Source organism: Pongo pygmaeus, chromosome 2 (assembly GCF_028885625.2).
Source record: "Pongo pygmaeus isolate AG05252 chromosome 2, NHGRI_mPonPyg2-v2.0_pri, whole genome shotgun sequence".
Classification (NCBI taxonomy): Eukaryota; Metazoa; Chordata; class Mammalia; order Primates; family Hominidae; genus Pongo; species Pongo pygmaeus.
This window is the reverse complement of record NC_085930.1, coordinates 53,121,657-53,265,835: the sequence shown is the minus strand read 5'-3', so window position 1 is coordinate 53,265,835 and position 144,179 is coordinate 53,121,657. Positions and strand designations below refer to the sequence as shown.

The following is a 144,179-nucleotide window of genomic DNA, read 5'->3' as shown; positions in this document are numbered from 1 at the left end:
AAGGGTTTAGAAGGGTAAATGGAGACTGTCTAGCTCAGTAGATGATCTTACCTCCATGCATGGACACCTTAACTCCTTTATTTGCTTGGCAATTTTAAATTATTAAAGGTAGTAAACATTGGTAAACTTCCTAGTTGCCTGGTACATGAACATTGTTGCTGCATTTGGGTAAATCTCCATATTTAAAGCCCTGTTTTTCCCAGATAGAAAATTTGTTTCCCCAGCCCCTCAATTGCAGCTAGCTCATTAGCTTGTGAACCAGAGTCCTCCAATTAGTGCTATCCAAGCACAGCAGAGCCTTGCTTGAAGAAAGAAGCTTTGGGCAGAATTCATTGTGTTGCTGAGGATTGTGAGAGGGGTGACTGGCTTTCAGGGTCAGCAGAGGTAAGACTGAAACAGCACCTACATACTGTGGAGGGTGTCTTCACATCAGAAATGGCGGTGATGCTGGGGCAGTCGTAGCTTCAGTAAAGTCAAATTCCTGCAAGCATCTAGTTCATGTATCATCTAGTGGTCACTGCTTGGAGCAGTACTGATTTTTCTCAACAGGCCAGTTCTAAAGTTTTGAGCCATTTCCGAAAGTTTATCCTCAGGTCTGGTTCTGTGGCCTTCCCAACAAGTTTGTGAGCTACACAGAATCCTTGTAATAAATTACTTTTTTGACTAATCAGCCGGAGTCAGCTTTTGATGCTTGTGTCTATGGACCCTGAAATACATAATACTTCTATTATTGTATCTACCCTTATTTTTTTAAATCTCTTATATTTATCTAAATTAGACACTTAATAGGTTACTGCCATGTGACAGATGGACTAAGGAGCATACTGGCTAAATTCAGCTTTCTATCTGGAGCAAAAAAATGCTGGTATGCACATATTTTTATTTAAAACATACAGCAGATTGAAACTGAGACCTTAAGGAACCTGGGTGTAAAATGCCTTTGCTTAGTAAATAATTAAACATTAAGTAGAAATCATTTATCAAGCCTCCTAGTTATATCACTTTTGATATATGCTGTGGATGATTTTGTTGGAGAAATACAAATCTAGAAGAACCCAACCAGCTCTAGCTTTGCTACCAGTATACCATGTAGCTTGGAGCAAGACCTTTAATTTCTGTTTCTTCTTGCAGATCCAGAAATGAGGGGCCTATAGTATAAGACCTTTGATATTCCTTTGAGCTCTAAAATCCTATGATTACATATCTTTTTTAAAATCTTGAGGGAATATACTTGGCTTTTTCTGTATGTAAATCTTGAGGAACCACAGAATTTGCAACTCAATTCAGAGAGCTCTTGTTCAGTAAGAACAGTTTGACCCTTGACAGGGAAAACCATGACCTATTATTATTATTTTTATTGTTTAATATAGAGATGGGGTCTTACTATGTTGATCTGGCTCGTCTCAAAATCCTGGCCTCAAGCAATCCTCCTGCCTCAGCCTCCCAAAGTGCTGGGACTATAGGTGTGAACCATTGTGCCCGGCTCCTATTATTTTTATAATCAGCCAGTCATCCTAACATTGCTAAAGACAAAATTCCCATTCGGTTTTTAAGCATGACAGCCCATGGCCTATGTACTAATTAATGGTCACTTGTGTGTCACAGAAAAGGGAAAGCATGGCAAGGTAGATTTTTTTTTTTTTTTTTTTGAGATGGAGTCTCCCTTTGTTGCCCAGGCTGGAGTGCAGTGGCTCGATCTCGGCTCACTGCAAGCTCCGCCTCCCGGATTCACGCCATTCTCCGGCCTCAGCCTCCCAAGTAGCTGGGACTACAGGCGCCCGCCACCACGCCTGGCTAATTTTTTGTATTTTTTAGTACAGACGGGGTTTCACCATGTTAGCCAGGATGGTCTCGATCTCCTGACCTCGTGATCCGCCCTCCTCAGCCTCCAAAAGTGCTGGGATTACAGGCGTGAGCCACTGCACCCAGCCGGCAAGGTAGATTTTTTAAAAACAGCTGTGGGCTTCTAATCAGCTGGGACGGGTAGCTCACACTTTCGCATTGCCGTTCTTCCCCAAGCACATAGCAAAGATGGATAAACTAGGAAAAAAAAAACAAAAAAAGATGACATTGCAGAGTTCAAGACCAAAAAAAAAAAAAAAGATGATTATTTCCATGATGAGAATAAGCAACAGAATACAAAAGAGTGAGTTGGGCTGAAGCCACGGACCTGCTGGCTCCAGGTCCAGAATCAGGTGGTGGTGGCTGGGTGATGGGAAGTCTACTACTCCACCTGAGACAAGGGACCTGAATTTGAAGCATTGCTCTTAGACCGAGCTATGACTTAGGGAATCTGTGTGCCCAGGGAGGTGTGAGGATACAGATGCAGTCTTGAAACCAGAAAAAGACCCAAGCCACATGTTGGCTTGGTGACTGGACCTGAGATATCTGTGACATTGTCATGACCTAGAGCCTTGAGCTGCATTTATAGCACCTGGTTCTGACATGGAATTCCAGAAAGCCAGGTGAAAAGACACCCACAAAACCACTGGATTTAGAGAAACAGTCACAGGGAGAGAGGAGAGACAAAAAGACTGAAAACAACAAAAAACATTTTAAAATAAACCTGCAAATCAATATTGCAAAATTCACGAAATCTAATCCTGAAAAAAATATACTCAATAAAATATGAAATCAGAACATGAATTCAGAACACAAATTCGTTCAGAACATGAACTCACTCCAGGAGGAAATTAACTTTAATGAACAGTGTGACATATTGGTTAAAACAAGGAAGCTTAAAGAGACCCATAAGAGAATAACGGTTATAAAAAGAATTAGCCGTCATGGAACTAAAATAGGCAAAAATAAAGCGAGAAGAGATAAATATGCAAAAATAACCAAATAGAACTCTTTGAGTGGAAATATAGCCCTTGATATTTTAAAAAATACTTAATAGATGTAATGAACTCTAGACTCAGTAGGGGAAGTTCTGGTGAGTGGGAAGATCATAAGGAGGAGTTCACACCAAATTCAACACAGAAAGACAAAGAGTTCAAATATATGAATGAGTGGTTACATGCATGTGGATCCAGAAAAAGAGAATGAAAAGAATGACAGAGAAGGAACATAAGATGCTTAACATGAGAGCTTTTGTCCTAAGAATTATTCAGTTCAAAAGACATAAATCTCAGATCGAAAGTTCTCTCTTGATACCAGAAGAATAAATAAAAATAAATTCCCACCTAGGAGCATTGTAATGAGACTTAGAACATAAAGAATACAAGGAAATCTTACATGTGCTAGGAAGAAAACTCAGATTATCAAAAAGAATAACACTATGAGACTTCTCAGCAGCAACACTAAATGCTACAAAGCAATGGAGAAAGCAGTCTTTAAAGTCCTGAAGGAAAAAAAACTTCCAACTTAGACTGTTATATCCAGCTGATCTTGCTCACGTTATTAACCTTTTCTCTCCCATCCCTACTCTTCCTCACTTTACTCTTTCACTGACCTGGGGCTCCTTAACTCCATGATATGGGCACCAAGCACCTGCAATCTCTTGCATCTCATCACCCTAGAGCAGCCAGCCACACCTCTGTGGCCTAGAGTTTCTGCTGCCTCCTTCCCTATACCATGCAACCTGGGCAACCAGGACCAGAAGCAGAAAGAAATGCTGCCCTATTATCCTTCATGCAATCAAATTTGTGCAGTGGGTGGGGAGGAGGTAAGAAATATGAATGCCTGGGGAAAGGAGGAGCTCCAGGTGATGGGAAGAAAGATGTGACAGGACCTTTTTGAAGTTCAAATATATCCACATTCTGTTGAAACCTTGAAACTTTAAATATTTAGGCTCTTGTCATTATCTTAAGTTCTTCATGCCGCTCTTGACGTCCCAAAAAGCAGTCTCTAAGTCACATAGATGATCTCTTGGGCATTTTCTCTCAGCCATGGAGAGCTGTGAAAGGAAGAATCGCTGCTTTTCTCAAGCAAATCAGTTTCTTGATGTTTTTTGGTTCTCACTCCTTCCCTGCTCCTGATGCTTTGACCCCTTTTATAGATCAGAGGGCTCTAGGGTAATGGATGGTCTTGGGTGGTGAATAAAGGTGGATAAATAGGGACAGGGACAGTTAAATTGGGAGCCTTTCTTACAACCTTAATGGGTTTTTCCCCACCCCAAGTTTCCTTCTCCACTGAAATGCCACACCAACGCTTGTGGGATTTATGAGGTGGCCAGATCAATGTGTTGTTTTTTCTTTTTCTTTTTTTTTTAAGCTTCCCTTCAGAGAATAAATGGTAATGGAGAGAACTATTTAACAAGGTCCTGGTTTCTCTTGCAACACAGTAGCTAAACTTCCCCGCTTTTATGTGCATTTTTGTAGGGATCAGCTTGGTAGACAGTATTAGCAGAGAAATGACACCTTGATCTTGGTTTGCAAGCACTTCTCCCATCAGTCCTAGATTAGGCCCTGTTCAGCCATGCAGGGGTGTTGGTTTATGCGTGCTGCAGCGGTGGGCATAATGAGTATAATTTACCCGGTGGACAAAGGTGTGTACCAAGTGAATTTAAATAATTGGGGTGGATTGGCTAGTAGGTAAGAAGTGGGCCTTTAAAGAGATACTGAAGATTGAAAGGTTTTTTTTTAAAGAAAAAAAAACATCGATTGTAGGTAATGAAAAACTAGGGTTCACCCTCTTCATATCTACTCTCCTTTCAAATAGTTGTATCCAAAACTGTTTTTCCCTCTCCCCTACCTTGCCCTCCTGTTAAAACAGAAATGGGGATTGATTAATGACCCAGCTCCTGAATACCTGTAAAATTTGTACAAAAATATCTTCTATGAAAATGATTTGTAATCTGTAGACTTATTACCTGGGAGATGTCTTGAGATGTGAAATCCCATCCTTTGGGTTGTGGGTTTTTTGTTTTCTCCAAATACATCTGATCTTTAAAAAAAAAAAAAAAAAAGAAGAAAGAAAGAAAGATGTGACAGGAGAAAATACTGAGAATTCAGCTATTGCCATAATAATCTATGATCTTAAAATGTCTCTTTTTCCCGTCGTGTGTGTGCATACGTTCATGCATGTGTGTGTGTATGTGTGTGTGTGTGTGTAATAGAAAGAGGGATGAGATGAGATCACTGAGATTTTGTAGTCTTTAAAATGTGGTTTCCCTCAACATATGTGTCTGAAATCTGGGGCGGCTAGTATAATAACACTGTTTCCTGACATTCTTGCATAACAGAGTTTAATGGAATTTCCCATCTAACCAAGAGTCATTCTCATTTGTGCTGTGAAATTGCAGTGGACAGGGCTCCTCCTACACAAGAATGTATTGACCTAAGGCCTGCTCTTTCCCCAGCACACAGTCTTACTGGTGGAATCCTCTATTCTGCATCTTCAGTCAAGTAATTTGATCTGTGTTCTGCATGCAGGAGCTCCCTGGCTCAGCACTTATGTCTTCTTTTCAGTTTCTGGGGTTTTCATGTTGCTTTGAGGATGGAGTTTGTCCATGAAGATTTTTGTGTAATAAAGAGGTGTTTTATTGCAGGCCTTGTGACCTCTTGACCAATTAAACAGCTTATTGACACCATCTAACAACTTTTAAAGATACTTCACTGAAACAAAATTAAGGCCATTTTGACAACTTTGGCACAATCAAATTTAACTTCCCCAAAGTATTGCCTAAGTAGAAAGCAGAAGGCTTCCAAATATGATAGGAAGTGACAGATATTTTTTAATTGATGAGAAATGTAAGTAGATGTATTTCTGAAAAGCCAAGCAATTTAAGTTCTAGTCAAAAAATAAGGAATTAAAATATGTGCTATCTCTCAGCAGACTTGCAAATGAAGTGTCTTTTTATGACATTTATTGCTCCTTCTTTAATTACTAAGAAAAATATAGGAAGGGTAGAGGAGAAAAAAAAATCAGGTATTTTGGCTCTGACTTAGAGATAGCCACTATTAAATTTTGGAGTCATACTATTTTATAGCCTGCTTTTTTCTCTTTGTATATAATAATTAATATATTATAACATTTTCTTATGAACTTTAATATGACTGCAGCATAACATTATTTTATGATTGCATAGTATTCAATTATGTGAGTGTATCATAATTTGTTTAACCAGTCCTCTACTTTCTATTTGGCTGTTTCTGATTTCTCACTCTAATAAGTAATGCTGCACTGAACTCCTTTCTACAAAAATCTTTTTTGCATATCTTGGATCCTCTTTTAAAGTGACTTCTGAAACATTTTTTTTTTCATCCTGAAGGCAAGAGTAACTACCTTGAGGGATAACTTTTAAGTGACAATTTTCTTCTAGCACAGGCTCTCCCAGGAGTGCTGACTTTCTGGTTCACAGTGATGTCAGTTACTGGATGACTTGATGTTAGTTGCTAAGATGGCTGCATCCATTCTTAATGGACAGGCTCTCAGTTAATAAGCTCTTCATTTCCTTTTTGAAACTCTAGAATTTCAAAGATGAATGGAATGCTTTTGCCATTCCATTCAAACCCATTTAAAAAAAACTGAAATGGCTCTCATGTCACCTTCTTGAAACAGCTAAAATTAATTTTGATGTGTTTAATTTGAGACTGAGAACTGTTCTCCAAGAACTGTTATTTTTGGAATTTTAGTAGCTGTTCCTGTTCTTTCACAATGCCAATTCATTAAATTTATCAGATCCATAATGTACATTTTAATTACCCCATCGTTGGCCAAGTAGAGTTCTGCAATATTTAGTTGAAATTCTGGAGAAATTTGATGGGCATCTTAACACACGGTTCAGTCCTATTTAATATGAGTCAGAAAAAAAAGACATCTTTGGCTCACAAAACTGCAGCCCTTACATTAAGTCTCTCTTAAATCCCAGCAGCCAGAAAATGAAGTCACTTTGGACCACAGCCTAAGAACACAATGACTTCAGAACACAAAATCTTCAGTTAGGGAGGAGTTCATAATAGTCACCCTAACAAGAAGTAAAATTTAAACTCTCCTGGACAATAGTGAAACTGCTTATGCTCAAATAGCCAGAAAAGGGGGAAGGTGAGTGGCAGGGGAAGAAGAGAGTTTTCTCGGATTTGTCCATTTCATTTCATTGTTTTTTCTTAATTTGGTGTTTTTTGATAGTATAATATTTGAATGCATAATTATGGGACACAGTAGTTCTCATTTCGCCACCACTAAAAATGTTGGGAAAAAGCAGATTTGTTCCAGCTGACCTAATTACTGCTAAAGTAAATCTGATTGATTAAAAGAAAATCTTTTTCTCTCAATGTAAATAACAATGTTGTGAGTATCTTGGGTTTCCAGGGTGCAGCAACTGAAAATAAAGTTTATGGCCTATGGCAAATGCAACATATCTTAAGATATATCAAATTATCTGGCTGAAAACAAATAACTGGGGAAAACAGGCATAATGAAGGTACAGAATTTCCAGGTCAATTTTTAATATTTTTAGCAGCACTGACCCCAGAAGAATTATAATCAGTTTTTAATAAAGGCCAATTGAAAAGCAGCAGTGCAGAACTTAATATTCTTGGCACTTTTCATAATCATGGCTGTTTTCTCATAAACCACTATCATTCAATTTATAAAAATTGGATAACGCTGCCTGGCTCATTAAATAGCTTACATGAGTTCATACTAACAGGATGTCAGAGAAAGAAAGAGAAGCCTTTAGAAGGGCTGGAAGAGGAGGGCCGAGGAGAAACAGAGGCTGTCCTGAGAACTTGGGGGGACTTGAGGCACGATTCCAACCACATCTCCTCTCCCATACCTGAGCCAGAGCAATATTTGAGGAGCATAGAGTGACTGCAAGAATACATGCTCCCTCATTTTTCCTCTTTATAATAAAACAAAAATTATGTGACCTTCCATCATCCATTTGTAATTCAAGATGACTCAGAGCTGGAAAATTAGAGGAACTGCCTGGGGCAGTGTGTATGGCTGTTGATATGACTAAGGGGAGGAAGAACAGAATTAGGACCTAATGAGTCTAGAAGGCTGGGATTGGGCTTCTCTTGGGGAAATATAAGCATGTAAGTCACCAGGTGACAAAGCCCTATTCCCTGACTCAATGCATAGGAAAGAGAAGCACTAAGGGAGGATCTATGGCATTTTAGATACCAATAATGATAATAAACAACATTAGCATTTAGAGTTTACAAAGAACTTTAATTCTTCTCTCATTTCTATTCCATGGACTCCCTTACATTTCTAACCATGGGTAAACTCAACAGGAATGATGCCTGAAATAGTATAACATTCCTGTTGGAAACAAGTGCTCAGTGTAGCCAAAAGAAACCCACACTTAGAAAATTTCTCAGCAAGGCAACTTTACTTCTGCAGAAGGGTGCTGCTTGTGCCTGTTACAATCACAAGAGCACACCGAACAAAGGAGGGAAGGGGGTTTTTAACCCTAACGCAGTTCCTGTTTCTGTGTCCTTCCCCTATTGGCTGAGGTTGGACTGCACAATCTAAGCTGACCCGACTAAGACTTAAACCTTTCCAAATAGGGTTAACACGCAATTTGCAGGAAGGGAGTAGAGTTTATTCACAGGTGGCAGGAAGTTAAGTTTTTGAAGAGGAATGTAGTTGTCCTAACAATTTCCCCTCTTCTATTTTATAGTTCTTCCTCTTCAAAATTCTTCAACAGGATTCGGCCTTGTTCTTCTTGATTATCTAGGAGCAAGAGCTTATCTGAGTATGGAGGGGGAGAGGTGGGGAAGGTTTTGTGAGAGCTGCTTCTATGAGCCTTTGGGTTAACCCACGAATACAAGGTATGATACAGCAGCCCACAGGATGAGTACACCTGTAACAATTGGAAGAGAGGTAAAGATTGAGGTCATGAGTCCCTTCCATTTTCCAAACCACCTTTCCATCAGGCCCATAAGGGGTCATCTATTCCAGAGTTTTCGGCTAATTCATTTGCTAGGGTGGTAAGGCCTTGTAAGGCTTTTGTGATTGTCCTATCAGGGGCTGTATTATTAGGAATAAAGGTACAATGCTTGACCCCAATCATGACACAGACTCTGCCTTTTTCGGCCAACATCATGTCAAGGGCTATTCTATTTTCCCAGGCCATCTGGCTGGTAGGGCCTAACTGTTCAGTTATTCCTTTTATGGCATCTCTGATATAATTGACAAATTGCTGCTGATTGTAGTATATATAATTTATCCAGTCTACACTTTTGTTTATAGTGGACCACCAGAATAAGATAGACTCAAACCCAGCGGATATTTGGTTTTGAGCTTTGAATTCATTTTGTACCCCCCACGGGACCCCAATACTGTCTATGTAAACGTGGGGGTCAAAGTACCCATGAGGGGCTTCTCATTTTTTTCCGGGTTACCTGTTTTTTGTCTGGTTGATGAAATGCCAAGGTGAAAGGGATGGCCAATTGGATTAGGGTGCAAGTGCTGCTCCAACTGCTTGGCAGTGTACCCAATATTGGTCCCCCACAATACCACCACACATCCGCTTGGGGATGGACTAGGGCTGACTGATTGGTTAGCTCTTGAAAGCGTTAAGGCCCACTACATCCTGTCAGGTTTCCAAGGAATGTCAAATTTTCCCTTTGCCGTGACAGACATGAGGTAAAATTGGCATTGTGAGCTGGAAGTCAAATGGCCCTTGGGGACTGTCCCATAGGGCTCCTGACCTTTAGGAAAAGTAGTGAAAGAGCGGCACATAACTTGTTTCCCCAGGCTGTGGGGTGCTGGAAGAGAGCTACTATACAGTCCATACCTGGTTGGTTGGCCCATCTGAGTGGGAAGGAAACAGTTTCGGTCTCTGGCCTGCCCATTGCACAAGCGTAACAATTGCTTTTATTTAGGGTGTGGCTGGAATATTTAATCCATTCCAGCCAGGCGTTTACATCTTGATACCCGGTTTCTATGGCTAGGGTTTGCTTTAAGTCTTTGACTTCTACTACAGCTACTTTGGTTTTGTCACTGGGCATGAAGCAAGAAATGGTTTAATTTTGTGGGTTTGGGGAAGGGACAATGGTAGGAGACAGAGGAGAAGAAACAAAGCACATTTGAAAGAAGCCCATAGGGTCCTTTCCATTGATGTCCACTCCCAGGCCATAAAGCACTTTAAAGTGGGTGTAGGGTTGGTGGAGGTAGGGATACTAATAGAGATAAGTACTGGGTTGCAAAGATAAGACCGACAACTGGGGGAGAGGTTCCTTTGGTGAAGTGGAGGTAGGGTTTTAGTTCGGTGCAACCCACTGAGGAGGTCCAGCCCTGATGTTTAGTGGTCCAGAGAATATCACCCCACTGATAACATAATCCCCAACTTCAGGTGTGTCCCCACCAATTGCAAGAGGTGGGGGTGTCAGTTTCTCTGGAGGGGCAAAGGTATTTTTCTGAGGAAGCTAGGTGTCTTTGACTTTGGAGATCCCCACAAGGCATGACAAGACAAGCATCAAATGTAATTGTTTGGGGAAAGGGTGATCGGGTTACAGTCATGATAAGATGTCCTCAGGTAGCTAAAGGAAGAAGGAAAAGACAGATTAAACCCTTTTGAATGTTGGTTTGGAGAGCCTTGGTCCTGGAGTGATGGTCCATGACTTTGCAGGGGGTGGGGCCCTTTTTACTCAAGTGTGGTGGGTCCACCCTTTCTCGGCCGTTGGATTACTGTCTCAGTGGTTAGGAGTACTAGATAAGGTCCTTCCCAGGTTGGTTTGAGCTTTCCCTCTTTCCAACTTTTGATAAAGACATAATCTGTGGGCTGGTGTTGGTGAACTGGGAATTCAAGGGGTGGAGTTTGCACTAGGAGGCCTTGAGTCCTGATGGAGGAAAGGGTGGAAGACAGACCAAATACGTATTTTTTTTGAGAAAATGATTTTTTTGTTAGTTTTAAATGTAGGAAAGTCAGTAATGGAATTTAGATAAGGCAGCCTGTAGAGCATTTCATAAGGGAACAGGCCAAGATATTTTCTTTTTTTTTTTTTTTTTTTACTCATATTTATTTATTTATTTATTTATTTTGTTCGTTTGTTTTTTTTCTGGTTTCTTTTTTTATTTTATTATTATTATTATTATTATACTTTAGGTTTTATGGTACATGTGCACAATGTGCAGGTAAGTTACATATGTATACATGTGCCATGCTGGTGCGCTGCACCCACTAACTCGTCATCTGGCATTAGGTATATCTCCCAATGCTATCCCTCCCCGCTCCCCCAACCCCACAACAGTCCCCGAAGTGTGATGTTCCTCTTCCTGTGTCCATGTGTTCTCATTGTTCAATTCCCACCTATGAGTGAGAATATGCGGTGTTTGGTTTTTTGTTCTTGCGATAGTTTACTGAGAATGATGATTTCCAATTTCATCCATGTCCCTACAAAGGACATGAACTCATCATTTTTTATGGCTGCATAGTATTCCATGGTGTATATGTGCCACATTTTCTTAATCCAGTCTATCATTGTTGGACATTTGGGTTGGTTCCAAGTCTTTGCTATTGTGAATAATGCCACAATAAACATACGTGTGCATGTGTCTTTATAGCAGCATGATTTATAGTCCTTTGGGTATATACCCAGTAATGGGATGGCTGGGTTGAATGGAATTTCTAGTTCTAGATCCCTGAGGAATCGCCACACTGACTTCCACAAGGGTTGAACTAGTTTACAGTCCCACCAACAGTGTAAAAGTGTTCCTATTTCTCCACATCCTCTCCAGCACCTGTTGGTTCCTGACTTTTTAATGATTGCCATTCTAACTGGTGTGAGATGGTATCTCATTGTGGTTTTGATTTGCATTTCTCTAGTGGCCAATGATCGTGAGCATTTTTTCATGTGTTTTTTGGCTGCATAAATGTCTTCTTTTGAGAAGTGTCTGTTCATGTCCTTCGCCCACTTTTTGATGGGTTGTTTGTTTTTTTCTTGTAAATTTGTTGGAGTTCATTGTAGATTCTGGATATTAGCCCTTTGTCAGATGGGTAGGTTGCGAAAATTTTCTCCCATTTTGTAGGTTGCCTGTTCACTCTGATGGTAGTTTCCTTTGCTGTGCAGAAGCTCTTTACTTTAATTAGATCCCATTTGTCAATTTTGGCTTTTGTTGCCATTGCTTTTGGTGTTTTAGACATGAAGTCCTTGCCCATGCCTATGTCCTGAATGGTAATGCCTAGATTTTCTTCTAGGGTTTTTATGGTTTTAGGTCTAACATTTAAGTCTTTAATCCATCTTGAATTGATTTTTGTATAAGGTGTAAGGAAGGGATCCAGTTTCAGCTTTCTACATATGGCTAGCCAGTTTTCCCAGCACCATTTATTAAATAGGGAATCCTTTCCCCATTTCTTGTTTTTGTCAGGTTTGTCAAAGATCAGATAGTTGTAGATATGTGGCATTATTTCTGACGGCTCTGTTCTGTTCCATTGATCTATATCTCTGTTTTGGTACCAGTACCATGCTGTTTTGGTTACTGTAGCCTTGTAGTATAGTTTGAAGTCAGGTAGTGTGATGCCTCCGGCTTTGTTCTTTTGGCTTAGGATTGACTTGGCAATGCGGGCTCTTTTTTGGTTCCATATGAACTTTAAAGTAGTTTTTTCCAATTCTGTGAAGAAAGTCATTGGTAGCTTGATGGGGATGGCATTGAATCTGTAAATTACCTTGGGAAGGATGGCCATTTTCACGATATTGATTCTTCCTACCCATGAGCATGGAATGTTCTTCCATTTGCTTGTATCCTCTTTTATTTCCTTGAGCAGTGTTTTGTAGTTCTCCTTGAAGAGGTCCTTCACATCCCTTATAAGTTGGATTCCTAGGTATTTTATTCTCTTTGAAGAAATTGTGAATGGGAGTTCACTCATGATTTGGCTCTCTGTTTGTCTGTTATTGATGTATAAGAATGCTTGTGATTTTTGTACATTGATTTTGTATCCTGAGACTTTGCTGAAGTTGCTTATCAGCTTAAGGAGATTTTGGGCTGAGACGATGGGGTTTTCTAGATATACAATCATGTCATCTGCAAACAGGGACAATTTGACTTCCTCTTTTCCTAATTGAATACCCTTGATTTCCTTCTCTTGCCTAATTGCCCTGGCCAGAACTTCCAACACTATGTTGAATAGAAGTGGTGAGAGAGGGCATCCCTGTCTTGTGCCAGTTTTCAAAGGGAATGCTTCCAGTTTTTGCCCATTCAGTATGATATTGGCTGTGGGTTTGTCATAGATAGCTCTTATTATTTTGAGATACGTCCCATCAATACCTAATTTATTGAGAGTTTTTAGCATGAAGGGTTGTTGAATTTTGTCAAAGGCCTTTTCTGCACCTATTAAGATAATCATGTGGTTTTTGTCTTTGGTTCTGTTTATATGCTGGATTACATTTATTGATTTGCGTATATTGAACCAGCCTTGCATCCCAGGGATGAAGCCCACTTGATCATGGTGGATAAGCTTTTTGATGTGCTGCTGGATTTGGTTTGCCAGTATTTTATTGAGGATTTTTGCATCAATGTTCATCAAGGATATTGGTCTAAAATTCTCTTTTTTTGTTGTGTCTCTGCCAGGCTTTGGTATCAGGATGATGCTGGCCTCATAAAATGAGTTAGGGAGGATTCCCTCTTTTTCTGTTGATTGGAATAGTTTCAGAAGGAATGGTACCAGCTCCTCCTTGTACCTCTGGTAGAATTTGGCTGTGAACCCATCTGGTCCTAGGCCAAGATATTTTCAAGGGGCAGTTTGGATTCTTAGTAAGGCAATGAGAAGGCATTTAGTCCATGGTAACCGGGTATCAAAGATTAATTTGGTTAGGTGATTTTTTAGAGTTTGATTTATTCTTTCTACCTTCCCTGATGAGGGCAGATACCAGGGAGTATGATATTCCCATTTTATTCCTAGTGCTTGGGTTAGTCCCTTAATGATGTGTGCAGTGAAGTGGGTCCCATTGTCGGAATCAGTGTTCTCTATTAGTCCAAACCTGAGTATGATATGTTCCAACAGGGCTTTGACTATGTTACTGGCTGTTGCACTTGAGAAGGGGATGGCTTCTACCCAGTGGCTGAGATCGTCTACTATTACTAGTAAATACTTGAGGTGGCCTATTGGGGGCATTTCAGTGTAATCAACTTGGATGCTTTGGAATGGCCTAAACCCTGGGTTTCTTCCCCCAAGAAGTTGCTTCTTTAGGGTTTGCTTATTAGTTTTTCTGCACACTATGCAACCATCCGCCACTTGCCTAGTGAGGGTATATATCCCTACACACCCATAGACTCTGAGGGCTGCATTGCACATAGCTTGTGGACCCCAGTGAGTTCCTTGATGAAGCTGTGACAGTATTTCCCTTCCATCTGGTAGTATCCACTTTCCCTCTGTGCTCTCCTTAGCTCCTACTTTCTTTAGTTTCTCTTGATCTGCATGGGAGAATATGGGGATCACAGCTGGATAGGAGGGACAAGGGGTTAGATGGAAAATGGGTGCCTCTTGGGAAGAGGCAGCTTGCTTAGCTATTTCATCAGCGAGGTTTTTTCCGCGGCTTTCAAACGATGGGTTCTCTTGTGTCCTGGGACATGGACAATCGCAATTTCTTCCAGCAGCTGAAGATTTTCTAGTACTTGCATAATTAATCCCTCGTGGACCAAATCTTGGCCTTTACTATTGATGAGGCCTCATTTAGTCCAGATCTTTCCAAAGGTATGGACTACTCCGAAGGCATACTTGGAGTCTGTGTAAATAGTTCCTTCCTGATTCTGCAGGGATTTTAATGCTTGGTTTGATACGGTTTACATGTTTAGGCAGACCAGTTATTTGGCAGTCTCCCTGACTCTACCTTTGTAAGGGTTTCCCCGTCAACTACGGAGTACCCGTTGTGCCCTTTTCCTCCAATGACCCGGGAGGAACCGTCTATAAAGAGGTGATGCCCTGTTTGGAAGGGGGTTTTGCTTAGATCCAGTCTGACTCTAGTTTGATAACTGATCAGATCTAAGCATTTATGCTCAGGTTCTTCTGGGTTTGGATTTCCTCTTAGGAAAGCAGTGGGGTTGAGTGAATTGTCAGTGGTTACTGTCAGGTCATCTCTCTCTAGTAAGATAGCTTCATATTTTAAAATTCTTGAGTCAGTAAGCCATCTCTGATTTGGGTCCCACTGTAAAATTTATCAAGGGCTCTTGGTGAGACTCGAGATGGAAGATGTAGAGCCCCTGACCACCTATTCTTCTTCAAATGTCATGAATGGAAGGACTTTCTTCTCTCTCTCCCATTTGGGACAGTCCCTCTTAAAGTGTCCTGGCTTTCCACACCTGAAACATCTGTTTTCCCCTCTCCCCCTTCCTGTTCCCTGACTGTCGGGTTTCATCCCTTTGCTTCCTGTATAGGGTCTGGCAGCCGGGTACTTGGAAGGTTTACAAGTTCTATTTCCCTGGGCTCCCTGTTGAAGAGTTCCCTGTTGTAGGGTGGACAGCATAATTTCTGCCTTTTGCTTCCGCCTTTCCTCTTCCCTCTGTACATATACCTTTTCCCAATTTTCTATCTTTTATAATGTCTTGTAATGTCTGGCCAACTATTGGTGAAAAGTGGAGTTTTAACATCCCTTATCCCAGTGGGTCCTCTATGTCTAAACCTCCATATTTTCTGATCTGTTCCTTAAGTCGGTTTAAGAATTCCATGGGCCCTTCATCTTTCCCTTGTTGTACATTAAATGCTTGGGAAATATTTTGGGTTAGAGGAACTGATTCCTGAATCCCTTTAATTATCAAATCTCTGAGATCTCTCATGTTTTCTGAATGGGCCGCATTGTTGTTATCCCACTGAGGGTCCGTGTCTGGTCATTTATGCTCCGCTGCAAGGACATTTTGACCAGGAGAGTGTTCGCACTCCCAGACTATCATAGCAGCCCTGTGGTTTATGGTTCTTTCCACTCCTGAGAAGAGAATACCTAGAACAGACATTAATTCAGCCCAAGTGTACAGTTGTGGCCCCAGAAATTGGTTAATTTGATCTGCAACTCCAAAAGGGTCATCTAACAGTGGCTTGACTTCCTTTTTTAGATTTATAAGCTCTGAACTGCTTAAGGGGGGCATTTATGAAGCCAATATCCACTCCTCCTAGCAGTACTTCCCATAAGGGAAAAAGGGATTGGGCAGACTTCTTTGAGGAAGAGGGGAAAGGAAAGTTTTGAATACCCCTTCGGCATTGTTCTATTTCTCACTGGAGCTTTCCTGAGGAAGAGGCATGTTCGAGTGGCTGTCCAGCGGGGATGTGGGGTGGCAAGGCCCATGGGGCAGGGTTATATGGGGGAGGGACTGAGTATTCAACCTGGGGCAGAGGAGTAGTCAGGGGAAGATGGACTAGAGGATCCTATGCATCTTTAGATACAGAATTTGACTTAGCTAGGTCGTCCTTGTGGGGTATTGAGTTTGGTTTTGCTTTTCATCCTTTAGGGGATAAAGAAGGACAGGTCCTTGTCTCCAACATACAGCATAATCTATCTCCTCTTGAGAAACTGGAATTTTATCATTGACATACTGGATCAGGAGTTGGCATATCCAGTCCTTGTCTGACCCAAACTTCGGCCAAAAGACCGAAGGTCTGAGGATGGGTTCCCTAGTCCAAATAAAACAGCAATACTTTATCATTTGCTGCCTTTTCCTGTGTTGGTCCTTTCATTATCCTTCCAGCATTTTAGCATAAGGCTTAGGGGACTGTCAGGCAGAATTTTATTGCCTGCTTGGCCTTTTGTAGTCCCTGTCTTACTTGGGGTATTTCCCATCCTGGAGGTTGGTGAGGCTCAATCTCTCATATTAGAGATTTCTTGCACCTCCGTGTCCCAGAGGCTCAACCTCCCCTTTTCCCACTGGAGGTTTCTTGCACTCTTGTGAGCACTCACCTGTCCTTATTGGCCGCTTCCCTTGTGGGAATTTTAGATCCCTCTTAGCTTTGGTGGGTCGATATAATCCCCCAACTGGAAAACTGCCCTAAGCCGTATGAGGTGACCATGGAACCAAGTCCAGACTCCACACTCACTTCTCACCCAATGGCGAGTCTCACTCATACACTTTCAACCTCCAGAGATCCTGACCACCAAGGAATACTTTGTCGCCCCAATCGCGATGTTTCTTACCTTGGTCTGTGCACAGAGTTACCTAGTCGCTGTAGAGTTCTTAAGGATCCTTCTATGCCCGCATTGCTCAGAGTCCAGATTTAGTCATCACTTCGGGTAGGACTCAATCCTCCGCTGCTGGGGCCACCACAACAAGGCAGTGGGATGCATCTCCCCATGCAAGATAATCGCTAGCCCCTCCCAAAGGAGAGTGGGATCCCAGAAGGGCCCCCAGATTTGTTGGAAACAAGTGCTCGGTGTAGCCAAAAGAAACCTGCACTTAGAAAATTTCTCAGCCAGGCACCTTTGCTTCTGCAGAAGGGTGCTGTTTGCACCTGTTACAATCACAAGAGCCCACTGAACAAAGGAGGGAAGGGGTTTTTAACCCTAATACAGTTCCTGTTTCTGTGTCCTTCCTCTATTGGCTGGTGTTGGACAGCACAATCTAAGCTGACCTAATTGGCTGAGACTTAAACCTTTCCAAATAGGGTAAACATGCAATTTGCAAGAAGCGGGTAGGATTTATTCACAGGTGGCAGGAAGTTAAGTCTTTGAAGAGGAATTTAGTTGTCCTAACATTCCCAAGTTGCCAGGGAAAGATTCAGTAGGTTTTAATTAAAATCGCAAGAGAACAAGATTCCAGGTGAGTATTCAGCACACAGCAGTGTTACACTGTGGACTTTGCTGCACAAGAGGATTCACTCAATAGGCTCTCTAGGGTCATTCAGAGAGATCCAATATCCCACTACCTACTGAGAAGGAAACTTGAGAAATGCTGTGTTGCTTTCTAGAATCACTGATTTGCAGGCAAGTCTTACCCTGAGTATGGTAAAGAGGCACTAGAAGGGACTGGGAAGACCTAGCTGCCTATAAGCCTTCACTCCCCTCTTAGGTGCACGTATGCCATTTTCAGAAAAAGAGAACAGTGTTCACCTATTCTCCAATCTAGTAATGCTGGCAGTCCCAGATACTGAGTCAATGACCAAGACTGAACTCTCTCCCTCATTTCAGATTGCCAGTGCATAATTTGACCCTGGGAAAGAGAGTTCCATATTGATATTATACCCCTACTGAAGTTTACAAACAGCCTGCAATTTCCAATATGTGGTCTTGCCTTCAATATCATAACTTTTTGCATTGCTAACATAAATCTACTTCACCTAGGAAGAGCATTAACTCCCGGAGAACCATCGCAGTCAAAGCCTACAGCTCTTCTTTCAATGTTACCATCCATAGCAGGGCTCTAGCATTCCCTTGAGCCAGCTTTGGCCTTGTGGTGTTTATGAAACCCTGTGACCATGGTTTCAGCAGCACTAGCTATGGGACCAACAATCTGAGCTATCTTGACATTAACATTCATAGAAGCTCAGTAAAGTCTTTAGCTTTGGGAGATGAGGAAGGCATTCCATGGAAGTGTCTGATGTTTCTCTCTGCTCAAGCATAAGTAAGTCCACTTTCAGCCTCATAGCCCTGGGGATCATTGAGGAAGCTCCCAGGGCTGCTGGAAATGGATCAGGAATTCCCCAAGCCTTGGAGTTAGGCCTGCAAATTAGCCCGTTGAATGCTAATTTGAGGTCTGGTAGTAAGGGACCAACAGCTGTTGGGGACCCCAGAGAGGCAAGTGGGTAGCAAGCAGGGCTTCAGATGGTTTCCTCTCAGGGCCTCCTAAGCAGCTGGGCCACAGAACAGAAATTCTCTGGAGCTTTTCACTGTTCTAGCTGCCACCTTCATCATTCATAAGTTTTGGTAAAGGAAAGACACAAAGAAGATGATTCAGCAAGAGAGAAGTAGCAAGGCAGGAGAAATAATGGCAGAAAAACTTGGAGAATGAACAATTTAAGAGAATACAGGCAAGAGCAGGAAGTAGGATTGAAAAAGAGCAGTTACTGAAACTGTAGCCCATCTGTAGCTGTCAGTATCTGATACCCATGATTTGCACTTAGTTTTGACCAAACCTCTTAACAGTTTTTTGCGTTAACAGGAGATGTCCTTATTTGCGTTTTGTAGATAGAGATATGAAGGGTAGGGACTGAAGTATCTTTGCCCAAGAACACACAGTGAAGTAGTCAGATTTTCCCAGCCCCTCATTTATCCTCTGGCCTTTGAGACTAAAATGCCTTATTGTTTAAGGCTTAACCAGTGTATTTTCTTTGAAACCTCTTCCTCATTGGGTTCCAAGACACAATTTGCTGTTGCTATTCTGCACACTGCTTAAGGAGAGATGATTGTACCATCGTTTTTCCAGAATTGTAGTGAAGCACCAGAATGATGCAAATCAATTATACATGTAAGAAATGAAAGCAGCTTTGGAGATCACTGAGCTCATCTCCTCATTTTCTAGATTAGAAACCTGAATATAATCCAGAGAGGTGAAGAGGTTTATCCAAAATCACATGGCTGTGCAGGGAAAGCTGGAACTGCAACATAGATATCTTGATTCCTAGGCAGTTATCTACCCAACAGTCTTACCAGACAAATATTTGTTTCTTTTCTGAATATATCCAGTCCAAAGTAGTTAGCATTCCCAGAACATTCCAAGTGGGTGACCAATAGCAAACAACTCAGTGTGATCTAAAGCACTGATTTCTGGTGTTTTCTTCAAGGACGTTTTTGGTTTTCAATCTGTTAACCATAAGGAATATTGAATTTAGCAAAGTACATTGACATTTTCTATGCAACATGTTAAGAACAGCTGAAACCAATTAAATGCTAATCAATTTTATTCTGTCTGATGCAGAGTGGAAAAAAATGTTCCAAAGGTCTCTCCACCCTGAGATGTTCTTGGCAACAGGTCTCTGTGCTGTGGGCCCCCTCCCATCTCTCTTAGTCATGTACCCTCAAGAAGAGGAGACCTGGCCAACTCCCTTCAGATCTAAGATGAGAGCAGAACTGAGTCCAGCATTTTCCCTTGAAATAAAAGTTTATCCTTCCAAAAGCACAGGCAACCAAAGTGAAAATAGACAAATGGGATTGCACCAAACTAAAAAGCTTCTGCAGAGCAAAGCCAGCAATTAAGTGAAGAGACAACCCATGGACTGGGAGAAAATATTTGCAAACCATACATCTGATAAGGGGCTAATATCCAAAATATATAAGAAACTCAATTGCAAGAAAACAAATAACTTGATTTTAAAATGGGCAAAAGATCTGAACAGACAATTCTCAAAGAAAGATACAAGTGGCCAACAGATATATGAAAAAAATGTTCAGACATATCTAATTATCAGGGAGATGCAAATTAAAACCACAGTGGGATATAGCTTTATATCTGTTAAAATGACTATTATCAAAAAGCTGAATGATTACAAGGGTTGGTAAGGATGTGAAGAAAAGGAAACCCTTGTATACTGTTGTTAGGAATGGAAATTAGTACAGCCATTTTGGAAAATAGTGTGGAGGTGCCTCAAAAAAACTAAAAATAAGGCTGGGAGCAGTGGCTCATGCCTGTAATTCCGGCACTTTGGGAGGCTGAGGCGGGCAGATCACCTGAGGCCAGGAGTTTGAGACCAGGCTGGCCAACATGGTGAAACTCAGTCTCTACTAAAAATACAAAAATCAGCCAGGCATGGTGTCAGGCACCTGTAATCCCAGCTACTCAGGAGGCTGAGGCAGGAGAATCTCTTGAACCCAGGAGGCAGAGATTGCAGTGAGCTGGGATCGCACCATTGCATTCCAACCTGGGCGACAAAAGTGAAATTCCATCTCAAAACAAAACAAAAAACAAACAAACAACAACAAAAAAACACCTAAAAATAGAATGACCATACGATCCAGTCATCCTGTTTCCAAAGAAATTGAAATTTGAAATTAGTGTATCTAAGAGATACCTGCACTACCATATTCATTTCAGCATTATTCACATTAGCCAAGATATGAATTCAAACTAAGTGTCCATCAAAGGATGAATGGATACAGAAATGGTGGCATATATACACAATGGAATACTATACAACCTTCAAAAAGAAGGAACTTCTGTTCTTCACAGCAACATAGCTGGAACTGGAGGAATTTATGTTAAGTGAAATGAGCCAGGCATAGAAAGACAAAATACTGTGATTTCACTTATATGTAAAATCAAAAAAAGTCAATCTCATAGAAACAAAGAGTAGAAGGTGGTTATCAGAGGCTGGGGCAGGAGAAGGGATAAGGAAAGGGACAATGTTAATCACCAGAAAGTACCAAGTTTCAGTTAGACTGGAGGGATAAGTTTTAGTGACCTATTGCACTGTATGATAGGTGACCACAGTTAATAATATGTATCATATATTTCAAAATTGCTAAAAGAATAGATTTTTAACGATTCTTTTATTGTCTCTTCACTATTAATCTCCCAACAAAAAATTATAAGTTGGTGAGGTAGATATATTAATTAGCTTGATTAATCTTTCTCAAATGTGTATAAAACATAGATCAAAATATCACATGGTACCCTATAACTATTTGGTTATTAAAAGTATTTTTTGTTAATTAAATTTTTTTTAAAGTTCATCCTGGGAGGAAAGAAAGCTACAACTCTGAGGCAATGTATAGCACAACTATGAGAATAAGAGGGGTGGAGGAAGACAGTGAAATCCAGCCACATTCATCCTGTGTGGCCACCTCATGGACTTAACCAACCATCTCTATTACCTAATCTCCTAATGCCAGTTCCCCCAAGCTCCACCTTCTTCCGTGAGAGACAGACAGCAAAGCCAAAGATTTTCAAATCCAACAAATTAAAGTTTGAATTTGGGCTCTGCCAGTTATTAGATGTGACATTAGACAAACTATTTAATCTCCCTGAGCCTCAGTTTACTTATTTGTAAAAGGAGAGTAATAATACCAACTTGAAAAATTAAATGATTTGAGATCTATTTTACAACATGGTGACTAAATTTAAGACCAATGTATTGTATACTTGAAAAATGCTAATAGAGTAGATTTTAAGTGTTCTCACCACAAATAAAAGATAAGTACATGAGGTAACATGTAGGTTAATTAGCTTGACTTAGCCCTTTCACAATGTACATACTTCAAAATATGTTTTATACCATAAATATATACAATTTTTATTTGTCCATGAAAAAAGAAAATAATTAAATGAAATAATGGAATATCTGACACATAGTGGGTGATCAATAAATGCTAGCTTTGTCCCACACCATTCCTTCTAATAAATTATTTTTGTACTCTTTCCTATATTCAATTCATTTCATTTTTCTATTAGCCTTGTTCAAATATGTTGGAGTGTATGTGTGTGCGTGTGTACATCTGTGCGTCTGTCTGTCCTATTGTATCTTTCCTGGAGGACAGATGGATAAGAACGTGTATTAGGAAGCTACAAGCCAAAGTGTCCTGATATGCTGTGTGCACAACAGGGAACAGATCATTCTTGATCATATCTAGGGTTTTTAGCCTCTAACCCCAAAGCCCAAAATTCTCTGGGCTTCTGGAAGACAGCCACAGTTTTCAGCACCAGTCTGTGTGTGTATGTGTGTGTATGTGTGTGTGTGTGTGTGTGTGTGTGTGTGTGTATATATATATATATAAAAATCTGCTACTGGGAATGGAGATGAAAGAATGTCATACAAACTAAACTTGAACTTGAAAATGCCTACCACCTCCCTCAACTCAGCTGAGAGCTTGTCACCTTCTATGTCACCTTCTACCCATGTGGTATTATTCTCACAGTACCACCAGCTGCTGAGTGACTATGGGCCACCATCCCTAGGCTATACCCAGGGAACTGGAAACAGCTAAGTGACCCCAAAGCAAATGTGCTAAACTGCTGGCTATCATCCAAGAGCTGAGGGAGCTATCAGATCCACCTATACAGGGAGCAAGAGCACAATGAAGAGACCAAAACAAGTTATCATTCATGCTAAAAGACTAGTTTGGGAGAGCTTGGCTAAAACAGAATGGAATGCCAGATTCTAACCACCTTCATAGTTTTGCGAGGTATTCCATCTTTTTACAAGATAGGAAGTTACAGTTCATCTCCCCTGTCCAGATGAAACATGTTTTCAAAATGGTAATCATTTGGTTTTTCTTCCTGGTTTCTTTCCCATGGTTCAGTAGGCTCTCAAACTAGCAAAGATCTTACAGTTGATTAGGATTTCCATTTTAAGTAGTTAGAGCTACTCAGATTTTTTAAAGCATTAATTTAAAAGATGCAGGTAAAAGTTTTTTGTCTTACAGCAAACTGTTGCTTGCCTCCAAGATACCAGTGTTGCACATTAATCTTCTCTTTTGAATACATTCATGCACCTAAATTGTTTTTTGTTCCATTCCATAAAGTAATACACCTCTATGAATTTTATTTTTGATGAATACTGACAGCACTCTTTACTTAGTAGCCAGTCCCTGGTTTGCCATACAGTATACATTCTCTATAAGTTCTTTTTTGCTTAAGTATTGCATCACTATCAATGCTTTGAAATTAAAGATGCACAAGTTATAAATACAGAATAAAGAGTAATCAACTAAACTTAACTATTTTTTACTAAAATTGTATGTAGATTTTAGTTCTATGTTTGCTGTAAGTTCATCAAAACATATTTCAAAATGACTAAAACTACTTGCATATTTATATGTATTTATTATTTGATGTAATAAAGCTTATGTTCATTAACAATAAGTAGATAAAAATAAAGAATTAGACCCTAACAGATAAACAATTACATTAAATGCAAATGGTCTAAATTCATTAACTAAAAGAGATTGGTAGATTGGTTTTAAAAACATGATCCAACTAAATGTTCTGTGCAAAAAATTTGCTTTAAATGTAATGATATAGGCAGGTTGAATGTAAAAGGATGGAAAAAGATATACCATGCAAACATTAATCAAAGGAAAGCAGAAATGGTCATATCAATCACATAGACTTAATATTAACAATATTAATAAAGTAGACTTCAGAACAAAGAAAATTACCAGAGAAGGATACTATGTAATAAAAGAGTCAATCTACCAATAACATATAGCAATCCTACATGTGCTTGTACCAAACAACAGAGCTGCAAACTATGTAAAGCAAAAATTGATAAAACTGAAAGGAGACCAAGTGCAGTGGCTCACACCTATAATCCCAGCACTTTTGGAGGCCGAGGTGGGTGGATCACCTGAGGTCAGGAGTTTGAGATCAGCCTGGCCAACACAGTGAAACCCCGTCTCTAACAAAAATACAAAAATTAGCCAGGCATGGTGGTGGGCACCTGTGGTCCCAGCTACTCAGGAGGCTGAGGCATGAGAATCGCTTGAATCTGGGAGGTGGAGGCTGCAGTGAGCCGACATCATGCCACTTCACTCTGGCCTGGGCAACAGAGCAAGACTCCGTCTCCAAAAAAAAAAAAAAAAAAAAAAAACTGCAAGGAGATGTAGAGAAATCCTGAAGGAAGAGCAGATTTGAATCTGTTCAGAGGATTGGAACCCAGAGAACATGACAAGAATGGAAAACCATAGAGGCTTTACCCTCCAAAGAGGCAGTGGGCTGAGCTCAGTGAGAGACAGCATCTGCTAGGTAAAACAAGGCCTGAGGATTCTGGGAGAGTATAATATGCAGGATGATGTCAGACACATATTGCTGAACCTTTTTTTGACTCAATAATTATTTTAATGTATATTACAGAAAAAATACATTGGGCACAGTAGATAGAAACATGGTTACACAGACCATATAAATTAACAGACTCTGTCATGAATGTTTCAGACGTTCATATAGTGAACATTTCAGCATGACTTTTATTTTTGTTTATTTATTTTTTTGGAGACAGTCTCGCTGTGTAACCCAAGCTGGAGTGCAGTGGCGCGATCTTGGCTCACTGCAACCTCCGACTCCCGGGTTCAAGCAATTCTCCTGCCTCAGCCTCCCAAGTAACAGACTAGAGGCGCCCGCCACCACACCCGGCTAATATTTGTATTTTTAGTAGAGACAGGGTTTCACCATGTTGGCCAGGCTGGTCTTGAACTCCTGATCTCAAGTGATCCACCCATCTCGGCCTCCCAAAGTGCTGGGATTACAGGCGTGAGCCACCGCGCCCGGCCTCAGTATGACTTTTTGGAAATAGGGATGGTAAGAATGACTGCTCCCATCGTCTCACCCCTGGTAGTCTAGGTGGGCTATCATTCCCATGTTAAGATTGCATCCAAATGGTGGTGGACTGCCAAGGTGCCCCATCTGTATCACATCACCAAGCAGGAGCACCACTCATCCTGAACTAAGGAAGCATCTAGGTTTAATGCCAGCATTAGTCACCCAACTGGCCAATCTTAAGCCTAGATCAAGGAGTTCTTCACATGTTTAAATCATGCAGCTATTTTTTTGTATGCATCTTACAAATATTTATTACTTGATTGTCATGGTTTTAAAAATTTTACCTTTTAAAAGTATAACTTTTTTGTTTTCATGATGTTTATAGAAGCAGTACATTGAACAAGTGTGACTGTGACACAATCGAAATCCAACTTCGTTTTCTGTTTCCTGTGTCACCGCTAAACTTTATCCAGTGGGGAAAGCTTTCTTTCTACCACTGGAAAATAACCCAGCAAGCCTGGTGTATATATATATATATATTTATATATTATATATTTATATTTATATTTATTTATTTATTTATTTATTTTTTACTAATGCTTAGATAAAAGACAGTCTTACAGACTTTTATGTGCAAACTCAGTCTTAATTCGGTAGTTTGAATATCAAGTCCTAGATATTAGTCAGCTCTTCCATTTTCTTCCTGTTCCCTAGGCAAGGCTTCTACTTGACAGCTGCCTGTTTTCCAGAAAGGGAGTGTGGTTGGTTTCTGCTCTCTCCACTCACTTCCTCCTTCACTTGTTAGCTGAAGTTTGACTTCTTTCAGGGACAGAAAGGGGCAGGCTGGAGGGACGAGATGTATAGGTCAAAGGACAGTACTTGCTGGCTAGTGGCTGAGAGCTCTCTGGGTCAAGCAGAAAGTCAAACGTGGCTACCTGGCTGGGCACTTTCATGGAGATTTCCATCATTCCATGGTGCAGGGTACCTAATAATGTCTAGTTCAAGTGGTCATTGATAACTTCTTTCAAAGCCTCTAAAAAACAGCATTCCCCTCTGGCTTCTTCTTGCTAGAAGAAAGCAAGAATTCTTCCAGGTCACTCAATTAGGATGGCAGGTCAAGACTAACACAGTAACTTCTACATTTTCTTGGGTGGGAGTCAGGGGCCATTGCCCTATATATATCCCCTAAGTGCAGAGAGCACCTTCCTTAGCTCTCCTTGTAGTTCCAAGGAAGCTTCTCGCACTAGGTTTCTTTTTTTGTTTGTTTGTTTTTATTATTGCACTACGTTTAAGGAGAAGGCAGTACCCCCTCTCTTGGGTCTCTAACATAGCACCAGGTCCCTCCTAAAAGGTCTTCCACAAATCCTCCTCTCTCTTCACATTTTGACTTATTTTAAATATCTTTGATTGAGCTAAGATATCCAAAAATCATAGAACAAGCTCTGCACAAATTCCTTCGTAAATTCACATGTGAGGAGCCTGTCTCACGTGAACTTTGGTAATATACCTACTGTATTGAAGCCTCAGTCAAAAATGTGGTTGGAAACCTCATTCTAACATCCTGCTATATATATTTGTTTGATTACCTTCTATTTTTAAAAAGTGGACCAGGCATGGTGGTTCATGCCTGTAATCCCAGCAATTTGGGAGGCTAAGGCAGGTGGATCATTTGAGGTCAGGAGTTTGAGACTAGCTTGGCCAACATGGTGAAACCCTGTCTCTCCTAAAAATACAAAAATTAGCTGGGTGTGGTGGCACACACTCCAGCCTGGGCGACAGAGTGAGATCCCATCTCAAAAGAAAAAAAGAAAAATATTATCAGTTTTCCATTTATGATAGAGAACTTATTTTTTAAATTAATATACTTGATTATATAGTGAACCAATTTAAAGAAAAAATATTAAATAATGAAATACAGGAGATACATATATAGGACTGAAAACATAGAGATGGTAGGCTGGGTGTGGTGGCTCACGCCTGTAATCCCAGCACTTTGGGAGGCTGACGCGGGCGGATCATGAGGTCAGGACACGGAGACCATCCTGGCTAACATGGTGAAACCCTATCTCTACTAAAAATACAAAAACAAAATTAGCCAGGTGTGGTGGCTGGCACCTGTAGTCCCAGCTACTCAGGAGGCTGAGGCGGGAGAATGGCATGAACCCGGGAGGTGGAGCTTGCAGTGAGCCAAGATTGTGCCACTGCACTCCAGCCTGGGCGACAGAGCAAGACTCTGTCTCAAAAAAAAAAAAAAAAAAGAAAAGAAAACATAGAGATGGTATATAAGTCATAGTCACATTCATCATATATTATAAATCAAAGGTATTTTATAAAGATTAATTTAGTGCCAGGCGCAGTGGCTCACGCCTGTAATTCCCAGCACTTTGGGAGGCCAAGGCGGGCAGATCACGAGGTCAGGAGTTCAAGACCAGCCTGGCCAACATGGTGAAACCTTGTCTCTACTAAAAATACAAAAATTAGCTGGACGTGGTGGTGGTGGCACACGTCTGTAATCCCAGCTACTTGGGAGGCTGGGGCAGGAGAATTGCTTGAGCCCGGGAGGCCCCCCAAGGAGCTTGCAGTGAGCCGAGATCGTGTCATTGCACTCCAGCCTGGGCGGCAAGAGCAAGACTCACTCAGTCTCAAAAAAAAAGAAAAAAAAAAGATTAATTTAATAGAAGCAAGAAGAATATGTTGAAAGGAGGAGCAACTATAGTTTTAAGTGACCGTTTTATGAGTCCTGAAGACACACACTAATACAAGATTATGAAGAAGATTTAGTAGAGGTATGAGTGACACTTGGAAGTCGAATGCCTTCTGAAAGTTCAATTATAACACAGACTGCAGATTTGCTTGCCACATTCTCCAACTTGTAAGGAAACTGGCCCATCCCTCCCAAATAAATCTTAAATAAAAGCAGTACATTCAAAGGGGCCTCATTCCCTATCATTCCCTAGCCACAGTTGATTGTTCCAGGATGGGAAATTGGTTTGAGTTTGGCCCATTAGACATCTTCATTAGGAATTTGGAATCATGACCAAAAGAATAAAACTCAGTTTGACTTCCCCCTTCAACAGTGAATGGATTCACTATTAGCGTGCTGGAAAATTATATTTCTGAACTTGTAGGATGGACAGTCCTCATCTCAGATCCTAATATGTGTCACCCAAACTTGTAGAAATGAATGAACAGAAAACCAGAATTTTGATTTCTAAATTTGTAATAATAAAATGATTTAATAAACTAGATACTTTGATGTACAGATCAGCATATTCTGTCACTGTAAGTGAATCTATATAAGCAGCCAAATCATCAGAAATTTTCATGAAATCAGAACAAGAGATGCTAGCTGAGTGATCGTGGCTGGTGGACCATGATAACCTGATGAACCCACCTCTTCCAAGGGCATCTACTAACCTTGAGAGCCAAATCCTTGTGTTCTTTAGTTCTGGCTGCCTTTTATTTGACCCACTTACTGGTTCTAACTTTTTATTCTTCCACTAACAGCTAACCCACTTTTTAATTGAAACTTTGCTTTTTAAATATCTCAATAGCGGTAGCCTGAATAATGGCCCCCCAAAATATGTCTACGTTCTTATCCTAGAACCTGTGAATGTTACCTTGTTGGACCAAAAAAAGGTCTTTGCAGGTGTGATTACATTAAAGACCTTGAGATGAATGGGAAGATTATCCTGGATTATCCATGTGGTCCTAAATGCAACACAAGTGTGCCTCTAAGAGAGAAGGGGAGGCAGTTTTAAAAAGTGGTGGTATACCAGATGGTAGAAATCAGCTTTCTCACATTCTAGGGTGATTGGTAATGGCTTGGAGGAGAGATGTCCAGCAGGGACCTTTTGAAGGAAGACCATTTGTACCTTTCTAATAAGGGAGATGCCTGGAAGGCTGCAGGAGCTTCTCAGGACTGCTTTGCTTTTTGTTGTTGCCAGTGTTGCCTAGGAAAGTTCTTCACCTTGTTGATAAAAACTGGTTCTGGTTTCCATTTTTTCCATACTTGTGAGCCGACCTCATAGTGTTCCCTTGGAGACACCAGCACCAGCCAGCTGTCCCCCCTCCTCAGAGATCTGAGTTTCAGCTTCGTGGGTCCCTCCTCTGAGTTCAGAGGCACCAGCAGTGACAAAGAGCTCCCAGCCTGGCTTCAGCTCAGCAGGGCTTCTCTTCTAAGCTTCTAGATCCAGATCACGCTGCCTCTTCCCTTATTTCCCCTAGCCCTAGGAATTGCTTCTTGCAATTACGTTTTCACACTTTACCTGGACAGTCTTCCAATACCTGTTTAACCACTTTCTTATTTCTGAAAAAATAACTAGTATGGCTTTTGTTTTGTTTTATTTTGTTTTGAGACAGGGTCTTGCTCTTGTTGCCAAGGTTGGAGTGAATTGGCATGATCTCGGCTCACTGCAACCTTTGCCTTCTGGGCTCAAGCAGTCCTCCCACTTCTGCCTCCCATGTAGCTGGGACTACAAGTTGCACCACCATGCCCGGGTTTCACCACGTTGCCCAGGCTGATCTTGAATTCCTGGGCTCAAGCAATCCCCCTGTCTCAGCCTCCCAAAATGCTAGGATTACAAGTGTAAGCCACTATGCCTGGCGTGTTTTCTTGATTAAACCCTTTTTATTAGAGCCACAGACAGAAGATCAGAAGGTAGCATGACCACAGAGGCAGAGATTAGAGTGATACAGTCACAAGCAAAGGGATGGCAGCAGCCACCAGAGGCTGGAAGGGGCGAGGAACAAATTGCCCCCTCGAGCTGCTGCTTTTTTTTTTTTTTTTTTTTTTGAGACAGAGTTTCTCTCTTGTTGCCCAGGCTGGAGTGCAATGGCACAATCTCAGCTCACCACAACCTCTGCCTCCCAGGTTCAGGAAATTCTCCTGCCTCAGCCTCCTGAGTAGCTGGGATTACAGGCATGCACCACCATGCCCAGCTAATTTTGTGTTTTTAGTAGACACGAGGTTTCTCCATGTTGGTCAGGCTGGTCCCCCTCGAGCTTCTGAAAGGAGAATGACCTGAAGGGAGCACAACCCTGCTGACATCCTGATTCAGGCCTGGTGATACGGATTGCAGACTTCTGGCCTCCACAACTGTGAAAGAGTAAACTTCCATTGTTTTAACCACCCCATTTGTGGTCATTTTTTACAGCAGCCAACGGAAACTAATACACCAATGCTCACAATTTCAGCTTGAGAGCCACCCTTTCTCTTACAGGTGTCTTTACATGCCTGAATTCTAATTCATTGTATCTGTTAAGTAACTGGTATACAAGTAACAGCAACTGACTTTAGCTACCTCCTAAGCAAAAAAGGGAATTTGTAATTAGTGTACAGAGGAGTCTGATGGAGCCTGAGGTCAAGGATGCAGCTGGACCTCAAAAAAAAAAAATGGATCCCTTGTAATCCCAGCACTTTGGGAGGCTGAGGTGGGAGGATGACTTGAGCCCAGGAGTTGGAGACGAGCCTGGGCAACATAGTGAGACCCTGTCTCTACAAAAAATAAACAAAATTAGCTGGGTGTAATGGCATGCACACGTAGCCCCAGCTATTCAGAAGGCTGAGGCAGGAGGATGGCTGAAACCTGGGAGGTCAAGTCTGCATTGAGCTATAATTACACCACTGCACTCCAGCCTGGGTGACAGAGTGAGACCCTGTATCAAAAAACAAAAGCAAAAACAAAAACAAAAGCGAATGGATCCAGGCAACCTGGGGATCGTCTTTCACAATCGCTGTTCTCTGCTCCTTTCTGAGCATCTCTCTGCTGCATGGCCTCTCTTGCTGCTGCCTGGCTTCCTCCGTGACTCAGCCCGCATAGCAGATAATGGCTTCTACCAATGCTCTCAGCTGTAAATTGTGTTTCCTCAGCTGTTAAATGAAGAACTTGAATAATACACTCCGCAAGCTCCATCTGGCTCTTAAAATTGATGGAATTCTATTAGGAGTCCTGTGCAGTGGATGACAGGTGGGATCCTGAGGAATGGAGAGCAGGCCTGTGTGAGACCCAGCTGTGCAGGAGCAGGCACACCTCAGGAAGGTGGCCCAGTCTGACCTTAGAGTGCCGAGTGGGGTCTCTTCAGGGGTCTGGTGAGATCATGGGCTCAGCCACGCTGGAGAAGAGCTGGTGACACCTGGCATCAAGGTGGGGCATCCTGAGTCTGCACCTTTAGGCTGGCACTATCCACTTATATGCTGATGGTTGGCAGAAACCCCAGGTTTGTCACTGCCTATCTCTAATTAGCATCAATAATTTATTCATTCCTTCCCCTGTTTTGACAGGAAGAAGCCCCACCCCCCGGCCTTTTTTTTGTTTAATAAAATGAGTTTTCCTGCCAACCCCCACCTAACTATTCCCTCAGAGCACCTGCTTGAGGTAGGTTCAAATCAGCCCTCAAGCCACAGTGTGACTAAACACATCTATGCTCGCACAGAGAGTTCAGGAAATTCAACTCCACCACCTGCCAAGACACAAAACCTCACTGTAGGCCTCTTAGCTTCTTACTGATCCTGATTTGCATCTTCTTACTGATCCCGGGATTTGGAGCCAGCAGAAAGCCCAGGGGATTTCTTCCAGAGGCTAAGGTGGGCTTCAATGGTGGGGATATCTGTGTCCCCAGACTTGGCCTCAAGCTGGCTGCTGGTCTTCATGAAACGAAACAGCCACCTTCCTTACACGGATTCCACCGTGCACATCCCACTTGACCTTGTGTACTCCAGCCAGACTAAATTGCTTCCTGTTCATGGCTTCTCTCTTCCCTCTGGGCTTCTAAATTGTGCTTAGCCAGAAATTCCCATTCCTACCCATCCCATCATCCAGGTCCTTCACCTGGATAGCTTTCATCTGCTTATAAGATACTTCCTTTGGGACACGCTCCCTGACCCCATCTCACTGAGGTTACCCCTATGTGTTCCCACAGCACCCCTTACTTGTCATTAAGCTTCTCACTCTGGCTGGCAGTCAGCTATTTACTTTTTTGCCTCCTTCCACCAACCGGTAGTTCCAAACTTTGTCTTTTTTACCTACATCTCCTGTACTTAGCACAGAGTCTGGAACGTGGTGGAAGCCCCATAAATGTTCAATGATGACAGGATCAAGTGCACATTTACTCACTTTCATCACCTTCCTAGGGACCACCAGCCCCTTCCATGTTTCCTACTTTCAAATTGTGGCCCCTTTCATGTTATAATGAGTATTTCATCATGAGGCATAGTGAAAAATGAGATGCTGAGTACCGTAAACACAGAAGAGGCAATGTTTTCTTAGATTAGCTGCCTTTCTTGTTCACAATGAACTAAAGAAGGTTTTTCTAGGCATGGCAGATATTCTGGGAGATTCAGGAAGGGATACAGGGAGAGAAACCAACCTTTCCTGCATCCCAACTTGAACCCTGAAGGGAGGATTTCCAAACATTCTCCCAGCATTGTTATGGAATGACATACATTCACCCGCTCTGAATTCCTCTCATGGCTTTATTTATCATGCTCTCATAGATTGGAAAGCAGAGGGAATTCATTTTGAGACTTCCAATTATGTGCAGCATTCGATTAAATCTATCTTGAGAAACATCACTCATTGGCCTGTCTGGAGCTATTGTTGTGTGGTTAGCTCAGCACATATTTTCCAAGCACAAAATAAAAGGGTTAATGTGTGGAGATTCAGAAGAAGTCTCTTATTTGGCACTTGTACCAGCTATGAGATGGTTCCTCAGAACCATCCCACCACTAAGCAAACCAACCCTCTCTGAAGGGTCCCAGCTACTCCCCAGGTCCTCAAGATTTTACTGGAGCTGTGGAGCACCTCAGGGAGGGGCTCCCACTCAGGAAGGAGGCATTTTTCCTGCATGGAATAAGCCATGGAAAGAGTCCCAGTTCTACAGGACTGAGAGTATAACTTAAAAAAAAAAGAAAAAAGCAGCATAGACATAATCACTGCTTCTGTAGAAGCCACATTGTTACTTCCAACCCCCAAGCGAGTGTCTGAGTTGGAGAAAGAGAATGAAAGAAAAATAAGGTCCTGATGCAACAAGAAGGAACCCGCACTTGACTCTACAGAACTGACCGTGTCTGATGTGCACACGTTATATTACTCTAGACCAGTGGTTCTCAACTGGGAGTGATCTTGTCCCCAGGAAACACCTGACAAAGTCTGGAGATATCTTTGTCGCAAAGTGGGGAGTGCTACTGGCATCTAGTGAATAGAGTTCAGGCTATTTGAAAAGGCTTCAAAAGGGAGGATCTAACTCAGGCTTGCAGGTTAGAAAAGGCTTCCTGAAAGAGGCATATCTAAGATACACCCTGAACTACCAGTGAAAGTTAATCAGATAAAGGATATGGTGGTTCATGGCTTTCTGGAGACTTTCCCCCTTCTTGCTTGATGTTGACCTCAGTCCAGCACATGTATGAATTCCTCACATTTTTCTGGGTGACAAGATTTAGATAAGTAGCCTCATTCTCAGCCCTGGCCTCCAATATTCCCAGCTTCTCTTCCCCATTCCCCTGCCCTACTGCTGAGGGGTCCCCTGCCTTGTGGTTGGACCCCACTACATACAACCTGGTGCTCATCCTCACTCCAACACCTGCAGCTACATCAGGTGGTACCAGGTTTCCCACCTTCATCACTCCCTGCAAGAAAGTAGCCACCTCAAAAGTGCCAAAGAACCGTTATTCCAGAAACAAGTTAATTCGAGTTCAATGCATTTATGGGTCTGTCCCTCACTGTTTACGTTCTTAAGCACTGGTTCTCAAATGTGGCTTCACATTAGAATCACACAAAGTTTTAAAAATGACCATGTCCTCAGAGATTCTGACTTTGTTGGTACGGGTGCAGCCTGAGCAGCAGGAGTTTTACATTCCTCTCAGATTATTCTAAGAGGTAGCAAACACCAAGGACCACAAAGCCCTGTCCAAGCATGTTGGACCCCAACACGGAAGCAGTACACTGATGCTCTCTGGCCCCACACATGCAGCCAATGCTCTCCCGCCTAATCTTCCCACCTTGCGCATCTGCTCCCACTAGTCCTGCCTTGGTCCCCATAGAATTTTCCATTCATTACTCTTAACTTTGAACAGCATTATCAGTTCTCTCTTTCAACTCAGGGTCTGTTCAGTTGCCTTAATCACCTTCCCATTCCCTCTATTCTATTCTACCCAAGTACAACCTTACTTCTGCTTCCTCACAACATAAGATCGTTTATCTTCTTATCACATTCGCCTATGTGTAAGTTTATTGCTGCAGTGGCAATTTACCACATACTTATTGACTTAACACATAAATTTATTCTCTTACAGAAATGGGTTTCACTGGGCTATAACCAATGTGTTATCAGGGCTATATTTCTTCTGGAGGCTCTAGGGGAGGATCCATTCCCTGACCTTTTCAGCTTCTAGAAGCTGCCTGCATTCTTTGGCTTGTGGCCCCTCCCACCATCTTCAAAGCTAACAGCATAGCATCTTCTAATCACTAGTTCTCTGACCTCTGCTTTGTCACTTCTCCTCCTCTTATTCAGACACCCTGTCTCCCTCTTATGAGGACCCTTGGGCCAATCTGGATAATCCAGAATAATTTTCCCATCTCAAGGTCCTTTACTTAGTCATATCTGCAAAGCATCTTTTGCCATGTAAAGTAACACATTCACAGGTTTGGGAAATTAGAACATGGATATAGATATCTCTCTGGGGGTGGGGGGTGCGTTCTTCTATCTACCACACCCTGTTAAGGCAGCTGTCAGCTTTGTAATCTGTCAGCTTTCAAATACCTAGAGGTTCTGAGATCTTTAAAGATGGAGACATCGTAACACTGGACTTTTTGGACCTATTTCCAGTAAAATGAGAAGGATGAATCAAGCCAGCACAGCAGGTGATGTTGGTGGTGATAGTAGTGATTTTGCACCCCTCACCCTGGGGATATCTGACAATGTCTGGAGACATATTTGGTTATCTCATGTGGTGGTGGTAGTAGGAGGGTACTACTGGCATCTAGTGGGTTGAGGCCAGAGCATGCACAGAACAGCCCCCCTACAACAAAGAATTATCTGGCCCCAAATGTCAATAGTGTCAAGGTTGAGAAATGCTGAATTAGACCATTACTACTCAAAAATGTGGTCCATTAACCGGCAGCCTGAGTATGACCTAGAAGCATTTTAAAAATGCAGAATCTTGGGCTCTGGCCCAGAGCTATTGAATCAGGGTATGCATTTTAACAAGATCCCCAGGCCATTCTATACATATTAAAGTTAAAGAGCAATGGACTAGAGCAATGATTCTCCACCTGGGCTGCACATTAGAATCACTTTAAAAAAAGACACTAACCTGAGTGTAAGACTCAGATCACAGATTAATTAAATCAGAACCTCTGAATGTTGGAAACCAGGCATTGATATTTGTTAAAAGAACTCCCGATGATTCTAATGTGTAGTCAGGATTGAGAAGCTCTGTCCTATGATCTCTGAAGCTCTGCTATTCAAAGTGTGGTTAGTGGGCAGATATATCAGCATCACCTGGGAAAATTTTACACGCACAGACCAATCTTTTGCTCTACCCCAGAACTTTTGAATCAGAATCTGCATTTAACAAGTTGCACAGGTAATTCCTATTCACATTAAAATTTGAGAAAAAATCCAATTTCTTTTCAAAATATAAAATACAGATTTTGCTGAGGCCATTTATTGTATTCCTAAGGAGGGAACTATTCAAAATCTTGTTTAAACAATGCTCTTCTGCTTCCAAATACTGTATATTGCATGACTATATTTAGTTGTGCCGTTCACAGGTAAATCACTACATTTTAAGCAACTCACAGCTTGTCAGCTTCCAGGAACAAGGCTTTCTAAACAACATGGTGTGTGGAAAAGCACTCTCCATGGAGAGGCAGGAGTGCAGTTAGCAATGAGAAACTTGGCCAGGATTTGCTTGGCAAAGAGGTGTTTCTAACAGAGCCCACACCTGGGTTGTGCCAAAGGGAAGAGAGGAATGAGTTACAGAGCAAAGGCAGGCAGGGAGGAAGCCCTGATGATAGCACTTAAATTAGAATGAGAGGTTGCAGAGCTGGGAGTGGCGGTATGGATTCCCAGAGATCAGTACAGCACTTGTCAGGCAAGGCTCAAAGTAAGTTATGAGCAAACAAACTTTTTTTCTTTTTAATCTAAATAGAGTAAGAATAAGAGAGTGAGCAGGGGAAAAGGAGGAGCAACCTGTTCTACCTTCTCCTGGAAAACAAAAAAGGAGAAAGAGAAGAATTTAGAATTTAAAAAAATACTATCTAATCTTTGAAATAGGAATTACCATATCCGTTTTATACAGGATTAAAATGGAGGCTTTGAGAGATTAAGCTACTTGCCCAAGTATACCAACCTAGAAGTGGTTAATTTAAACACAGTTTTCTCTAATTTCTGTTCATTATGTGCTGAAGGTGGCTGTTATGGATTGAATTATGCCCGTTCACTCCCCAATATTTGCATGTTAAAGTCCTAAACCCCAGTACCTCAAACTGTAATCTTATTTGAACATAGGGTCTTTCCAGAGGTGATCTAGTTGAAGTGAGGTTTTTTGAGTGAGCACTAATCTAATATGACTGGTGTCCTTATGAAAAGGGGAAATTTGGAGACAGGTAGAAATGGAAGATGGAGACACAGGAAGAAGATCGCCATTTATAAGCCAAGGATGGAGGCCTGAAACAGATTCCTCCCTCACAGCCCTCAGAAGGAACCAACCCTGCCTATACTTTGATTTTTGTCACAGAGTGGACCTCACAATTGGAGTTCGGCCTGGGAGGCCGCATGGGTTCTTGGCTTTGTGCAGGAAGGAATTCAAGGATGAGCCAACAGAGTAAAGTGAAAGCAAGTTTATTAAAAAGTAAAGGAATAAAAGGATGGGCACTCCATAGGCAAAGCAGTGGCATGGGCTGCTTGACTGAGTACACTTATGGTTATCTCTTGATTATATGCTAAACAAGAGATGGATTATTCATGAGTTTTCCAGGAAGGGGTGGGGAGTTCCTGGAGCTGAGGGTTCCTCCCCTTTTTAGGCCATATAAGGTAATTTCCAGACATTACCATGGCATTTGTAAACTGTCATGGTGCTGGTGAGTGTCTTTTAGCATGATAATGCATTATAATTATAATATAATGAGCAGTGAGGACAACCAGAGGTCATTTTTGTCACCATCTTGGTTTTGGTGGGCTTTGGCTGGCTTCTTTACCACATTCTGTTTTATTACCGGGGTCTGTGTGACTTACCTTGTGAAACCAGTCCTGCTGACCTTCTATCTCATCCTGTAAGAATGTGTAACCTCTTGGGAATGCAGCCCAGCAGGTCTCATCCTCTTTTTACTCAACCCTTATTCAAGATGGAATCACTCTGGTTCCAATGTCTCTTGACAATTTCAAGCTTCTAGCTGCTACATAATAAATTTCTACGGTTTAAGCAACCCAGTACTTTGTCCAGCAGCCCTAGAAAACTAAGTGACACTAATAATAAGGATTTAATCAAGGAAACAGGCCAGGCACAGTGGTTTATGCTTGTAATCCCAGCACTTTAGGAGGCTGAGACGGGGGGATTGCTTGAGCCCAGGAGTTCGAGACCAGCCTGGGCAGCATGGCAAAACCGTGTTTCTACAAAACATACAAACATTAATTGGGCATGATGGTGCAACCTGTAGTCTCAGTTACATGGGAAGCAGAAGTGGAAGGACTGCTTGAGTCCAGAAGGCAGAGGTTGCAGAGAGCCGAGATCATGCCACTTCACTCCAACCTGGGCAACAAGAGCAAGACCCTGTCTCAAAATAAAAGCCACACCAGTTATTTATTTTTTTTTTTTCAGAAAGAATTTAACTTAAGAAACTGGTTAAACAGGTATTGGAAGACTATCCAGGTAAAGTGTGAATACATGTAATTGCAAGAAGCAGCCACCATTCCTAGGGCTAGGGGAACTAAGGGAAGAGGCAGCTTGATCTGGATGTAGAAGCTTAGAAGTGAGGCCCTGCTGAGCTGAAGCCAGGCTGGGGGTTCTTTGTCACTGCTGGTGCCTCTGAACTCAGAGGAGGGACCCATGAAGCTGAAACTCAGATATCTGAGGAGAGGGGGACAGCTGGCTGGTGCTGGTGTCTCCAAGGGAACACTATGAGGTCAGCCTACAAATATGGGAAAAATGGAAACCAGAACCAGTTGTTATCACCAAGGTGAACAACTTTCCTAGGCAACACCGGCAACAACAAAATGCAAAGGAGTCCCAAGAAGCTCCTGCTGCCTTCCAGGCATCTTCCTTATTATAAAGGTACGGATGGTCTTCCTTCAAAAGTTCCCTGCTGGACATCTCTCCTCCAAGCCATTACCAATCACCCTAGAATGTGAGAAAGCTGATTTCTACCATCTGGTATACCACCACTTTTTAAAATTGCCTAAAATCCCTTTGTCATGACACTACTCCCCACTTCAAAAACCTTTATTAACTCCCGGCTCTCTCTCTATCCCCATTTTCTCTCCACCTTGACCCTCATCCCTTACTGGCAATGATTTCACTCGTCCCTATTTAATACTCTTTTTTATTCTTCATGTTGACAGCTCCACACTCTCTCCATAAGCCCTTTCTTCAGTTGTCTGCCTCAATCTCAGCAGTTGAGATCATTTTTCCCAAAGAAAATATGCTGTCAGACAGCAACTCCTTAACTTCTCTCCCCTCTTCCTCTAAACTTAACTATCATGTCTCTAACTTCCCTCCTTCTTGCCTGTCCCAGAGGCAGAGCTTTCAGCCCTCCTGTACCGGGGTAACCTTGCCCTATGTGGGCCTCAAACCTGATCCCTCATACCTCTTCCCAGGCCTTGCTCTCTTGTCTTTATTTTGAATCTCACCCTCTCCAGGAGCTACTTCCTCCCCACCTATAAATACACCCACATCTTCTCCCATCCTAAAAAAGGCTTCAAAAGACCCAGCTCCCTTCTCAAATTCTCATCCACACATAACTTTTCTCCCCCACTTTCCAGTCACTCCTCCACTCATGCAGCCTACCATCTATCACTGTCACTCAAACACCTTCCATCAAGATCAGCAATGATTGAATAGCCAATTTCACCGACCTCTCAGTAGATTCTAGGATGGCTTTTCTTGGTGTAAGAGTAATACGCATTCATTATTAATCATGAACATTTGGGAAAATACAGAAAAAAATATATAGTAAAAAAGAAAGTCATTGAGAGGAGCTCCACTGCCATGGGGCATCTATGAGAGAACTGGAGTTCTTGGAATGAAAAACTAAAAAAGGAGAATAGAAATTGAAAACAGTTCAGAGGACACAAAATGTTGACACTGTAATCTCAACTACTGACAATCTTTGACGAATAGTTCTGGATAATCAAGCATTCTGAATACCTAATACTCATCCCTGTAATCACCAAGATATTTGACTGTTATCATATAAAGCTAAAAATCTATTTAAAAGATAACATACTCTGCTGACTTCTGTGACAGAGGATACCAAACACAATTTAAACTTTTACTGATGGCTTAAGGTTATGACACAGTGTAGCAGAAACAATAACAGAACTGTATTTGTTACCTCTCCAGTATGGGCCAGGCCTGAGCTAGGTATTTTACATAGGTAAACTGAATATCATCACATGTCATTTCCATAGCTCATCTGCATTTTGTAAATGAGCAAACTGAGGCTTACAGAAGTTAAGTTATTTACAGACTGCAGCCCATCTGCGCAGCAAGGCTTAGATTTCAAGCTAAAACGTTATGTTCTTTCTGCTGCACCAAGCTGCCTGCCCAGGGTGAGGAGCACTGGGTTCAATTCTGTGTCTTCCTAGAGACCTTGGAAAAGCCACAGGTCTGCTCTGGTACTAAATTACAAAGCCTCAAGTAGGTTTCTACTGCAGAATGCACATAACAAAGAAGCCGTTTCTTAGCATTTGGACTTCAATGTAGTCTTTGTATTTGCGTGCTAGGACACCTTAACAAAGTATCACAGACTGTGTGGCTTAAACAACAGAAATTTACTTTCTCAGAGTTCTGGAGGCTGGAAGTCCCAAGACGATGGTGTTGGCAGATTTGGTTTCTTCTGAGGCCTCTGTCCTCGGCTTGCAGGTGGCCGCCTTCTCACTGTGTCCTCACATAGCCTGTTCTCTTTGGACACACATTCCTGGTGTCTTTCTATGTGTCCAAATTTCTTCTTACAAATAAGACACAAGTTAAATTGGATTAGGACACTCTAATGGCCTTGTTTTAACTTAATCATCTCTTTAAAGGGCCCATCTCCAAATACAGTCATACTCTGAGGTAGTGTGTGGGGTGAGGAAAGTATGATGTGGGAGGTACACAAATCAGGCCATTACAGTCTATGCAAAAAAAATGGGAGAGTTGAGATCCAAAGTGTGGCTTTTAGTTATCAAAAGCTAATGTCCCAAAACACTCAGGACATAAAATCATGTCATACAATTATTATTATGTCATATTGTCAAATTATGAATCCCATATTTTATAATTGGATTAGATTCCTTTAAATTCCCACTGAGACTTAAAACACTATGATTAATTATAGTACTAGGTACAAGAACAAGTGAGAAATTTAAATCATATTTACACTAATGTCCTTTGACAGCATTAATTTTTAAAATGTTTTTACCTGATTTTTATTGTACTTCTGACTCCCCCACTGCTATCATGCTATCAGGAGCTTTTCCTGCTCTTTGCAATATACAACCAGATCCTTCTGTCATTTACCAACCCCATTGTAGCCCAGAAACTTGATAACCGAGGTGCTCACATGTGTAAATCAATAGGCTTTGTTTGAAGGTTTAAGGGGCTTACCCATGAGTCAACTCTGTTGCACAGCTTCCATGAAACCTCTTTTAGTGACTTGGAGACTTTGCTTGCCATCTTCTACCCCCAGCTGCATTTGAATTGTTTAGGGTGACCCAGCAGACTCAAGTTTCAGGTACACGAGATGTCATCTTGTAGAACTTTGGCAAGGGAAAATCTGTTACCTCTCCATAGAAGAAAACTTTGACATTGGCAAGCAAAACTCTAGGACATATTTAAATCCCCAGGTTCATGAACACCACATTGTTATACAGAGTGGGATAATATAACCCAACATGTTCTCCCCCTGGACACTACTATCTCCCACAATTCATTGTATCCCTTGACCAGTCTCCATTTGACCTAGACCTAAGTTGTCATTACCTCAGAATAGGTTTGTTACAACAAAATATGGGTATCAAAGAAGTCAGCCCTTTGAGTTTGGGTTCTAAAATAGACTTTGCAAGAGAAAAGCATTTTGAAATCCCAAAACTGTACTTTTAGATATCAAAAGCTAATTCCCCAAAAGACTCATGGCATAAAATTATACCATACATCAGTAAATTATGAATCCCATGTTTCTAAAGGGGCAATATAGAAAGTCTCTCTGGTTAGTTCTAGTCATTAATATTTTGAAAGTAAACAATAAAATATGCTATTTCTGTGCAGGTATTCTAATAAAAATAAAAAACTAAGTTTTGGCCAGGTGCAATGGCTCACACCTGTAATCTCAGCACTTTGGGAGGCCGAGGGAAGCTGAACACTTGAGGCCAGGAGTTGGAGACCAGCCTGGCCAACATCGCAAAACCCTGACTCTACTAAAAATACAAGCATTAGCCTGGTGTGATGGCACAGCCTATAGTCTCAGCTACTCAGGAGGCTGAGGAGAAGAGTCGCTTGAACCTGGGAGGTGAAGATTGCAGTGAGCCAAGATCATGCCACTGTACTCCAGAATGGGCAACAGAGCGAGGCTGTCAAAAAACAAACAAACAAACAAGTTTTAAATGAAATTATACCAGAAACAATAACTGAGAAGAATTCCAGGGGGTCTACAATCCAGTCCCCCCTTCTGGGGCTGCATGAGAAGGGAGAGAAAGTCACATTGGTGACTTGCAGAAGGGCCTGTAACCTTCCCCCTATAAACTCAGCCCTGGGAGGAGGGTGGACAGAAGAACTCTCAAAATCATATTTGGGAAATCTGAGCGCAGGAAGAGGTAAGACTCCACCCCTATGGACACTGGAATGATCTAGGTATGGGCAGAGAGGCCAGAGGCTGCCTCCGAAAGTCCCTGTGGATCCAGACAGCAGGTCAGGAGCCAGGGAGCAGGTGGGCCAGAAGAAGCTGCACAGTGAGGATGAGGAGGACCAGAGAGTGAAGGGGACATCTTTGTAGATGCAGGCGTGCACCCATGATGATGCCCATCCGCCCCACATTCTCCCAGAGGAAAAGAAGGAAAACACTGAACTCAGTGAGCAAACCCAGATTCTGCTACCAGGGAGAAGGGAGGCTGCAGATGGGACTTAAGTTTAGTCCTAGAAAAGAAAAAAAGGTTATTTTTTTTCCTGCACATCTGAGTGTATGGCCTGAGGAATCTGTGTTCCTACTATACAGAATATTTATTCCTTTAAAGCCTATAAAGTCCAGTTGAGAGTGATTCTTTCAGTTAACATCTATACTCTATGGCACACATGCGCCATTGAGATGTAGACGCTGGCAGTCTTTGAGACACACTCTCAGCTAAGCCAGTCATCCACAGCTTACGCACGTTGAGTCCCACATGTGCCTCAGGGCACCCATTACCACAGGCCGGCCAGAGGTCTAATCAGAGCCTACTTGTTCATAAGGACCAGAACCACTCAAGCTGTTGTCAGCAAATTTTTTAAAAAAGAACTTATTGGAAGGATATCAGGGTATCTCATGGAACTTGGAGGCAGAAAGAAGAACTAGGCCTCACACCAGCACCAGGCCTCTGAAGAGAGAACCAGGAACTCAAGAATTAAGTCTCCACTCGCCTTTTCCCAAGACCCTCAGGCTCTCCCCCTGCTTGTTTCTGCCCCTCTGCTCTGTGTCTCTCTGAAATCCAGTTTCCTCTTCTGTGTGTGCCTGGCCCCTGCCACTCAAGACTAACATGTGGTTTCTCGGCTCAAAGCTCAGGAGAGATGGTTATAGGCTCTGGAGTACATTTCTAATTCAAGGATTTTTTTAAGAAAATCTTTTTAAAGGGACACTTCATTTTCCGTTAAAAGCTGTTTGCAACTTTTAACATTTTAAACCAAAGAAAAATGGAAAGAATAGTACAATAAACACTTGTGTAACCTTTAGTTAGATTTACCAATTGTTAGCCCTCTATGATGTCTACTTTCTCTCTCTCTCTCTCTCTGTCTCTTTCTCTGTATAATATATACAGACAGATACACTTTTTCCCCTGAACCATTTGAAAATAAATTGCAGAATCATGAGATGTTATTGCCAATTTCTTCTTCCGGTATCTCCTAAAAACAAGAACAATCCAGGAGAGAAAGTTGGATTGACTCAATCACAACCTTAGCTCTCTCTCAGTTGTGTGTCCAGGCCTGGTCCAATCAGCTGTGGTGCAGGGGTTATAAGGAACAATCCCACCTCTGGGTTCACCTCTCTGAGTGGGGCCAGTTCTCAGAGAAAGACATGGCTGGGTAGATATTCAAAATGATTCTACTGCATCCTGATTACTTTTTATCTCTTTTAGATTAAAGTTTCAGATAAAATATGCTGTCATGAATCCTTGAGGTTGTCTATAAATAGCTGAAACTGCAAAATCTAAATCTACAAATGCCGAACGTCTACAACATTTTCAAACAGCTCAAATCTATTCCTGCTAAATGACTATACAACTTTCTGCTGCTGATCACTTCCAGTAACGAAACTGTGATCTTGGAAAGTTTAGGAATAAAATAATCATAGAGAAGATTCTCAGTACCTATGAATAAGTAAAATAGTTAAATAGCTAATAGTAATTGAGCATTTACTCCGGGCTAGGCACTGCACTAAGTATTTTACATACATTATTCCATTCTATCCTCACAAAAACTGTGTGCAATATTATTCTTGACATTTTATAGAAGAAGTAACTAAGGAGCAAAGAGCTTAGGCGACCAACCAACTAGTAAGTGGCAGGTCTCTAATACTCCTTAAGCTATATTATTAACCACCACCCTGTATCCAAAAGCATAACCATGCCCTGAGTGCTTAAGCGAGCTATTCATCTTCCCCTGCCCCTCTAGAGGAAGAAACGAGCCCATTTTTAGGAACAAAGAATGGACATGGCTCCAATGTTATAACCGGATAGCCTGGAACAACCCTTATCACTTTTACTGCAGGAAGCTCCCTAGGGAACAATCAACACAGAATGAGTATTCCTGTGCCAGTTAGCACTGTCTCTGAACAATCCCCAAATATCCAAGTTCAACTAAAAGGCCACATGCCAGATAAAGAAGGGCTACCCTTTCCTGAAGAAGGTGATGGTGCTGGAATGAAACCATCCTTTCTAATTACATTCTTGCCTCAGCCAACATGTCAGTGGGAGTTTCCGTAAGTGCTTGGTCAGAAGGCAGGCAGCGTGCTCCCACACACCAACAGTACGCTGTGAGGTCCTCTCACCACAATATCCTGGGCTAAGCAGTGTCCATCAAATGCACTTTTAATTACCCTCATCCTCACAGGGTCACAAAGTGTTGACTCTTAAGATACATTTAATCCACAAATTGATAAATACACCATACTCCTGCATCAGCACCTAAGTTAGAGGTCAGGGTCGAATATTGGCACTTTACGAGCCCATCAGGAGGCGTTAGCCCAGTTTGAGTTCAGTTTGGAGTTGGGGGCTCAAGTCTTCCGGGGATATTCTCAACTTTATAGCCTCTGCTGGCAGCCTCATCAAAAGGTTGCATATGACAAGGATAGCAGAGCTATATGTGGGGAGGGGAACATCACTCGCTTTCCTAACCTACACCTCATAGAAGAGGAAGCAGTCCGAACATATTCAGCTTTTATCAATAACTCCTTAGGATTCAACAACATAGATAATTTTAAAGCTTTTTTTAAGCCTACTTATGTTTTCTACTTTTGAGAGTGGTCCAAAACTTCCTTTTTGCAGTGTAAGTTACCACTTCCTGTAACTGACCTAAACTACACTCTCACACTTCCTTGGATGCCATCTAGTATAACTATTCTCAGTTTAGTCATGGCATCCTTTTGAAAAGGGAATATTTACCTCTATGTTACTAGGCTCTTTCAGGCTGCTTGGAAAAGACACACCCATATTAAGGAAGAAAATGTGTTCAGTGCAAGGACACATGAGGATGTCAGCCACTTGAATCTGCATGAGAATCACTTGAACCCAGGAGGCGGAGGTTGCAGTGAGCCAAGATCACAGGGAGGCGATCACCTCTGTCCTAAACATAGACTTCCAAGATTGGGGAGCACAACACATTTCACAGAGACCTAGAACAATAGCTTCACATTGTCCTCACTCAATCTGAGTTCTAGTCACCCACTTTCATTTTCTCCATCTGGTATTTATTCTTTCAAAGACAGTGGATTGAATCAGCTTGCCACCATTCCACTATGGAGCGCCCCTTATTGGTCAGTCTCTGTGACTCTTGGTCTCAATCACGTCCAACTTATACCTATTAGATTTTGACTCAAGGGAAAAATCCCTGTTCCATCATTTATGGCCAGGATAGCAAGATAACCACATAGTATATGAGGACCATTCAGAAGAGAGCTGGGGGCATGAGAGAAATTTCAGCCTGCAGAGCCTGTCTTTTAATTTATATTTAGTAAGTTTTGTTTTATAACTTCAGAGTTGCCTTAAATGCAGGAAATGCAATGGCCGCTGGTAAATTGCAGAGATTAAAGAATTGAAAAGTTTCACTGTCACCATGTGCAGAAAACAGTTAACATGGCAGGGCTGAGACTACTGGGCTTAGAAAGTGCTGATTGCAAGGCTTGTCCACGGCTGGCATCAGAAAACTTGGATTTAAGGAGAGTCCCCACCACTCTCAGAACAGTATGGTTTATGCTGAACAGTTGCTTTCCTTCAAGGAGTCTGAAATTCTGGCACATGATAAAAAGAAGGTGCCTACGTGACCAGCCTCACAAAAAGCCTTGGGCACTGACTCGCTTATGAGCTTCCCTGGAGGACAACACTTGACGCGTGGTGTCCCAATTTGTTGCTGGAGAAATTCAGTGCGTCTTGTGCGACTTCACTAGGAGAGGACTCTTGGAAGTGTGTGCCTGATTTCTGCTGGTCTTTGCCCTTGATGCCTTTTCCCCTTGATGATTTTACTAGCTATCTTTTCACTACAATAAATCATAGCCATGAGCACAACTATATGCTGAGTCCTGTGAGTCTCCCTAGCGAACCGTTGAACCTGGGAGTGGTCTTGGGGACCCCAACACACAGCCAATCAGATCCACAGATTCTCATTTGTATTAGGGTAGCCTATCTCCTCACATTTAAAAAAGGAACTACAGGTCTCTTCCCTGCAGAGACATTACATTACCCCTCTCTGCCTTCAATTACAGCTATACATTCATTACCACTATATAAGTTGGGAACTTGAAAGAGTCAGCTTTCTTTGGAAGTAGCCATAAGAGACTAAAACTTTAATGAGGGCAAAGAGAAGACATCAAGGGGCACAGCCGGCTGGAGGAGGCTGCCATCTGATAGGCTCACTCTGAGTGGTTTATTCAGCCGGTTAGTAGCAGCACTGCTATTTACCATAAAAAGCTGGTTAAAATGAGCATTTTCTGTCACACTCACACATTCTTAATGAGCCAGATTCTTCCACGGCATGACCTTTTTGTGCAGGTCAGCTCCTTTGAACAGCTGCATTTATTCTCTTCCATTTTTAGGTTTTGCTGACACATTAAAAATAATACCTAAGGGTCTGGAAGAAGCCCTGTCATTGCTCAAAAGTGCCTGATTTACTCCTGGGGAGTAGCCCAGACCCTGAGAGAATCTCAATCCATGAGGTTTTATGATAAATGTCAGTGATTATGCTGATAATAGAATGGTCCACCAAAACTAGTCGAGGGAAGGCATTTTCTTTTCAGGGGGAGGAGGAAGCATGAACTGCTTCCTGTAAAGCCTACGGCTGGTGCTTTAGCATCCTGCTTCTTCTCCCAAGGGTGGGAGTGGGAGAGAAGAGAGAAAGAAGGTATAGGAAGGAAACAGACGACAATGAGGGAAACAGAAGGAAAAGAAGTGGTCAGAGAATGAGGCAAAAGCTAGCTTCAGCTTTGAGCCTCTGGCCGTGAAAAATTCCCATCCCCAGGGGTCCTCTGAAAAGTGCTCAACCCCACCCATAACCTAATGCCACGGGTTATACTTTATGCTGCCCCTGAGGCCATCCCCTCATCCAGCCCACAGGCTTACTCTAACTGGAGCTTACAGGAGGGTGGGCCCATCATTTTGATCAAACAAGCAGCCTTTCCAGTCTCCTCATAAATTCTAAAGGCAGTTGTTTAGCCCTGTCTGGAATATCCAATGCCCTGTGCTCAGGAACAAGTCTGTGGTTCTTCTGCCCACAATCCTACATGTCTTCATGATGTTCCAGGCCCCTGGACAGTGGTTGTTTTAGTCTGCTCAGGGTCCCTTCTTTGGAGAAACCTCTTCCTCCATGCCATGTGGTTTGTGAAGCTATCAGTAAGAGTGTGCAGCCTGCTATAGGGATGGTATCATGACCCAAACACAGCCAACCACAGGAATGCCCCCTTGACAATGTGCTTTGTCCAAGGGGTGGGCACATGACACAAGCAGGGCCAACCAGAACCCTCCCCTGAGTTGGATCTATGGACCAGAAAAACAGACTCTGCTGGCTAGGCTGCCAAGGCTGAAAGGATGGCATTTTAGGGTTTGCACAAGCTATCTTCTCAGCCACATGGAAAAACTAAAACAGCTGAATAAGCTGAAAGTCTGGGTGTGTGTGTGTGTGTGTGTGTGTGTGTGTGTGAAAGAGACAGAGAGAGAGAGAGCAACTTACATCATTGAGTTCTGCATTAGTTTGTTAGTGCTACCACAACTCTGGTAACTTAAACAACAGAAATTTATTTTCTCACAGCTCTGGGGGCCAGAAGCCTGAAATCAAGGGTCAGCAGGGCAGCACTCCCTCAGTAGAGTCTGGGGAGAATCTGTTCCTGAATCTTCCAGCTTCTAGTGGCTGCCAGCAGTTCCTGGCATCCCTTAGCTTGTGGCCGCATCACTCCATCCTCGCATCCCCTTCTTTTCTGTGTGTCTTTTCTCTCCTATCTGTGTCTAATCTTGCTCTGCCTCTCTTTTATAAGAATGCATATCATTGCATTTACAGCCCACCCAGATAATCCAGAATAAATCCCTCCTCACAAGATCCTTAAGTTAATCACATATTTGCCATATAAGATAATGTTTGCTCTTTTGCCACATTAGGTAACATTTACAAGTTCCAGGAAGTGACTCTATTTTGGTAGGGGTATGCTTTTTAGCCTATCACAAGTCCCATTTGAGTCCCCAAGACCTTAGATTCTGCATTTCTTCCTTCAGCTCCATGAGCCACCTCAGTAGACTCCTCATCGGCCAGTAAGTTCCTTCCTGGCCCAGGCTAGCATGAATTGGTTCAGTCACTTGTTTTAAGGGTGTCTTAAATAACACACATCCCCATGTCTGCAGCAGGGTGGGCAGTGGAGGAAGTAGCAAGGTGCAGTAGACAGAACATTTGCTCTTTCATGAGTGTTTGGGAAAATCACTTCCCTTTCCCAGCTCTGCTGTTTCATAATCTTTGCAAATATTAAGCTTAAAGGACTATTGCATTTGTTTATGCTATCTTATTGTTTTAAACACCCTGTAATTATATTTATGGCTTGATGATCATTTAAGGATTTTTTCAAATGTGATTTAAAAGACCCAACCTAAGAGGCTTGAGCAAAAAGAAGCAGGTAACAAACATAAAAAGTCTACGGCTATATCAGGTACAGCTTGATTTGAGGCCCTGATGATGTCACTGGACTCCATCTCCTGGTGCTGCCTCTTCAGGATTGGCAGTATCTCAGGCCCAGGTGGTGGCCCCTTGCAGCTTCAGAGTCACACTATCCAGTACCCAGGGCAGCAGAAAAGAGAGTCAGCCTCCCTAATGAGTAAACAAGTCTTGGAATTGGATTTCATTCACTCTACTGCTCTGACTTCTGTTGAATTCCTATTCAAAGTAATCACTATGGTCAAGAGGATGAAATGTAGTGATTGGCTTATCCTAGGCCATTTGCATGGTTGAAAAGTGGAAGAAGAATGATACTCTAGAGGGAAGGTGGCTGTTGTTACCTGAAGTGTGGGGAAAGCATGCTGGGTGTGAAAGGAATCAATGTGTCCTGAATATCATGACATTAAAAATTTTTATAAAATCCATTTATTCTTTGGGAGGCCAAGGTGGATGGATCACAAGGTCAGGAGATTGAGACCATCCTGGCTAACACGGTGAAACCCTGTCTCTACTAAAAATACAAAAAAATTAGCCAGGCGTGGTGGCACGCGCCTGTAGTCCCAGTTACTTGGTAGGCTGAGGCAGGAGAATGGCATGAACCCAGGAGGCGGAGCTTGCAGTGAGCAGAGATGGCACCACTGCACTCTAGCCTGGGTGACAGAGTGAGACTCTGCCTCAAAAAAAAAAATCCATTTATTTATCCAAATGAATAGGTCTGCCAAGCTTGTAATGAATACATGGATTATCATAAATCATACTTTTATAAATATAATTCAAAAACGTATACTACCAACTTGCAGAATTTTCCAAATTAATTTGAAGGAGATTGTGTGAGTTTAGTACCTTTAGACAGGGCAAAATAGGCATACATTCAAATTATGCATTACTTTGGATATGTCAATAAACACAAATATTTAATAAGTACTTTATTTCCCCAAGTTGCTGATGAAACCATCTTGTCACAGATGCTCTCAATGATTACATAAATGTGACCCTGAACATGATTAATTAACCATAATAGACACTGTACTCAACTCTTGAAGTGTTCTTTTGGCCTTAGTGTGAGATTTGATTTTCTGTAGCCGTAGTTTTCAAACTTTGTAGTTACACACTACCACCAATAACAATGAGGCTAATATATACATTATAAAACATGTAAAATATGAAATTTAAAGATAAAATAATCAACATGCTTTTTTTTTTTTTTTTTTAGATGGAGTCTCTGTTGCCCCTGCTGGAGTGCAGTGGCACAATCTCAGCTCACTGCAACCTCTGCCCCTTGCCTCGTGCCTCAGCCTCCCAAGTAGCTGGAATTACAGGGGCATGCCACCACACCCAGCTAATTTTTTGTATTTTCAGTAGAGGTGAGGTTTCACTATGTTGGCCAGGCTGGTCTCGAACTCCTGGCCTCAAGTGATCTGCCTGCCTCAGCCTCTGAAAATGCTGGGATTACAAGCGTGAGCCACCGCACCCGACCTAAAATAATCAACATTCTTTATTTTACTTATCAATGGTGAAAACACCTTTATGATCTCATTGAAAAAAAAAATAGTAGTACATTTAGTGAGGGTGTTGTCATTACTTCATTTAGAATATATTTGCTAGACTGGGCATGGTGGCTCACATCTGTAATCCCAGCACTTTGGGAGGCCAAGGCAGGCAGATTGCCTGAGCTCAGTAGTTCGAGACCAGCCTGGGCAACATGGGGACACCCTATCACTACAAAAAATACACAAAATTAGCCAGCATGGTGGCATGCACTTGTAGTTCCAGCTACCCAGGAGGCTAAGGCAGGAACATTGCTTGAGCCTAGGATGTCGAGGTTGCAGTGAGCCATGATGACACCATTACACTCCATCCTGGGCAACAGAGTGAGACCCTGTCTCAATAAAGAAAAGAAAAAGAAAATATTTGCTTAACATTTTGTGACAGAGAGCTGAAGGTCCAATTCTAAGTCCAGTTTATTTTGATATTTGGTATTCAGCTGTCAGAGCTGAAAAAGCTAACTCAGTGTTATGAGCTGAACTGAGCTCCTTCTAAATTCATGTTGAAGCCTGAACCCCCAATATGACTGTTCGGAGATATGGCCTTTAAAGAAGTCATTAAGGTTAAATGAGGTCATAAAGGCAGAGTGCACATGAGATAGGACTCATGTCTTTGCAAGAAGAGGGAGAGACACCAGGTAAGAGCCATATGAGGACACAGGGAGGAGGCAGTCATCTGCCTGCCAAGGAGAGAGATCTCAAAAGAAGTCATTGCTCCTGGCACCTCGGTGTTGTTATTCTGGCCTCCAGAACTGTGAGAAAATAAGTTCCTGTTGTTTAAGCCACCCAGTCTGTGATATACTTTTATGGCAGCCCTGGAAGATGAAAGCACCCACAAATATGGCTCTGTTGGCCTGACTTTGGTCAAATTCCTACTCTTGAAGTAATCACTATGGTCAAGGGGTTGAAATGTAGTGACTGGCTTATCCTCGGCCATTTGCATGTTTGAGGAGTGGAAGAAGAATGGTGCTCTAGAGCGAAGGTGGGTATTGTTACCTGAAGCATGGCGAAAGCATGCTGGATGCGAAAGGAATCAATGTGTGCTGAATATCGTGACATTAAGACATTCTACAGATCTGGATGGAAGATGTGTACCATTGGCTCACCCACCAAATTACTCATTTTCCAGTCCTATAAACCATTCATGCAAAGGTTTTTTTGTTGAAACCTGGCTCATAAATTCCCATCTGCTCTGGAAATCAAAATTAATTAAAAGGTTTTTTGTTTGTTTGGCTGGTTGGTTAGTTTTTGTTTGTTTGTTTGTCTGTTTATTTTGAGGCAGGGTCTCTCTCTGTCGCGGAGGTTGGAGTAAAGTGGTGCAATCATGGGTCACTGCAGGCTCCACCTCCCAGAATCAAGTGATCTTCCCACCTTGGCCCTCTACTGCCCCAGTAACTGGGACTACAGGGGTATGCCACAATACCCAGCTAATTTTTGTATTTTTTGTAGAGACGGGGTTTTGCCACATTTGCCCAGGCTAGTCTCGAACCCCTGGGCTCAAGTGATCATCCCACCTCAGCCTCCAAAAGTGCTGCGATTACAGGTGTGAGCCACCACGCTGGGCCCAAGTTATTATATTTTTATATTTTCAACAAATGAGTAAATAAACCACTGGAATTCTGTCTGAAGATTTTTAAACAGGTTAGAAAATTTTGTGTAAGTTCTTAAAATGTGCATACACGAGAGTTTTTATGTTGCCACACTTTTATTGTTTTGGATAACAAAATAGCCTAATGATAAGACATTTCCAAATACCTCATTTCAAAATATTTTCTCCACTGCATAGTTTATTTTCGTCTTTTGCTTTATTTATTGTAGAGTTAACCATACACCACAGCACAGTTTTATCATCAGTACCTGTAAGATCTCTCTAGTGAATTATTTCCATAGTAATGCATCTTAATTATATGCTTACTGTGTACCAGGCACTATTCTAAGTACTTTACATATTGATACATTTAATCTGCACAATAACTGTATGAAATCAGTACAATTAGTCTCATGATTTTACAGATGAGGCAACTGAGATGCAGAGGGGTTAAGTAACTTGCCCAAAGTTACATAATAAGTAGTAACGCTAAGATTTACTACCAAGGCAATTTTGTACCAAGGCAGTCTGTCTCATAAACTCATGCTTTTAATTGCTACAGTACACCACAAAGGTTGCACTAGTCACATGCTAACACTGATATTGTCCAACTGTCTGATTTTTGCCACTGTGATGAGTGTAAAGTGACATAACTTTGGACAAACTACTTAAACTCTGTGTCTGTTTCTTCATCTGTAAATTGGAGATAGTAAAATAATACTGATTTCAAATGGTTGTTGTACAATTTAAATAATAGTAGTGATGTTGAGTATCTTTTCTATATTTATTGTCCATTTGGGGTTCCCTTTTTGGGAATTGCCTATTCATACCTATTGCCCTTTTTTATTGGGTTTCCCGTATTTTTCTGATTGATTTTCAGGGTGTGTGTATGTGTGTGTGTTATGAGTTACATGTCAGTTTTAGATATTTATATCTCCTTCTATCATTTTGTCTATGGTGCCCTCAGTTGAACAGGAATCTTTCATTTCATTTTGATGTACTCAAATCCATTAATTGTGTTCCAAATGTAGAGAGGATAAAGATATGAAAAACATTGTTTTTGCTCTAAGCAACTTAAAACTAGCTGGAGAATCAAGAACAACTATGAGAACAAGTGTTAAACACTGTATAGCAGTCTGCAATATACTGCCCCAAGTTGTAAGGCTGTGTAGCCAACAGTATAAACTTGGGAAAGCATCTAAATCTTCCTGAGCTTCAGTTTTATTTGGAAAACGGAAGCAATAAAAAAGACCTTTCCATTTACTGTATTTTTTTTCATTTTTATTTATTATTATTATTTTTTTTTTTGAGATGGAGTCTCTCTCTGTTGCCCAGGCTGGAGTGCAGTGGCACAATCTCAGATCACTGCAACTTCTGCCTCCCAAGTTCAAGCAATTCTGGTGCCTTAGCCTCCCAAGTAGCTGGCACTACAGGTGTCCACCACCATACCCATCTAATTTTTGTATTTTTAGTGGAGACAGGGTTTAATCATGTTGGCTAGGCTGGTCTCGAACTCCCGGCCTCAAGTGATCCGCCTGCCTTGGCCTCCCAAAGTGCTGGGATTACAAGGCGTGGGCCATCGTGCTCAGCCTCCTTTCTATCTATTGTGATAATTAAATAAGAGATGTTGAATGGCTTTCCTAGTACCTGGTGTATAGTACCAACTACAACTTAGATGCAAAGCAGATCATGAAATAATAATGGCTATCACGTACAGAGGTCTACTACCTGCCAGGCACTTTTTATATGTATCTGCTTAAATTTCACAACTCCCTGCAAGGCATTATCACTGCCATTTGTCAGAGGCAGAAACCTAGGTTCAGAGGGCTTATTATTTGATGAAAGTCAGGCCACGCAGCTAGTAAATGGCAGTGATAGGATGGAAAGCCAGATTGGTTTGACCTCAAACCTCCTGTGCCTTCTACCATGCCAAGCTGTTGTCAGAAAAGATATTAAGGAAGCAAACTTGACGTGGTTCCTGAAAACAAAACAAACAAACAAACCCAAGCATTTTAGTAGATAAGAGGAAGGGAGGAAAGATCATGCCAGATTCTGAGAGGGTGCAGTGGATCTGCAAGGGATGCAATGTATTGTGAGTTATTCGAGGGCAGAAGCAAAACATTATCCACCACAGTTCCCTTCAATCCTCGCACAGTGACCAAGACAGAGTATCTGGTGCGGAACATCTATTCCCTAATCTTATTACCATAACAAGGGAGCAGGAGTAAGTTGTCTGACTGGCAAGTTTGAAAGAACTGGGGATGTGTCACTCTACCCCCTCAAGTTTGGGGAGCAGGCATGTCCCAGGAGGCACGTTTTCTGCTTTTCCATGCAGTTTAGTTTTTACACAGGCAAGTTTTCCAGCTCTGCTTGTGACTGAGCGGACATGTTCAATTCTGGGCCTTCTGTCCCTGCAGATCTAAAGCCATGGCTGCCATTCCAGCCTTTAGCAGAGACAAAGCTGACATTTTGCTTTCCATAAGTCTGACTCCTGCTGCTATCTCAGTGGATTCTGAACTTACATGGGGACCATGGGTAGGTATTATCTTGAAGCCCCCTAAAGCCACAACAGTGGGCACTCAACAAACCTTGGCAGCAGAGTGAATATGACAAGTTCAGAAGACAATGAGGAGACGGGCCTGCTCTGAGCGGAGGAAGTATGCTGATGTAGTTGAAGAGAAGTTGGATGGACAGGCTGGGCCCAGTAATGGAGGGCTTATAAGAAAGGCAGAGTTTGGATTTGATGTGGGAAGAAGAACGCTGAAAGTTTCTGAGTAGAGGAAGAACATGAATACGAGGAAGGCAATGTTTAAAATAAGGGAACGAATATGACAATGGATTGCAGTGGAGACTACAGGGGAGAGCCTGGAGCCAGGGGACAACAAAAGGAGGTTTCCAGAATTTCTGAGTGAGGGAGGATGAAGGTCTGGCCTAGGGAAGTGGACATGTGAACGGAGTCGAGGGGATGCATATGAGATCTCAGCGGCTAAACTGCCAGGCTATGGGTACAAGCCGGCTCTGAGAAAAGGAGATAGGTTTGAAGGCAACCACCCTGAAAGAGGTAGATAAACAGGCCCTGAAGCTGGGGGAAGTGAGGCTTAGCCTTGGGCATGTGAAATCTGAGTTGCTAAGTGGATCTGTTCTCCTCACTAGTTATGGCAGGAAAGGCGCCTTAATTAGGAGCATTTTAGGGAGTTAATCCTGTCAAAGAGGTAGCACACTTTCGAAGGCCAAGGGCTGCGAAGGTGGTGGTGAAGATGGCAATCCTGAACACAGAGGCTACTTGGGATGACAGGGGTGGAAGGAGGGATACAGGTGATGAGTGAGTGGGTGGAAGAGAGGAGGGGGACACCGCTCCCGGCCCGAGGGAAGGAGGGGATGAAGCTGCCGGCAAACGCTGGACTCAGGATCTTCCCAGCAGAGCAGGGCGGCCGCCACCTCACCCAGGACAATGCACTGTAGAACCCATAGCAGCCTTCCCCACGCCGGCCGGTCTTCCCGGCCCTGCGCCCACTTCCCGGTGTCCCGCTGCCCTGCTGCTGTGACACCCTCGACCCCGGGATGCGGGGTCTCCTCTGCCTCCCTGGGCCTCCCCCTTCAGCCAAGGGGGCGGCTCCGCTTTCTAGGCCGCGGGACGTCTTTTCCTCCAGGTTCCAGTCCCGGCCCTTCCCGGGCCCCCCGCGGCACCGCCCACCTGGCCACCGCCGCAGCCCGCCCGGGCCGCCGCCAGCCAGCAGTCCCTCCCGGGGTGGGGTTTCCCTTCCCCCTACCCCTCCGCCTTTGTGGCAGGGACCCACGGGACGCCCCCTCTGCCTCCGCTCCACGTCCAGGGGGCCGAAGGGGCGCCGGACGAGGGGCCGTGCGGAGAGAGGGGTTCGGCGGCGCCAGGACTCCCGCGGGCTCCCCGGAGCAGGGGGCGGGAGGAGGGAGAGCGGGAGCCGCGGGGGCCGCTGCAGCAGAAGGGGGAGGAGAATGGGGAGGAGCTGGGGGGCAGGCAGGCGGGGAAGGTCTTAAGGGGCGGCGAGGGGAGGTCGGATTTCCTCCGAGGCTGGCGATCCGCGGAGCTCCCACCTCCGTTTAGAGCTCGCTGCGGCCGTCCTGCCCCGCGCCCCCCGGAGACCTGGACCGGACCATGGTGAGCGCAGGGCGCACGGCGCCGAGGCCGGACTCTTCGTTCGGCCGGGGGTGCTTGGGCGGCGGGAGCGAGCCTGAGGGACCCGAGCAAGTTTCCCAGGTCGGCGCGGGGCCCAGCGCCTTCAGACTCGCTCTGTTCTCTCTTCCGCAGATGTGGAAACGCTGGCTCGCGCTCGCGCTGGTGGCGGTCGCCTGGGTCCGCGCCGAGGTAGGCGAGGGGCCGAGGAGTCCGAACTCGGTCCCCAGGGCCGCTTGGGTCTGCGCGCTGGGCGGGTGGGCGCGCGTCCTGGGGATGCTCTCCCGGGGCGGCGCTGGGAGTTTCGGTCCTTGGGGTGGGCTGGGGTGGAGCTGGGGCAGTGCTGCGGGCAGGAATGCTGCTCACGAAACTTAAATCTCTAAAGCAGGAAAAGTAGTTCGGGCCGTAAGCGGGAGCCCTGCCGCGGCTAACATGGAGGGAGAGCGGGGAGGAGGAGAGGGGACGGGCTGGGCCGACGGGGACGAGGCGGCGACTGGAGCAGCAGCGAGTTCAAAAAGGCGCCTCAGTTCCGTCCTTCACTTCAGAGGAGACTGAGAGTAGTTGGGGACTTTTCCCTCCCAAGTCTGTCTCCTGGGGGCGGGGGCAGAGGAATCGGGATTCTTCTTTTGGGGCAAAATTAATTTTCCTTTCTCTCTTTTAAAGTGAGATCATGATTCCCTGAAATGTATTTTCTTCTTTGTGAAGTGTCCTCGGGTTTTGTGTTATCATCTGGGCAATGTAACGGCCTTTTCGAAGTGTTCCCTGTAACGTTGCGCAAGTGTAAGAGAAGATCCATTGCTCTGCTCTTTGGGGGCTCGAGTTTCCAGTTAAAGCATTTCAGCGCTTGTTTTTTTGTACCAATTTTTTCAACTCTAACGACCTTCCTGAGACACTGCAAACAAACCAACAAACTCTGCTCAGAAGCCCCTCCATTAACTCAAGGGTTTATGGACAGAAAATAAACAATTCTAAATTCCCCGGGCTCCAGTCTCCAGGAAAGTGAGGTCAGAAACTAAACATTTGATAATTATGGCAGGAAATATGGAAGGAATTAAAAAGCATGAGGGAGAAGAAATGGAATGCACATTACAAAAGAAATAGCTCCCTGGTGGGTGGTTTATGCTCCCTGTTTGAATTTTTTCCTTCATATTACAGTTTAACCACACCCTTAGCATCGCAGCTTGACTCTACCCAAAAAAGTCATAAATGCATACAAGGTGTTCACAATTTTTTAAAAATACGCATTGTACTGAATTCTCATTTAATTCACTACTACGTTGTTGATTAAGGTGGAAACTCAGTCAACTGTTTTTACTCCCAATGAAATAAAAGTAGCTAATATTTATTAAATATCTGCTATGTTGTAATAAAATTCCATTTTAATGACAGATAAATTGAGTCAGAGAAGGTTACCCAATGCTCTCAGCTATTAAATGCTAAGGGTGGGATTTGAACACAAACAGTCTGGCTCCGGACCCAAGGCTCTTGACCATTAGCCTACACCACTTCCAAGCACAATGGTTTAACATTTACCAAGTACATTTTTGTATACCACACACTGGGCTGTGTACGTTACCTGCAGTTATTTCTTTTAAAGCTCCCAAACCCTGTAATGTAGGCTTTATTATCCGGATTTTACAGAGGAGGAAACAGGTTTAAGGAGATTAGGTAATTTGCCCAGGGTCATACAACTAGTTAGCTCTGAAGCAGGATCTGAACCCACCTCTCTACCTTTGGAGCCCATCTTGAACTCCAGGTCTGCTTCTTATCCATTTAGTTTTCCAAGATTTGCATTTGAGAGCGTATCCCCCTTCACTGGCTGATGTAGCCCTGATTAAGAAACATTCCTCCATCCCCTGCTGTGGCCCTCAAAAGGCAGTTGCAGACCAGTGATGGATGAGGTGAATCCCTGGTTGGTTTTCCAGGAGGCTTAAGAATTGCCAGCCAGTGTGTGAAATCACTCAGTGAACTGGAATGCAAATATGAGGTGTGAGGAGGCTGTTGGTTCACTCACCAGGCTGTGTGGCCCAAGGTCTGGGATCTATTCTAGGCGGCCTGCAAGACACACACCCCTCCCAACCCCCTTCCTCACAGGGAAAACTTATCCCTGGTAGGAAGTTCCCCCAGCAGCAATTTCCTGCTGGAGGTAGAAGAGCATCCAGTGCTCTCACAGAATTCCCAGGCAAACTCTACAGGGAAGAAGGCAAAATAGAGAAGTACTGAGATGTGGAAACAGAGTGCGTTGGTGGAGAAAGAAGGCTGTGAATTCACAGTGTGTGGAAATGGTTACAATGAAAAGAGTGAGGGGTAGGTATGAGCTAGATTACATTTCATGGCTCCAGGTTATTAAGGATTATTATCTTTTAATTATTCCAACCTCCTGGTGCCTGGCCAAGTAACATTTGGCAAGTTTTTAATCCATTTAATAATAATATACCTTTAACTATTGATGAAGAGGTACGTTAACCCTCTCCCTATGGGAATTGTAATATGGATTTTTTAAAAGCATTTTATCTTGTAGTTAATGGTGCTTGCTGTTTAAATTTCTTCCTTGTTAACTCTAAGGACAGTCTGCAGAAATGGTCACATCATGATATTTACAGTCTTTAGTGACATGAATCTATTTTAGTAAACTTCAGATCGCTAAAATTGTACAAATATTGTTGAACTTTTTAGAAATGAAATTTAGAAAATAAATTGAGGCTTCTTTGTGCTTTCTGCTTTTCTGCAACCATAAATATTTAATTCAGCATATTTTTAAACAATTTAATCGCTTTACAAATCATGTTGATATTTGAAGAAGCCAGAGCCTCTGTAGTAAACCAGAATCAGAGGTGCTCTCCACTTGGGAAAAGGTGATTGTCATCAGTATTAATGCCAGTCTATGTCAATCCCATTTGGTTGGATTCACAAAACTATTAACAAAAGTCATTAAGGAGCCTGGGCTCAGTGGCTCATGCCTGTAATCCCAGCACTTTGGGAGACCAAGACGGGAGGACTGCTTGAGCCCAGGAATTTGAGACCAGCCTGGGCAACGTGGTGAGACCATATCTCTACAAAAAATAAGAAAATTAGCTGGGCATGGTAGCACACGCCTCTGGTCCCAGCTACTCAGGAGGCTGAAGCAGGAAAATCACTTGAACCCAGGAGGCTGAGGCTGCAGTGAGCCCTGATGGTGCCACTGCACTCCAGCCTGAACAACAGAGCGAAACCTTGTATTTAAAAAAATAGAAACAAACTCATTAAGCAAAGTGTCATATTGTTTTGAATGTGTTCCATGGTCTCCTACTTCCTTGGCACCTCAGGGTTGCTTTCTGATTGCTTCTTCTCTTTCTTACCTGCTCACTCTCTTACTACTCTGTCTGCAGCATATACCTTCAGCCAGCCTCCCTCCAGATTCTGCCACATCACCTGAGCACACACACCCATGCACTCTGTAGTCTGCTTAAAAGAAGGTACTGGGTGTAGCATATGTCTCTAGATGTGTGTAGATTAACATGTGAATGGACTAGGCAGAGAGGGCAGCAGCAGAGGGAGTGCCTCCACTAACAATTACACAGATACCCCTTTTCTAGATTCTCTGGGGAGAGGGCTGTGTGAGCCTGCTCATCTACCCTTTCCCATCTCCCTCCCATTGGGAGTTACTACAGTTCATTGAGAAGTGTTGATGGTGGATGCATAGTATGGAGCCTGGGAAAATGTTAAGAACACAGGCGGTAGTGTGTGTGCCCTTGAAGCTCAGTCAGTGGGTATCTGTCACTCTAACATGGCAGGCTGGAGAGAACCCTGTGGCCCAACTGCCTGCTTTAGGAAGACAGCCTTGGCAAGTACCAAAGCATACCCCAACTCTCCCCTGGCGGATGTCTCTGCCGTCACTATGATTCTCAGCATTCCAGGTCTAGAAATTCATTATGATAAGTCGCATGTACAGTTAACTGATTTGTAGTTCAGAATCCTCATTCCAGTAAGGGATCCATGCTTGACCCATGAACTTTGAGTGCATTACCTAAGAGAGAACAATAGCAATTCTACAAACAGATGTACTTCACTTAGCTCTAGACGTGCAATACTAGAAGATTATGAGGGCTTTGTCCTGAGGCCACGTTTCTTAACCTCATTGTACCCTATTATCGGCATATAATTAACCACTAGGGGTTATATTTGGGAGCTCCTCTATGTTCTTTAGAATTGTTCTGATGGTAGACTCAAGTAAGCCTTGCATCTAACCCGTATCTCTGACTGCATCTTCTTGGTGCCACAACTTGTATTATTAACAAAGCTAAAAAGATCTCTAAAATGATCTCTTGCTTGTTTATCCTTTGGCAAATAAGCTACTTGTTGCAATTCTAAAGACCATTGCTGGAAATTGGGGTGTAAAACATAGCAGGGACTCTGCAGACTAGCCAGAACAGAAGGGCAAGCACCCAGCATACGAGGCCCTGGCCATTGCAAGTGGCTTTAGAAGGTGGACACGTTACAGTTCCCTTAGAAGTCTCTGGATTGGGTGACAGAAACTAGGACTCCATCCCCAGGCTCATAGAAGCAAGTTGGAGAGGAACCATGAGGTGAAGATCTGGTCATGGGCTGAAGTGGAGGTAATGATCCCAGAGGAAATGCCCCAAAGACGAAAAGAAAGTCTTCGAAGTCAGTGAGGCAGAGCAACACATGCTGCCACATGAACAGGAAGTAAAGGATGAGCTGTAAATACCAGTGATCACATATGAGAACTGAAAATGTCATGGATTCTTTGTCTTAGTCCTCTTCAAATAACTGGACATCTGGCAGAATGTTTCTAACAGACATAAATTTTATTAGCTTAATGATACCAGTTAATAGAGAAAAAAAGTAGAGTTAGATAGGTTCACTTTGTAAGCCAGATGATTAATGTCCTCAGAGGGCAAATGCATACTTTTTGTCTAGGATGCTCTATTCTGATTCCTGCGATTTTGGCAAGGGGCGCTTTCTCTGAGAGTACGCCATGAGTGGCATGGCCTTCCCTTCACTGTCCTCATCGAGTCTATCCCCTGCTGCAGCTGAGCACACCTGGTACTCAGGTCAGAGTCACAGTAAGCACAAGGCGTGGTCTCTGCCCTCACATTATTTACAATCCAGCGGTGGGTCCAGGTGCTTTAAATTGTGGCAGCTACAGTTTATATTATTATAACTACATAGTAACTGGTAGCTTTATGCTTGTTATTGCTGTTTTTTTTAAAATTTACATTAATATAGGGCCTTCCTTTGTAAGATCCTTTTATGGTAGCAAAATGCACAAATCTTCCATATATAGCTTCATGAACTTTTACATCTGGCCCATGTAGGCACCATGCAACAAGACTGAGGGAGTTGGTACAGAAAGGTATGAACCTGTATGTTACCATGAAGTTACATACAGGAAAAGTTACCATGAAGAAAATGAGGGATAGGGATGATCTAGGGTACATTTCGTGACTCTGCGCCAAAGATGGCTATCTTTTAATCTGTCTCTTCTCTTGGTGTCTAGCCCAGGTAACATTTGGCAAGTTTTTAATCCATGTTTTAACAACAGCAAACCTTCAATAATTAATGAAAGATAAATTAACCCTCTATATATGAGACTTCCTATTTGGATGTTATTTTTAACATTTTAACTTGTTAACAATGAATGGCTTTCCTTGTTAGCTACAAGGATGTGCAGCAAACACAGTGAAATACAGCCTTAATTGACATGAATCCATTTTAGTAAACTTTAGATCAGCTTTGGGGAGCTTTCTTGACTGTTTTGTGGATGGATAGATATTCCAGGGCTCACTGTAATCTATATTAAATTCAGCAAAGAACTCAAATCATTCTGTTAGACCATTTTGCCCTGGTTATTATTACTTTTGAAAGGACTCTACATAAGATGTCAGTCATGTTATTTATGACAGCAAAAAACTTAACACTGACTACATAGTCAACCATAGAAGGGTTAAATAAATCATGGAACAGCTATATGTGCCACCAAAAGCATTTACAAAAACATTTTGAAGCTCTGGCAAATGATTATAATTTAATTTAAAAAGCACACACCCCCCAGCTTTATTCTCACGACTGTAAAAATTTATAGAAAAGTACAACAAACAAATCTGTTAGAAATTATCTGTAGGTAGTAGATTTATGGGTCATTTTATTCTTTGCTCTAGTCTTTTCTATATTCTCTAAGCTTTTAATTAGCATATTTTATTTTCATATTTTATCAGAAAATAACACATTAACTTTTTTATTTAAATAAAATACATATTAGGAGAAGGGAAAATTCCTCTCAAAAAAAGGAGGGGATCACAAGAATCGTCATGGTGTCAAGGCACTGGGTGAAATATCCAAGGGGCAGGACTTCAGGGATTGCTTAAGGAGAAAAAGGTGGGGTGGTAAATGGCCTTTCAGAGATGGCACAGACATGGCATACGTATTACCACTACTCTCTCTGTTACCCATGGCAGACATTTCTAATCAATCGTAGAATTCTTTCCTACTGAACTTGGAGAAGGTTTGAAAATCCTACTCAGCAATGTTCTAGGTGGTCACTAGCAATCAGAGTCTATATGAGATGAAAGCTATTTACCATCCCTGCTGGATGGTAGATCAGTCCAATTTGACAAACATTGACACATCTTTAGCCAAAATCAAGATAATTAGAAGGCAGAGTTTGGGACTGTATGAAACTGACAAAAACAACATGGGGTAATAGGTGATAGAACGGGGTTAGCAAATGGATGAAATGTCAGGAAAACAGCACTTACACCAGATTTTGGCCCAAGCTTCTAAGCTCTTTGGATGAATCTGAACACCTTAAAATAAGCCAGACCTTCTAACATTGGCCCCATCAACAAAAATATAACGAGAATTTTCTTGGCTATTCTGATGAAGTGAATAGTTGCTCTTGCTAAAGTTCTAAGAGCTGCTGCTGTCGTAGATAACAGCTTTTGCATTAACAGCAGCCTGGCAATAATTTGCTAATAGAATGCTCTTTGGGTAGCTGGAGTACAAAATAATTCCCATAAATCTTCATTTCCTGCTTTGGTTGGAGGATTTCCATTTCATCTTTTCACAGACTTCAGATGCTCATTTGGAAGCCATCACCAATAAACTATTTCCCAGGATTAAGTCTGAACGTATGACCCCCATATGTCCCTTGAATAATCCCAGACACTGTTTGTGACCAACCAAGCTGTTGACAAATAAGTCATGTGATACATGACAAAAGCTATCACATGTTGCAGGCCCAGATTTATATGTGCATGCATGTGTGCATGTGTGTGTGTATGTCATGGGATATTGGCTTGAATTGGTGAGAGGAAAACATCTCTCTGTCTTTCTATACTTTTTGTTTCAAGATTTAAAATCCTATGTCTGAGGCAAAATTTGTCTTTTCCCCGTCTTTCCTCTTATCCTTCAATGACAGTTAATAAGTGTAATTTATTGATCTACAGAAGTGTCAGGCATTATGCTAGTCAGTTTACACATAAGCTACTACTAGGAACAGTGTGGGACTAAAAAGCCTTACCATACAGATCCCTGTTCTGAAGGAGCTGCTACCACCATCGCTGCTTGGCCATTAGGGGTCAGATGTAAGGCTTTAGCAGAAATTCCCCTTCCTCACCTCTTGCCACTACTTCAGAAAATCCTGAAACATGGCAGTGGGATAGATAGCCCCTGCCTTCTCAGAATTTGAAAGACTCCACTTGGGCAGCTGGGGCCCTTTTCAGCCTGTCCACCTAATCAGTGTGTCCAGTAGATGGCAGCTTTTTGTGTGGAACTTTATCTTACCTTGTGACCGTTCCGGGGGTCTACTGTTTTTCTCTTCCCATTTTCCTTGTCTTTTCTTGTTCTCATTTCTGGGTGTCTCCAAGTCTGCTTTTTTTTTTTTTTTTTTTTTTGAGATGGAGTCCCGCTGGGATTACAAGCGCCTGCTACCACACCCGGCTGATTTTTGTGTTTTTAGTAGAGATGGGGTTTCACCTTGTTGGCCAGGCTGGTCTCAAACTCCCAACCTCAAGTGATCCACCCACCTCAGCCTCCCAAAGTGCTGGGATTAGAGGCATGAGCCACGATGCCAGGCCTAAATCTCTCTTTTTCATAGACTCTGTAACAAACCCATTTTGTTATTAAGAGCAACACTGTAGAACAATGAAAGAGTCTGACTTAGAAGTCCTGCTGTGCCCTTTTCTGGGCACCTTTTTAAAGTCACATAATGTCTCTAACTTGTAGCTTCAGTTAAGAGCAAGGGCTTTGGGGCAGTGGACTGAGTTTGAATTCTGGCCTTGTCCAGCTGTGAGGCCTTGTGCAAGTTACTTAACCTCCCCGAAGTCACTTTCCTTACCAGTAGAATGGGAATCATTCCTGTGTCTCTACCTGTCTACTCGATTAGATCATGGAAAAGGTCTCCTCTACTCATGGTGTATAGTCAACACCAAAAACAAATACCTGCAAGAGATGAAGGGTTGCTTATGTTTTTGACTCTGTAATGATTTCACCAGGAGAATCCTCAATATACAAGTAAACATCCACTAGGCATGGTCTTTATTTGCACAGCCTTTGTGCTGGCTCAGGTTATTATTCTGATTACTGATTTTTCCTTGAGAGGAAGTATAACATAATGGCTTAGCGCTCAGACCTGGAAGCTAGATTAAATCCTAGCACTGCCCTTACTAGCCATGTGATCTTGGGAAGACTACTTAAAACCTCTCTGAGCCTGTTTCCCCATCTCTAAAATGGGCTTCATCCAGAGTATCTACCCCATAGGTTAGTTGTGAGAATTAAATAAGCTCTTACATGTAAAGCAAAGTGTTTTGGCACACAGTGTGCAGTGTTAGTTGGTATTATCATCCTCGGGGCATCTCTATGGGATGAACTCCAAAAGTCATGGTGTATGTGTGTGTGTGTGTACACGTGTGTACACACATGTGTTTGTGCACACATTCATGCACGTGTATATGTGTGCTCATGGCATGCAGAAGTCTCCTTGCTTATTTTTCTCTCTCCAGAGATTTAAGTATCACCTTCTTTTTTAAAGAGAAAACAAGGATATTTACTTCAGTGGATGCTTTAAGGTCCAGAATTTATACCACAACCCTTGCTTCTACTGAGCTAATCTTGCCCTTAAACTTCTATGTAGTGTTTCTTCTGTGAAGCCACAGTTCTATCATTCCTCCAGGAAGAGATTGAAGTACTCATGGAGCATCTCCTGTGCAGAGACAGTAGGATTGGAAGCCAGCATAGGTTCTCCCTAAAGGTAGAGTGAGTGAATGGAAATAACTGGGAAGAAAACAGAAAGAAAAGGCAAAAAAAGAGGTATGTATGGAGGTGGCAAACAGATATCTTGGGTAGTCATTTCCACTTTGCTGTGGTCTTCATAGCATGGCATGTTACCAGGCAATAAATTCCAAATTGTTGGTGTGGAAAATGTGATAATGCAAAGGAGTAGGATCCTTTGCTTTCATTATTTCAAAAATAAGCGCCAATTACTCTCAAAGACAGGGTAAGAAGTATTCCTGGAGCAAGCTGGAATTTGTCCCTTTGGGAGCCAAGTCCACAGCTTCTGGTACTTTGCACACAGACCTGGAGTCCCACTAGGGAGGGGCTGCTGTGTCTGCAGCCAGTCCGATGCCAGCCTCACATGCCCACCCCTCCTGGCCTTTGAGCCAGCTCTCTGTACAACTCCTTATGTTGCTCTTTGCTCTTCGCTTCATCTTTCTCCTCTATTTTCCTTCTCTCACCGTTACAGAGAGGTCATCCTGAAGTGTCTGGGCCGCAGTAGGAGCTGCCAAACATTCACGAACCACCATGTTCACATTAGATGCAGAGATAAAACTTCACAAAGTCTCAATACACTATTTTGCATCACTCATCTGGGACAAAGTAAAATTTTTCAAAGTCAGCTCAAAAGAGGAAAGCAAAAGGTATTGCAAATCTGTTCTCTGTCAGGCACCGAGTTAGTGCTGGTGGATAAGAGACCTTGTGCCCAAAGAGCTTGTTCCCAAAGAGTCCGGAGGGGAGGCAGACAGGAACACAGGCTCAAAGTGATGCAATGTGAGAAGTATTAGGACAGGGCTGAAAACCTAACCCAGCATGAAGGGCTCAGGAGCACTTCCAGGAGGAAGTGAGCCACCAGCTGAGCTCTGAAAAATGACTGATAGTCACTGTGTCTTATGGAAGTTTGAAAACCAAAGACACTTCTGCTAAGTAACATCCATTCAGCATTGTAGAGGCCCCAGTCATTTAACTTTCCAGGTAACATCAGTTGTTATATGGCTATGTGCCTGGAATGACACTTCAGGCTTGGCCATTCTGGCCACATAGACATGGCAGACATGACCTCCATTTGGAATTAGGTCCAGTTACTTCTGAGTCACATTGGAATGCAGTTTTTACAATGGAGCATTTGCAGCCTAATGGTCAGTGACTTAGGAGTTTTGGGGGGTTTTTTTTGTAGCGGTTGTTTTGTTTTGTTTTTTGACACAGGATCTTGCTCTGTTGCCCAGGCTGGAGAGCAGTGACACAATCTTAGCTCACTGCAGCCTCTACATCCTGGCTTAAGCAATCCTTCCACCTCGGCCTCCAGAGTAGCTGGGACTACAGGCATGTGCCATCAGGCCCAGCTAATTTTTGTGTTTTTAGTGGAGACAGGGTTTCACCTTGTTGCCCATGCTGGTCTCTAACTCCTGGGCTTAGGCGATCCTCCTTCCTCAGCCTCCCAAAGTGCTGGCATTACAGTCGTGAGCCACAGTGCCCAGCCTTCGGGGATGTTTTAAGGCAATTTCTTTGTTCTTCAGATGTATTCACAACTGTTCCACATTAAATAAGGCCAAATGGCAAGACAGCTCTAAAACGCCAGCAGAGTTGCTAGGTGGGGTTGTACAGACTGTTCACTGCACAAGTGTGTCATGTACCTGTGTGTGGCACAGGGCTTGTCTGCCCACCCACAGGAAGGAGCACCTTTTTTTCTAACTTATGTGCAAAGGTCCCCAAACCCAACATTATCTCTGAGTCATGTGTTGTTTATTAGACTATGGCAGTCATTTCTACATTTGTGCATCTTATAAATTGATTTCATTTAGACTCTTGCAAAGTTTTTGTACTAGGCCTCCATCAAAAGCCAGTTCTGTGTTTTTGTAGATTTTCTTCATAGATAAGCAGAGATGATAGACATGGAAATCTTAAATATCTGGTTTCTTGTACCCACAGTGTGCTACTTCGGGCTGTTGCACAAGTCAGTCTAGTTTGGGAACTGTGATTCCCCAGGAATTAAAACAAGTATTCCCAGCTTCCTTCTGATTGCTGGATTAGCAGAATTTCCTCAGCCTCCAGCTGAATTCCAGCCCCTGGGAAGAAATGACTTCGAGTGAACCCCCAGCCTGGAGCCTGTCAGAGGTTCTGTCATGTGTTTGCATTAGCTGAACAAAACCCGAGCAGGCTTTCCGGCCTTGCTCTCCCCTCCTCCCTGCACGCCTCTTCTCTGGGAGAGGCCAGTTAAAGTCTAGACACTGTCTGCTTGGCTCTGTGCCTTTTTAGCACAATCTGCATGGTTCTGCAGCTCTTACTTTGGTTGCCTGTCCTCACTCGTTTCCCCAGTTTTCTTAGTTAGTCTTAAACTGTCCCGGGGGACTGGCAATGAGCCGCACACATAGGAAACAGGTGAGTGAATCTATGAGACTGTCAGGATTCAGCTGCCTTGAAAGGTTCAGAGTGAAGATAGCAGCGTGCTGGCTGAAACTGTGGCTGAGTTTACAGACATCCCTGGTGTGAGCTGGCTTCAAACAAACCTCCATTTACTGGCCAGAGATGGGCTGGGACGAATAACTCAGGACAGACAGTGGCACCCCAGGTAATGAGCAGCCACCTGACTCCTCATCTGCCAAATATGGGGGTTAGAGTAGGTGGGCTCTAAAATGCAGCTTTGAAATCCTATTCATGTAAAAGGAGGCGGATATTCTAGGCTAGATTATAAAAATATTCTACTTAATGGAATTGGGATATTTGATTCACTCTTAGGGTGATTTACAGCCTAGCGAAGAACAGTTTGAAAGATAGGCTGGCTCAAGTATGAGAAAACAGAGTGAATAAAAACAGGAGGCATCTTGTGTCCTTTACCTTCTCTCGCCATGTAGTGAGTGGAATATAAACAGTACAGCATGTGGCACCTGAACAGTCTTCATGCCCAGGAATCCCAAATGCTGTTTACTCTACAGAAATGAATCACTTGATTTTCCACTTCAGAAGCCAACTGCTCAACAACACTGGGGAAGAAATGAAGAGTCCTGGGTCTCCTTGTAGTCGATCGAGAAATTTTGGGGGGAAAAAGGGAAGACAACCCCTAATTCAGAGTGTGCAATTTGGGATTTATTGAACTTACTTGAAAAACAAAAGCAAACAAAACTTTTTCTCACTTCTGTAAATGTTCACATTTTCTTTGAAAAATAATGATGCAGTATTGCAAATGGCTTACAAAAATAGTTGTCTGAAACTATTGCATGGACCCTAATTTTGTTTTCTGGAATGTTTCTTATTACCTTCTCATCATGTTGCCTGGCCCGTGATCAGGATCCAGGGGCTCCTGAACAAGTATTAATGAATTGCCTGCCCTGCTCCCCTGGCCCTGATCTCTGGTCAGATCAGGCTCTTATTACAGCCCATGGGCACTGGTCTTTGGCTTTGACCCAATGGTTAATCAAGTGACTTGTTAAGGTGAACACAGTAAGCAAAGGCCAATGGAGATGTTTTAGTCCTGCTGAAATGCTTGGTACCCTGCCTGTACTCCAGTTCCCGAATCTCAGTAGAAAATCCTCATGTGCTAAATTGTGCTATTGATCTGACTGGGGAACCAGCCAGCTCAATATTGGAGGTGGGTTTTCTAGTAAGGGTACAGTACAGGTTAGAATTGAATTAAAATTGGCTGTGCCCCAGGGTAGACTGTGTGTGTGTGTGTGTGTGTGTGTGTGTGTGTGCGCGCGCGCATGGATATGTGTCTGTGTACATACAGAATACACAAGGAGACATGCACACACACAAATAGACACTGACTTAAATTTCACCACTAGGAGAACATGGCCATCTCCCTATAGCTCTAATGGTGAGACTTTTCTCACAAAAATTCCTGTGGCATTTGTTTTGTTTTAATTTAGTTTAGTGTTTGACTTCTGTTATACTGCCTAATTTCTTTCTAAGCCTAGGCACATAGACCAGTGCTTATTTTTATGGTGTGAAGTTTGCCTGTTAATGAATTTAATAAGTGCGTGTCATTCATTCACTCATTCCCTACCATATTCCAAAAATAAGAGATAGGTTTTCCCTCCCTAATCCCACAGCCAACATATCCTATTAGCTTCTGTAAGGGTTGGGCTAATTACATGTATTTTTAGCTATTGAGAGGGCCCAAGTTTGTAGTTTGTGGCATAACATTTGTGACAGAGAAAATGAAAATGGATGGGACCTCAAAGATGGTCCAAGAAATTTCTGATCCCCTTCACACATATATACCTGGCTCATCTAAACTGTAGTGTGAAATTGATACAGTGGAATTTCTATCAGAGAGGCTAAACACTATTGAAACAGAAATACAGATGCTCACCCTGAGCAAAGACTCAGACATACTGAGTTCCCTTTACTGTCGTGGTCCCTACCAGGAGGGCCCAGCATGGCTTCTTGGTGGCTCAGCTGAGCTCACAAAACTTGCTTTGGGATGGAGGCAGATGTATGCTTGCCAGTCATTCACAAATACTCAAGGAGCACGCAGCTTCGCTTCTCCCAGGGCACCACCATCCCTGGTTTTGCACTATGTGCTATAATTATGGTGCTACAGGGACAAGCTGAGGCCTACATCAGAAGCAGGAAATTCACCTGGCTTCTCCCTAGAGTCCCAACAGTTTTTCAGGAATGTGTCTGTTTATGCTTTGTTCCCCTTCCTCTAGTTTTCCCTCCTTGACATTTTCTATTTTCTTTCCTTTCTTATCCTGTGTGGCCTTGGTCTTGCTGACAGCCACATGCAGAGATGCAGATTTTCTGGTTTAGCTATTTATTTTAAGGAGAAAGACGTTCACTTTATGCATTAATTGGTGTCTGCATCCTGTTCCACAGAAGGGTAATTTTCTGTGTGGCACCAAGGGCTTGATAATGATCAAAGAAAACCCCAGTTCCCAGTAGGAACACACTTCAGGTGTGAGTCCATTTTGGGTTTCTCAATCTCCTTTCTTGGGAGATGGAACTAGAAGGGAGAATGGGACTGGGAAATGTTTTGAGTAGAGGCCAGACATTCAAGTCTTGGCTAAATGCTGGGTATAATAATTTCAGCACTCACTGCAGCCTTATTTCTTAATAAAACCCCCCAAGCTACTTGTGGACCATGTTGTTTTAAAGGATAGTTACAAAGTTAACCGCTTCCTCTTACAGATACAATTGGAGAAGAGTCTTTGTGTTTCTTCATTTTCTACAAAAGAACATATAAAAGCTAGATAATAAGAAACCATGTTGGGGTTTTTGTTTATTACATGTCCTATTTTAGGTACTTTTTTTTTTTTGACAAAAATAAACTGTGATAGGGATATGAAATCCTGTAAAAACAACCAGCGCTTGAGGATGACTACCCCACTATATTGGTCATTTTACAGTTTAGGTAATTGCGTTTTTCCTCCAAATTCCCCATACACGTTTGATCAAATAGAAGTCTCTTCATTTCCTGTTTAAGTTGCTCCATGGAATTGCTGTGTGGATTAGAGAGCAAGCTGGGTTCCTCCCCAGTGGCTGTGTTTCCGTTGGTTGATTGGGTTATTTTCCAGGTAATGCTATCATTATTTTGCCCAGTGTAAATGGCATTGTCGTGTAGTGACCGTAATTACTCATGTTACAGTGGCCTGGAATGTAAAGACTTCCTCATTCTCCAGTGATTCGTTGTTTGACTCTGACTCCAGTAAAAAGTCTTTTCTCTGCCTAGGCTGAAGTGTGTGCATGTATTTGGGGCTCAGATAGCTGAGGTTCTAGACTGCCAGTCTGTGGGCTCAGATGTGACAGTAGCCATATTCGGAAAGTCATGACAGTCTCTGAGACAGAGACAAAAGTTAGGAATTCTAAGCCTAAGAGCGTTCAAAGCATGTGATGAACTGTCCCCAAATGGTTCTTGTCCTAGAAGTGGGTGGAACAAATAGGAAGGAGGAAACTAGTGATGAGGAAGACTGGAAGAAAGGAGGTGGTGATGCATGTGGGAAACTCTGTTAATTGTAGTGGGTTAAGCAAATGCAGATGAGGCGATTGAGTGAAGAATTTCTGTTAAGTGCTTCATGAGAAAATACTGTGAGTGAGCACTGCAGATCTATATGATCAGAAAAGATATATCACTGTTTTTTGTTTGTTTGTTTTTGTTTTGAGACAGAGTCTCGCTCTGTCGCCCAGACTGGAGTGCAGTGGCAGGATCTCGGCTCACTGCAACCTCTGCCTCCAGGATTAAAGCAATTCTCGTGCCTCAGCCTCCCAAGTAGCTGGGATTACAGGTGCCTGTGACCACGCCTGGCTAATTTTTGTATTTTTGGTAGAGATGGGGTTTCACCATGTTAACCAGGCTGGTCTTGAACTCCTGACCTCATGTGAGCCCCCTGCCTCGACCTCCCAATGTGCTGGGATTTTAGGCATGAGCCACCGTGCCTAGCTGTTTTTTTCTAAGTAAATGTATGCTCTGTGAGCACAACTCACAAATGACAATTAAAGCTGTAAATTAAAATAGCACCTGTACATAGTGTGTAGCAAGGGAGATGATGTCTACAAACGTGCCTCCCACAAGGTAAGTAGTCAATAAATAGTAGTTGCTATTGTTCTTCTTGTTGTTATGGCTTGAATTCCAAGGAACGGTAACACCATAGGGAGAGACATGAAGAGTCTAGACCCAAAGTGTGTAGTGAGTGAAGACCATATATGTGCTGGGTTAAATGGTTTTTTAGTTAGAGGACGTTCCAGAGTTTTACAAAGTTCATGTGCGTTTATGACTCTAGGAAGGAAGTATAATAAGTAATGTTTCCCAAACATTCTACCACAGAACACCATTTCAAAAAAGGCCATAAATATTTCAAGGCTAGTGTTCCATGGACAGACTTCCCATGAACAGGATCTATTTATATGTGACCCCAGGTCTTAGTGGCCTTGCTGAACTCACCTCATAAACTAAGTTTCCTCAGGAAGGCAAGGGACTTGTCTGGACCCAGAGCCTGTCTCAGAGAAGATCCTATTGGCGGTGACTCTAGAATGGGCCATCAGCATGGCCATGTGCACACCTACCTAGAACTGGCTGGGCTTTTGGATATCAACTTATGTACCCAGGAATTTTCTCTTTTATTTTTCACTTTCTCTGTTCATACCCAGTCTATCAGCAAGTACTGTCTTCTGTACTGTCAGAGTGTATCACCTCTCCATTGACTATTCTCTGTGCCCACTGCCACCACCTTAGCCAAGCTGCCATCATTGTGCCTGGACTATTGTAATAGCACCTAGCTGCTCTCCCCTTTCTCTCTGCTGCGACCTTGCTCTTTCTGTACAGGACAGCCTGAGTAATCTTGGTAAAACACATATCTGATCATGTCACTCCCTGAGCAAAACCCCCCCAGTGGCATCCATTGCATTAAGAATAAAATACAGACTTATTATCAGTAACTTTACTGCTCTACCCCTTGCCAGCTTTTCCCAGCTTACCTCTTGCTGCTCTGGCTTTTGGACCCAGTGCTGTGGCTACACTGGCCTTTTCTCTGTTCTAGGAATGTAACAAATTCCACCCTGCTTCAGAACATTTGCACTTTTCTTCTCTGGTCTGAATTGCTCTCATCCTTCAGGTCCCAGCTCAAGAAAGCATTCCCTGACCACTCAATCTAAGTGGTGCCCTCTCTCCCAGAGTTCTGTCATACATACTCTATTTTCCTCTAAACTTACTGATCACAGGCTGAAATGAACTGGTATTTTTGTTTGTTTATTAGCCTTCCTCCCTCTAGAGCATGTACTCGTTTAGAACAGAGGCTTTGTCTCTCTCATTCTGCAGTGGATCTCTAATACCTAGAACCAGTTGTGCTTAGTGTAAGTAGATGCTTAGTAAATATTTGTTGAATTAATCCACTAGCTAAATGGATTAATAAGGCCAAATGTCTCATATGCAATATGAAGAGGTGCCTACAATCTTTGTATCTTAATGATAGTCATCTCTGTGCCCTATTCTGCAAGAATATTGTGCATCTGGGAAGATGGTTGACAGCACTTGCCCGTCAACAGTTTGCTTAATCTTGGACATAATGGTAGTGCTGGGCTTGCTTAATCAGACACCTGGATTCTAATTCTCTCAGGCCCAGGTGACGTTGGAAGTTAAGCAGAGGCTAGCTGAATAGTAAATATTTTTATTCTTTCCTTCCATGATCAGCAATTTTAATATAACTTGGCACCATTCCCAGAGGAAGCTAATGTCCCAAGGAATATGAAATAAAGCATTAAATTCTGTTGTTGGTAATTCTTTGCCCATAGTCACTAGTCACCTTTGTCTTTTGACCTCACCTTTTGCTGAAACCTTTACTTTTTTGGATCCTTCCTGCTGTTACTCTCTCTCTGGTTTCATTTGAATGGCAACTGTGATGTTTCCAGTATGGATAAAACAAAGAAAAAGGCATTCAGTGTCACTGGATTTGCACATTAAGATCTCAGAGGCGAAGTCTCATTCTGGGAAACGTTCCACCACTAACACAGTGGTCAGCATTGGGTGAAGTCCCCGGGAGCCAACCACCTCCACTTACCTGTCGCCTTAACTCCTTAAGTCAGAGTTCCCGGACTTACCAGAGCATACTACTTCATTTTTCAGTGGAGTTGGGAGTTTCTCAGGGTGACCCCAAACAGTTAAATATGTGGCATTTCTCCAGTGTTTACACAGTTAAAATGAAGGATACCAGAGCTGTGAGAACAATATTGTTACATGATACTTGGAAGTGTTTTTACCACAAATGATAATCTATCTATAGCAACTAAGCTAGTACATTTTTGTGTAGAGTTTCTAATGCAGTCCTTGGGGGAAAACAGAATGAACAAAAAAGGAGGTCTTTGTGCATTGTGTACAGCTTGAGGGTCTCGGAGGGTTTTAATTTCTGAAAAAATGGGGAATTTGTTGCAGTGGAACGTAATACCTGGCAGTCCCTCATTGGTGGGCCTCCTGTCAGCCAAGGCCTGATTGGCCAGGATAAGTAGGTTTTACAGCTCCTTCCCCCCAGCTGTGACATCCCAACTGCTTCAAGGAAGGAATGCAAGGCAGGAATGTCTCAAGAAGAATAGAATGTGCATGTTTTCATTGACTTTAATCTCAAGGCACTGAAACTGTGTTTGTGTGTGTGTAATATTGAAAGCTGGCAGCAAGAGAGTGTAGCAGTCAAGCCAAGAAAATTTTTTAAAAAGGTTTTGAAAAGATATATCTATCTCATTGCCAAATTTGTCCATGGATTTGTATGCCCCCAAAAAAGCATATTTAGCTAAGAGAAGGCTCCAAATATGTACAGCTTAAGTAGCTATTTTGTCGTTGTTTCTGAGCTAAGCCATAAAAAGTCTTATAGAGAGGAAGTACCAAACATTTTACCTTTCTTATAGAGGAGACCAGAAGGGTGAAATGACTTGTCCACAGGCATTGAAAACAGCCAGAATTCAGCCTAAGTGCCCATGACGCCTGCCCATTTTCGAAGGACTAGGTCCTCATTACTCAGTATGCTGGTCCCAGATGCAGCCTGACATGCTGCCTTGCCTGTATGTTCAGATAATCTCTATTGACTTTAGTTATACACCACTTCAAAAGTATTCCAAGTTAAGGAAGGTCTTACTCTTTCTCCTCAAACCCTCCTCCTCTGATGCAGTGAGGTCAGAACTATTTTTATTTCCTTTTTTCTCTTTTTTTTTTTTTTAAGAGACAGAGTCTTGCTATATTGCCCAGGCTGGTCTCAAACTCCTGGCCTCAAGGAATCGTCTCGCCTTGGCCTCCCAAAGTGCTGGAATAACAGGCGTGAGCCACCGCATCCACCCATAACTGTTTAGAACTGTGCTGTTCAATGCCGATAGCTGCTAGCTGCAGTGGCTATGGAGCACTTGCAACGTGGCTAGTCCAATTTAGATGTACTGTAAGTGTAAAAGACATACCAGATTCCAAAGACTTAGTATGAAAAAAAAGTATAAAATATCTCCATATTATTGATTACATGTTGAGATGGTAATATTTTGGATATCTTTTCTTAAAATAAGTGATTACACTTAATTTCACCTTATTTCTTTTGAGTTTTTAAAAGGTACCTTCCAGAGGTCGGGTGCGGTGGCTCACAACTATAATCCCAGCACTTTGGGAGACCGAGGTGGTGGATCACTTGAGGTCCGGAGTTCAAGAACAGCCTGGCCGACATGGTGAAACCCTGTCTCTACTAAAAACACAAAAATTATCCGGGCATGGTGGCAGGCACCTGTAATCCCAGGTACTCAGCAGATTGAGGAAGGAGAATTGCTTGAACCCAGGAGGCAGAATTTGCAGTGAGCTGAGATCATGCCACTGCACTCCAGCGTGGGCAATAGATTGAGACTTCGTCTCAAAAAAAAATGTACCTACTAGAAAATTTTAAATTCTGTATGAGATGGATATTCTGTTTCTGTTGGACAGCACTACTCTAGACAGTTGTCACTTAACCATAGCCAAACATTGTCTTGAGTTATCTCTTATTAGATTGTGTTGTTCTGTTATTTAAAATTGCATATATTCATTCCCCTAGCTTCTCACCTAAGCTACAAGCTCCTTAGAGACACAAACTGCTTTACTCTTCCTTGAGCCCCTGGCACTTGGCATGAAGTTTGGTATTTTTTTGTTTGATTGTCCTGTATATTACTTATAGATTTCATCTATTTCCATGTTAGATAATGATAAGGAAATGCAGATTAATTTGTGTTTGGATTGTTGCTTTTCTTTTCAAAGGAACTGATTTTATGTAGTTCTTAGTTTGTTCCACAAAGATTAACATTCCTCTAAACTAGACTATTAAAATCCAGGGGACCTGTAGAGGGTGCCAGAACTTCCTGACACCCATGACTAGCAGAGAACAATGGTGTTAAAATTGATGCTTACAGGTTTTAAGGAGCCCCTCCTGACCACCCCAGAAATCTTGAGAAGTTCCAAACTCAGCTCAGAAACTTGTGCTCTACTTTTCAGGACCTGTCTGAGTAATAGGTGCAATAAATTAGGCATGTTGGCCCAGGGACTCCCAGCCTTAAACCAGGGTTGAGAAGAGGGCCACCACCAGCCTGAGTCAATGAGTAACTGTCAGAAACTCCTACCAGATGGCTGTGATTCCCAAAGTCTTTGAGAAAATTCTAGGAGACACACTCTGGGTGGGCCTTACCCTTTAAACATCCTACAGTTTTGTAACTGAGCCTGTGGCTGAACCACATGCTCATAATATCTAGGCTGGCTATCTTATGCCTAAAACATAGTCATTTCTGCTGGTGCCCTGGGAGAGCCTGATCTTTCCCCGATTTCATGACTACAGGATCCCTGTGCCACTGTTTTCAGTTCAGATGTTAAAGAATGTGTAAGAATGCACTCCTGGAAACCACTCCCCTTCAGGGGCAGATTTATTAGGTCTCACTGCTGTGGAATGATCCCACTCCACTGACCACTTTATTGCTGTAAACAATGAATAGGGAACTATCTCCCTTAGGTGACAACGTGTGAAATGAATGATTGTCTCTTTAGAGGAGTAGTTGGAAGGATTTGTAATGATCAAGACTTAGAAGCAAAGATGGTCCCATCTGCTGAGGCTCCCCAGCTTCCCAGCAGCAGAACCCCCGAAAATCCTCCTGTGGCTGTTGAATCAAGGGAGATGAAGGCTACAAAAGGCAGTTCATGCCAGAGCAGTAAATTAGGGTTTGTCTTTCCTAGGTTATTGGGTTTGAGTGTGGGTCTTTTGAGTATTGAAAAATTCATGCCCCCTTGAAAATCCAGTCCCAAAATTTATGGGTGGGTTTCTGGGGGCCCATAGATACCAGGTTAGCATCCTCACTCTCTAAAATAAAAACCACAAATTTTCCCATCCCATAGGCAGCCTAGTAATTAAGGTGACCATGTGTCACAGTTTAGGCCTGTTGTCCAAGTATGCCTGTTTAAAAGGTTTCCTTTAACTCTCAAATGTCCCCATTTGGATGATAAAATATATGGCCAAAGGCCACACTCACAGGTGCCCCAGAGTGATGCATAAATTAAACTTGCAGCCTCCCTCACTGATCCTCACTCAGCTCCAGAAAGTCCCAGGGACCAGAGATTACTCTTCTGCACAAACTCTCCTCTGAGAGTTCCTCATTCCTTCCTTTGGATGCCCTCTGAAGGGAGCCCTTGATTTGCATTTGAAGTTGCTCCAGGGGTGGGAATGGGGATTAGGAGGAATTTGAGGGAGAGGGCCTTCTAGAGCCTGGGCATGGGCAAGCTGGAGGAGCCAGCCATGAAGCCCAAGCATGATGAACACCACTGGCATTTCCTTGGAAGACTGTATTCCTCGGACTCCAGGTTTTCCCCACTTTCTTCCTGGCCAGCAGTTGCTGTGGCAACACAATGTCTGAGAACTTCTAATTACATCTGTCTGCTTCTCCTAGAACCCTACTGAGCCACACATATGGCGACTTCATTTAGCTTGGAGTTTCTTGCTGGGTTTTAACCCTGTCTGCATCCTTAGGCTAGAGAATAATTGCCAGGATGCTGGAACCTTAACTGCTTTGCAGCCACACTACCCCCAGAGATTCCCAGGACTTTGTCCCTGTTTTTTGTTGTTGTTGTTGTTTGTTTTTTGTCTGAGACAGAGTCTCACTCCGTTACCCAGGCTGGAGTACAGTGGTGCGATCTAGGCTCATTGCAACCTCCGCCTTCCAGGTTCAAGCGATTCTCGTGCCTCATCCTCCAGGGAAGCTGGAATTACAGGTGCAAGTCACCACACCCAGCTAATTTTTGTATTTTTAATGGAGAGGGGGGTTTCACCATGTTGGCCAGGCTGGTCTCAAACTTCTGTCCTCAAGTGATCCACCTGCCTAGGCCTCCCAAAGGGCGGGGATTACAGGTGTGAGCCACTGTGCCCGGCCTGTCCTTGTTTTTAAAGTGGAGACTGGTGCTACTTTGCTATGCTGGGTCTCCCAGATCCATTTTGTTTCAGTCAACCCTGACATCCCTACTAGCCCCCCAGCCTCCACCATTGTATCAGATGGTCTCACCTTTTGGTTGGGCATCACAGTTCCTATTAATGTGCCCAATCCAAGGGGAGATAAACCACGTGGGCACACCTAAGGCCTTGCTGTCCCCTGGCAACTCGTGTTTCAGTGTATTCCAGCCCACTGCGAGGTCAGCCTAGTGGATGAGCCAGAGGGGAGGAGTTAGAGATCCCCAGAATATTTTGGGAGTGGAGGAGGGGTAGAGCAAGGCAAGAAGCTTTTTTCCTGGTCTAGGAATGTTGGCCAGCCTTCCTCCCTCTACCTCAGAAGACAGTGTAAGGGCGGGGTTCCTCAGAAGAGTTCACGCAAAGCACTGGCCTCAGATAATAAGCCCATTTCCGCAGTTTCTCCTGCCTTCTTCTCACTTGCTTCTCTTCATCTCTACTTCCCCTAGTATAGGCCCCCAAGGTATCAGGCAGCTCTTTGGCTGCCCCTACCCTATACTCAGAAATCTCACCCAATTTTGCTTTGCTCTAAGGTACCCCACATTCCCACATTACCTTATCTTCCTCTTCACCAAATTCTCATTCTCTCAGCATGTCTCAGTTAGGTTATATATTTAAACTGTGGACAAAGGAAATGACTGAAAGCCATTTTAGTCCTCCGTTGCTGTTCTACCTCATTAACACACATATGCATGCACACACACGTGCACAAACACACTCTTTAATGTCTTTCTGTGGGCCTAAGACAATCTCTAATTAGTGAAATTCCAAGCTTAATATATATGGCCTGGTGGTGGAGGGCAGGGTCTTCAGGGTATTTCCTCAAAGAAGACCAGTTCTGGGAGGGAGCAGCCCCAGGAAAGGAGTTGGCACAGGTGTTGTTCCTCTCTGTCCCTATCCCAAGTCCCCAGGGCAGTGTGGTTCAATCCACCTTTTTTTGCTTTCAACAAAGGTTAATGGAGTGGCACAAGGTACTATGCTAGGTCCTACAAAAGGATGGACAAACAGAATCTTTGTCCTCTAGGAGCTTATAGGTCAGCCAGAAAGACAAAATCCACACAATTAGTTCTGTTTTTAAAAAAAATAAGTGATCAAAATGAGTTCATACAAAGAGGAATCAAAGTTCAGAGAAGGAAGGGGGAATTCATACCAGTAGAAAGTAAAAGGTCACTGAGGATGAAGTGGTGTAACTTGACCCAAGCCTTGAAGGACAGGGAGAATTTGAGCAAGCCAGACAACAAATCAGACTTCCCAGATGGTGACATTATTTTTTAGGTGGTCTTGTGGGACATTCTCTGCCCATCTGAAGTTTAAAGAAGCATCTGACAATTCCTCATCATGCTGACATTTTCAAAGGCTAATGAGTTTTCATTTCAAAACATGGAGCCTTGGGAGCCCTAGACCCTTTTTTTAAATTTTAGTCCACTTACAGCTTAAATCTGCTGTGGCTACCTGCTCTGCTCACAGACACTTCCCAAAGCTCTCAGTAGCCAGGGTCCCTAAGAAGTGGAGGGTTGCTCAAAGTGAGGAGTCCACGGATCTCGAGGCTACATGAACAATGAAGTCACCCAGGAGAGAGGACAAACGCCCTGTGCCATGTGCCAAAGACTTTGTTAACAGTGCCCAGGTAGAAGGCAGTAGGTGACAGTGTTGGGCATCCAACTCAGTGCCAGGGCATGGGGACCACCATGGAGAATAGTGGCTTAGCTTGCAGGTTTAGGGGGAATCATGCGCAAATTGGGGTAATGGAAAGCAGCCACAGAAGTGATGGGGGTACTGTTCCAGCTCAGGGAAGCAAGCAAGCTCTCTGCCACAGTGGATTCCATTCCCAGCAGGTGTGTGGTATCAGGAACCACCCAGGGACTACTTAAATTCAGTGACACCAAGGCAAAAATGGGTGGAGTGGAGAACTAGATACCTCTTAGGCAATATCCGTCTCATCTGCCTTCCACCGTATCAGGGGAATAAATCCTACATTCCACTTGGAACTCCAAAGAATGCAAATCCTAATGGGTTCAGGGCTTGGGAAGCTGGGAGTGGGTGGAGGGTGGGCTTGTACGGGATGGAGGGATGGGAATGTGTAGGGATGTTGGCCCAGATGTGGCAGGCACTGCAGGGGATGCTTCTAAAACTGCCTGTCTTGAGAATTTTCCCACAGCTGCCCTAGAGCTTTCTCCCTTCTTTCATTTGAAGGTACTGGGATTTAGGTGTGTGGGATTTTTTTTTTTTTAAACTTTTGATCAACCATTTTCCTTGAACTACATGTGGAAATAATTAGAGCATGAATGCTGAGTAAATGTGAGCCCTGGCAGCCCCAGACATACTTCAGTGACAGGTTCTTGGCAGGAATGAAGAATTGTGTATCGCATGTGAATTTCCTTTAGCCTTTCTCTCCTTTCTTTTCTTCCCTTTTCTCCTTGCAAGGCAAATGCAAGTAGAATAAAAACTTTATTAATAGCATTCTAGGGGAGTAGAGGGTTCCAGCCAGTTCACTAGAAACAAAATCAGGACACTCAATTGGGGTTCCATTACTGCTTCCCTGATTCCCTCTGCCATGATCTGGGAGGGAATGAAAAGGCATTGCTTATGAGAATCCTTTGACTATGAGAGCCAACTTTAATCCCCCCTTCAGAACCCAGCAAAAACCCTGAAACACCCTCATGTGACTGTATACATAACCACTTTCTTTAGTTTGGCCATTTAGGTTAGCTTCCTTGGGAGAGTGAAGTTTGATATTCAGGAACATCTGAAGTGGTAAATTCCTGAGCTTTCTAATTAATAGAATTCTTACAGCTTAAGGGACTTAGGCATCATCTATAACCTCTGCATTTTATAGCTGAGGAAACTGAGGCCCAGAGAGGTCAAGCACCTTGCCCCATGTCACACCATATGTTAGAGGTAGAGATATATCCAGGGCCCATTTCAGTCCTCCTGCATTAATTATTCTTACACAGGACATCACTGCCTCTGCCTGGCTTACACTCCAGGTTACTAGTTCAGGTTTCAGCAGAAGTTTAAAAGCTTTTTTTTTTTTTTTTTGGCTGTTTTATCCCAACATTTGCCAAATGATTTCTCGTACATGGCATTCATGATCCATTTCTGGGAGCTCTCTAGGCTTCCTGGTTTTCCTCTCAGTTCTCTGAATGCTCCTACTCTATCTACTCTCTTGGCTGCTTTGCTGTCAGAGTTCTCATACCATTGTGCAGGCTGCTGACTGCATGAGGAGGTGACAGGGGCTGAAATCCAAGCTACGCTCTGCTAGCCAAGCCCCATACCCTGGCCATGTGCTGCATCTCCTGGAGAGGAAGGTGCCTTTTCTGATTTGCACAGAGACCCCTTGTGGAATGTTCTTCCTGCTGTCTGTGCTCCCCCTTTTCCTTCCATGCCCTAGCCGCCCTCAGCCTTCCATCCCACCCTCTCCTCCTGAGCTCATTTGTTCCTCTGCCTCCATTTCTCACCCTTACACAGATGACGCCCAGATATGCATCTTTAGCCAATATTGGCAGCTGTCGGTGGGATGTTTCACTGTCCCTTGAGACACATGTCCATAACTGACTCATCATTGCCCACCCCACTCTCACGGGACACCTTTCCCAGGCTTCATCTCTGACAGAGACACACAACCAACCTTCCAGGCCCTCAAAGCCAAAGATCTGGCAGCCCCCCAGACTGTCTCCTTCCTCTCCCTATTCAGGATGTTGCCAGACCTCGTTATTCTGTAGAGATTTCTCTTGGATCCCTTCCTTCTGTAACCATGCCACCACTAGTGTAGATGCAACTCTCATCACCCCAGGCCTGTTCCAACTGATTTCCTTCTGCCCCCAATTCCGCCTTACCCATTTCTTGCCATGTGCCACTGTTCAAGTGTTTTTCTTAACACTCTCCTGCTCAAAAACCTATAGATGTTCCATCCAGATCCTACCTTTCTTAAGAGCTCGGCTCAAGTCCCATCTCTTCTGTGAAGTCCCATCTCCTGGAGTTGGCCCCATTACTTAGGACTGCATTGGCCTGTATTCTTGTTTCATCAGCCCAACTAGGTTAGACACTCCTGTGGTGGGGGCAGCTACATCCTCTGCTCCTTTTTGGGTTTTTTGTTGTTATTTTTAGATACAGGGTCTTACCCTGTCACCCAGGCTGGAGTGCAGTGGCATGATCCTAGCTCACTGCAGCCTCAGACTCCTGGGCTCAAGCAGTCTTCTCACCTCAGCCTCCTGAGTAGCTGGGACTATATGCCCATGTCACCACGCCCAACTAATCTTATTTTTTGTAGAGACGGGGTTTTGCCATGTTGCCCAGGCTGGTCTGGAACTCCTGGGCTCAAGTAATCCTCCCACCTCAACCTCCCAAAGTGCTGGAATGACAGGCGTGAGCCACCGCACCCAGGCCTTCCTTTTGGATTTATGCCACGGAGCTTGCACCATGCTTATTACAGACCGTTCTCTTTTTTTGTTTTGCTGTTACAGGCATTCATCAAATAGCATTTTGATGGGTTTAAATCATTTTCCTTGGCCATTACTGAAGAAGACTGGAGGATTTATACTCTCTACATTGGCCTTCAAAGTGGGCAAGTCTTAGGTAGACAATTGGAGAGGAGAAAACAAGAACCATATTCAAACCTAACAAGCTAATTCAGGGCAGATAAATGGTCTGTATTAGAAACTTCCACTTGGGCTTTCCTAAGAAACCGAAGGGTGAAATTATGAAACTAGTGGCAGCCTTACAAAAACACATTTTAGGAAGAGTGACAAGATATCTTGGGAACTCCCAGGAATCACTCTGAGGAGTGTTGCTTTCGTAATGGGGAGCCCGAAAGACCCTGTCAGTAGCAGTGGAGTCACTGGGTATTCCTGTGTTGAGAAGGCAGTGTGGTATGTCACAGGGGAGACTCTCCAACTCGTCACTGTGGACCATGAGAACGGAAGTACCTCTCTCAAGTACCAGAGTTGGAGCCACCTGGGTCTGACTCTTACCTCAGTCATGGCCCAGCTCTTGAAGTCACAGTCTCCTCAGTGCAAACAGGGATGAATCCCTAATCCTCACAGATCTTTGTGAGATGATTTTCAGTCCTATATGAACAGGCCTAACATGTTTCTAACTCTGTAAGTGCTTACTATACAGCTATACTTCTGCTATGACTAGACAAGACCATTGCAGAACACAGGAACTGATCATTCTATAGAAACCAAGCATCTAGTGTGCTATGCTGTGTCTGGGCCACCTCAAGAAAGCCCTAAGCATAGGCAGCATGAGGCATTCCGGAGATGACATGTGAGCAGCAGTGAAGGGGAGAGGCTTCCGTGTGAAGGTGGCCTGAGCCAACCTAGATTCTTCAGTCTGAAAAGACACATAGAGAATGTGATAGAATCTGTAAAATAATAAAGAAAATGGTTGAGGTAAACAGCACTGTCCCCATTTGAAATTTGAATATAGTAATTTCCAGGCACACAATATGCAATGAGTAGTAAAAGGAACATGTTATATCCCATAAGCTGTGATAGAGGCTAAACATAGAAATTAATCAAAGGGTAATCAAATAATTCTTGATTGACCAGGTGCAGTGGCTTAGGCTTGTAATCCCAGCACTTCGGAAGGCCGAGGCGGGTGGATCACTTGCAATCAGGAATTCGAAACCAGCCTGGCCAACATGGTGAAACCCCATCTCTACTAAAAATACAAAAATTGGCCAGGCATGGGGGCGTGTGCCTGTAATCTCAGCTACTCAGGAGGCTGAGGCAGGAGAATCGCTTGAACCCGGGAGGCGGAGGTTACAGTGAGCTGAGATTGCGCCACTGCACTCCAGCCTTGGCACCAGAGCGAGACTCCATCTCAAAAAAAAAAAAAAAAAAATTATTGATTGACAGCTTCATAATAGATTTTTTTAAATCTTAAAGCTAATCTTCATCAGGCGATATATCTCTTATTTGGATGTCATGGAGCCCAGCCATACTGACCCAAAAACATCCCAAGTGCCACTGTTGGCTGCTGCACTAACCTGAAGAGACTGCAAATGACATTTAAAAATAATTTTTGTTTATTTTTAAGCAGCTTTATTGAGATATCACTGACATATAAAAATTGCATATATTTAAGGTGTACAGATGTTTTACTGTTTTAATATTCATATATGTGGTGAAATGTTCACCATAATCAAGCTAATTAACATATTCACTACCTCTACATAGTTACCGTTTTGTGTGTGTGCATGTTGAGAAAATTTGATTTATGATCTATCCTCTTAGCAAATTAAAAGTATACAAACAGTATTATCAACTGTCATTGCCATGCTGTACATTAGATCTCCAAAAATTACTCATCTTGCATAACCGAAACTTTGTACCCCCAAATGACATTTAATAAACAAACCATTTGTTGAGCATTTTCTCAGGCAGTACACTGTGATGGGTCTGTGGGAAGCTGAAGTGTGCAAGGCTCTTAGAGTCTACTTGAGATAAGCCATATGTGCATCAAATATTGAATAGGATTCTCTCTAATAGACTAAGGACCCAAAAGCCATTATTGGAAAGATTTTGTTTATGAAGAAAATAATAGGGCAAATGGAGAGTTGGATTACCATGAAGCTAATTAAGCTTTGATTTCAGACCTTTTATTTGCAAGGGTCTTGCAAGGCCATTTACCCAATTTGCATTTATAATTGTATATTCTTTTTTCTTATAGAGCCCTCCCTAAACCATTTAAGCTTCAGGCCCCACAAAACCAGGGTTTGGCCCTAGTGCATTAACCTTGAGATGAGGGACTGATTGTGAGCACATATAAGGAAGGGACACTTATAGCAGGGACTGCACACATGCAGTGCCCCCTGCCACACACATCAGAACCACTGCTAGAAATCACTAGTCCCTCCTCCTCTGTCCATAGCATATGCAGGATGTACCAACACATTTCTTTCCAGAAAACAAGAGAGACTTGAACAAGGTCATGAGATATTCCAGCAAGGTTTCAAGGTCCTGAAGCGGTTTTGCTCTTTCTCTCTGCTTTTCTCAGGCCTGTGCTACTGGGTTCCAGAAGAGCTGCCTGGGAGCAACCAGCATCTCACCCCATACGCCCCACTGCAGACCTCCCCCTGCTCTCCCCAGTTCTGTGAATTCCTTTGTCCCCAGCTCCATGGTATTCTGTGTGTATCTGAGGGGCCCTGGTGTTCCTGTGAAGTTTCCATGACTAATTCTGGCAAAGCAAAGAGAGCCTTTCTCACATCAACAAAGCCACTCTGCCACAGAATAGTGGCAAGTGGAGCCAAAATTCTACCTTGGCATAAGTAGAGCTGTTCTTTTTTAAAAGAGTTGGAAGGAGGAAAAGAATGGAGGGGACAGAGCCGGCCCACTTCATGTTAGTGAAATGATGGTATATTAAACAGACAGTTTTATGGCTTTACTTATAAGCTTCCTCCCCTGCCAAAGCACACTGTTCTTCCAGAAATTGTTTTAGTTCAGAAGACTTTTTTTTAAACATTCAACGTGTATTTTATGTTCAGACTTAATTCTGGTTGGCCCAGAGACTCAGATACACGATCACCTCTACTGGTGGTTTTGCAAATAACTTGCTTCTCCATTTGCTTCCAAAGGATCTTTTTTGATTGCAAAAATCATTTCCGTTTTTTAAGACCTTGGATTCAAGACAACATTTCCTGGCTTTGATTTGTAAAGAGGTAGAGTGGTTTAGTGGAAAGAGGCTGGGATTAAAGTCTGGAGACCTAGGGCCAGGCCTCAGTTCTACAACTATGAGATCTTGGACCAGTCACATGTAGCTGTGAGCCTCACTTTTATTTTCACCATAGGATCTTAAATCTAGAAGGGCCTCAGAGGTTTCCCCTGCCTGCCTATCTAAAAAGAATCAAAAATGACAGTAAAAGTTACAGATCAACCAAAATTGCTGTGCAAGTATGAATATTGCCTGCCATTCAATGGGTGACCGTTGCTCAGATACTTTCTACATAGTAAAAAGTCAGGAATGTTCCCAGTCTGTCTTCTACCAAAGGGAGTTTGCAATGTGAAAATTAATGAGACCAAATCTCCAGAGCTTGGCTTGCAACACACGAAATGAAAACAACACGGAGACTGGTCAGGAAGATGATGCAGAAGGATAAAGCTAGAAATCTGACGTTTCTCCATTGCAGGCAGATATTTTGTTGATTTTTATCAATATATCTGAGTGCCCACACTTCTAAAACACACCCTTTACCCCGACTCAAATCAATTACATTCTCACAGGTACATTTAGACTTATAGGTTCATACTTTTGTAATATTGGACCTGCCCATGACCTCATACTCCTAGAGAACATCCATGTGCCAATGTAGCTATCTACGCATACACAAAGTCCTCATACTGCTTTGGGACCTCATTCCTAAAATCGTTACCGTGGTAGAACGAACAGTTCTATTTGCAAGAACTGCGTTGTACCTTGTGACCTCACCCTGTGCCAGCCCTTGGAACTGTCCCCACTCCCCAAAGCTCACTGCCTTGATTGTACCCCAAGAGGGAACCTTGAGGCTCTGGAGTCAGACTGGCCTTTGTTCTGTTCCTGACTCAGCTCTCACTAGTTATGTGGCCTGCATGTGGCACAGAGCTTTCCTGACTCTCCAATGCCTCTGCATCTGTTACATGGGACTAAAAATACAGAGACCTGCACAGAGGTTGTGAGGGCAGAGATATCTGCAGAGCCTCACTCAGCTGAAGGTGCTAAAATTAACATTGGCCTTGGGTCCTAGGCCCTTGTCATCCCCGACTAGATTACAGTCTTAAACCTGGCCAGTTTTCCTGCTTGCAGCCTCTCTCCATCCAGGCTGCCTTGCACTTTGAATCAGAATTTCAGAAAGGACCCAACACAAATTAACATTCCAAAGCACCATATCCATTATGTTACCTACCCAATCCCAAACCTTCCAAGGTTCTCACGTCTCATAGTCGCTGTGGAGAGCCCCTCGGGTCAGCCATCGAGCGCCACCCCTCTCCCCATCATCACCTGCCACCCTGCTTCATCTCCGTCTTCCTCACCACAACCCTCCCTACCAGGCAGCCATCACTCCAACCCATGAGCATGTTCAACCCCTCAAGGTGTTCTTTTCCTCCACTCAGAATCAGTCTCTCAGTAGATGGGTAAGACTACCCACCACCCTAAGCAACTTTCTAGGCACCTCAGGGATGCACCTGACACTCCCACTCCCAGAGAAGATGAGGCTTGGAGAAGGGCTTTCAATGGCACAAAGGCTATCTCTCTGGAAAAAATTTTCTTCGTTGTTGATTTCTGCATCAAAGCATGCCTGTGAATGGGGATCACTGGGGAGGGCTATGAGGCTGCAGGTGAGACCTCCCCCGCATTGGTAGATCCCCCTACCCATATTTTTGAGGCAGCCACCCTATTCTTCCACCTCCTGCACCAATTCTTGTTCTGAGGACAGAGCTGGGTGGAGCTGCAGGAGCCAACACTGCGCTTCTGCATTGCGGCGCTGGGCTGTGCAAGACAAAGAGAGAGATTGCCACCTATTGACAGACGTGTCACCTGCAAAGAGGAATGATTGTGTAACTAGTGGCTCCCCCCTTCTCTGTGTGCTCTTCAAACGGGCCTTTTGTTTTTTCCATTCAGTGAGTCCTGTTCTCTATTATCACTGCAATGCAAGGGAGGACAGGGAAAAACGGGGACATGACAGCCCAAGGTGGTAGTGACAGCATCTCAATGGGAAAGTTGTCTGAAAATAAATTGCCCACTGTAGTAATAGCCACTTTCAGTTGTGTGGCAGGCACTGTGCTGCCTGCAGTACATCCCATTTAATCCTCACAACAACCCTCTAAGAATCAGTACTCTCAGTTTTCACATGAGGAAGCTGAGGTTTAAAGAGAGCACCTGGCCCACGACCAGCAAGTAAGGAATAGAGGTGGGATGTGGGTAATTTAAATCTAAATCTCTGACGCACTCAACGCACATTCTCCCGACACTTGCTAATTATGCAACTCACACCCCCATCATAATTTCCTTATGTCATCTGGATATGAAAATAAATCAAATATAAACTGCTTTCCCTTTGATTGGGCAGAATTCTAGCTCTGCCACTTTCTAGTTATTTAAGGCTCCGCTCTCTCACCTGTGAAATGGGGCTAGTAATGATGTCTAACTTAGGGAGTTATTGAAGAGCTTAAATCACATATAATAAAAATAACTTAGTAGGATGCCGAATATTTATAAATGGGAGTTTAGTTATCAGTGGTTGAAGATATGAGTTGGAATCCTAGCTCCTCTCATTTCTAGCTTTGGAATCTTGGGCAAGTTATCTGACCTTTCTGGTCTTCAGTTTCCTCATCTATGGAATAGGGTTAATAATAATATACCTATTCTTGCAGGGTTTCCCTGTAAGACGAAATGATGTGTATGAAAACATTTTGTAAATTGTACTATTCAAATATTAGTTGTTATAACTCAGAAGTTATCTGTTTCTTCAAATGGATTTTTGAGAACTATTCCTGAAAAATGACTTGGTTTAATTCAATCCATTTTTAATACTTACTAAAAACAACAATGTAAGTTAAAAGGAGGTTCCATACATGCCACGGGCTTTTCTGCAAGCAGCTCTATAAGGCATTCCTATGAATAACAGGTTTCATAGGCAGCTTGTTTTACAGTTGGTACTTCCACATGTATCTCACTGAATCTCCGCAGGGCAGGGCTGGCATTTACCCCTACTTTATAGATGAGGACATGTGAGCCTTAAAGAATGAAAATTACTAGTTAAGGACAGAGACTAGTGAGTGGAGGTTTGTGGGTGTTTGGCTGTGGAGCTGTGTGCGGGTGTCTGAGTGCAGGCATGTGTCTGAGCATGCCTTTTTATGCATTTGTGTGTCCATAACTCATGGGACACACCCACAAGGGGGTGCATATTTGTCTGAATCCCTTGGCTAGGGTGTCGTTTTTTGGGAGAGGAGAAGGTAAACATATCTGAGGTTTTTTACAACTCGTCAGCAAAAACCTTTTCCTCTTCCTTTTTCGTGTTGCCTTACATTGTCAGGCACAGTTTCCACAAGAGGGCCCTGCCTGGAGAATATCCTTGATTTTTATCTCGACTCTCTGTTTAGGAAAACAACAGCTCTCCAATCCCCGCAGACTTCTGGGAATTACTTCCTCTTTCTTCCCCGCCTGCTAGCTTTCTTGAATTCGCCTTAGCAACATTCAAAAAAGAATTGGTTTATCAACTGCATGTGAACCAATGAAATGTGAGCTGAGAACGGCTTCTAGACCAATGGGAGCCCTGCATGACCAGCAAGATGGCTTGGGACAGAAAATAATAACCTGGAGTTTGCAGAGCAGCCTCTGGGTGGCAGCAGACTAGCTGTATTAGATACAGCGCCTCAGCTCGAAAGCCTCTTCTTTTGCTTTTTTTGCCCTAATTCTGAGTATAAAACATTCACCAACTATAAGAATTGTACTGTTACAAGACTTGTGGGTGTGAGTTCTCTGCATAATGTGGTAGACATGGCCTGGAGGGTGGACTGTCTGGTTCCATCCCTGCCTTACCACAGCCAGCCCCATGACCCCATCGTGCCTCCTGCAGTCTTTGTTGGTTTTGTCACAGCATCCAGCCCAGTAGCCTTGAGTCTGGAGGTCTTTCGTGATTTTGCCTGCCCAGCCAGTCAGGATGAGAAGCTGGGAAAATCACATTCTCCTTCATGTAACCACCACTACCCCTGGGTTGAGTGGTGAATGAGGTGGGGCTGGCTTTCTGCCACCAGTGAATGGGAGGGAAGGGATGAGCCACCAACAGATCAGTGCCTGTCAATACCCCCACATTCTCAGGTGGCATACACTGAGACCATTCCCTGCCTTGTCAGTTCTGCTGCACACATCTGAACAGGGGAATGCCTGACTAGCAAATGATTTGAGAATAGTTCTACTATCAGGCAGCTTCGCCCTCTTAATCTTGAAGCCAGTGGCAGACATGGGTAGGGCCTAAATGGGACCATAGCAAAAATAGCAAATCCACGTTTCCAATGGTTTAGCCATCCTTCTTTTGCCCTTTGAGATGATAATGCCTTGAACACCATTCAGTCAGGTTTGGGTCCTTCAGATAGTCATAGTTCTCTACGATGTTTCCATTTCGGCCTGACTTCCTCCTCTCATCCTTTAAGAATCAGTTAAGACCTAGTATCTTCAGAAAGTATCCTTTGAAAAATTCTCACCCTCTTCCTCCCCTCCAGCTCCCTGGTGATCCTGTTCTTGCACTTCCTGTGTTGTTTTCCAAATGTCTTTTTCTTTGTGAGTTTCCTCTGAGAGTCACGGAGCTTCCTGAGGACAGGGTCTGTCCTTTGTATCTCCATCCCTTAGCATAGTGTTGGCATAAAATTGGTGCTCAATAAGCATTTTTGGAAGAAAGGAAGCATGCAAGAAAGGAACTCTTGCTCTTTGAGAAACATTAGGGACTCAGAAGTACCTGAACCTGGGCTGAAGCAGTATCTGGGAGTAGGGCACTAGCTGTTGGAGGCAACGTCTCTAACAGTTGTTTAAGACCCAATGTCTGTTTAAGACCCAACATCTACCTGTTTAAGACCATGAGCCATGACTCCAGAGCAAAGCCCAAGCCTGAAAGATAATCTCATTATGGGCTCATTCCATAATGGGTTCATCTCAGTCACATGGTTTCCTTTATGATTGTGTGTTTTAGGAAGAGCTAAGGAGCAAATCCAAGATCTGTGCCAATGTGTTTTGTGGAGCCGGCCGGGAATGTGCGGTCACAGAGAAAGGGGAACCCACCTGTCTCTGCATTGAGGTAAGTCCTGATGTCGGGAGCCAGAGGACAGTGGCCAAGGCCAATGTGGCCACCTTGCAGAGCCACCCATCAGCAGGCAGTGCCAATGATTTCATTCTCTTTATAAAAGCATTCCTCATCCCTCTGAAAAACGTGGAATTTTTATTCCAGATTCCTGATTTTTAAAGCATGGATATTTTTTCTTTTAAAAAAAATTTAGCTTTATAAGATTTTTTAATTAAAAAATAAGAATTGTTTTATATAAGTCAAATAGTACAGACATTTACACAGACATAAAATTATAATCTTCCCCCATAACCCTTCAATCCCTTAGTCTGAAGTAACCAGCGTTAACAGTTTGGTACAAGTTGTTCCACATGTTTTTCTTTTCTATGTTACTATAAGCATAAGGGCTTATATGCTACTGTAGACATAATGGTTCCCCCTATTTCATGCAAAAATGGGGTCATTATATGGATATAGATATATACAGTTTGTATTCTTTACTCATTAATTTATCAGGGACAACCCTCTAGATCAGCACATATACTTTTAACTCATTTAACTCATTGTAGTGGCATAATATTTAGTAATATAAAAGAACTAGATTTATTCAATCATTTTCCCATAGATGGACATTCAGTTGGTTCTTTGGGTTGTTTACCACTATAACCAATAACATCCTTGTGCAAATACCCTTATATGCCACTGCCTTTATTTCTGTAGCATTGATTGACACCAGGGCTTGCTAGGTCAGAGGATATGCAAATTTTTAAAAACAGTAGATGAGATGCAGGTGTTTTTTTTTAAATGTTTAAAAAACAAAGAGAGCCTTTGATAAATACTTCTTTTGTAGGCTGGATTCTGACAAGTTCTGCCACTAAAGTGAACATGAATACCTTGGACATTCTCTTTTCTGTCAAAACAACCCATAGCCTGGAAACACGTCTTTCTGCAAATTAAATACAACCAATTTAGTCCCCAGGTTAAGGATCCTGATTTGTTGCCCCAGAAAGGAAGTTTTCTAACTCAGAAACCTAAAAGCCAGATCCTACTGGGGATCCATTAGCTCTGGGAGGTCCTCACTGGCAGTGTACCTGGCCACAGTGTGGTGGCATAAGCCTGGACTTAGGATCTAGAAACCTGATCCTAAAAATTGTACAACTAGATGTGGGTGAGCTGAGACCAAACCTGAGGTCTCAGGAGATGCTGTGAAGACAGAGCCCACATTTGGTTTTGCCCATTGCCCAGCACATAGTGAGCACTCCATAATAAATACTGGTTCACTGAAATTTGTGTTTTTGGTATCCTCAACTAAAATTGGAGAGGTTGGGCTGCCATCCACTTCCAGTGCTCTGTGCTTCTTTTTACCTTCTGCTCTTTCTTGTTTCAGTTCCTTTCTTTATTGGATCTGAGCTAAACTTCCCGCTTCTCCCCTTTAAAAACCATAGAAGTCCAAAGAAACTGAGCTTGCCTGTGATCTTGGCACCTTCAGCAGCCAAAGCATAACCTAGTTGCCATATGAACTTTGTTCCATTTCCCTGTCCATAATGATTCTCTGTAGTACTTCACAAAGACCCAGGCAACCCTACTCCTAGCTTCACAACAAAGATTTGAGATTAGGAGGAAAACAAAGTGGCCCCCCAATAGTATATAAAGCAAGAGATCCTTACAGTTAGGCTGCAGAAGAATTGGAGTGTGTGTATGTGTTTGCCTGCCTACCTATCAGCCTCTCCACATTCCCAGCTCTCAGCTCTGGCTGTTTTGTGTCATTGAATGTTGGAATATTAAGGGATCTTAGATCTTCTGAGACATTAAATTAGTTTTTCCAAAGCGACAGAGAATTCAAATTTCTGACTTTTAATAAAACGCCCTTTCTGCTAATTTGATGTGGTGAGGGGGGTGTCTTTGTTTGTTTGGGCTGCTATAACAAAATATCTGAGATTGGGTAATTAATAAATAATAAGAATTTAATTCTCACAGTTCTGGAGACTGGGAAGTCCAAGATTGAGGTGCAAGCAGATTTGATGTCTGGTGAAGGCCTGGTCTCTAACTTCCAAGATGGCACCTTGAATGTGGCATCCTCACATGGCAGAAGGCAGAAGGGCCAAAGGGCCAAATGCTGTAGGAAGACTGTTTTATTCACTTCTTAACCTCATCCACAAGGGAGGAGTCCTCGTGACCTAATCACCTCCTAAAGGCCTCACCTCTTAATACTTTTGCATTGTGGATTAAGTATCAACATGAATTTTGGAGGGATCACAAACATTGAAACTATAGAGGGTGTCTCTTTCTTCACTGAATAGAAGAGATGACCTGGACCAGGATAGGCATGAAGGGCCACGGGCAACTGAGACAGGGTCAGTTGACCAGAACTGTGATTGCCTGTGCCCTGGTGGGGTAGAAGCACCATCTCTGGTGGTGGAGAGTCCCCTTACAAAATGGCTCTGTTTGTGTGTGTGCATGTGTGTGTGTGTGTCTGTGTGTCGATATCCATAACTGCACATTCTCTTTTGGGTCTGTTTTCAGCAATGCAAACCTCACAAGAGGCCTGTGTGTGGCAGTAATGGCAAGACCTACCTCAACCACTGTGAACTGCATCGAGATGCCTGCCTCACTGGATCCAAAATCCAGGTTGATTACGATGGACACTGCAAAGGTAAGGTGTGCTCTCACCACTGCAAAGCAGCTTTAGCCACGGGGAGCCAAGGAACAGAGCAGTGTGGCCTGGCTGACCACATGGTCTTTCCACCATGACCACAGCCTCTCAAAGCTGTGGAAAGCGCCCAGTTGGTTGGAGTTGCACCCTCTTGTCACTTATGAGCCTTCTGGGTTTGCCCTGGATGGCCCAGGCCTCTGCCCAGGGTTTGCTATATCGGATCCCCAGGGGGGTTTTCATAACTGTCTGCAGCTGGGTAGTAGATAAAGTGGACCCCATCAGTAAATCAGTAACAATAAGAAAGTTCCTTAAATGAATTATGTACCTTTTTAGAAAGTAGGTAAGTTTCACTTTTCCCATGCTTTTTAATTTGGGCACCTCTCAGTATTGTTTCCTCTATTTTGCACTGAAACCACTGCCATTAGAATAAGAAGGAAGAAGTCCCACACTTGTTGCTAATTAGATACCAGCTCCCTGCCAAGCCATAGCCCTTGCCCAGCCCCTCTCAGCCTTGCCCTTCCTTGAAGAAACAAGAAGCTGTTTCCCAGGTGATTGTCTCCACTCCATTCCCTGTCCAGAATGATTCTCCATTTGAATTCTCAAAATCCCAGTGACCCCTCAATGCAACAGGAGGAGGTGTGAGGCCAGAAGGGTAACTCAGTGGCCCTAAATTGTCAGACAAAGCAGGAAACAGAAGATCCTCATACCTGGGCCCTAGAAGAAGGAAAGGAAAGGACAGGATTCAAGACAAAATGATGAAAAGGTTACAAATATTCCTCTATGTGTGGAGCAGTTGTAATCCTAGAAATACAGAAAAATTTTCTTTTTTCCTTCACTTTGCATTACACATTTTCTCTTTTTGTCTTGCAGAGAAGAAATCCGTAAGTCCATCTGCCAGCCCAGGTGAGTGCCTATTTTTTCTACTGTGTGCACTCAGGGAGGACATTCTTTTCATGATAGAAATTTTGTGTTCCACAATCCCTGCCAAGCTTATAAGATCTTCTATGCATCAGAATTGTGTCCCAGAACTGGCCACTCCTCAACACAGCTCAGAAAAGCTGCAAAACTACATTTGTGTATGTGTTTGCCAATTGAAGCAGCTGGTTGGGTCAGAATGTTGGCTGTGTTTTCCCATTTTTCCTGAGTAGTGATTGAACTGCATGAACAGGAAAGCCACTGAGTTCATTTTTCAACATCCTATTAAGACATGCTCATGTCATGGGACCAGCAAGTAGAAGGCACAACTCTTTTTGAAAGGGGATAACTGGAAATGCCAGGAAGACTTCTGTGGTTTTCTATTAGTGATCACTAAAATTTTGTCATGATTTATAGTTACAGAGCTTTTTTGCACATACTTTCCTTAGATTCTCACAATAACCTTTGTGAAGTAGATCTTATTGTAATTACCATATAGATGAGGAAATTGAGGCTCAAAGAGGCTAAGTGAGTTTTCTGTATCACACAACTAGTAATTGGCAGACTGGGGAAGAACTCTCAGATTTTCATTTCCCTGGCCCAGTGCCCTTTTCATCCACAGCATGTGTTGTCTTCCAGGAATTCTCTTTTGCCAAAGCTTTCTCTCCTCCGCTTCCCCATCCACTCAACTCTTAGCACCCCCTGTTATTTCCAGTGGACAACAGCTGTCCAGAGCAGGGCTTCGACATAGCCCTTGCTGGGCTTCACATTCTGTTGTTCATAATAAAGGATGATGCAGGTGGTATACAGTTGTAAGTGGGGGGAAGTTTGGATGGACCTAGTTGGTGAGAAAGTGAGAAACTGGAGAAAATCAGAAATCTAGTGGCATAAAAACTGTAATATTCTCATTTATTCATGTATTATTTCAGCTCATCTTTGAGTCAAGAGAGCTGCTTTATTGATTTTTTCCCCTTCAGCTTCCTAAAGTTAATGAAAGTATCCTTTATTATTTTTCTGCTCTAGTTATTTCTCACATAAGCAGCCAAATCTCTCTGTTTCAATATTTTCAATCTTTACAAATATTTTAGAGATGGGCGCTTGAATCCTGGGCTAGACTTTTTCCAGTTGTGTACCCTGGATGCGCTAATCCTGTCTCCCCGGGGTGCCGGGATGACATATGCAAAACCATGGGCACTGACCCTCCCACACAGTGGGTGCCAGATATCATTGGGGTCCTCCCCTGACTGCTCCAGCTGACATCCTCCACTTTCCTGCAGTTGTTTGCTATCAGTCCAACCGTGATGAGCTCCGACGTCGCATCATCCAGTGGCTGGAAGCTGAGATCATTCCAGATGGCTGGTTCTCTAGAGGCAGCAACTACAGTGAAATCCTAGACAAGTATTTTAAGGTAATCCAGAGGTAGGAGGAAGACTATTCAGGCCCATAGAAAGGGAAGCTTCCTCCTCCCATTGCCCGATCACATCTTCCCAGACCACAGGAAATGTAAACCTGCATAGACATCCTGAGTTTCCTCATCACAGATCATTCATGAAGCTGTGAAAGTTGCCTTCTGACCAGCTTGATCAGTGGGAGTAAGCAGTGGAGTCTTTGGGATCTAACACACATGTGCTGCTGCCTTCAGGCAGTTAAAACCACAAAGGTCTTGGAGAACCTGTCAGTTAGGGCCAAGCTCTGTCCCCTACTCCCCATGACACCTTATGGGGCTGGCTGTTAATACAAAATTCCCTCTGATTGCACCCAGACCCGGACCACTTCAGTCTCCTTCCTGCCTAGTTTGACATTTCTCTAAGTCATTAACTTGACTGCCCATGGCCTGGAGAGAGTCTTCATACGAGAAGAATCAATGGACTGGCATTTCATGGGTCCAGAGATTGTTCCTGAACTTAGATATTGCTGTTCCCAATCATAATTAGTTGAAGAGACAGAGTGTTCCACTTGGGAGCAGGAGAGATGCTATTTTCACAAAGAGAAATGAAGGAAGTTATAATATTTAGCGATGGCTCTGGTTATCATGGCATGCAGATCTTTCACAGAACTTGAGAGTTAGAAGAAGCAATTAAGGGCATTCTTACAGCTGATTGACAAGAACAGACACACACACAGGTACATCACACTCAGAATATCATACTCAGAAGCACAGAGAAAGACACACTCAAACATGCCAGACACGCACACACACACCACATACAGAGACTCACATGCCACACAAAGACACATCCTACATGCAGACACATTCAGATACCCACATTTCCATGCAAGCACCAAAGCCCTCTTCACTAGGTAGATGCCCCAGCCATCTACTCCCTCACATGCTTCCAGGGCCCAACCCAGCCAGGACTCAGGAGCAACTTCAGACACATGAAGGACTTTTCTTGGCAGCTCTGAGGCCACCTAATGTGGCCAATGCCAGTCTAGTTTGTGGCTTTCTCTTTCTGACACTATAGAACCCACAGATGAAGAAATACTGGGTTGGCTTCAAATGGATATTTGGTCATTTAAGACTTCACTTGTGTTATTTTTACATAGAGATTTCTCTCCTCTCTGGCAGATATTAAATCTCTGGATTCCAAGTTTTTGAGATCATACCCACATGAAAAAGCACAGCCTTTCTTCCTCTGTCCTCTCTCTCAATCACTCCCACATTACAGAGCCCTTAGAGCAAGAATGGTTCCTCTTCTACAGAAAAACACATCATAGTGCTGAGCCAGGAGACTTGGACAGGAACAGAAAGTAATGTAAAGAAAGTGACTGTTCAAAAGCTGAGCGAATGGTAAAGGTACCTGCAGGGCCTGCTGTGAGCAGTGACTTTACCCTGCAATTACAGCATAGGAGGTGTGGAGCCCAGGACACTCCTTCCCAGGGGCCACTTAGGACCTTGTAACCATTTTTTAGTGGCCCTTCGATGGCACTCTGCCTCAGGCATCACTGACACCTGCTATTAGATTTGATTCCCAAGAACCTAGGCCACATTCCCCTCAACACATCTCCATCTCCTCCAGCAGTAACTCACTTTTACAGGCTCCCTTCTGAAAGCTATAAGGCCCTTTGAGAAAGTAGGTCTTCTCTAGGGCATTCTCACAACCAAGCATCTAAGAAAGCTTGATCATGACTGACAGACACAAAATCCCCTCTTCCCAGACACTCTGGCAGTGTCTAACAGGAGAAAACAGGTTTCATTTTCTATTTTTTGATGATTATCAGAGTCTTACGTGCTGCTGTCTTCAAAGGGAGTCTGCCGCCTCCTAGGTCAGCAGCTGCCTGTTGGTGAAAGGTCTGATATCTCAAAGAGACTGTTCTGAACCAATGAATTGCTCCCCAGCCCAGCTGGCATTTCTTACTTCAAAATTGGTCAAAAACCAAATTGAATTAGAATTTGAATAAGGCCAAAATCTGACTTTCACCATAACCAGTGATATAGTCACTGTTTCTTAGGTGAAAGCGTAACAGAATGAAGAAAGGAAGACCCAGGTAGAAAGAGCCTTCCGTGCTCTTGGAATTTGGAATCTAATCCATTCCTAATTTCATCTGGGTATGATCTCAATCCCTGTGGCTCCTGATGGCCGGGGCTGACACTTGAGCCAGCCTTTTTATCTCCTTTACCCTGGCACCACAGCCCACACAGCCCCAGCTGCCGTGCACAAGCAGGTGCCTGTCTCAGCCCATCTCTTCTGAAGAGTCTCCAAACTTACATTGATGAGCCCCAAGCACAGATCTCATGACATACATCTTTTCTGCCTTTCCACAACCCTACAGTTAGATAGAAGAAAAGTTTTGTTATCTCAAATGCTGAAATCTGAAACTTTTTGAGCACCAACATGATGCCATAAGTGGAAAATTTCACACCTGAATTCATGTGATGGGTAACATTCAAAACACAGTCAAAACTTTGTTTCATGCACAAAATGATGTAAACTATTGTATAAAATTACCTTCAGGCTATGTGTGTAAGGTATATAGGAAACAGGAATGAATTTCATGTTTACATTTGGATCCCATCCCCGAGATATCTCATTATACATATTTAAACTTTCCAAAATCTGAAATCTGAAACACTTCTGGTCCCAGGCATTTCAGATAAGGGATACTCAACCTGTATAGAGCTGGGGAAAGAGGCACAGAGAGATACTATGTCTTTGTAACTGACTGGCTGAAGAGAGGCTGAATGAATTAGGTTGGTTCATGGTCCATGATTAGGACCTCACAGGCAGACCCCCCAGGGCATTCCAGGCTATTTCTGGGGCAGGCACCAGAATTCTGTGTTCCTGTGGATTCTATATACAGCTCTGGCCTGGGGAGGCCCAACTGGGCCCTCATGAGTTGAGAAAGCACATGGGCTGGACCTTCCCCCAGCTGCAGGCCTTATTCTAGTGTGTGAAGTGTGTGTACACAGCACTGCCTTTTGAGAGCTGCCTGGACTGTGGTTGCCAGGTTCATGGTGCCCACTTGGGCCATGTGGCACTGGGTCTGTAGCTAGTGCTGGACATTTCCCCTCCCTACACTCATTCCATCATCAGGCCCTGATGACACTGGGGTCTTTGAGGGTTGCTCTCATTTACCCAGCACATGCAACATTTGAACTCAAGAAAGCCCTGTGCTACTAACAATGGCCCCCAGCCAAACTTATTTAATTATTTTCCATTAATTAATCAAGACCTCACAAGGTAAACACTTAGGGAAGTTTCGTCAGGGAAAATTGTATAGTGAATAAAGGACATCAGAGACCTGTTCCTAGGAATTAGGACAAGAATGATAAGTACGTACTAAGCAAAGGCCTAATAGTTGTTTCATGCACACCTTCATTATACAACATTAGAGTGGAACACCTGTGACACATGGCCGGCAGGAAAGGAGAGTTGTTAGCTGCATCTTCCCCTTCTATCTAGAAATTTGGATAGATGTTTCTTCCAGAATCCCTTGCACCATCTGGGGAGCCATCTTGAAAGTAACATGGGGAAGCTGATCCTTTTCCAGGGCAGCAGCATGAGGGAGCCTAGGGAAAGGATTTGGGAGGAAGGGGGGAGATGCTATTGGCATTTGTTAGTAGGAGAGCAGCAGTGTGCAACTTGGAATTTGATCAGTCTTGATTTCGACACCCTCCTCCTGCAGCTAGTGCCTGGGTGTCTTGAATGGTCCCAGATGGCTGAGGTCTCAGTTTAGCATCTTGTCATAGAGAACAGTGTGTGAGCTTACTGCACTCCTCACTTTGTGCTTGTGGGATGCCAGCTGGGTCATGAGGACAGCCTGAGCTGGGTGATCTGAGGACCTGTGCACACATCTGCAGTGTGGCCCACAGGGCAGAGGAGCTGGAACTTTGCATGATGACCCCTGTCTGTAGCTTATTGCTTTGAGGCCTTTGCCTGAGTTCTCACTGATGTGATCAGTTATGGGCACCAAAGTGAAAGTTAAGCACTGAGAACAGGACAAGGAGGCTGGAATCAGGCAACAAGATTTGGAATCCTATAATTCCAAAGTGAGCTTAGAGGGTTATCTGCATTGCTGCTGTTCCTGAGCAGCTCATTAGAAACATATTCTGGGACCTGCTACAGAGATTCTGATTCACAGCGTGCAACTTTAAACTCTTGTTACATGTTCATCAGGGTTTGAGAACGTGATGTGGAGGTTGGTCTGAACCCAAAGGTATAGTCAAAAGTGTCTACAGGGCAGTGTCAGAGATGGGGCCACACAGCATGCTTAGGGACCCCAGAGGCCTCGGTTCAGGTTGCCTCCTCCACCCAGGCACTTTTCCTCTCTCATCGTGGGCACAGGTACCTTCTCTGCATGTCCCAGGGATTAGAGCATTTGTTGCCATGGCCCTCTGAGGTCAGGGCAGGTTGGAATGTATCAAGAACAAGATGAATCAGAGGCAGGTCAGCTGAGTGGAGTAATGATTGAACAGGAGTTCTGCAAAACATTCCTGAACGATCTTGTCGTGCCCTGTCTAGAACTTTGATAATGGTGACTCTCGCCTGGACTCCAGTGAATTCCTGAAGTTTGTGGAACAGAATGAAACTGCCATCAATATTACCACGTATCCAGACCAGGAGAACAACAAGTTGCTTAGGTGAGAGGAACCAAAGGGTCAGAGAATGATCCACAAGGGAAGACTGCCTGGGAGAGGGACTTAAACCCTTTCCCACCTACAAAAGAGCCACCAGTGAGAGAATGTCATGTAAAAAGCAAAATGGGAATTCTGTCCTGTTCTATTCTATGAAAGTATGAATTAATATATTGAGTACCACTGATATCTAATCAAATAGTTATTGTTTTTGGTCTGAACTTGCAAGGAATAGAAGAATATAATTTTAAAATAAATTGCCAAGGGCACGTCAGAGCAAGTTGTTTCTGAATGCTGTGGGTGATGTTTTACTGATTAATTTTCTGAAGGAATTACATTAATGTATTATTTAACTGTAGGTCTAAAATAGCTTTGTTCTGATTTTTAGATAATTAGTGCTATTTCATGTCGATTGCCCTAACTGTTACAGATATATGCCCGTCTACTTTTATGGCATTATTCCAGAATCAATATTAATAAAAACTAATCGCTAAGAAACTTGATGTGGTTTCAGCACATCGGTAAAAATTAAAAATAGGAAAAGCATCTCTTTTTTTCAAAAGAAGTGCCTGGCACAGTTTCTAGAAGGATCCTTCTTTAATAATAGTCTGTGATCTTAAAGTATAGGTTCTGTAAATCCTTCATATTTAGATAATCTGAAATTATATAATGTTTTATAATTTCAACATTTGAGCCTCATGATATCCCAGTGAAGGAGGGCTTCTTGACCTCCTTTTACGGATGGGAAGACAGGCTCAGAAAAGTTGAATAACTAGCTCAAGTCCATTTGAGTAGTAAGTGATTGAGCCAGGGCTCAAATACAGCCCAAGAAAGAAGTGATAGAGCTGAGTTCTAAAAGCTTTTCTGAAAATCTCTTTCTAGAAGGATGATACTGGTGATTCTTGCTTGAACTTTGTATTCTTTCAAATCCTATATTCCTTTCATGTCATCTGTTATATCTCTTCTCTTTTGATTTTCCTAGTTTGGTTGACTTGACGTGTATATACCATGGGGAAGGGCAATTGCTAGTGGAAGGTGTGCAGGCAGTGAAAACATTAGACAAAACCATTCACGAAACTTTAGTCATCTTAACCGGGGGAACATTTGGACAGCCTGAGTGATCTGACATTCAGTATAACAAACTAAAGGTTAGATGCCTGCATTGGTCAGGATGGATAATAGTTGTGTTGGGTCAGTGTAGAGAGAGGCTGTTTCAGTTAGCAGTCATCTTCTTGGCCTCCTGTAGAGGCCCTAGGTGTATGTGGTCCTGATGCTTACTTCCTTTCTTCTGAGCGAAGCTGAGGTCTTGCTAACACATTTCTCCTGTGTTTTGTTTCAGGGGACTCTGTGTTGATGCTCTCATTGAACTGTCTGATGAAAATGCTGATTGGAAACTCAGCTTCCAAGAGTTTCTCAAGTGCCTCAACCCATCTTTCAACCCTCCTGAGAAGAGTATGCCTAACCTAAGAAATAGAGAGCTGTAGTGAATGGAGGCATTTTGTAGGAGCCAAGATAGAGAGGATTGGTGGAACTCTCCAGAGCTAGCTGAGAAAATCCCCTTCCATGATTCTAAACTGGGCCCCAGCCCATTATCTCCATGGTGAAGTTAGGGCCCCACATTCTTTAGGTTGATGGTGGTGTTTGCTCAGATATAGTGCTTCTGAGGGACAGGCAGGTCTTGTCTGGGAAAAAAGGGTAAGGTGCACAGACTATAGCAAAGATGCCCTGTTCCACCCTCACAACTAAACTGTTGCCCCGTATTTCTGGCCCAACAGAGTGTGCCCTGGAGGATGAAACGTATGCAGATGGAGCTGAGACTGAGGTGGACTGTAACCGCTGTGTCTGTGCTTGTGGAAACTGGGTCTGTACAGCCATGACCTGTGACGGTGAGCTGTGCTTCAAGCAGAAAGAAAAAAACAGCAAGGAGAGAGCTTCATGAAATCAGCATGAGAGAAGTTGGGGTGGGGATGATGGAGAAGAGGGCGGTGGCTGGGAGCAAGGAACCCAGGGAGCAACTGGCAGACCCACACCTGTAAGGTTGGAGCCCCAAGTGGGAAGCTTTGAGGTCAGAGCATTTATTCCATAGGCATTCAGTTTGAAAATCACTCCAGAGGCTTGGAATAAGAGAAGACCAAGACCCCAGGCAAAAGTAAATGATAATGGAATAGTAATATTATGGAAATAGTAATAGTGGAAGAGGGAGGAGCCAAGATGGCCGAATAGGAACAGCTCCGGTCTACAGCTCCCAGCGCGAGCAACGCAGAAGACGGGTGATTTCTGCATTTCCATCTGAGGTACCGTGTTCATCTCACTAGGGAGTGCCAGACAGTGGGCGCAGGTCAGTGGGTGAGTGCACCGTGCGCCAGCCGAAGCAGGGGCGAGGCATTGCCTCACTCGGGAAGCGCAAGGGGTCAGGGAGTTCCCTTTCCAGGGGTGACAGACGGCACCTGGAAAGTCGGGCCACTCCCACCCGAATACTATGTTTTTCCGACGGGCTTAGGAAACGGTGCCCCAGGAGAGTATAGCCCGCACCTGGCTCAGAGGGTCCTACGCCCACGGAGTCTCGCTGATTGCTAGCACAGCAGTCAGAGACCAAACAGCAAGTCGGCAGCGAGGCTGGGGGAGGGGCGCCCGCCATTGCCCAGGCTTGCTTAGGTAAACAAAGCAGCCTGGAAGCTTGAACTGGGTGGAGCCCACCACAGCTCAAGGAGGCCTGCCTGCCTCTGTAGGCTCCACCTCTGGGGGCAGGGCACAGACAAACAAAAAGACAGCAGTAACCTCTGCAGACTTAAATGTCCCTGTCTGACAGCTTTGAGGAGAGCAGTGGTTCTCCCAGCATGCAGCTGGAGATCTGAGAACGGGCTGACTGCCTCCTCAAGTGGGTCCCTGACCCCTGACCCCCGAGCAGCCTAACTGGGAGGCACCCCCCAGCAGGGGCAGACTGACACCTCACACGGCTGGCCAGGTACTCCAACAGACCTGCAGCTGAGGGTCCTGTCTGTTAGAAGGAAAACTAGCAGAAAGGACATCCACACCAAAAACCCATCTGTACATCACCATCATCAAAGACCAAAAGTAGATAAAACCACAAAGATGGGGAAAAAACAGAGCAGAAAAACTGGAAACTCTAAAATGCAGAGCACCTCTCCTCCTCCAAAGGAACGCAGTTCCTCACCAGCAACGGAACAAAGCTGGACGGAGAATGACTTTGACGAGCTGAGAGAAGAAGGCTTCAGACGATCAAATTACTCCGAGCTACGGGAGGATATTCAAACCAAAGGCAAAGAAGTTGAAAACTTTGAAAAAAATTTAGAAGAATGTATAACTAGAATAACCAATACAGAGAAGTGCTTAAAGGAGCTGATGGAGCTGAAAACCAAGGCTCGAGAACTACGTGAAGAATGCAGAAGCCTCAGGAGCCGATGCGATCAAATGGAAGAAAGGGTATCAGCCCTGGAAGATGAAATGAATGAAATGAAGCGAGAAGGGAAGTTTAAAGAAAAAAGAATAAAAAGAAATGAGCAAAGCCTCCAAGAAATGTGGGACTATGTGAAAAGACCAAATCTACGTCTGATTGGTGTACCTGAAAGTGACGGGGAGAATGGAAACAAGTTGGAAAACATTCTGCAGGATATTATCCAGGAGAACTTCCCCAATCTAGCAAGGCAGGCCAACATTCAGATTCAGGAAATACAGAGAACGCCACAGAGATACTCCTCGAGAAGAGCAACTCCAAGACACATAATTGTCAGATTCACCAAAGTTGAAATGAAGGAAAAAATGTTAAGGGCAGCCAGAGAGAAAGGTCGGGTTACCATCAAAGGGAAGCCCATCAGACTAACAGCGGATCTCTCGGCAGAAACCCTACAAGCCAGAAGAGAGTGGGGGCCAATATTCAACATTCTTAAAGAAAAGAATTTTCAACCCAGAATTTCATATCCTGCCAAACTAAGCTTCATAAGTGAAGGAGAAATAAAATACTTTACAGAGAAGCAAATGCTAAGAGATTTTGTCACCCCCAGGCCTGCCCTAAAAGAGCTCCTGAAGGAAGCGCTAAACATGGAAAGGCACAACCGGTACCAGCCACTGCAAAATCATACCGAATTGTAAAGACCATCGAGACTAGGAAGGGACTGCATCAACTAACGAGCAAAATAACCAGCTAACGTCATAATGACAGGATCAGATTCACACATAACAATATTAACTTTAAATGTAAATGGACTAAATGCTCCAATGAAAAGACACAGACTGGCAAATTGGATAAAGACTCAAGACCCATCAGTGTGCTGTATTCAGGAAACCCATCTCACGTGCAGAGACACACATAGGCTCAAAATAAAAGGATGGAGGAAGATCTACCAAGCAAATGGAAAACAAAAAAAGGCAGGGGTTGCAATCCTAGTCTCTGATAAAACAGACTTTAAACCAACAAAGATCAAAAGAGACAAAGAAGGCCATTACATAATGGTAAAGGGATTAATTCAACAAGAAGAGCTAACTATCCTAAATATATATGCACCCAATACAGGAGCACCCAGATTCATAAAGCAAGTCCTGAGTGACCTACAAAGAGACTTAGACTCCCAAACATTAATAATGGGAGACTTTAACACCCCACTGTCAACATTAGACAGATCAACGAGACAGAAAATCAACAAGGATACCCAGGAATTGAACTCAGCTCTGCACCAAGCAGACCTAATAGACATCTACAGAACTCTCCACCCCAAATCAACAGAATATACATTTTTTTCAGCACCACACCACACCTATTCCAAAATTGACCATATACTTGGAAGTAAAGCTCTCCTCAATAAATGTAAAAGAACAGAAATTATAACAAACTATCTCTCAGATCACAGTGCAATCAAGCTAGAACTCAGGATTAAGAATCTCACTCAAAACCGCTCAACTACGTGGAAACTGAACAACCTGCTCCTGAATGACTACTGGGTACATAACGAAATGAAGGCAGAAATAAAGATGTTCTTTGAAACCAACGAGAACCAAGACACAACATACCAGAATCTCTGGGATGCATTCAAAGCAGTGTGTAGAGGGAAATTTATAGCACTAAATGCCCACAAGAGAAAGCAGGAAAGATCCAAAATTGACACCCTAACATCACAATTAAAAGAACTAGAAAAGCAAGAGCAAACACATTCAAAAGCTAGCAGAAGGCAAGAAATAACTAAAATCAGAGCAGAACTGAAGGAAATAGAGACACAAAAAACCCTTCAAAAAATAAATGAATCCAGGAGCTGGTTTTTTGAGAGGATCAACAAAATTGATAGACCACTAGCAAGATTAATAAAGAAAAAAAGAGAGAAGAATCAAATAGATGCAATAAAAAATGATAAAGGGGATATCACCACTGATCCCACAGAAATACAAACTACCATCAGAGAATATTACAAACACCTCTACGCAAATAAACTAGAAAATCTAGAAGAAATGGATAAATTCCTCAACACATACACCCTCCCAAGACTAAACCAGGAAGAAATTGAATCTCTGAATAGACCAATAACAGGAGCTGAAATTGTGGCAATAATCAATAGCTTACCAACCAAAAAAAGTCCAGGACCAGATGGGTTCACAGCCGAATTCTACCAGAGGTACAAGGAGGAGCTGGTACCATTCCTTCTGAAACTATTCCAATCAATAGAAAAAGAGGGAATCCTCCCTAACTCATTTTATGAGGCCAGCATCATCCTGATACCAAAGCCTGGCAGAGACACAACAAAAAAAGAATTTTAGACCAATATCCTTGATGAACATTGATGCAAAAATCCTCAATAAAATACTGGCAAACAGAATCCAGCAGCACATCAAAAAGCTTATCCACCATGATCAAGTGGGCTTCATCCCTGGGATGCAAGGCTGGTTCAATATACGCAAATCAATAAATGTAATCCAGCATATAAACAGAACCAAAGTCAAAAACCACATGATTATCTCAATAGATGCAGAAAAGGCCTTTGACAAAATTCAACAACCCTTCATGCTAAAAACTCTCAATAAATTAGGTATTGATGGGACGTATCTCAAAATAATAAGAGCTATCTGTGACAAACCCACAGCCAATATCATACTGAATGGGCAAAAACTGGAAGCATTCCCTTTGAAAACTGGCACAAGACAGGGATGCCCTCTCTCACCACTTCTATTCAACATAGTGTTGGAAGTTCTGGCCAGGGCAATTAGGCAAGAGAAGGAAATCAAGGGTATTCAATTAGGAAAAGAGGAAGTCAAATTGTCCCTGTTTGCAGATGACATGATAGTATATCTAGAAAACCCCATTGTCTCAGCCCAAAATCTCCTTAAGCTGATAAGCAACTTCAGCAAAGTCTCAGGATACAAAATCAATGTACAAAAATCACAAGCATTCTTATACATCAATAACAGACAAACAGAGAGCCAAATCATGAGTGAACTCCCATTCACAATTGCTTCAAAGAGAATAAAATACCTAGGAATCCAACTTACAAGGGATGTGAAGGACCTCTTCAAGGAGAACTACAAACCACTGCTCAAGGAAATAAAAGAGGATACAAACAAATGGAAGAACATTCCATGCTCATGGGTAGGAAGAATCAATATCATGAAAATGGCCATCCTTCCCAAGGTAATTTACAGATTCAATGCCATCCCCATCAAGTTACCAATGACTTTCTTCACAGAATTGGAAAAAACTACTTTAAAGTTCATATGGAACCAAAAAAGAGCCCGCATCGCCAAGTCAATCCTAAGCCAAAAGAACAAAGCTGGAGGCATCACGCTACCTGACTTCAAACTATACTACAAGGCTACAGTAAGCAAAACAGCATGGTACTGGTACCAAAACAGAGATATAGATCAATGGAACAGAACAGAGCCCTCAGAAATAACGCCACATATCTACAACTATCTGATCTTTGACAAACCTGACAAAAACAAGCAATGGGGAAAGGATTCCCTATTTAATAAATGGTGCTGGGAAAACTGGCTAGCCATATGTAGAAAGCTGAAACTGGATCCCTTCCTTACACCTTATACAAAAATTAATTCAAGATGGATTAAAGACTTAAATGTTAGACCTAAAACCATAAAAACCCTAGAAGAAAACCTAGGCAATACCATTCAGGACATAGGCATGGGCAAGGACTTCATGTCTAAAACTCCAAAAGCAAGGGCAACAAAAGCCAAAATTGACAAATGGGATCTAATTAAACTAAAGAGCTTCTGCACAGCAAAGGAAACTACCATCAGAGTGAACAGGCAACCTACAAAATGGGAGAAAATTTTCGCAACCTACTCATCTGACAAAGGGCTAGTATCAAGAATCTACAATGAACTCCAACAAATTTACAAGAAAAAAACAAACAACCCCATCAAAAAGTGGGCAAAGGACATGAACAGACACTTCTCAAAAGAAGACATTTATGCAGCCAAAAAACACATGAAAAAATGCTCACCATCACTGGCCATCAGAGAAATGCAAATCAAAACCACAATGAGATACCATCTCACACCAGTTAGAATGGCAATCATTAAAAAGTCAGGAAACAACAGGTGCTGGAGAGGATGTGGAGAAATAGGAACACTTTTACACTGTTGGTGGGACTGTAAACTAGTTCAACCCTTGTGGAAGTCAGTGTGGCGATTCCTCAGGGATCTAGAACTAGAAATTCCATTTGACCCAGCCATCCCATTACTGGGTATATACCCAAAGGACTATAAATCATGCTGCTATAAAGACACATGCACACGTATGTTTATTGCGGCATTATTCACAATAGCAAAGACTTGGAACCAACCCAAATGTCCAACAATGATAGACTGGATTAAGAAAATGTGGCACATATACACCATGGAATACTATGCAGCCATAAAAAATGATGAGTTCACGTCATTTGTAGGGACATGGATGAAATTGGAAATCATCATTCTCAGTAAACTATCGCAAGAACAAAAAACCAAACACCGCATATTCTCACTCATAGGTGGGAATTGAACAATGAGAACACATGGACACAGGAAGGGGAACATCACACTTCGGGGACTGTTGTGGGGTGGGGGGAGGGGGGAGGGATAGCATTGGGAGATATACCTAATGCTAGATGACGAGTTGGTGGGTGCAGCGCACCAGCATGGCACATGTATACATATGTAACTTACCTGCACGTTGCGCACATGTACCATAGAGCCTAAAGTATAATAATAATAATAATAATAATAAATAAAAATAAAAATAAAAAAATAAATTAAAAAAAAAAAAGTAATTATTTAATAACTAAAATATTAAAATAATAATAATAATTATTATTATTTAATAATAATCAAAAATAATAATTATTATTATTTAATAATAATCAAAAATAATAATGGAATAGTAACAGTGAAAGCAAATACTCAGCAAAAACCATGTGCCAGGCGCTCTTCTAAGCACTTTACATATTAACCCATTGATCCTTATAACACCTTAGGAAATAGTAAAAGACTAGTGATTGTTAGACAAAATGACTTCTCCTTGCCATACCCAGCAGAAAAAGAAAAAAATGTTTGTAGACCCTCTTTCAACTAACAGAGATGGGTAATCTTTTTTAAAAAGAGAAAGTTGAGCTAGTTGAGATGTGTGCAGGGTGGTCTGGGGAGACAGAGAAATCTGAGAGTTTGTGGGGCAGTGTGAGACTACAGGGTATGTTGGAACCATTGGAGTCCCTTCTGGGTCCTGGGCTACAGTGATGCCAAAGAGCAAGAGGGACTCTTAAAGCCGAGCCCTAGCAAAGAACCAGGGACATTCAGAGTGGAGGCAAGACAGAGAAGGGTGTTGAAGCCAGGTCTGCAACGGAGAGTTGCCTTAAGGTCAGTTGGAACCAGGCCCAAAAGTTTCACCAGCTAGGGTGAACCTAAAGTTATATCAGCCAGAGGCAGTGGCTTTTGCCTATAATCCCAACACTTTGTGAGGCCAAAGTGGGAAGCCCAGGAGTTCAAGACCAGCCTTGCCAACATAGCGAGACCATGTCTCTACAAAAATGTGAAAATTAGCCAGGTGTGATGGCACGTGCCTGTAGTCCCAGCTACTTGGGAGGCTGAAGTGGGAGGATCACCTGAGCCTGGGAGGTTGAGGCTGCCGTGAGCCATAGTCATGCCACTGCATTCTAGCCTGGACAACAGAGCAAGACCTTGTCTTAAAAAAAAAAAAAAAAAGTTTATTTTAAGAAGTTAACTGTGTCAAGGAAGAGCTGGCTGGAACCTAGGATCATGTTCAGGAAGATCAGGTTAAATGGTAACTAGGAGACAGAGGTCAGAAACCCAGGATGAGGCTCTTCTAGACAAGGATCCTAGAGAACACCAACACTATAAATGGCCTGGTACTATCTAAGGTATCACTGGTCTACTGCTGCCCAGGACCAAGTCTGTTTTCAGTGTGAAAAGACAGCAAACCAATGTAACTACAGGGACAGGTGAAGGAACAGGAAGAGGCTGTTTAGAGACTAGAAATTCCTACAAGTTCCTAGAAGTTAAGACCAAGCCAGGGTCTCCAGACCAAACACAGAGTTGCTACTGAAACCAACAAAACACATCTCAAAACAGTCAGTGGCCTAGCCTGCCTCAGCCATGAAGCATCCTATACTTGTCTTCCCTAAACTCCCTTCAGTACCTCTCCGCTTCTAACTGCTGCTGTTCTGGCTTTGTAAAGGTAGCTCTCCATTTCTAAGGTGCAGGCAGTTGGTATGCAGTTGGCTTATAGAATAAGCATGGTCATTTGGATAATAATCTCTATCACATGCATCAGACAAAATTCAAATGATCAGCCTCATGGGATGTTGCCCATTTCCACAGCCACTCAGCTATGGGCTGCTCATCCTCCCTGGATGACCAAGTCCAGAACTCTATGTGGGTATAACATGGAGCAATCCATGTTAGATGGTGGTGCCCCAGGGGCCTGAGCACGTATGGATGTGTAGGCCATGGATCTAAGAAGAGTTTGTGGAGCCAGCATTCCAGGGCATTTTCAGGTTAGTACCTGAGAGTTAGCAGTCTGATCTTAGATCACAAATCAAAATGAGACAAGCAAGAAGGGGCATCAAAATTTGAAGCCAGGAGGAGGCAGAGCCAAGGGAAACTGCTGTGAAGGGAAGGTTGATAGCAATGTTTGGAAGATATGTCCTAGCAGTGTTTCCTAATGGTCAGCATTCTAGTTGATAAGCCTAGAGATTTCATCCTAAACCTAGTGAATCAGAATTTGCAAAGAGCAGCTTGGGAACCTGTGTAGTTTTTGTTTTTGTTTATCACTGTGCAAGTTTCAGAAACATTGCTAGATGAAATGGTTGTCAACCCTGGCTGCACGTTAGAACCAACTAGAAAGACTTGTGAAAAAAATACTGGTGTCCAGGTCTCACCTCACATCAATTAAATCGGAATCTCTGAAGGTGGGAACCAGACAGCTATCTTTTCAAATGTTCTCCAGGACATTTTGATGGTATATGAATGACTTGAGAGTCATTGTCTCAGAGACATCTCTAGTGTCAGGATCCAGGTTTTCACCATAACTTTTTTTGTAGGGCCAGCTTCTGGCTGGGATGTGCTAAGCAGTTAAAGGAACAAAGGCCAGAGAGGAGTTGAGGTAGATTGCTTTGTTACAGTGTGTTACCTTGGAGGTATCAATTACACAGGGCCCCTTCATGCCTTCATACTCAGAAAATGTGGGTAATTCACCTCTCCTTCCACAAGTTAAATGGGAGATGAATTGAGAGCCTCTAGGTAGATCTTGGCGGATCCCTCTCTGGCTTACCACAGCTGCTACTGCTCTGAGCTTTGGTTCTTCTTGCAGGAAAGAATCAGAAGGGGGCCCAGACCCAGACAGAGGAGGAGATGACCAGATATGTCCAGGAGCTCCAAAAGCATCAGGTGAGTGGCAGCCTCCGTGCTGGTTCAGGTGTTGCTGTTGCCATCAGGCCCTATACCATTCAAACACTGCCCAGTGCCCCAGGAGACCAAGGAGGCTCTCTCTGTTCAATACAGTAGATCTTGAGTGATACCCCATCACCTGTACTATCAAATTGTGATACAGACAGTTCCCTGATAAAGTCCTCACAGGGCCCAGTAGGTCTCAAAACATATAGGTTACAGCTCGGTGAGTGGCTGCGTAAGGCAAAATCAGGCAGGTGGTGATTTGCAAATGAGGTGGAAGTGGTTTGCAAATGAGCATGGTTTAAGGAAGTGTGCATCCTGTCATGACCAGTGTCCAGACCCAAAGACTGTGAGCTCCTGAAAGCAGGCTCTGTAACTTGCTCATCATTGTACCTTTGCAGTCTCATAGGGCCTGGTATGTAGTCAGCACTTGGTGAGCATGAAAGCAGTGGATTTGGGCCACAGCAGAAAGGATTTAAGTTCAACATCAGTCTGGCTAGAAAATAGCCTGGGTTAACAAAGAGTCTCCTTCCCAGAGACTCAAGAAGATAATAAGAATTTTGTTCAGGTTCTATGTCATTAAGTTAAAGGCTTCCTTGGAAAAAGGGTTCTTAGCAGAATAGTGATGCTCTGACATATTGTGGAACTGTTGAACTCCTGGCCCATCCTCCTACTGGCTTATTATGTAGTCTTAATACAGGATATTGCACCTTCCATTACCTGTCTGTAGACCAAATGTAGTAGTATTAGCCTTCTCTCTGACGTAGAAGTTTTTAAGGAATATAATGGTCACAAGAACTGCTAAACTATTGATATGAAATATTTGACATGAGTAAACAGAACTATTACTATTAATAGTAATTGCTCATTTATTGATCATTCTCAATGGGCATTTTGTCATCATTGTCACTGAAAGTATAGAAATCTCATGTCGGTTGTTTAAGCAGAAGCAAAAGTTTCTAGTCTTTTGCTTTTCAAATTTCACCAGTCTTGAGTCTTCAAATGAGTTCAATCCCATGAAAGAGAAAAAAAACTTCATAGGAATTACTTTCGTCCAGGATAGAGCAGTTATCAGACAGTACGGAGTGAATTATAATAGCTAATATGTTTAAGTTTCTGTGTTTGATGTGAGTCCCCTCAGAGCAGATGCTGAGGCAAGGATGCAAGTACACATAGTTTATTTGGGAAGCAATGACAGGAAACACCAGAGGGAGATTTGGGAAATGAGTCCAGGAAGAGAAGGAAGTAATAAAGAGTGTGTATTCAGGCATGTTACCACTGTTAACAAGTGGCTCTTAATCCTATTGGGGATCTCTGGGAATGGAATAACAGTGCCTGAGTGTGGATGAAGCTGGGCTGTTTCTACAAGAACTCTCAGCAGCCTCAGCAGGCTGAGGGCTGCTACTGGGAAACATTAATTCCCTGGCATTTGTGGCCTACCAGTGTGTGTGGACAGAGTGGGCTCCAGCAGCCAGAGAAAGGCCTCAGGCAGAGATGCAGGTGCTGGCAGTAGGTAGGAAGTCATGCCAGTGTACACCGAGACATTAAACACAAAGGGGCTATGGATGGAACACCAGTGTCTGCTAGATATCAGGCAGTGTTGTCAGGTTTTAAAAAATTTATTTCTTTAATTGAGATATGATTCACATACCATAAAATTCACCCCTTTAAAGTGTATATTCCTAAGATTGTCAATCATCTCACTATTATCTTAATTCCAGAACATTTTCATTATCCCAGAAAGAAATCCCATAGCCATTAGAAGTAACCCTCCATTCTCATCTTCCTCCAGCCCTTTGCAACCACTAATCTACTTTCTAACTATAAATTTGCCTGTTCTGGACATATTACAGTGGTATCATACAACAGTATAGCCTTTTCTGTCTTTGACTTAGCATAATGTTTTCATGAATCAGTACTTCTTTCCTATTTATGGCTGAGTAATATTCCATGATATGGATATACCACATGTTGTGTTATCCATCCATCATTTAATGGATATTTAGGTTGTTTCAATTTGGGGGCTCTGATAAATAAAGCTGTTATGAACATTTTCGCACAAGTTTTTGTGTGGACACATGTTGTCAGCTCTCTTGGGTATTTACCTAGGAGTGGAATTGCTGGGTCATATGGTGACTCCATGTTTAACCTTTGGAGAAATGGCCAAACTGGTCTCCAAAGCTACTGCACCATTGTACATCTTCACCATAGAGTTCCAATTTCTTCACATACTCACCAACCGTTTTGTTATTGTTATTTTTTATTTTAGCTGTCCTAGCGGGTGTCAAGTGGTTTTGATTTGCATTTCCTGCGTGATTAATGATGTTGAGCATCTTCTTATGTCCTTATTGGCCATTTTGTGCCAGGCACTGTTGTAAGAGTTGGTACTTTATTACTGTGGTTTTGCAGTTGAAGACATTGAGACACAGAAGATTTCATAATATGCCCAAGGTCACCCAAAAAGTAGCACAGCCATGGTTGAAGCTCAGGCAGTCTGCCTCCAGAACCTGTTTTACTTAACACTTCTTTGGACTTGTTGGATTCAGAACATCTTGTAGCATTTCCATTTAACATCATTTTCTTCATTCTTAAAATGGGAACCATAATGTCTGATCTGCTTGTTTCATAGGAGTCCAAATGGAGTCAGCTTAATTCAGTAAACAGTCCCTGCATGACCATGTCATGAATAGGCCATAGTTCGTATTCGCAAGTTGTTCATTGTCCGTGGAGGAGCCCGACAAGTAAACAACTAAAATTCAGCATAAGCTTGTAAATGCCAATGCTATATAGTCTTGAGGAATAGATAAATGCCAACAGTTGTTTAATATTTCCATGACGCCTATTTTCTCTTGAATCTCAAAGGAAACAGCTGAAAAGACCAAGAGAGTGAGCACCAAAGAGATCTAATGAGGAGGCACAGGACAGTGTCTGGAGCCCAGCATCTTCTCTTCCACTTCAGCGCTGAGTTCAGTATAGACAAGTGTCTGCTACAGTCGCCAAATCACCAGTATTTGCTTATATAGCAATGAGTTTTATTTTGTTTATTTGTTTTGCAATAAAGGATATGAAGGTGGCTGGCTAGGAGGGGAAGGGCCACAGCCTTCATTTCTAGGAGTGCTTTAAGAGAAACTGTAAACGGTGCTCTGGGGCTGGAGGCTAGTAAGGAAACTGCATCACGATTGAAAGAGGAACAGACTCAAATCTGAACCTCTTTTGAGTTTACTGCATCTGTCAGCAGGCTGCAGGGAGTGCACACGATGCCAGAGAGAACTTAGCAGGGTGTCCCTGGAGGAGAGGTTTGGGAAGCTCCACAGAGAGGAACGCTCTCTGCTTCCAGCCTCTTTCCATTGCCGCCAGCATGACAGACCTCCAGCATCCATGCATTTCTTGGTCCCAATAACTGCCTCTAGATACATAGCCATCCTGCTAGTTAACCCAGTGTCCCTCAGACTTGGATGGAGTTTCTGGGAGGGTACACCCAAATGATGCAGATACTTGTATACTTTGAGCCCCTTAGCGACCTAACCAAATTTTAAAAATACTTTTTACCAAAGGTGCTATTTCTCTGTAAAACACTTTTTTTGGCAAGTTGACTTTATTCTTCAATTATTATCATTATATTATTGTTTTTTAATATTTTATTTTCTTGACTAGGTATTAAGCTTTTGTAATTATTTTTCAGTAGTCCCACCACTTCATAGGTGGAAGGAGTTTGGGGTTCTTCCTGGTGCAGGGGCTCAAATAACCCAGATGCCCCCACCCTGCCACATATTAGATGTAGCCCATAGTTGGCCCCCCTAGCTTCCAGCAGTCCACTATCTGCCAGAGGAGCAAGGGTGCCTTAGGCCAAAGCCAGGGGAAGAAGCATCTTCATAAAAAACTTTCAAGATCCAAACATTAATTTGTTTTTATTTATTCTGAGAAGTTGAGGCAAATGAGTATTCCCAAGGATGAAGACAAGTGCAGCCAAGCAGGGCTTAGGATATCCCAGCCTACCAATATGCTCATTGGCCTATGACTAACTAGGAGAGTGAGTTGGCCCTGTCTCTTCTTTTTTCTGGACCTCAGTTTCCTCAGTGAGCTGGTAAGAATGCACTAACCTTTTGATTTGATAAGTTATAAATTCTGTGGTTCTGATCATTGGTCCAGAGGGGAGATGGGTTCCTGTGATTTTTCCTTCTTCTCTGTAGAATAAATGAAATCTTGTTATTAGAACAAGAAATGTCAAATGGCCAAAAACAAGATGACCAAATTTGATGTCAGCCTGATGACCCTACAGGTTGTGCTATGATATAGAGTCCTCATGGGTAAAGCAGGAAGAGAGTGGGAAAGAGAACCACCCCACTCTGTCTTCATATTTGCATTTCATGTTTAACCTCTGGCTGGAAATAGAAAGCATTCCCTTAGAGATGAGGATAAAAGAAAGTTTCAAATTCAACAGGGGGAAGAAAATGGAGATTTAATCCTAAAACTGTGACTTGGGGAAGTCAGTCGTTTACAGTTAGTCCTGTGTCTTTCGACTTCTGTGATTATTAACCCCACTCACTACCCTGTTTAAGATGCATTTGGAATACCAAAGATTAAAGCCTTGACATAAGATCTCATTTGCAGAAAGCAGATTAAAGACCATCAGAAGGAAATTATTTAGGTTGTAATGCACAGGCAACTGTGAGAAACTGTTGTGCCAAAAATAGAACTCCTTCTAAGTAGTTTTTCTTGTTCTCATTTGAAAGGAGAAAATTCCACTTTGTTTAGCATTTCAAGCTTTTATGTATCAATCTCATCTAAAAACTCTTCAAACTCCACTTGTTCAGTCTGAAATGCAGCTCTCTGTCCAAGTGCCTTGGAGAACTCACAGCAGCACGCCTTAATCAAAAGTTTTGCCAGCCCTTGGACACTATGGGAGGAGGGCAAGAGTACCAGTTTGTTAAAAGCAAGAAACCACAGTGTCTCTTTACTAGTCATTTAGAACAGTGGTTATCATCCAAGACTACTCTACCCCGCAACATTGAACTCCCAAGAGCAAATCCACATTCCTCTTGAGTTCTGCTGCTTCTGTGTAAATAGGGCAGCTGTTGTCTATGCCATAGAATCACATGATCTGAGGACCATTCATGGAAAGCTGCTAAATAGCCTAGTCTGGGGAGTCTTGCATAAAGTTTTGCATGGAGCAAACAAACAGGATTAAATCAAGTTTGGTTCCTTCAGCCCTCTAAAAGCATAGGGCTTAGCCTGCAGGCTTCCTTGGGCTTTCTCTGTGTGTGTAGCTTTGTAAACACTATAGCATCTGTTAAGATCCCGTGTCCATGGAAACCTTCCCACATGCTGTGACTCTGGACTCTATCAGTTTTTGGAAAGCAGGGTTCCTCTGCCTGCTAACAAGCCCACGTGGACCAGTCTGAATGTCTTTCCTTTACACCTATGTTTTTAAATAGTCAAACTTAAAGAAACAATCTAAACAAGTTTCTGTCGCATATGTGTTTGTGAACTTGTATTTGTATTTAGTAGGCTTCCATATTGCATTTAACTTGTTTTTGTAACTCCTGATTCTTTCTTTTCGGATACTATTGATGAATAAAGAAATTAAAGTGATAGTTTTATTGGTTTCCTTTCCCCCAATTAAGGCCAAATAAAGTCATGAGAACATTACCCATTTACTTCCTAAGAGTGGATTTGAGTTTCAGGAGTCCCTGAAGAGTTTCTCCTGGGACTGCAGCTTGGATGGAAAGTTTACTCAGGGACTGGTAGAACAAGTTTCTTTGAAAGGATCATGGATAGTGGGTCTGGAGTAGAAGGTGATGACAAGTCAGAGTGTCTTAGTCCCTTCAGGTTGCTATAACAAAATGCCTCAGACTGGGTAATTATAGACCAGAAATGTATTGCTCACAGTTCTGAAGGCTGGGAAGCCTAAGATCAAGGTTCCAGCAGATTCAGTGTCTGATAAGAGCTTGTTGAAGCTTGTCTGCTTCAAAGAATGCACCTTTTTGATGCATCCCCACATGGTGAAAAGGGTGAACAAACTCCCTTAGGCTTCTTTTATAAGGGCACTTATCCCATTCATGAGGGTTAAAGTTTGATGACCTAATCATCTCCCAAGAGCCTCACCTCTCAATACCATTGCTTTGGGGATTCAATTTTAACATATGAATTTTGGGGGGACATAAACATTCAAACCATAGCAGGGTGCTTTCCTGTATTGGGAAGACGTTAAATTAAATGACTCCTAAATCCTCCATACGATTTAGGAGACTAAATGGCATCCAGTGAGGCTGACTGCAGTGGCCTGTGAGAAGGCAAATAAACATGGGAAGGTAGTACAGGGAACATGGAATCATTGCCAGGGACAGGCTAAATAACCTTGATGGCACTTCCTTGATACACACATTCCATGGGGGTAAACACTTCCAAGTGGGCTGAATGTTGGCTTGTTAAAACCTCTTTTGCTCCATCTTGGGGACACATGACTAACGCTTTCCAACCTGCCATTTTCATATGTATCATGCACTCTCCACTCCCAATAATTCTGCCTCCCAAAAGAGCATATTATAGTCAATGAGGTTTAAGGTTTCTTCAGGCATGTGGAAGTTTTGCTTTCCTAAAATTATAGCTGGATCACTTTGATTGGATTTGGGATATTACCCAAATGCTAATCAAATATTAAAAGGCAATCTTTTTTGTTATGTGATTGCTACAGATTACTGATCTCACAGTTTGATTCTTCAAATTTTCATTCTCAGAAGGAAATCTTAAACCCAGTTTGAAGGGTACCTTGTCCACAACCACTTTTAAATTTTGGCTAACTACTCCCAACCTTCCACCATGTTCTGGGAAAACTTTTTCTGCTGTTATAGTATGTATGTATTCAGGAAGTGCAACATTATTAAACTAAGCATAATTCAGAAGCTAAGTTTCCTTTCATCAAAATCTAATATTATGAATTGTGCAAAGAAGTATGTTACTTTGATCAGCTTTATTTTAGAGCTTCTTTATCAAGTTATCATCGTCCTCTTGAATTATTTCTGAAATAAGGGGAAGGAAGGAAGGGAAAAAATATGAATGCGTAGATAGATCTAAGCAGATGCCTTCAGAGCCCTGGAATAATCCTAGCCGGGATGTGGGACATGAAAACAACTCTGGCCTACTGCTGCTGGGGACTGTTTCATGGTGTGACATAGGAATTAAAATGTTGCTGTATGAATAGGAAGGAGGGTCTTCCTGTCAATGAGAATTAATGTTTTTCAAATGATTTAACTTTTTTACTGAAAAAATAATATGTGTACATGGTAAAAATCCAAATTGTATCAAAGAAAATACAGTGAATAAAACCATCCTCTTAGAGGGTGTGTACATTTATAAATTTGCCTATGATTGCCTGTAAAGTCAAAGAAGTTGCACCAGTATGCATGACTGCCAAAAGTACATAAACTGAGCATATCTATTTCCCTACATTTTTGCAAACATTGTGCCTTCAAACTTTTTGGCCTCTGATAGAGGAAAAATGGTAACTCCTTGTTTTATTTTTTATATTCATTATTCCTTTTGTAAGATTAAATATCATCCCATGAATAATTGGTTCTTGTCATTTTCTTTCATTTTCTTTGTTTTTCTAGTGGTTGCTGGTCTTTTTCTTACTGGTTTGTCATAGTTCTCCTTAAGTATATCGTTAGCCCTTTGTCGTGAATGTGGCAAATACTTTCTCTCAGTTTGTTTTTCTTCTTTTGACTTTATGAGATGCTTTGCCTTGTAGAAAACTTGACTCTTTATATAACCCGATTTATACATCTTTTCCTTTCTGTCTTTAAGACAAAAGAACTTTAAAATCTGTGTCACTGTTGAAACTTAAGGACAGAAAATGGCCAAAGTAGAACTCTGATGCCCTCAAAAAGCATTCAGAAATGTCCACTTGGGGAGGACAGAACGTGGCATAATGTAGTCATTGCCAGAGTCATGGAATATATAAGCTAAATCTAAGGTTGTAATTAAGGGAATAAGAACAATATAGTAGGGGATCCAAATTGTACCTCAACTATCCTTTGATCCATTCTATTCTATGATTGGTTAAGGTTAAGAGTTTTCAACTCTTTTGTAAGGAAAAAGTAGAGATGGAGATCAATATCATTTATTGTTCATTTACCAAATATTTGTTGTGTCTATACTACGTTCCAGACATTTTCTAAGTGTTTGTTCTAAGTGCTCGGACTTACCTGCGACCAGTGAAAAGACATAATGATCTCTGGCTTTGTGGAGCTTAAATTCTAGCAGGGAGAGCTAGATAATAGATGCAATAAATAAGTAAAGCTTATGGTATGTTAGAAGGTGATAAGGACTATGTATAGCAAGAGGAGGGGGACTAGGAGAGTGTAGGGTAAGGGAGTGTCTCAGTTTGTCTCAGTTTCCCATTTTAAATATAGTGGTCAGGATAGGCCTCATTGAGAAAGTGAAAAAGACTAAGCCAAGGGAATTCGATGTGTGATGTCTGAACAAGAGCATTCTAGACAAGAGAGAGCCAGTGCAAGAGTGTCAGCTTGGCAGGGCTGAAGTGAATGAGGGAGAGATTAGCAGAATACGAGGCAAAGAAGTGACAAGGCAGGGTAAGGGACTGAGGGGTGAGGAAGGTATATCTTGTGGTCCTAATAGGCCATGTAAGGAATCTGGCTTTTACTCTGAGTGAGATAGGAAGCTTTATAAATTGTTATTTGAAAATAAGTAGGATAAACTATAGGTGATCTTGTTTCTGCATGTGTGCCCAGTTATTCTCAAAAACTCATTTGATTAGGAGTTTGAGACCAGCCTGGGCAACATGGTGAAACCCCATCTCTACTAAAAAAAAAAAAATTAGCTGGGCATGGTGGCACACACCTATAATCCCAGCCACTTGGGAGGCCGAGGCAGGAGAAATGCTTGAGCAATCAGCAGTGAGCTGAGATCGCACCACTGCACTCCAGCCTGGACGACAGAGCGAGACTCCGTCTCAAAACAAACAAAAACAAACAGACACCTCGTTTGATACCTTTATGAAAACCTGAATTATGCCATCACTTATGCATTGGTGTATATAGCTACCCATCAAGTAGGTCCTTTCAAGATTCTGGTACAGAATGAGCAAAACCAGGAGTTGTTCACTATAATCCATGTTATGGAAGAGCTTTAGATGTGTAAACACCATTTGAATCTGTGAAAAAGAAATATGAGTATGTACTCGATGAATAGGTGAGACCTAGGAAGTATAAACAGATGATGTGAACAAGTAGAATTGAACAAACTTTTACTGGGTATTATGTGTCAGGCACTGGGAAGGCACTCGGATTGGAAATATAATCAAACTCAGTCTCCTCTCCTCTCTCAGGAAGACAGGCAGGTCAGCAGTCTGTTTGATATCTTGCAACCATATTATAACAAAGATAAGAAACGAGTACACGTTATGGAAACAAGAGGATCAATAGTGTGGCGTCAGCAATCGTGGAAGGTTTTTCTAGGCTGAAATCTGAACAAGTAGAATTAGCCTAGTCAAAGTCCATTCAAGAGTAGCATACGCAGAGATTCAGGGATGTGGGAGAGTCAATAAGAGCTTTAGATTCAGACCTGGGTCTGAATCCCAATCTGTTATTGACATGCAACCTTGGGCAAATCAGATTCTCTATGCTTAAATTTCTTCTTCTGTAAAATGGAAATAGTAATTTGTATTTCATAGCATTGTTTAAGGATTAAAAAAATATGCAAAAAGTTAGAAAGTGCCTGACATGCTTTGTTGTTATTATTTTCTACAGAATTAAGGTAATAACACTACTTCATAACGTTGCTGTGCTGATTAAATGAAATAAACATGTAAAGGCCCTGGCATATAGTGACTGCTCAATAAAACATAGTTGTTGCTGGCCTTGTAACATGTTGATTATATTTATAAATAGTATTTGTAAAGACCGTATCCTGAGAACAAGAGAGAGCTAATGAAGTTATAATGGCAGGAGAAAGGCATGATCAGATTCAGTTCAAGAAAGAACCCAGACCAGGGGCGGTGGCTCACGCCTGTAATCCCAGCACTTTGGGAGGCTGAGGCGGGTGGATCACGAGCTCAGGAGATCGATACCATCCTGGCTAACACGATGAAACCCCGTCTCTACTAAAAATACAAAAAATTAGCTGGGCGTGGTGGCACACGCCTGTAGTCCCAGCTACTCGAGCCCCAGTTAGTCAATAGCCAGCTGTTATCAATGCTACCTCGCTACCTCGTTACCCTGTTAATCCCCACTGCCATTGTTCTAGTTCAAATCACTATTATTTCTTGCCTCATCCCTGAAATAGCCTCCTAACTTTACTACTGCTAGGTCATTCTCCTTCCCATCTATGCTGCATCTGAGGGAAAGGGTTCTTTCTTTTGTTTTTTTTTTTTTTTTTTGAGGTGGAGTCTCGCTCTGTTGCCTAGGCTGGAGTGCAGTGGTGCAATCTTGGCTTACTGCAACCTCTGCCTCCTGAGTTCAAGCGATTCTCCTGCCTCAGCCTCCCGAGTAGCTGGGGCTTGTGGTGCCTGCACAGGCCCAGATGGGCACTGATTTTGTTGGGGTGGCTGCCAGTCTCCTTCCTGGTGGCTTTCTGAACCAGGCCAAAGGTGGTCAGGAAGCCTGAGGGGACTCCAAGTGCTCTGGGGACTCCAACACCGTGGCATGAACAGGACAGTGGACTTCCCGAAAAAGCAGCTCGCCCACCAGTGAGCTGTCACGAGGACATGCTGTCACATGACCACCTGGACATAACTCATGCTTTCTTGAGGATTTTATGGTGCAGAAAATGACAAGAATCAATGACTCAAGTTAAATGTTCAAATCATACGGTTTACTGATTGTATGTAATAATCAATGGTCATTTCTCTACACATGTAAAAACACACTCAGATCATCAAGGGGCAGCCTCACCAAGGCAATTCAAACCTTTCAGTCGGCCGGGCATGGTGGTTCACACCTGTAATCCCAGCACTTTGGGAGGTCGAGGTGGGTGGATCACGAGGTCAGGAGTTCAAGACCAGCCTGACCAATATGGTGAAACCTCGTCTCTACTAAAAATACAAACATCAGCCAACCATGGTGGCACATGCCTGTAATCCCAGCTTCTCAGGAGGCTGAGGCAGGAGAATTGCTTGAACCCGGGAGGCGGAGGTTGCAATTAGCCGTGATCGGCCACTGCACGCCAGCCTGAGTGACAGAGACTCCATCTCAAAAACACAAAAACAAAAACAAAAACAAAAAAAACCTTTCAGTCTGCGTTCTATTCATAGTCCAGGCATAGTCTCTTGTCTGCCTGTGGTGGTCTTGTCCAATGTGAGAGTGAATGGGCATATGGGCACAATGCAGCAAGGGGCTCGGAGACTGATTGGGAGGATACGTCACGCCTAAGTGGTCAACGAAGTCGTTCTTTTCTGTGTTCCATCCAGTGTAGTGGTGAACGCCTTTGTCTGATTGGTCATGCCCTGGTGAACTCCATTGTTGTTTTGGTGCACTTGTTTACCATATTTTGTAGCATCCATGAAAGTTGTTTACCAAAGTCCAAATATGTTTGGCAAAGTCCGCATAAACATGTTTTTCTATTTTATCTTGTTTTACATGTCCTGACTCTTTGACTCTTTGGTCAATACGTTCACAACTTAAACTTTTTTTCAACAATGTCTTGTCCTATGGTCAAAACATGTTTACAACTTTATTTTATCTTACACTCCTATCACCTGGATCAGCCTTCCGGAGACCAGGGGGTGGGGGATGGCTTCTCTAGGGTACTCGGCAAGGCCCATCATCAGGTGCTGCTGCTGCGAGTGGAACCTTGGAGGCACCGGTAGTAGTCATGGGTGGCCACGGGCAAACCACGGAGGGGATGGCTGCCAAGCTCTTGCTTGCCAGTGGGTAGGAACCTCAACGTGACCCTGCTGGGCCTCGGTGCGACCTCGAGTGGTGGGAAGGGGGGTGCTAGGCCACAGAGGCCATTTGCATTGGACACCAGGGAAGCAGCTCTAGGATCGAGATGCACGCACATGGGGTCTCCTGGCCTAGTTTTAAATTACGCAAGTTAGCAGAATTTGACATTTTCCAGGGAGCTGGGACAACTGGAAGCAAAATAAGTTTGCTCCAAAATTCTTCTGCAGGACTTCATAGTCAAATCTGGCAGCCAGTAATTTTTATATCGTCACATATTACATGTTTTAACTCCTTCCTAATTGACCTATATCAGAACGTGGTTCTTATTATGACTGATATTCCACTGAGACAATACAATGTAGTGTTTAACAGCCAGGTTTCCTGGGTTTAAATCCTGGCTCTGCTCCTACGTTTTATGCTTCTGGAAGTTATTTAACCTCTCTGTGCCTCAGTTTTCTCTTTAAGGTAGCTTAATAATAATACCTACCTCATTCTTTTTTTTCCTTTGAGGATTAAATGAGTTAATGTATTTTTTTTTTTTTTTTTTTTTTTGAGACAGGGCACTCTTTTGCCCAGGCTGGAGTGCAGTGGCACGATCACAGCTCACTGCAGCCTTGACCTCCCCAGGCTCAGGTGATGCTCTCATCTCAGCCTCCCAAGTAGCTGGGACTATAGGTGCCCACCATCACGCCTGGCTGATTTTTGTACTTTTTTTAGAGATGGAGTTTTGCCATGTTGCCCATGCTGTGTAACTTTTTTTTCAAATAGTTTCTGGCACATAGAAAAGTGTTATGTAGGTGTCAGGTATCATTATTACCAGTTATCAATACCTATTACATATTCTCATAATTCTCAGACTGACCCTGTGAAAAATATATTTTACAAATGAGGAACATGTAGTTTATTAAGTTTAAGGAACTTGTTCAACACTAACACAGCTAACAGGGAACACAGTCAGGATTCAGACCCAGGTCCCCCTCATGCTCATTTGGCCTCGCCACAATGTTTCCCTTTATTTTAAAGATCATCACATCATTGTGAATCATTAATTCCTAATTTGTGTTCTCTATAATGTAATTGCTGAGCACATATAACTAACCATATATTCCTTCATGTGGTTCTAATAACTGTCTGCACGTCCTTTCATTTTGGTTTCTTTTAAGTACATATGTGAGTGCAGTTCAACCCATGCCTCTGAAGTTTCCTGAAAAGTGATCCCCAGTCCACGCTGGTCTCCCGAAACATGCTATGTCCAGGAGTCATGCCAGCCAGTGTGAGTATCCCAGCAGCCCTCAGCACATACCTCAAAGGTTTGGCCTGGCAAAAACTTACCTCAGAAATGCAGATGTCTGTACAATTGCACAAATCTCCCTGATGATCCTCCTTTTTGCTGTGACATACTATGTGGAGGACTTAGAGGTAGACATAGGTCTTATCCCCATTGAAATTATTTAATATTAATCTGATCATTCAAAAAAATTGGGTTTTGAGCCCATTAAAATCTCTAGTTCCTGGACAGTTTTCTTTTCTCTTTCCTTACTGTTCCACAACTTTTTCTCTTTTCTCTTTCCTTACTGTTCCACATCTTTTTCTCTTCACTTCTATAACCTAAGCTTGATTCCTTCATGGCCCAACCTCCCAGGGAAGATACTGCCATCCTTCTCCTGAACCCCCCCAAAAAACAAAGGAAGATGTCTTAGTCTGTTCTGGCTTCTATAACAAAATACCTTAGACTGCATGGCTTATATATAACAGAAATTTATTGCTCACAGTTTTGGAAATTGAGAAGTCCAACATCAAGGTGCTAATAGATTTTGTGTCTGGTGAGGGTCTCTTTCTGGTTCATAGACGGCATCTCCTCGCTGTGTCTTCACATGGTGGAAGGGACAAGGAACCTCTCATAGGCCTCTTTTATAAGGGCACTAATCCCATTCATGAGGGCTCCACCCTTATGACCTAACTACCTCCCAAAAGCCCCACCTCCTAATACTATAACTTTGGGAGTTAGGAATTCAATATTTGAATTCTGGGGAGATACAAACATTCAGACCATAGCAGAGGAGAATCTATGTATAATGCATAGAACTAGGAGAGATTTGGAAGGTGGGTTATAGGAATAATAAAAACTGAAATCAATTGGGCAAATCAGAAAAGTTCAAGGGTTAGTCTCACCTTCTTTGAATTTCCAAGATTTTAATTGCCTTTGTTCAGTAATAGCCAGAGACTTTGACAACTATAAGAATTGTTATCCATAATTATTTTTTAAAAGATATCTCTTTCTCAGGTTCTTCCTTGTGCCAGCAAAGTGCCCATGTAACATCATGCTATGGTTTGAATGTGTCCCCCAAATTTCATGTGTCAGAAATGTAATCCCCAATTTCATATTGTATTTGGAGGTGGGGCCTTTGAGATGTAATTAGAATTAGATAATGTCATAAGGGTGGGGCTCCCAGGATGGGACTGGTGGCTTTATAAAAAAGGAAGAGAGACCTGAACTGACATACACACTCTTACCCTCTCACCATGTGATATACTCTGCCATGTTAATTTGCAGCAAGAAGGCCCTCACTAGATGCCAGTGCCATAGTCTTGGACTTCCCAGCCTCCAGAACTGTAAGGAATAAATTTATTGGCCAGGCGTGGTGGCTCACACCTGTAATCCTAACACTTTGGGAGGCTGAGGCAGGCAGATCACCCGAGGTCAGGAGTTCGAGACCAGCCTGGCCAACATGGCAAAACCCAATCTCCACTAAAAATACAAATATTAGCTGGATGTGGTGGCATATGCCTGTAATCCCAGCTACTCGGGAGGCAGAGACAGGAGAATCGCTTGAACCCAGGAGGCGGAGGTTGCAGTGAGCTGAGATTGCACCACTGCACTCCAGCCTAGGTGGCAAAGCAAGACTCTGTCTCAAAAAAAAAAAAAAAAAAGTTATTTCTTTATAGATTATCCAGTTTCAGGTATTCAGTTATAGCAACAGGAAACAGACTGAGACACATTTTACCAAAAAACAAAAAAAAATCTTGCTTAGAGGAAACCTAGGGCAGGTTTTCTCTGCTCTGAACTCCTTTACAAGTCATCCATCGCTGAAGCATCACACCAGTGAAATATACACAAAATGGACAGTTCATGAGACTTTTAATCTTCTTTCATTTTTGCAATTAAAATTTTTGAATTTCCCTCAATTTAACATGGGAGATACATAAGAGAAAATAAAAGTAAATCTTATAAATAAAAGACATAGAGATAAAGAAACAAGGTCTGACATACAGACCTAAGGGAGGCAAAATGTGGAAGCCTCTATAGTTTTTGTCAACATGCAACATACTTGATCTATTACTACCTTACTTTTTTCTGTTTATGATAGGTAGGGGTCTAGGACAAAATATCCACAAGAGAAAACCAGGAGCACCTGTGGCTAAAGGCAAGATGATTAGACTCTTGGGCAGATGTTATTCAAATCTCTTAATAGGTATGGGGATACTTTCTCCCTGCAAAGAAAGAAAGAAAGAAAACATGATAGGCCTAGGTTTTGTGTTAGAGGCAGATCCTACATTTATCTACAGTGCATTTCTTGAAGTCACACAGGAAAGAATAGCTGTACAAAGTAAATTCTTTCTTCTCCCTAAGAGTGGTAGCCCTCAACTCATTCACTGTTACACAGTTCTCCTTCATTTGTAAGATGAAATTCTAATTTACCCATTCATTAATTCAACAAGTATTGGTTGGGGAAGAATTAGAGAAACGAGAAAAGGGGAGTGGATGGGATGAAATTTTTACTAACTTTCAGAGAGAGAGAAGAGAAACAGAAGCAAAATAGGCCCTGGGCTGTAGCCTAGCACCCACTCTTGTGTCTGTTAGGCTTATGCGACTGAGACATATGGAAGAGGAGCTGATGTCATTAGGTCAGCAAATGCTACCACATTCTAGTATGCTCTGGAAGGAAGTTATCCCAGGCCAATGAAAGACTGTAGACTTTGCTTGTTAGTTTGTGAGCCCACAGGAGTAGAAGGGAGGAAGATGCTCCTGATGTACCCTAAGAAAAGGAATCAAGGGGTTGCACATTTCCATTTCAAGGTTCTAAGATATTTTGTATCTCTGGAGCCATGATAATAAGACTTGGGAATTAAGAGCTAATGCATATTCCAAGAGCCTACTATATGCCAGGAGCCAGAAAAAAGAGAATTTCATCCCTGCTTATGAGAGACTCACAGTCTTGTGACAAGATAAATAATAATGAATTTCATCAATGCAATAAGTTTGCAAATATACTCTGTTTGAGGCGCTATAGAGTGTGTTTTTCCCAGGGAGTCCCACTTCACTCCTCCAGGGGTGCCCATCACATTAGAGTCTATGTGAATAGAGCACCCTTGAGTTGTAATATGTTGTCGTGCTTCTCATCCTCCAGCTTCCACACCATAATCCATATGAATCCAAAGGGAGTTCCAGAGTTTTCCTTATTCTAGATAAGTCTGCTCCACCCTGGCCTCTACACCTCTATAACTGAGAGTGAATAATGGTACCTCAGAACTCTAATCTTGGCAATATCCTTGCCTCTCCTCCCTGCCCCTTCTCTCTGCCTCCCACACACAACATCAACAGCTTTACCATCATGGTTTGTATTGAGACCTCCAAATCTAATCTCATCACATTTTTCCCCAATTCATACTTAACCACAAGAAGCCCAAGACCCCCAGTTTATCCTTCATCTCAGGGACTCTGAGCCATATGGCTCTGTACTTTCCCTTTTCTGACCCCAAAACCCACACCTAACATTTGAAACCCTTCTATTGTGCCTTCTAGAACTTGCTATTAATCACCAACAAATCCCTTCTACTCTCAGCTTCTGTTAACATTTCCCTCACCTTCTTGTTTTCTAACTGAAACTTGGCTCCCTTCTGAGGACACTTCCTCCATAGCCCTTTCAAGTGGTGCTGGTTTTCTTTATAACATCTTTCATAAACTGGATCCTTCTTGCTCCTTCCTCTACAAACCTTCAGTTTAAAACATCATGTCATTAGACTTTGCTCTCCACTACACTTACATTACAGTTTTCTATTGTTCCTCTCCCCACCCCTACCATTCCTCGATTTTAGCTGTTGACTTTGTCAAGCTCTGCATCACTGCTTCTGTCACAACTCTTGATGTCACTGTCTCACAAATGATCTATCCCATGACCTCCTTTGGATCTTGACTTCCTCTCCTCCAAGCATTTTTTTTCTCTATTTTATTTTAGCCACTTTCCTCATGGTTAGAATTTAGATCATATCACTGGCAATAATCACGACCTCTCCATTATCTCAATTTCAAGCATCCTACTCTTCAGCAACTACCTTCTATCCTTTCAACTCGCTTTCTCTGATACTCCAATGCTAACAATGTTTTGGTTGCCATCAGGGCCTAAAATCCAATGATCCTACCACTTTTTCACTGTGCTTCTCCCATTTTGCATCCTTCATCCTCCCCAACCCAGCTTAGATCCCATGGTTGATCATTATAATCACTTTCTAGCATGCAGGTCTTCCTTTGTCATGCTTGTACGGCAAAACCTCAATATTCAATTAACCCAACTCTCCTCCCATTCTGTGTTTGCACTCAAGCAGCTAAATTAGGCTGGATAAAAATATACAACCACACTAAGTTTTCTCACTTTATTTTTTAATTTGTTTTATTATTATTATTATTATTATTTTGATACAGAGTTTTGCTCTGGTTGCCCAGGCTGGAGTGCAATGGCACGATCTTGGCTCACCGCAACCTCTGCCTCCTGGGTTCAAGTGATTCTTCTGCCTCAGCCTCCTGAGTAGCTGGATTACCGGCATGTGCCACCACACCCAGCTAATTTTGTATTTTTAGTAGAGACAGAGTTTCTCCATGTTGGTCAGGCTGGTCTCGAACTCCCGACCTCAGGTGATCCACCCGCCTTGGCCTCCCAAAATGTTGGGATTACAGGCATGAGCCACCGCGCCCGGCCTGTCTCACTTTAAATTCATGACCTTGAACCTCGAAAGTGCCTTTAGCACTACCCAGGATGCCTGGTATATTTCTTTTTTTTTTTTTTTTTTTTTTTGTAATTTGAACAATTTTAATATTCTCCCAAAATGTAGTACTAGTTTGAATCAGCAGTCAACAACGGATCTCACTGTTGTGAATTTTTCCCAAATTCTTTAAAAAATAATCTCTTCTAATTTAACAGGCAGAATTTCCTATTATTAGTTTAATAATCATTTCTTTGATTTCTAGAGAGTCTGAACTTTGCTGGCCATTTGTATTTTTTTTTTTTTTTTTTTTAGTTAGCATCTCCTACTCTCCTAGATGACTGTTTTCATTCTTTTTCCTTAATACTACCATCCCCAGCCTCACACTCAGCTGATGAATTGCCTCTGGTTTCACTAAGAAAATTAGAAGCAATCAGAAGAGAATGTCCAGAAGCTTTCCCTACCACAGTCTCCACCTTTCTGCATCTATGCCCATATACTGTATCTTACCTCCTTGTATATAATCTTACCTAAGGCAAACATTGTACTTGTGCATTAGACCCTATCCTTCTGCCTCCTGAAAGGCATTGCTCAGCAATTCTTCCCCTTCTCTTGTAGCATCAAGTTTACCCTCTCCATCTGTCCCTTATCATACTATTAATCCCATCTAAAAGAAAATGAAAAATGACACACTATAACTTCTCCAGTTAATACACATTTCTGTGCTGCCCCTCTTTGAAGCAAACTGTCCTCAGTGTTAGCATTCCAGTGATCAGTTCTCAGTGCCCAAAAGTTGCCTGCATTCCTTCAGTCAAATGATCTATTCTCAGTCTTCATCTTACTTGACCCATCAGTAGACTTCAACACAGTCAAACACTCCTTCCTCCCCGAATTGCTTTCTTCATTTGCTTTCAGGTCATGACACTTCTCCTAGTTTTTCTTCTACTTTACTGTCAACTCCTCATTCTTCTTCACTGGTTTCTCTTTGCCTCTCTGACTATAAATGTTGGAGGGTTCCAGAGCTCAGTTCCTGAACCTCTACTCTTCTTCATCTGTGTCTACTTTCTTGATGAGCCCATCTGGTCTCATAATTTGAAAAACCACCTATAGGTTGACATCTCCCAGGTTTATGTTTCAAGCTTAGACCTCTCTCCCAAACTCCAGTTTTATATCCAACCACCCACTCAGCATTTCCCCTCAAATGTTTCAAATGGGCATCTCTAATGTAATATGTCGCAAACCAAATTCCAGGACTTCTTAATCAGAATAAATGGTGGTTCTGTTCTTCCAGTGGCTCAGGGCAAAAGCTTTAGTCATCACTTGACTTCTCTCCCTTATACCCATCATCTAATTTGTCAGCAAATCATATTTGCTCTACCTTCAAAAATATATACATAATCCAATCTCTTCTCACTAATTCCACTACTAACACATTGAACCAAGACACCATCTTCTCAAAAGTACCCATTAAGATCCTTATAAAATATAAGTCACATCATTTCATTCCTCTGTTCAAAACCCTCCAATGGCTTTCTTCCATCTCTTCCCACAGTATGAGCAAAAGCCAAAACCCTTACAATGGACTTTATGACGCCACGCAATCTAGCCTCCTGTTATCTTTCTGATCTGAACTCCTACACTGTCTCATGAACTCTCTTCATTGCAGCCACCGGCCTCCTGGCTGTTCCTCAAATCCACCAGCCCTTGCCCAAAATCCACCAGCCCTTGTCCACCTCAAGGCCCAGCTCCCTCACCTCCTTCAAATCTTTTTTAAAATTTAACCTCAATGAGCTTTCTCTGGACAGTCTATTTAAAATTACAACTCTCAGGCCAGGCACAGTGGCTCATGCCTGTAATCCCAGCACTTTGGGAGGCCAAAGCGGTGGATCATTTAAGGTCAGGAGTTCGAGAACAGCCCGTCCAGCATGGTGAAACCACGTCTCTACTGAAAATACAAAAATTAGCCAGGCATGGTAGCAGATGCCTGTAATCCTAGCTACTCGGGAGGCTGAGGCATGAGAATCATTTGAACCCAGGAGGTGGACGTTGCAGTAAGCCAAGATCGTGCCACTGCACTCCAGCCTGGGTGGCAGAGCAAGACTCTGTCTCAAAAATAAAATAAAATAAAATAAATTACAACCCTCCCTACCCCACTCCCCTCTTTCTATTCTGCCTTCTCTGCTTTATCTTCCTCTGTATGACTATTCATCATCTGATATATGAAATATGTTTTACTTTATAATATACATACAGAAAAGTACATTTAAGTGTCCAGCCCAATTAATTTTCACAAACTGAATACAACCATGTAACGCATCCAGATCAAGAAACAGAATATTACCATCACCCCAGGAGTCTCTTCATGCTGTCTTTCAGTTTCTGTCCTCCTCCCAAACTCCAAGGGTAACCACCATCCTGACTTCTAACAGCATAGATTAATTTTTTCTGTTTTTGTATTTCATGTGAATGGATGTAAACAGTGACATACTGTATATTTTAATTATCTTTTGATTGGCTGCCTATTTCTCCCCATTACTAGGATGTAAGTTTCTTGAGGGCAGAAATGTGTTTTGTTCACTGCTGCATCTCCAGTGCCTAAAAGAGTATCTAGCACAGTTTGAGTATCATAAAACAAGTATTTGATGAGTGAATGAATGAAATATTGAATAAATGGAAATGTGACAGAGACAGAGTTAAGACACAACCTACCAAATAAACAGAAAGACATCACATGTTCATGGGTCAAAAGACTTAATATTGTTAGGATGACTAATACAGTTTGGATGTTTGTCCTCTCCAAATTTCATGTTGAAATGTGACCCCCAATGTTGAAGGTGGGGCCTAATGGGAGGTATTGGATCATGGAGGCAGACGTCTCATGAATGGCTTGGTGCCCTCATGGCTATAATGAATGAGTTCTTGCTCTGTTCATTAATGTGAGAGCTGGTTGTTTAAAAGAGCATGGCAACCCTCCCTTTCTCTCTTGCTCCTTCTGTCACCATGTGACATGCCTGCTCCCCCTTTGCCTTCTGCCACAAATAAAAGCTTCCTGAGGCCTCACCAGAAGCTGAGCAAATGCTGGTGCCATGCTTGTACAGTCTGAAAAACCTTAAGCCAAATAAATCTCTTTTCTTTATAAATTATCCAGCCTCAGGTATGCCTTTATAACAATGCAAAACAGACTAACCCAATGACAGTACTATCTAAATTGGTCTGCAGATTCAACATAATACCTGTTAAAATCCCAGCTTGCTTTTGACCAGAAGTTGAAAAACCTGACCATAAAATTCATATGAAAATGCAAAAGATACAGAATATTTGGAAGATTTTTGAGAAATAACAAAGTTGAAGAATTCACACTTCCAATTTTCAAAACATATTATAATGAGATGAAATTTGAAATTAATAACAGAATGAAATTTAGGAAATACGCAAATATGTGGAAATTAAATAATACACTCCTAAGTAACCAATGTGTCAAAGAAGAAATCTCAAAAGAAATTAGAAAATATTTTGGGGGGAGGAGCCAAGATGGCCGAATAGGAACAGCTCTGGTCTACAGCTCCCAGCGTGAGCGACGCAGAAGACGGGTGATTTCTGCATTTCCATCTGAGGTACCGTGTTCATCTCACTAGGGAGTGCCAGACAGTGGGCGCAGGTCAGTGGGTGAGTGCACCCTGCGCCAGCCGAAGCAGGGGCGAGGCATTGCCTCACTTGGGAAGCGCAAGGGGTCAGGGAGTTCCCTTTCCAGGGGTGACAGACGGCACCTGGAAAATCGGGCCACTCCCACCCAAATACTGTGCTTTTCCGACGGGCTTAGGAAACGGTGCCCCAGGAGAGTATAGCCCGCACCTGGCTCAGAGGGTCCTATGCCCACGGAGTCTCGCTGACTGCTAGCACAGCGGTCTGAGATCAAACTGCAAGTCGGCAGAGCCGCTGGGGGAGGGGCGCCCGCCATTGCCCAGGCTCGCTTAGGTAAACAAAGCAGCCGGGAAGCTTGAACTGGGTGGAGCCCACCACAGCTCAAGGAGGCCTGCCTGCCTCTGTAGGCTCCACCTCTGGGGGCAGGGCACAGACAAACAAAAAGACAGCAGTAACCTCTGCAGACTTAAATGTCCCTGTCTGACAGCTTTGAGGAGAGCAGTGGTTCTCCCAGCACGCAGCTGGAGATCTGAGAACGGGCAGACTGCCTCCTCAAGTGGGTCCCTGAACCCTGACCCCCGAGCAGCGTAACTGGGAGGCACCCCCAAGCAGGGGCAGACTGACATCTCACACGGCCGGCCAGGTACTCCAACAGACCTGCAGCTGAGGGTCCTGTCTGTTAGAAGGAAAACTAACAGAAAGGACATCCACACCAAAGATCACCATCTGTACATCACCATCATCAAAGACCAAAAGTAGATAAAACCACAAAGATGGGGAAAAAACAGAGCAGAAAAACTGGAAACTCTAAAAAGCAGAGTACCTCTCCTCCTCCAAAGGAACGCAGTTCCTCACCAGCAACGGAACAAAGCTGGACAGAGAATGACTTTGACGAGCTGAGAGAAGAAGGCTTCAGACGATCAAATTACTCCGAGCTATGGGAGGATATTCAAACCAAAGGCAAAGAAGTTGAAAACTTTGAAAAAAATTTAGAAGAATGTATAACTAGAATAACCAATACAGAGAAGTGCTTAAAGGAGCTGATGGAGCTGAAAACCAAGGCTCGAGAACTACGTGAAGAATGCAGAAGCCTCAGGAGCCGATGCGATCAAATGGAAGAAAGGGTATCAGCCCTGGAAGATGAAATGAATGAAATGAAGCGAGAAGGGAAGTTTAGAGAAAAAAGAATAAAAGGAAACGAGCAAAGCCTCCAAGAAATGTGGGACTATGTGAAAAGACCAAATCTACGTCTGATTGGTGTACCTGAAAGTGACGGGGAGAATGGAAACAAGTTGGAAAACACTCTGCAGGATATTATCCAGGAGAACTTCCCCCATCTAGCAAGGCAGGCCAACATTCAGATTCAGGAAATACAGAGAACACCACAAAGATACTCCTCGAGAAGAGCAACTCCAAGACACATAATTGTCAGATTCACCAAAGTTGAAATGAAGGAAAAAATGTTAAGGGCAGCCAGAGAGAAAGGTCGAGTTCCCATCAAAGGGAAGCCCATCAGACTAACAGCGGATCTCTCGGCAGAAACCCTACAAGCCAGAAGAGAGTGGGGGCCAATATTCAACATTCTTAAAGAAAAGAATTTTCAACCCAGAATTTCATATCCAGCCAAACTAAGCTTCATAAGTGAAGGAGAAATAAAATACTTTACAGACAAGCAAATGCTGAGAGATTTTGTCACCCCCAGGCCTGCCCTAAAAGAGCTCCTGAAGGAAGCGCTAAACATGGAAAGGCACAACCGGTACCAGCCACTGCAAAATCATACCAAAATGTAAAGACCATCGAGACTAGGAAGAGACTGCATCAACTAACGAGCCAAATAACCAGCTAACATCATAATGACAGGATCAAATTCACACATAACAATATTAACTTTAAATGTAAATGGACTAAACGCTCCAATTAAAAGACACAGACTGGCAAATTGGATAAAGACTCAAGACCCATCAGTGTGCTGTATTCAGGAAACACATCCCACGTGCAGAGACACACATAGGCTCAAAATAAAAGGATGGAGGAAGACCTACCAAGCAAATGGAAAACAAAAAAAGGCAGGGGTTGCAATCCTAGTCTCTGATAAAACAGACTTTAAACCAACAAAGATCAAAAGAGACAAAGAAGGCCATTACATAATGGTAAAGGGATTAATTCAACAAGAAGAGCTAACTATCCTAAATATATATGCACCCAATACAGGAGCACCCAGATTCATAAAGCAAGTCCTGAGTGACCTACAAAGAGACTTAGACTCCCACACATTAATAATGGGAGACATTAACACCCCACTGTCAACATTAGACAGATCAACGAGACAGAAAGTCAACAAGGATACCCAGGAATTGAACTCAGCTCTGCACCAAGCGGACCTAATAGACATCTACAGAACTTTCCACCCCAAATCAACAGAATATACATTTTTTTCAGCACCACACCACACCTATTCCAAAATTGACCACATACTTGGAAGTAAAGCTCTCCTCAGTAAATGTAAAAGAACAGAAATTATAACAAACTATCTCTCAGATCACAGTGCAATCAAGCTAGAACTCAGGATTAAGAATCTCACTCAAAACTGCTCAACTACATGGAAACTGAACAACCTGCTCCTGAATGACTACTGGGTACATAACGAAATGAAGGCAGAAATAAAGATGTTCTTTGAAACCAATGAGAACCAAGACACAACATACCAGAATCTCTGGGATGCATTCAAAGCAGTGTGTAGAGGGAAATTTATAGCATTAAATGCCCACAAGAGAAAGCAGGAAAGATCCAAAATTGACACCCTAACATCACAATTAAAAGAAGTAGAAAAGCAAGAGCAAACACATTCAAAAGCTAGCAGAAGGCAAGAAATAACTAAAATCAGAGCAGAACTGAAGGAAATAGAGACACAAAAAACCCTTCAAAAAATAAATGAATCCAGGAGCTGGTTTTTTGAAAGGATCAACAAAATTGATAGACCGCTAGCAAGATTAATAAAGAAAAAAAGAGAGAAGAATCAAATAGATGCAATAAAAAATGATAAAGGGGATATCACCACTGATCCCACGGAAATACAAACTACCATCAGAGAATATTACAAACACCTCTACGCAAATAAACTAGAAAATCTAGAAGAAATGGATAAATTCCTCAACACATACACCCTCCCAAGACTAAACCAGGAAGAAGTTGAATCTCTGAATAGACCAATAACAGGAGCTGAAATTGTGGCAATAATCAATAGCTTACCAACCAAAAAGAGTCCAGGACCAGATGGGTTCACAGCCAAATTCTACCAGAGGTACAAGGAGGAGCTGGTACCATTCCTTCTGAAACTATTCCAATCAATAGAAAAAGAGGGAATCCTCCCTAACTCATTTTATGAGGCCAGCATCATCCTGATACCAAAGCCTGGCAGAGACACAACAAAAAAAGAGAATTTTAGACCAATATCCTTAATGAACATGGATGCAAAAATCCTCAATAAAATACTGGCAAACAGAATCCAGCAGCACATCAAAAAACTTATCCACCATGATCAAGTGGGCTTCATCCCTGGGATGCAAGGCTGGTTCAATATACGCAAATCAATAAATGTAATCCAGCATATAAACAGAACCAAAGACAAAAACCACATGATTATCTCAATAGATGCAGAAAAGGCCTTTGACAAAATTCAACAACCCTTCATGCTAAAAACTCTCAATAAATTAGGTATTGATGAGACGTATCTCAAAATAATAAGAGCTATCTGTGACAAACCCACAGCCAATATCATACTGAATGGGCAAAAACTGGAAGCATTCCCTTTGAAAACTGGCACAAGACAGGGATGCCCTCTCTCACCACTTCTATTCAACATAGTGTTGGAATTTCTGGCCAGGGCAATTAGGCAGGAGAAGGAAATCAAGGGTATTCAATTAGGAAAAGAGGAAGTCAAATTCTCCCTGTTTGCAGATGACATGATTGTATATCTAGAAAACCCCATTGTCTCAGCCCAAAATCTCCTTAAGCTGATAAGCAACTTCAGCAAAGTCTCAGGATACAAAATCAATGTACAAAAATCACAAGCATTCTTATACATCAATAATAGACAGAGAGCCAAATCATGAGTGAAGTCCCATTCACAATTGCTTCAAAGAGAATAAAATACCTAGGAATCCAACTTACAAGGGATGTGAAGGACCTCTTCAAGGAGAACTACAAACCACTGCTCAAGGAAATAAAAGAGGATACAAACAAATGGAAGAACATTCCATGCTCATGGGTAGGAAGAATCAATATCGTGAAAATGGCCATCCTTCCCAAGGTAATTTACAGATTCAATGCCATCCCCATCAAGTTACCAATGACTTTCTTCACAGAATTGGAAAAAACTACTTTAAAGTTCATATGGAACCAAAAAAGAGCCCACATCGCCAAGTCAATCCTAAGCCAAAAGAACAAAGCTGGAGGCATCACACTACCTGACTTCAAACTATACTACAAGGCTACAGTAACCAAAACAGCATGGTACTGGTACCAAAACAGAGATATAGATCAATGGAACAGAACAGAGCCGTCAGAAATAATGCCACATATCTACAACTATCTGATCTTTGACAAACCTGACAAAAACAAGCAATGGGGAAAGGATTCCCTATTTAATAAATGGTGCTGGGAAAACTGGCTAGCCATATGCAGAAAGCTGAAACTGGATCCCTTCCTTACACCTTATACAAAAATCAATTCAAGATGGATTAAAGACTTAAATGTTAGACCTAAAACCATAAAAACCCTAGAAGAAAATCTAGGCATTACCATTCAGGACATAGGCATGGGCAAGGACTTCATGTCTAAAACACCAAAAGCAATGGCAACAAAAGCCAAAATTGACAAATGGGATCTAATTAAACTAAAGAGCTTCTGCACAGCAAAAGAAACTACCATCAGAGTGAACAGGCAACCTACAAAATGGGAGAAAATTTTCGCAACCTACTCATCTGACAAAGGGCTAATATCCAGAATCTACAATGAACTCCAACAAATTTACAAGAAAAAAACAAACAACCCCATCAAAAAGTGGGCGAAGGACATGAACAGACACTTCTCAAAAGAAGACATTTATGCAGCCAAAAAACACATGAAAAAATGCTCACCATCACTGGCCATCAGAGAAATGCAAATCAAAACCACAATGAGATACCATCTCACACCAGTTAGAATGGCAATCATTAAAAAGTCAGGAAACAACAGGTGCTGGAGAGGATGTGGAGAAATAGGAACACTTTTACACTGTTGGTGGGACTGTAAACTAGTTCAACCCTTGTGGAAGTCAGTGTGGCGATTCCTCAGGGATCTAGAACTAGAAATTCCATTCGACCCAGCCATCCCATTACTGGGTATATACCCAAAGGACTATAAATCATGCTGCTATAAAGACACATGCACACGTATGTTTATTGCGGCATTATTCACAATAGCAAAGACTTGGAACCAACCCAAATGTCCAACAATGATAGACTGGATTAAGAAAATGTGGCACATATACACCATGGAATACTATGCAGCCATAAAAAATGATGAGTTCATGTCCTTTGTAGGGACATGGATGAAATTGGAAATCATCATTCTCAGTAAACTATCGCAAGAACAAAAAACCAAACACCGCATATTCTCACTCATAGGTGGGAATTGAACAATGTGAACACATGGACACAGGAAGGGGAACATCACACTTCGGGGACTGTTGTGGGGTGGGAGGAGCGGGGAGGGATAGCATTGGGAGATATACCTAATGCTAGATGACGAGTTAGTGGGTGCAGCGCACCAGCATGGCACATGTATACATATGTAAGTTACCTGCACATTGCGCACATGTACCATAAAACCTAAAGTATAATAATAATAATAATAATAATAATAAAATAAAAATAAATTAAAAAAAGAAAATATTTTGCAATGATTGAAAATGAAAACACAACATACCAACATACTAAAATTTATGGATACCACTAAATTACTGCTCAGGGGGAAATTTACAGCTGGAAATGCCTATATTAAAAAAGAAGAAATATCTCAAAGCAATGACCTAATCTTTTAAATGAAATTACTAGAAAAAGAAATTAAAACTAAACCCAAGGCAAGTAGAAGGAAGGAAATAACAAAGGCTAGAATGGAAGTAAATGAAATAGAGAATAGAAAAATAGGGAAAATAAACAAAACCAAAAGTTAAAGAATTAAAAGAAAAATTAACACCAATCCTGCACAACCTTTTCCAAAAAAGAGAAGATAAGGGACACATTTCAACTTATCCTATGAGGCCAATATTATCCTCATACCAAAACCAGACCAAGACATCACAAGAAAAGAAAACTACAGACCAATATCTCTTACAAATGAATACAGATGCAAAAAGCCTCAACAAAATACTACCAAACTGAATCTACCAACATAGAAAAAGGCTTACATACCATGACCAAGTAGGGTTTATCCCAGGAATACAAAGTTGGCTCAATATACAAAAATTAATTAGTGCAATATATCATATTAATAGAGTAAAGGACAAAGCCCACATGATCATCTCAACAGATGCAGAAAATACATTTGGCAAAATCCTAAATTTATTCATGATAAAAACACTCAGAAAACAAGCAACAGAAGAGAACTTTCTCAACCTGATATTGTCCATTTACAGTAACAACAACCTACAGCTAACATCATAGTTAATGATGAAAGATTGAATGCTTCTCCCAGAGATCTACTCTTAGTTTTTCTATTCGGCATTGTACTGGAGGTTCTACCCAGGGCAATTAGAAAGAAAATTAAACACAAGTAATCAAGATTGGAAAGGAAGAAGTAAAACTATTTCTATTCATACATAACATGGTCTTCTATACAGAAAATACTAAGGAATCCACAAAAATCTACTGTATTTCTTTCTATTAGCAATAAGCATTCTAAAATGAAATTAAGAAAACAATTACATTTCCAAAGCATGAAAAAGAATAAAATACTTAGGAATAAATTTAACAAAAGAATTATAAGACTTATACATTGAAAACTGCCAAACATCATTGAAGATAATTTTAAAAGACCTAAACAAATGGAAAGACATCTGTGTTCATAGATAGAAGACTTAGTATCATTAAAATGCCAGTATTCCCAAAATGAATCTATAGATTCCATACATTCCTTATTGAAACCCCAGGTGCCTTTTTGGTGGAAATTGACAAGTTCATCCTAAAATTCATACGAAAATGCCGAAATAGGAATAATCAAAGCTATCTTCAAAAAGAAGAACAAAGTTAAAAGAACACACTCCTCTGTGACAAAACTTACTAAAAAGCTATAGTAGTCAAGACAGCGTGGTACTGGCATAAGTACAGACACATAGATCAATGGAATATAATTGAAAGCCCAGAAATAAACCTTTACATTTATAGTAACTTGATTTTCAATAAGGCCATCAAGACAATTCCATGGGGGAAAGAATAGCCTTTTGAATAAATGGTCCTGGGATGTTGGACACCTATCTCATGCCAAAAACAAAAATTAATTTAAAGGAATCATAAGCCTGGAGGTAGAAGCTAACATTATAAAACTCTTAGAAGAAAACATATGAGTAAATCTTTGTGACTTAGATTAGGCAATAATTTTTTAGATATAACACCAAAAGCACAGTGACAAAAAAAAGATAAATTGGACTTCATCAAAATCAGACAATTTACTGCTTCAAATGACATCATCAAGAAGTGAAAAGACAACTCAGAAGGGGAGAAAATTTCTGCAAGTCAAATATTTGATAAGGAATTGGTATTCAAAATATATCAACTCTTACAACTCAATAATAAAAAGATAAATAACCCATTTTTAATGGACAAAGAATTTGAATAGATATTTCTCCAAAGAAGATGTACAAATAACCAGTAAGCATATTGAAAGATGCCCAAGATTAGCCACCAGAGAGATGCAAATCAAAACCACAAATGTCACTCACATCTACTAGAATGACTAGAATAAAAAAGATCATGAGTTCTGGCAAGGATGTTGACAAATCAGTAACCTCATACATTGCTGGTAGGAATGTAAAATTGTGCAGCTGCTTTGGAAAATAGTCTGGCGGTTCCTCAAAGGGTTAAAAAATAGTTACCATATGACCCAGCAATTCCACTCGTAGGTATATACCCAAGATAAATGAAATTTAACATAAATTTCCACATAAAAACATATATGTGAATGTTCACAGCAATATCATTCATCAGAGACAAAAAGTGAAATCAACCCAAATCTTCATCGACTGATGAATAGATAAATAAAATGTGGTAATATCCATATAATGGAATAAACTATTATCCAGAAATAAAAAGAAATGAAGTGCTGACATATGCTACAACATGGATGAACCTTTAAAACATTATGCCAAGTAAAAGAAGCCAGTTTAAAAAGACCACATATTGTATAATTTGAGTTATATGAAAGATCTAAAATAGGCAAATCCATATAGCTAGAAAGTAGGTTAGTGGTTGCCTAGGACTGGGGGATATGGTGAAGGGAATGGAGAGTGGCTCTGAATGAGCATGGGGTTTATTTTTAGGGTAATTAAAATGTTCTAAATGATAAGAGTGGTGATGATTTCACAATTTTGTGAATATACTAAAACAATTAAATTGTACACTTCAAATGGGTGAATTTTATGGCATGTAAACCATTTTTCATAAAGATATTTTTTAAAGATTTAAAAAATATAGCTTTTTTGGACTAAAAATAATATATGTTCATTATAGAATGTTGCATAAAACACAAGTATAAAAGAGAAAACAAAAAATGCCTACAATCCTATCATGCAGAGGTTACCAGTAATTACTGTTCATATTATGATAATAATAATAATAATACATCCTATCTTTTAAATCTCCATATAGTTAAACAACTTGGGCTCATGCTACACATACAAGCTACTATTTTGCTTTTTAAAATTTTAACATGATAGTGCGGGTATTTTCCCAAGTCATTAAAAATGTAAATAAATACTCTTAACGGTTGTAAATATTTATGGCTAGTTACTGGGAGATCCAAGATTGCAATAGTGTTTTGAATACTTTGATTAATTGCCAGGCCCCTACAGACTAGACCTGAAAGGTAACTGCCCAACCTGTGCATGAAGTCAGACTCTGTTAATACTTCTTGTATAGAGGCTGTATTACCTTGGACAATTATCTCACCTCTCTGGACTTCTGTTTAGTCACCCCTATATGCTGTGATTGGTAGATGACGGCCAAAGTCCCTGCCAGAGCTAACCCTCCAAAGAAATCTTAGTAAGGGTCTCTAAGTCAGGGATACAGGAAAGTAGAAGGAATTAGCTCACCGTGCAAGTATATTTATCACCATCCCTTCCTTTTTGATGGAGAGGCAGGTGAGGTCACAGGTGGCAGAATAAATCAATGACCTCTGCCTGAGGCTACAGATACTTTGACACGAGGAACTTAAGGCCCACGAGTTAACCACATAGTGGAATGTGCCCAGGCCTTTGTTAATAATTAGACCCAAGTTCAAGTCCTGGGTTGTAAGACTGTCAGCTGTGTAGCCTTTGGTAAATACTTTACCTTCTCTCAGCCTTGGTTTCCTCCTCTGCTAAATACTGTAATGTTAGTATCTAACTCAGAGGTCATTGTGGGGTTAAATACCTTATGCAAAAGTACCTGGGTCCACCCTAGCATATGGTATGTGTTCAGTAAATACCTGTTCTTTTTCTAACATGCTTTTTTTTTTCAAATTCCTAACTTGAAACAGTTTAGGCAGTTTAGAAGTAATAGAATAGCTACACAAAAAAGGTATCTATCAAATTTTCTCTGGAGGACTCTATTAAGGTTCCCCAGAATGTAGACAGCCTTTGATATGGCAACTTAAAGACTGCTCAGAATTTATGAGTGACTCTATTTCTTGCCTCCTTGCTTATTACACAGGGAATCCCCTTCTCCGAACTTATATGACTTAGACCTATTCATGCAGTCTACAGTCTTAGATCTGTAAGTGCAGTGTGGTATATGCATAAGAAAAATGAAGTGCATGAACTTTAGATTCAGAAAGAATGGGTTTGAATCCTGAGTCTTGTGCTTGTTAGCTATATCCTTAGTCAAATTATTTAACTTGTTGGTTTTCTCATATAGAAGGGGGACAGTAATAACAATTAAAATAGAGGTAAAGATTAAAGTGACATATGTAAAGTGCCAGGCACATGGTGAGAGGCTAATAAATGGCCACTATGACTACTCAGCCTGCCACATCATAAAGCTGATGTTCTGTGCAGAGGAAAAGAAACCTCATCAATAGTAAGAGCCACATCTATCAGGAGAAAGCTGTCAGTCTCTGAAGCATGTTCTTTTTTCAAGCCCAGAGAGACTCCACTTCACCACCTTATCTTGCCCAAGGCTCCAAGCGTATGTTCCTGATGCTTCTTTAAATCCCCAAAGTGCCAAGGCATGCCTGATATATTTGACATTCAGTAAATATTAATGAATGATGACTTTTTTTGTGGTGAAATGCACCCCACTTTCACTGTTCCTTTCGGATTTGCACTTACTTGGGTACTTGTGGATGATTCTGAAAAGCTGGTCGTTCACATCTGTCTCTGTTATGTAGCAGATATATTTCTCATTTTACTTGACAGGGTATTTCAGGATGGAGAACACCCTGTAGAAGCCATTCATCTGCTCCTCCAGGATTTCCATGATGCTGTGGTTGCTCAGGTCCCTCTCTGTCCAGTCCAGCCATGTCACAATGGGCATGAGGTACCAGTCCTTTGAGATGCATGTGGCCACATCCTCATTATCAATCCTGTCAAACTGCACCTGGGGCATTTCAGAGTCTGATTGGAAAAAATAACAAAACAATTAGTTCCTTTTTTATTTCAGCCCCAAGAGGCTCAGGCTAGCAGAATACATGCTCTCACTTTTTACATTAACCCCTTATATAGGCAATATATCTTGAGGTTCACTGTAGTTAAAATTTTGATCCAAGCATAGTAAGAGAAGAACAGGATACATGTATGCTCCTGCATTTCAGTTCTCATCTATCACTGCTGCCTTTATCTTTTGGAATCTTCCCCTCTTTGAGTGGATTCATTC

The 144,179-nt window shown here is 42.4% G+C and overlaps 1 protein-coding gene, 1 long non-coding RNA gene and 1 pseudogene across 2 annotated transcripts; 2 read left to right on the top strand and 1 right to left on the bottom strand.

The window, feature by feature from the left end:
• Positions 1-22,550: 22,550 nt before the first annotated feature.
• LOC129032854 (cyclin-dependent kinase 2-associated protein 1-like) lies at positions 22,551-22,907 on the top strand (annotated as a pseudogene).
• Positions 22,908-55,840: 32,933 nt separating this feature from the next.
• FSTL1 (follistatin like 1) lies at positions 55,841-117,145 on the top strand. The gene is made up of 11 exons (XM_054481998.2): positions 55,841-56,057; positions 56,208-56,264; positions 90,918-91,022; positions 93,531-93,660; positions 94,531-94,563; positions 95,853-95,983; positions 100,539-100,657; positions 101,991-102,103; positions 102,427-102,537; positions 111,474-111,550; positions 114,416-117,145. Exons 1-11 carry the CDS (start codon positions 56,055-56,057, stop codon positions 114,458-114,460), a joined length of 924 nt encoding a protein of 307 aa, XP_054337973.1. The 5' UTR covers positions 55,841-56,054; the 3' UTR covers positions 114,461-117,145.
• Positions 55,961-143,811, bottom strand: LOC134739218 (uncharacterized). The gene is made up of 2 exons (XR_010125809.1): positions 143,636-143,811; positions 55,961-83,618 (listed from the first exon to the last, which is right to left on the bottom strand). It is a non-coding gene; the product is annotated as an uncharacterized LOC134739218 (long non-coding RNA).
• Positions 143,812-144,179: the final 368 nt, after the last annotated feature.

What these genes read in the sequence shown, in the direction of transcription:
- FSTL1 (XM_054481998.2), top strand. An exon ending in AAGTCCATCTGCCAGCCCAG is followed by an intron (nt 94,564 to 95,852) that starts GTGAGTGCCTAT and finishes ACTTTCCTGCAG; the next exon opens with TTGTTTGCTATCAGTCCAAC. An exon ending in TTTCAACCCTCCTGAGAAGA is followed by an intron (nt 102,104 to 102,426) that starts GTATGCCTAACC and finishes CTGGCCCAACAG; the next exon opens with AGTGTGCCCTGGAGGATGAA.